At 42.3% G+C, this 144,179-nt stretch overlaps 1 protein-coding gene across 2 annotated transcripts; it reads left to right on the top strand.

Moving 5' to 3' along the window:
* The first annotated feature begins 26,145 nt into the window (after positions 1-26,145).
* Positions 26,146-143,952, top strand: myocd (myocardin). 2 transcript variants are annotated; one of them, XM_053413878.1, is made up of 14 exons: positions 26,146-26,426; positions 41,572-41,627; positions 83,346-83,562; positions 124,582-124,647; positions 134,727-134,911; positions 136,347-136,451; positions 136,563-136,876; positions 137,319-137,475; positions 137,558-138,091; positions 138,761-139,258; positions 139,781-139,927; positions 140,286-140,414; positions 141,499-141,556; positions 141,829-143,952. In XM_053413878.1, exons 3-14 carry the CDS (start codon positions 83,397-83,399, stop codon positions 142,362-142,364), a joined length of 2,895 nt encoding a protein of 964 aa, XP_053269853.1. In that variant the 5' UTR covers positions 26,146-26,426; positions 41,572-41,627; positions 83,346-83,396; the 3' UTR covers positions 142,365-143,952. The 2 variants fall into 2 exon arrangements, with proteins under 2 accessions (XP_053269853.1, XP_053269854.1); XM_053413879.1 differs by lacking the exon at positions 140,286-140,414.
* Positions 143,953-144,179: the final 227 nt, after the last annotated feature.

Genomic DNA, 144,179 nt, shown 5'->3' with positions numbered 1-144,179 from the left:
CTACCCTTCAGACAATTAAGTGGCCGCATAATCAAGGGACCCCCGGATCACCTCTAAACGTTGACTTAACACTGTGGAAGGATGCTGCTGCTGCGCCAGCTCAAGCTCCCACTGCTCCCAATGCTCCCACTGCTCCCACTGCGGGGCTGCGCTGGGGAGCTGGGGCTCTCGCAGCCAGGCTCACCGGGGGTGAGGGGGGTGGGGCACTAAAAACAGGTCAATCTGAGGAGGGCTGTTTTGGACAGGGTAAAAAGGGTGCTGTTTTAAATGATCCTTGTGGTATTTTGACCAAAATATGTTACAGATATTTCATCAAGACCCCAAGGAACCATATCAACTGTGGTAAAATGGGCATAATAGGTCCCCTTTAAGGTTTTAGGTCAGGCTGGAGGGCTCCGGGGCCGGAGTTTGGCGATGGGGGCAAGGAGGTGGTTTCACACCTCCAGCTGAACCAGGGACAGTTCATATTAAAGGCTGAGTCAGTTTGGCCAATTACTCTTCCTGGATTATAAAGGCAGCAAGAGAGCTGCCATGAGAGGAGAGAGACACATGGAAGAGACTGACACATGCCAGAGCGGAGCTGCCATCAGACTGCAGGAACTGCTGCACAAGGAATTTTTAGTTGTTCGAATTGCTGTTTGCCGCTGTTAACTTATCTTATTTTATGTTTAGATAAGAAATGACAAGTAAATATGACAGAAAATTGTCATTTCGTCAAAATGTTGTTTTGTTAGTTGTCAGTTGAAAAAAGGATGGAGGTCAACGTGATTTATGAGCTTAGCATGGGACATTTAGTTAAGATCTCTCTATTAAGTAATCAATTGCGTTTTATTTGCATTCAATTTATCTCACAGGGCTCAACAAGGTGTGACCTCGTCTGTCCTTAGCCCTTAACATGAGTAGGGAAACATTACAAAAAAAAACACTAAGTACAGGGGGAAAAACGCAGTAACCTCAGAGAGAGACACATGTGAGGGATTCCTCCCCTGGGATGGACAGAAGTGTGATAGATGTAGCGTGTAACTGAGAACATCAACAAAGTTACAACACTCCTCCAATATGTTAAAAAGGGTATCTTCTAATCAATATTCAAAGTATTTATACATAAGAACATTTCTAAAAGAGAATAAGGGAACAGGAATGACAAATTAATTGAGAAGTTTAGTTTGGGAGACAGGACATGGGGTTGTAATCCACAGTTGTCACCAGAAGGGGGCGGCAAAGTTCTTTAGTTATCTCATTCTCGTCTGAGGCATAGAAGTGAATTAGGTGCGTTAGACACTGTGTGCAAAACATGTCACGATGCAGACTCAACGTCATTAAAGTATCACTAATATATGGTTTAGGGGTAATAGAGAGCATATTTTCCTTTGTGTAGGTTAGGAATGCTGTGTTCTTTGTGAAGGACGAGATGTTCCACAGAGCCGTGTGACCACCACTGTCTGAGGAGGTCAGATGCAGTCCTCTTGTCCTCTGGTCATGTGGCATTGTCTCACATCTGTTAGCTCTAATCCAAAGCATGAATATAATGATAGAATAACAAGTGTACACAGAAAAAAGGGTCCTGCCTTAAAAACCTATGGCAGTCACACTTTCCTAAATGTTTCAGTTGGATCAGTTCATCTTATCCAGCGAGCATTGTCTATGGTTGTTTTCATTACATTTTTCTTTTACTTTTCGCAAAAACTACCAAACCTATTGAAACTTGGTGGGAGGGTGGGTTGAGAGTGGATTTGGTTAATAAAGGTGGTGAATTTGGTGAAAGCCTTCTTGGATCTGGACCAGTTTTTGTAGAACAGATGCTCAGCAAAGACGTTCTTGAAATACCACAGTCCACAAGGTGTGTTGACGTATCACTGATCCAGATCCACTTTCTTTTCACTTTCTATAACATAGAGAGTGAGGGGCGTTCTAAACATTTTTGTGTATTTTGAGTCGTTTATGAAAACTATTCAGGCACATATAGAAAGCTTAAATCTATGAACAGGTGAAATTTGGTGTAGATCAGGATCATGTGATTCCGATCTCAACCCATGTAAAACAACAACAGCCCAAAATCACATGTCTCAGCTTGTCACTCGAGTGAAGCAGCAGATGTTGCATAAATAACCTGGAGAGCAGCATTTCCTACTTTTCATTTTCAATTTAGCATAGAAATTATATTTTTTGTGATGTTGTTCCCAGATGTCATCTGATCCAATCATACGCACAACATAATCACAGCAGCCAATAGAAAAGGACGACGTCCAAAACTACAGAACCAATAATTGTAGGTTTATAAATCACGAACTCAAACAATGTAAGTTTGATGTGTCTGTACCATACAAAATATTTCACTCTGAAGCACCCCACATCCACCCACCCATCCTACACACACACACACACACACACACACACACACACACACACACACACACACACACACACACACACACACACACACACACACACATGCACACATTGCACTGACATTGATTTCCTTGAAATTCTAACCTTCACCATAGTTACTTACTGGCTTAACCTCATCTAACCTAACTTTAAAACATCTTGATATTTAATTATTTACATTATCGGAACTTCATGCTTGTCCCCATATTATCTGGACCACAGTGGAACACACAGTGGGACTGACTTGCATTGACTTCTGTTCATTGTGGACAGCCAAACCAAAACCTGATCCCAAACCTCAACTGGGACCAATTGCCTGATCTTTGACCTCAGAAATTAAGCTTTGGCTCATTAGGACCAGGCTTTGGTCTCTCTGAGGTCTACTGGGTTATGCTGGAAAAATGTCCAGTAGAGGTAACAACACTAGTACACACACACACACACACACACACACACACACACAGTGAGATAAACCGAAGTATCATGCCTGAGCGCCTGACAATGACCTCATCCATGTGACGGTGAAACGCCAAGTAAAACCAGCTCTGTCGATGTGGATTAACCACGCAGCTAACTTGGACTATTGGATTTCAAGAGAAGCAATTTCAATGACCAGCAGTCGAACGTTGGAAAACACTGAAACCACGCGGAGACCACAAGTGCACATAGAAAATGTGATTCATTTTGCATCCGCTTTCTCTCAGCGGACTTTATCGGCTATTTAGACAGCCACACACACAAACACACACCACCCCAAACACACGCACACACGCACACACACACACACACACACACACACACACACACACACACACACAGACACACACACACACATCCAGTTGTGTAGCAGTTTAATATTCATGCACTGGTTCCAAGTCCATTCCTGGAAGAGCTGGGTTACTGAGAAATGTGACACAAAGTCTAGCACTGAGGAAATGTCACAACTCATAAAGGCAAGCATCTGTTTCAGTGAAAGCCTGGTTCCTGGTGCGTTGCCACTCGCCGCTCAAACCCTCCACACGGCCCTGCCTGACGTTCTTCCCGGGCCTAGCCTGACACTGACGGGGCCCGAGCGCAGCACCTGACACCTGATGCTGACACCAAAGTGTTGGACGTTCTGGGCGCAGACCTCAGCCTCATGGGGAAGACCAGTAATCCTCAAACGCTTCTGAAAGATCCTGTTCCCTGTTGGATATTTTCCCTGATTCATTTCTTCACTCGTGTCAGGAGCAGCAGCATGAATCACACCTGACTCAGTCCGAGTGAGGCTGTGAAATGAGAGCAAGAGTTACTCCAACCTTTGGCTCTTGCAGGGTTTTTCTTGTATTTGTCAGATGGGAGGCAGCGCTGCTTAACTCAAAGCCTCGGTGACAACACATTATTAAGCAGCTTTCAAAGTACAAGTGGTGCCCCCCCCCCCCCCCCCTCCCGGTCCATCTGAGCTTACATATTTGGAAGCCACCACAAGGAAAAAAATGCAAAACTACTACATCCTCACAGAATTACAAGGGGAAAGCACACACAGGGACGGCGTGTCAGGTTATTTCTGAGCCCGGCACTCCAGAGGGATGTGACACATCCAGCGAGGCGGGGGGGGGGGGTGAGGCTGAGGCCAGCGAGTATGAGAAAACTGATAACGAGGCGAGAGGAAGCCGATGCTGTTTATCTGGGCTTTCTGAGCTGCTGCGGACGCCAGGCCCTCGTGGTCGTTGAATTATGCAGCCTTTAACAAATAAGCCAGAATGACCGTGGTTGCTTTGTTCCTCCGGGGAGGAGGAGGTGAGAGGTTTTGCGGCTTGTGGTGGCGTTTGGGCAGAGTGGTACACTGCCAGTCGGGTCTGGCCTCTGAGCGCTGATGGCTTTTAAAGAGCTGCGGGCCATGAGTGGATGGGTAATTTTCATACTTGAGATTTGGTGAGGGGCCAAAAGCAACAGGCTGGAGGCTCGCTCTCTCTGAAACAGGATATTAGGTTAGTAATGGCTGTCAGGGGACCGGCAACATGACATAAATGTAAGGCTTATTCACACATATTATGCAGAGCTTAGCATGTATGAAAGCCATTTTAGAATAAGACCCACAGACACATGTTGGATTGATATTGTGGGTTCAAAGTTAGGCAGTTTTTATGTCGTCCTCACACAACACGGCTTGTTCCCCGATAGTTAAGCAGGAACAGATTTTTAAGAAATATTTATATATTTCGACTTTTGTGCATTGTCTCTGTAATGACTGATGAAAACAAGACAGATGGGGAGAAACAGGACTCAAGACAGATTGTTTTATGAAGAAAAACAAGATTTAAAGACAGCTGGAGGAAAGAGGATACTACGCAGCATCACATGAACATAAAGGAGTAAGGGCAAGAAGTTAAAATAGTGGCTTGTGTGAAAAGGAAAGTGAGTTTAGGTGTGTGAGTGGAGAGCGACGCTCAGGTGATTGAGGATAGAAATGAGGTGGCAGGTGATAAAAGGGGACAGAGGGTCTGGGGACATCTGGTGGACGGAAGGGGAATGGCAGGTCTGAAGAGAAAACATGGCCTGTGAGAAATGAGAAGCAGATTATTACACTCACTGAAGAAGCTGTAACCAGTTGTTTTTTTTAAATTATAATATAAACCTCAATATAGAACAACTATTAGAAAACTTTTAAGAAAGTTTAAATAAAAGGGGAAATTAATGTTTGTATCCATCCACCACTGTGAACATCAGGAGCTGAACAAATAGATATCATTGCAGAAGAGAAGGCACAATGAGATGATATCACTTAAGCAATGAGGGAAAGTTCCAGTCTCTTCATCTCTCCACACAGATGTAGCGTTTTCATTAGATTCTGTTAGAAAGCAGGAAGACACAAAAGCCTGAAATCAGTTATTGCAGTTTGAAAGAAAATAAAGTGAAGATTTAAAATCATAATTGTTTATATTTCCTTTTCCCTTTGTGGATAAATCTGGGAAAAGGAACCTGGGTATGGCTTTTAGTAAAGACATCATACATGCATTTTGTTTCACAATAGAAACCAAACAGTTGTATTCATTCATTTTACTCACTAAAAAGAATCCTAATCTGTCCAAGTTGCAAAATAGCTTTTATATGTGCTTCACCTAAATCATTGTTAGATACTGAAGCACATATAAAATAGCTTTTATATGTGCTTCACCTAAATCATTGTTAGATACTGAGGTTGATATCAGTATGTGTTTGTATCTTTTAAAGTTTCAGTGTGTAGGGTTCAGGATCTACTTGAAGAAAATAAATATAAAATAATCCTAGTGATGTATCACTAGTGTGTTTCATCTAAATTCTACTAATTGTTGTTTTCTTTACTGTATGTTGGGCCTTCATATTTAATTACTTTATATTTACATCAAGAGCCGGTCCTCTTTACGGAGGATGCCATGTTTGTTACAGTAGCCCAGGCTGGACAAACTAAACACCTTTTGAGTTTTTCTGACAACTGATGTCTACCAAGGGGAGGGTGAGGTGAGGGGTATTCAGCTGCAACATGCAACTTCACCACTATTTGTGTCTAAATTCTACACAAGGAACCTTCAGATGCCACGCCTGATCTTTTTCAAGATAACACAGTACAACATACTAATTATGATACATTACTTTGTAAAGAAATGTATTTTGTTAAGGAAAAGTAATTCCTTGAACAATTATTGCAATGTCTCCCATTAGAGACATGAACTCTGAAGAGGAAATACGTCGGGTTCATATTAGAAGGTTTCCGAGGCCATTTTCCTACACATTTGGAATTTTGTCAGTTGTGAGGACATTATTGGTCCGAATGTGGAAGGAATGCTGAAATGTCAAATGGCAGATTTAAATCTTTTGTCCACGTGTTGGAGCTTTGACTCTGATTTCAACATGTTGACAGGTGAAGGATGACGTGGAATCTAGTAATATGATAGAAACAAAAGTCAGCAATGTAACAGACTACTGATCTACAGCATGAGGTAGATTTCAATAACTACTCTGCAATCCTCTAAGAACATTATTTATTAAGTAATTACCCCCCCCCCCCCCCCCCCCTCACTTTTAAATTACATGCAATTGGACTCAGCAATAGTAGTAATCTAATAGCCTCCATTTAGTCTGTAACTGAGGGCCCAGTGGGTTTTAGCCCTGCAGTGACACCTTACCTGGGCTTCATAATTCTATCTGGCATTAGTGTAACCACACCGTGAAGTCTGGCCCGGCCGGGGGCAGAGAGCTCTTCCTAATAGCCATGTCATTAAGGACAATCAGGAGCCGATTAGAGGCACGTTTCCACCTCTCAAGTCAGCATCCACGTTGTTCCTGGATGCTCCCCAACTTAAGGTTTCATGAATAGTTTCTGAGCTAATAAGAGGCATGCACTTGAGTAATAGTGAAACTGATTTTCTCTATGCTGCTGGCGGGACAAGCGGGCTGGAAATGGTGAAAGAACATGTTCTGCTTCGCGCTCTTTGAGGCAAATATAGGCTATAGTATGACTTTAGTAGGTTTTGAAAAGGTTTGAGGTTTTGGTTATGTCTTCCAACGGCCACAGCTCAGCTCGGAGGCCACCGAGGCCGACAGTAGTAGGTTTTTCTAAGGAAAGGCTTCAGTGTTGATGAAAAGAGATGACATGACATTAAAAGATACTGTCTCTGGCATGGCTGGTGAGTGTCCTTTAGCTCACAGATTCCTGTGATACGGCTAAAGTAAATGTGGGCCTTGTTGTATATGCCTTACAGAAGTATACTGTTTATTTAACATCTCCAGTGTGCTGAGTTATGACTAGTAATGATTACTCAAATGCCCAGTGTTTGGGCTATTGTACCAGGAGTGCCTCCAAACAGGCCCGCTGGTGTTTATTTGAATTTTCCATTTTATATTGCCACGTGTCATTAGGCTGTTTAGAGTTTACTCGGAGTGATGGATCATTTCCTTCACCCTTCTCCGCTCGCTAAAAACCCGCTGGATGGCACGTGCTCATCGTAAAGGTGCAGATTAATGTGTGCGTGTGTGTGTGTGTGTGTGCGTGTTGTTTTTTCATAGGGAAAGATAATGGCACCCAGAGTGTGCGACGGTCATTACTCTGTCTGGTTCTGAAAAGGAACAAAAGCAGAACTTTAAGATATAGTAATAATAAGTCTCATTCACAACCGTAGACTCGTCAGAGAGGAAACTTGTAACGTCTATGTTGTTTTCTTCACTATCATATACACAACTTGCAACTTGAGTGATCATAAGTATTTTTATATTGAAAATGGATTATTCAGCAGCTTATTATTAATATATAAAAATTAAGACTGTGATAAACCTTAAGAGAAATATCACCTAACTTTGTTTTCTGTCCTCTCAATTAGTTTTTATAAATTCAAGCAGGAACTTTAACTCAGTTTGGTCCATGACCCCTCCACTAACATGGAGGCAGCAGAGTTTATGACCTATACTGCAGACAGCCACAAGGAGGCGATCAAGATTAGTTAAGGTAGATAAGTTGTTTATATAGGAGAGGTGTATAAATGTGTGAGTATGACTCATAGTGTTCAATTAATGCAGAGTATGTATAATAGGTGCAGTTGAATGGAGGATTAGGGAAGATTCAGTCTGCCTTCATGCATAATAACAAATGTATTAGTGTATAATTATAGTTAAATACACAGCTATAGATTTAAAGATCTATAGAGTATCAATTTACAATATGTATTTGTTCTAGCAGCAGATTTAAGACAATTGTAAAAGAACAATGACTGAAACTACCTGCTGGCTCAAGCTCCAGGGGCTGAGCAGTGTTTCTCCTCAGCCCTGAAACCTCGGCGTCAGACCAGAGAGGAATCGGAATTTGGTTCCCCCTGTAATCTCTACACCCTGTCTGCCTGTCCCAAGATGTCCTCCTGGATTTAAAAGCAACAGTGTAATGTTTATGTTGGCTGAAAAAAGAGTATGCATCAAACTAAATGTGATGTATTAAAGACGCCGCTGGATGTTGCTTACACATGCAGGTGAAAGCTCAGTGGACCAAAGCCTGTTTTCTCCCCGTTTGATGTCAGCGCTTTGACGGCCAAAATCTATTTCAAATCCCGATAAGAATTTCACTGAATATCAATCGTGTGCTTTCACGTGGTGTTTTGGTGTTTCAGTGGAAAATGGGCTGATATCGCGTGATCGAGTTCATGGCACTTTGTCCTTTTGATATCCCATGGCGCCTCTGCACTCCACGTTCATTTGTCCAACAGTAGGTCAAGTGAATGTTGTCAAACAGAACAACTTACTGTATCTTTTGAGTTCTCAACAAAGACAAGTTCAATTTATGATTAATTTGATAATCCTCTAAGACTTTGCCATATTATCAGGGACTCATTTGAAATGAGTAATCCTTTGGCCGCCAGTGCTGGTAGAAGATAAGAGTATGAATCCTTTCACTGCGTCGTATTTGAGCTAAACTGTATTTCATGGGAATGCTTGTTTTGAAAGTCATGCCTGATGTAAGGAGCACGCCATGCCTCTTCTGTTTCATATGCGACTCCAGTCATTAGGCGTGATGATATCCAGTCTGAAAGCTCATTATACAAGTTATGTCATGAAATATTCATGTCATTTGAGTAACGTAGGAACAGCGAGTTTGCCGTTGTTCTAAAAATAAAAGATTGTATTCTTGTTTTCCTGAAATTCCTCCAACGGAACGTGAGAATCTTAAAATAAAAAGTTGCTCAAAGTGTGCACATTACCCAGGCTGCAGAAAGAAATGCTCTAAACATAAACATGGCGTCACCATGCATGTTAGCATCAAATTCTTTAATGCTATTAAACAGTGAAATGCAGTAAATGGGATTGAGATGAACCATGGAAAACAGCCACACTTGTTTTTTTTTGCAGAACAAGTCTTGGTTGGTTGAATATCATAGATGTAGACAATGCTCTGATTACACACTCATAAATCTAATTCAATGCATGACACTGTCTATAACCTGGAAAGTCCAGTGAGGACTAAAGGCTTTTCTGCATTGAAGTGTGGGGTACTTACTATGCACCCTCATCACATTATAGGAACATTGTGGAAGTCTGGTGGGTCCTGAAGGGGAAACTTAATGCAGCATTAATGCAACTTCGACCGAGACAAATCAGTGCAGTGTTTGGATCTGATTGGTCTTTCTTTCTCTTTCTTTGAGGGAAAGAGGACAAGTCAGTCTGAAAAAACAGTTCATTTCTTTTTACAGCCTTTGATGTCTTTTATATTGTTTTGATATTGAAAGAGTGGGTTTGGGGAATGTCCTTCCTTTCCTCTGTCAGTGGCGTTAGAGTGCTGGTTTCAGGCCCTGCTAAAGGTATTAATACACACTGTGGAGAGACTCTGGCATCTGTGTTTAGTTAGTGGGTTTGGGTCGAGTTTGTGGGAGGCGGCAGGCTTCAGTCAGTGTAAGGAGGAACATCAGGGGTCCAAATCCACATAGTTCAAGCATAATGCGGATTTATTAGACTGTTGGTCATACTTAAATAGTTTTGGCCATCATTTCTATTGGTTATGATAAAGCTGTACTAACCAAAGTTACTCTTAATATATGGAATGCAGCAACCAAAATATCATAAAGTTTGTTAGGGCTAAAAAAACTGAAAACACAATTGCTGTGAGCTGCGCATTGCACTGTGTATGAGTATGACATTAAAAAGTTGAAGAAGGGTGGTCTATAACAAAAATGTTACCATAACTTTGGTTTCATTCACATATCTACACAATTACTGTTGTAATTAAGTTCATAAATACTGATGGGAGACAGTGACCTGATAACTTAGTGATGTAGGCATGTACCACATGAGCATCAAGGGGTCAGTCTCCAGTTGACACCAGGCTGGCTGATATAGTCGACTGCATCTCATTCCTCTGATATTTCCTTACGTTTCATTCTTTTTCTACTGTTATCGGCAAAAGACCAAATGATATATACTTAAAATGATGATTGAATGGTCAGAAAACCAAACTATAATAGACTTCCTTCAAACCTACAATAAATGTTTTTGACCACTTGGGGCAACACAAGCTGTGAGTACCACATGGTCACCTAATATGGTTGTTTATTAAACATTCAGCAGACTGGAGGCAAAAATCACATTGAAATATGTGAATGTTAGTGACACCTTAGTCACTAAGGCTTAGTGAGTCCAATATTCACTTTGCTTTACCTTACATCCATAGTGGAGAAACTCCACTTACCCGAAAAGTAATACTGTCCCTCTTTTTTGATGTTTTTCAAAAGCTAATGTTTGGTCTCCTCCACCTTTCAAATCTGTATTACTTCCCATGTATGTTCACCAGCTACAGTGGCTAGTTTTGTAATTTTCGGTCATTCGAGTAGGTCGTTTACAAGATACCACAATAGATTCAACCTTGTTTATGTTGCAGTCATTGAAAGCTGGAACTGTTTTCCCACAACTCCACTTTTTTATTTTGTGTCCAGATGGTTGGTGAAACACGACTCACACTATAAATACTAACAGATGTTAAATGCACACAAAGGTGCCAAACATAATTCCAAATAATCTAAATGAATTTACCACTAGTAATTGTGTTTTACAAGATATTTTAACATCTCACCATCCTTGGAGCCTGATAAAGGGATTTAGTAATCTCAGAGTCATGAGGTGAATCCGACTTCATGTGGTGCTGTGCAGCGCTGACTTGATGGTCCTATAACACAATGCAAAACTAGAAGCAAAGCGTCATCAGGTCACGTGACCTTTAAACGTCACAGGAGCATCCAGTTGCTCTCCTCCAGCTTCAGCTGATCAGGGCCGACTCTGTGACATCACAACTCTGCTTTGATTGGCTGAAAGCTTCACTGACAGGCATGATGTGTCCTATGTTTTTATTCTAAGAATTCAGATGCATATCTGCTCAGTATGTTCACAATGTAAGGTGGTAAAAGCTATATAAATGACATATATATATATATATATATGATTGAAGCTATGTAACCACTGGCAGTGTATCTGATTATTTCATGTTATGTTATTTTATGTGTGCCTTACTGAGTGTTTCTAATGTGGTTATTACATAAGAAAAACCTTCTCTCTGTTTATTTCTCTGCAACGAGAGTGTGATGAATTTCATCCCCTGTGTGTTTGCACTTGTCACAGGTCACTCTATATTTTGATTTCATTTTCTGATCAAAGAAAGTTCTCAGTCAACTTCATTGTCCATTGTATTCTTTTTGTTCAAAAACACCAAAAGCAAACGCAGCGGGATCGGTCGTTGTTCTCATCTCTCTGATACCATGAGAAGTCAAAAGTGGCTCAATTGACGTCTGTGTTTTTTACTTTATTGTTGTTGTGTAGTCTTCTGCATTACCGCCACCTGGTGGAATTGAGTGAAAAAGCTTGTCCTTGCTCACACGTCTGCAACTTTTAGTTCCTTGAAAATAGTTCCTGGGACTAAAACTTCTCTGTACTTCGGGGCGAAGCATGACTTGTGTTGAATGAGAGCGACTGCTGAGTTAAGGTAAGGTTAGTTAAAGGTGCATGTCATCATCCTTAATGTCTTCTTTCTCGTCCATCAACGTACAGCTCACAAAGTCCTCTTACAACGACAGTGCGCTTTTATCGCAACAACAGGAACAAGTCCAAATCCAAATAAAGATTTACGGGTGAATGAGGAGCTTTGAGGAAACAAAGACCACCTGGCTCCTCGCCTGCTCTCTGTACTTCCCTGTGCACAAACCTGAGCATGTTTTCAGTGTTTAGCAGTGGGAATAATATATCTGGATGGGAGCAATTGTGCTAGTCTGCCATTACACTCCAGACTGGGCTCGGTTCAACATACTGATAGTTGCCATTACGAGTGGATGACAGCAGCCTCTTTGCCCAGTCTTCAAGAACACCGCACTCACTCAAAGCTCCACGGCTGAGGTAATGCCTGGGTCGCGGGCCAGAACTACATGCTCAGAGTGGGGATACGAAATCAGATCTAAATTTAGAGGATTGTTAAGTAGACTCTGTAACAATTCCATCAATCAAACAGGCTGACTTTTCCCTCTCATGTTTTACAAAAGAGGGTTTTCTATATTTTATTGCCTTGTATCATGGATTACGTCACAACCATGGCTCATAGGCAAAGCATTCTGTGGTGTCACACATGAGATGCCTAACCTCCACGTAATGTTCGGCATCGAAGGTTTTATCCCTCCAAATTTTGACATATCCGCTTCTCTTTGTAGTCAACACGGCCGCCGACTGACCCCCTGGGTGATAAGTGAAGGAGCAGTTTCCTCGGAAGACGGCTGAGAAGCAGGTTCATTGCTCATCCTCAGAATGTTTTGATACTTTACTCTTGATCTGAGGTGAACGATACAAGCTTCTGGTAAATACCGAGCTCACTGTAAAATATTAGCCCTTCTCTTACAGGGTATCACATGAGCCAGCCTCAGGGCATTGCTAAAAGCTCTTAATGCCTTCCACCCTGCTGCAATGCCACTTTTCCCAGGAGCTCGTCTGTCTGTCAAACTTCTCTTTCTTCGGAATGCAAAATCATTAAATTGGAAGAAAGAAAAACGTCTAACATGGTGACAAAATCTGTCTATTTGTCTATAATTATACATGTATTCAAAACAGAGTAGTTTATAATGAAAGGTATATATACTTTGTTCATGGAACATTTCATTGTCAAAGAAGCCAAGTCTCATAAGTCATAGGTGAGCAGGGCCATGGCTACTGCTGAGGATACTGAGGTCATGTCTTCAGTAACATGTGGGGGGGTTAAGTGTCACTAGCCCTGTGTTTCTCCATTTAAACACTTACACCAATATTTTTCCACCAGGATTCAGTGGTACACCAGATTTTCATTCTTGGCAGTTTGGAGGGGGCATTAACACCTTATACATTTATGGGAAATGAAACAGTTCAGCTTTTTACTGATACTAAACTTTATTTCTAATAGTTTGCTGGAGAAAACCACCAAAGCTCAGATAAAAGTAGTTGTTGGAAAAACAGACAGAGTTCAGTTACAATGTGGTAAATTGTGTCCGGTTTATAATGAGCAGCTGTTGATTTTATTCATGCTCAATTTAATCAATTTATAAGAAAAATGAGTAAGAAAAAAATATAAAACTTGAATTATTAACAAATGAATTACAATGAAACTTAATATTTTATGTAGACAAATCTAATGACTTGTCTAATAAGTGTACTGTGTTTTGGATAGTGTACAATCATAGTACCCAGCAATACACAGTGTTACATCAGATGTTGGTGCGTACCTGCTAAAAATATGTAGCCTACTACTTACAAAGTTTATTTGTAATTAAAAAGTAAAGAGTATGACAGACTGCAGTTTTCCGCAGCTCTGTGGAGAATTACAACCCCTGTTTTTAATGTTGATCAAACAATCAGCGACCCTTTTCGAAATGCATGTGCTTGCTACTCCACTTGACTCTCTGCTGCCTGTAAACAAGGAATTATTTGCGAACACATTAGCCGTGTCTATTCTTAGTGAAACACAGGATTTATGGGTATTTCTCTGTGGGAATTTTGCTGTCAAATTATGGCCACTATCAAAACAGCAACAAAAGAGTCTTGTTTTACGATGTCACGAAGCAGCGTGGGATCATGGCTGTTGTTGTCTCTAACACCATTTCTGCTCTCACAATCTTCTTAGGATCACTTGGTTTGCCTGTGTGTGCAGGAGAGCTTTCAGAACACACAGCAAACGGAGATGAATAATAGTCTTGCATTTTCACTGGCCAATACAAATCCTGGAAGGAAGCAGCAGCTGATTTTCTTTTCTCATACGTCTTTAGCCCTGAATCCTAAAGCAGACATAGACAAAGCCATCGGTCAATCGCATATGACGCAATTAAAAGAGACTAAAATGAAAAAAACGAAGTGATTAACATAAGTCTTGTCATATTTAGACATTTTAATGAATAAGCACTTCGTAAAATATCCTCAAAATGTCAAGTTTAACCCATCAATGAATTCCTCATTGTGAACAGAGAGGTGGCCTATGTTGAAACGCACATGGAGGACACTGACAAAACATCATTCCCTTGCGAGTGAAATTTCCCCACTTCGAAACATGAAGTCTCGTGGATGGGTGAACAAACAGTCTGAGATCAAGGCAGATAAAACCAAGGAGTGGTTAAGCCTGTTTGAATGATTACCAAGCCACTGAGCCACTGGAACTCATCAATTCCCAGTCGCTGCATGCTCGTTTTATGGAAATCACTCCTCTCCGATGACCTCACTTCTCTATCAAATAACTCGGAGATAAAGCCGGTGGAGGTAACAAGCCCGGCTGCAAACAAAAAGCCACATTATAAATAGCCTTAAAGAGCGCTTCAGACTGCTGGGAGGAGAGAACACGTTGCTCTACACACAAGCACTCACACACACTGAGAGCTGCGCATGTGGAGCGGCAGCAGGGCCGGGTGAGGACACCCCCTCGCTGGATCAGGATTACACTGCTGCATCAAGCCTCCACCGACCACTCAGAGTGAGTTATGCAATACATCTTCTCTCATCTTCCCCGACAGATGAAGACTGAAGCTAATATATCACTGATTTAGAATATCGTGTCCATTTGGCACCTTTGTGAGCACAGTGTCAGTCTCAAAGCGGAGCAGTCTGTAAAAACAGAGGTACAGCATAAATAACTGTGAAATAATATTGTGCTGTGTCATTCATAAAGGATTGCGAACCTCACTTGTCCTCCGCTTGACTTGTCCAATTTTGAGTTCTGGTAACAGTTTTTGTGCTTCACTCCTTCTTAGTGATCAAAGTGGGTTGGATGTTGTTTCACTGAAGCATGCATTGTGATACTGGCTTCAAACGCATGCAGTATTAAGATTCATAACTGCCGGGCTTTGGATAGGTAACTTAAGAAGATGATAATAGCCCGAGCAGATGTTTGGAGTGATAATGCAAAGGTGAACTTGTTTTTCTAACTGGTGGGGAGAGGTGGCGATTAGTGTGTGTGTAGAGGAGAGAGGGGTCAGGGTGGAATTGAAATGGAGTTGGGAGAAAACAAAGTTAAAATGGTGGGTGAGGAGCATATGAAGCCTGAGAAGCACTCGGGCACCACTTGGTGAAAGACGACTGTCTATCTACCTGAAGCAGTGGTTCTGGATTCCACCTCTAAAATCGACACCAGTATTAATTTAGTTAACAAAAGCTATCAACAAAAACATCGATTGACAAACTTTTTCATGACAAACAATTGTTTGGAGTATATTCATCAATATTCATACAAAAATCCGAAGTTGCAACACAACAGCTTGGCCAAACTATTGAAACAGGCACATTTATAAAAACGGTATGCTAACGTTATGCTAACTGTGGATGAGGGGGAAAATACTGGTTTCAGTTAGCTATCTTTCAAATTGCTTTAAGTTGGGAAAAAGTGGAGGTTTAATGTCTACGGTCAATTATCTCAATCTTCTCAAGAAGTTCATAATATCATCCTCATGTGGTATTTACAACCTCAGATCTTAGAATATCAGAAATGGTCAAAGGTCATGAGTTGTGACTAGGTCTGGTGAGATAGTGGACGCCAGGGAATTTCATTATCCGTACGATGCTAGGGTCATGTTTTGTCATAGTCGTTTGCCATAGAGCGCCACCTGTCTACACAACAAAGATGGCAGCAGCCGTTGCCTTGGAATGTTAAGAAAGAAGATTGCACTACAAAATCTTACTGACTTAAATGTCTCTTTAGTTTTTGCTGAGTAAAACCATAAATAACTAAATGAAAACAGTTTTATCAAAAGATTAATACTGAAACTAAACACTGTCATGCAATACAATTTACACTGGAGTATTCAGATGAAACGTTTTTCATTGTGAGGACTTTTTCTGCATGTTGATGACAAATAATCGAGATAAGATTATTACTAGTTAAAAACGCATCAACCAGTGAGACCTAGTTGACTTCTTGGCATTGGCAAGAACTGGGGGCCAGGTCTGAGGCCCCAGTCAGCTCAAGCACCAGCGCAGGGTTGTTTATAGAAGCAGAGACGCTCGGGAGGAACGTATCTACTGGGCTGATCCCAGGAGCCGGACCTAATTAGAAACAACTGCTCCAAATTCACTTCAATGGCTGCACAGATCTCTCTTTTTATGTTGCTTGGCCGGTCCCGCACGTTCATCAGCTGCACCTCCAGGCTCATCTCCATCTCTTAAGACTCCCCTGGCTGCGTGGTGTTTGTGGATTTCATGGATGGTAAAAAAAGAAATTTGAGGCCCGTCACCTAACTCCCCACCGCTGTCTCCCTTCCCGCTGCCTCTCTCACACACACACACACACACACAGGTCTTGTCTTGAAACAACAGGCTACAATCACACTTGTCAGGTCAAATCTGTTTCCAATTGGCCCTGGACTTTCATGTGTTTAGACCTCGCCCTGTTGCTTTTGAGAAACATTACGTCATGGACCTGGTGTACTGTAGCTGCACTGTGGGTACCTCGTAGCGCTTTTAATCGCTCGCCCCACTCATGTTTGGAGTTGAGTCAGTTATCGTTAGCGATGAGATCACCGAGGGATTGCGCTTCGGCAGAAAGAAATGCCACTGCCGAGTTGTTCTGATCCGACTATGTAGCGCTGACCCCCGTGCACAGCATAAATTCTGCCGCAGTGCAACATCCATACAGTGATTGCACGTCTGGCAATATCGCCTTTTTGGCTCGCACAAACCCAGACATGAACCCTTCCAGGCTTTCAAGTCAATCTAATCCTGTCATCGGACCGTCTCAATAAGCTCTTCGTCATTCAACTGGCATCCGAATGCTCCTTTTCAGACAAGCCCTGGCAGAGGCACGCTCTCATATCTGAAACAGGTTATGGAGTTTCACGTCAATATTTCTCATACTATAGACTAAATAATCAGGGAACATGCTGCTTTTGCCGCACAAATTTGACTCGATGGATGGTGTTACTATTCGATAATAAGCTATATTTTCTCAACAGACAACGTTATTAATGGGGAGACGTCTGCAGCTAATAATCGGGGAGAGAATGAAAGAATTTGAGTGGCTGTTGTGAAATGGATGAGGAGATGTAGTCGGAGCTTGAAGGATGAGATTGCAGAAGATACATATACAGCACATAACGGGGCAGGGCAGTGCAGATCCTCAAGCCAGACACTTGTTATTTGACTAATGAAAGAAAATAAATGAGACCGCGGTTGAAAATAAACGTTTCACTATTGACTACTGAAATCGTTGAAGATCCTTGTAACCATAGTTCTTTGGAATTTGCTCTGTATTCCAGACCAATCACAGACAAAAACACTTTTTTTCCTTTGCAAACAGTATTTTTCTGTAGAAGGGAGAATATAATGTACATATTCTGTTTTTTATCTTTTTTTAATTCATTTATTTTTTATTCTGACTTGTCTGCTGCTGTAACAAGGGAATTTACCTGATTTGGGATCAACATTTTATCTTATCATATGAATACAGTGATGCAGAAATCTTCAGTTAAGGTTGGGTATCTATGCTAAATGGATACTTTTAAACAATTCCAGGGCCTAAATGGTGCCAGGTATAAATAATTGCAACACTCTTAGCAACTTATTAATGAAACCTCACACAACTGCAATTGAACAGTAAACATTTGTTTGTGCTTAATACAGCAAGATACTTCAGCTCCAAACTCATCAATTGTCTCTCCAAAGCCAGGGCTAGGGACTTTTTGGATTCAAGACATGAATATGCTTACGGAATCCTGATTTTCCAGTTCCTTTTTTGATCATAGGTTTTGCTTGCAGTGACCTAATCCTTGCAGCTCTGCAGAGACTCTCAGATCCTCTTTTAGCTTTCTGGACTGTTACTCTGCTCCCTTCTGCTGTTTCTACCTGGTAGTGGTAGAGACCTAAACAGAGCTGGACCGTGTTGGACTGAAATTCACCTTTGTCTGCTGGATGAGTTGGAAAGTGACAACTTGTTACTGAGTGACGATGTAGAACAGCACAAATAAACATCTTAGAAACGCTTCAGTATATTTTTGGTAATCCAACCTCCAGGTATTCAGTTCACACATCCCCCCCCCCCCCCCCCCCCCCCGCCCCCACACATACACACATATAAAAAAGTGCAGATCCAACTTGAAATCTAGATCTGTTGGGCCTTGCATGTGCCGGTCTAGTTGTACATGTCACTGTCAGCCCATGTTGTGTTCTAATATCCTGCAGGGTAGATTTAGACTGTTTTTGTAAAACACACATTCCTCCGTCTGTTTTTGGGCCAGAAAAAGGCTGGAGGAAGTTGTTGTAGCTGGGAGGCTTTTAAAGGCAAGTCAACCTAAACAGGACTCCCTTATAGCATTGTTACCATCAGCTGTCTGTGGGGGAGGAGCTGAGGAGGCTACACCTTGTCAGCTTAAGGAGAACGAGTCATATTTTTACGGTACAACGATTCATAACTCTCCTTCTCCAAGTGGACTGCACAAAAAAGAATCACAATGACAAATGATATAATGCTTGACCTTCATCTTAACCACGTAACATATTGCGGGCTTAGCTGTAAGCTTAAACCCACTGTTCCAGGCTGAGGGGAGATTTCCGTGACAAATGGTATCAATTTGCTTCCAGTCGTTAGAGCGCATTGTTGACTGGGATGACATACTGTGGAGCCTAGCTCGCTGGGACCCCAAGCCCTAAATCAAAAGACCATCTTTCCTACAGAAGAATTTGACTGTCCTTGCCACTAAAAGAGGAGACTGTGACTTTAATGCTTTAGGCAACTGTGGGTAGTTTGCTGGGATGATTGAAAAGGTTCCGGCTGCTCCCCGTTTCTTTTTCTTTTTTTGTCTCCAGATTTTCCCTCCTATTTGAAGGGGGCAAAAGAATGAAAAACAAAACAACACATTCCCTCCTTCCCTCCTCCTCTACCGTGCTTGCGTGCACACCCCCGTAGCGAGTGCACCAGAGGCGTCCAACAGAAACACCAAACAGAAATAGAGCTGCTATTTCAGTCTGAACGGGCTGTTATTTTTAGAAAAAGTGACATGCGCTACGTTGAATTACAACATCATAAGGTCATTCCATACCTCCTTTTTTTCTCTCAGGCCTCAAGCCTCCAGCCTGTGACTCACCACAAAGTATGTGGTGACGTTACCCCGAACTATCCAACCCCGGGTTCTGATCCGAAAATGTCATATTCAGCTCATTGACCTGATTCAATCAAAGGGGGGGTAACTCTTCCCATCCACAGAAATCTGCTTCTAGTTTAAACACATGGTTTGATATTGCCGCGCTACAGGTAAAACGCAGCAGCCTGATCAAGATGCTTATTATGTCGAGTTCAGATTGGTTTGTTTTATGCTTACCCATCATGGACCAGCTCCATGATGTTCCCCCTGCTTTTGACAGCACATCATAACATTTGTTTGCAGCATGTGAATGATATGTAGCGCAAACATGGAACAGGATAATGTGGCTGTTGGTGTGCCAGACTGAGACATAATGAAACATGCAAAAAAAAACATATGCTTCCAATTTCTTACTCAATCCGGTGCTGCGTCCAGCCAGTGATGTCGTTAAAAATGAAGAAGTGGGTAATCTCTTAGACTTGGTCGTTGAATACCACAAGGCAAAGCATCCATAATAAACCACAGGATGGCCAAAAGAATCAGGGCCGTGTTTATGAATTGGGAATATTATTCTTGTAGCACATCTATAAGGTGGAAATCATAAACGTTAACAGAATTATTAAAGAAGAAAAGAAAGAGGGGATATATAATATACAGTTTGATTTGATTAGAAATATAAACATACAATCAAAGGCAGGACAGCAAAACCTGTTTGAAAAAGTGGCTTTAAAAACTGATAACTATATACAGTCGTTAGAGCTAAGTTGTTCTGGAGATAAAAATCCCACTTAGTAAAGATATTATCAGCCATATGATTGTAACCATCCAACGTAGAAACTCAAGATATGATATGAGTGTTTTAAGAAAAACGTGTTCTATTCACAATGTCAAGGAGAAGAACTCCACTACCCACAATCCTCTGGTGAAATAGCAACAACTCTGATGGATGGAGCTCGGGAATACCGTGGAAATGTTTACCATAACATTCATATAACAGGTTTGCTGTGTTCGGCTCGTTCAGCGTTACATTGCGTTTAACACAGAGCAGCATTATTTCTCTTTCTAACAGGCGCTTTTTATAATGAACTTATAATGTATTAATGCATGATGGCTGTCCCATATATCAGCATATCCAGCATGAAACTGCTCAACCTGATCTCTATTAGCAATGTATGAAGCTAGACATGGCCAATCAACAGCCTAGAAACCTTGGGTTTGTGATCATCTCTAAGACGAGTACTCAAGTCCCAGCAAACGACTCAAGTCCATGCAGGAGCCCCTCTCTATTTGTCAGTCTGCTGAAACCCAGACAGGTGGCAGCAGGGTGCAGTAGGAAGGTGGTGGTGGTAAGGTTAAAAGTGAAGCACTCGTTGTTCTTATGGCAGCAGCTGAACCAGGGTCCTGCTGGGCCTCTTAAACATTACGCTTTTTATATGGAGGATGTCATGGCAGCCTGAAGTTAAAGTGTTCCAAACATTTCCCACAGCCTATTCCCCCCCAAATCGAGTAAATTAGCACCATTACAGCAACCTCCTGGTTGTGATACAGGGAACTCCTTTGGGATGGATGACATCATGTGTGTCCATGTTTACACACCGTACAAATAATAAGGGATAAAAAGCACGAATGAAAAACAGAAGAAAGAGTGTAAACATATTTACAATAAAATGAGACAAAATACAACATAGATCTAAAGTTCAACATCTCTGACAACAGATGAGGGGATCATGTATTAATTTTCATTACAGGACATGTTTTCCAATGAAATCACTGGTCACATGGGTCCACAACAGCAAAACCAATTACTTTAATGTTATTCACGAGTTAAAGGCCAAACAAATGTCAAACAAAGTAAAACAATGCATTGTCCACAACATTGGAAAAGCTGTCGTTGTATGTGGACGACAAACTAAGTATGTCGAAACAAAAAAGTGTGTTTAATGTTTGTTTTTTTCACTTACTCCTCTCATTACTTCTCTGAAAGTACAGCAACTCTAAATAGCTGTGATCAGGAAAGAGAACATGGAAGATGTTAAAAGTAGGAACAACAGGATGTTGCCTGTTTTAACTTTAAATGCACTTTAGGGATTATTGTATGACGAAGTGTCTCGTGGTGTTGCTGTTTCCGAATTTCTGCGTAATCTTGGTTAAACTAAGCAAAGTTGGGTAAATTAACACTGTGATTATAAAATTAAGTCAAACCTTTAATCACCACCTCAAAATTCACGCATTCCAAGCAGTGTTCCCCATTGTTTTCTAGATTGTTGCGGCCCACCTTATTCTAATTTTTCCTTCCCCCGGTTTCATAACAATAATCAAAAATGTTTTTGGAGAGATCTGTTGTTTTGCTGGGTTTCTTCTTTGTAAAGCTGTGTACAGCACAAATTTGATGCATACTTGCTCGCACACTTGTCCATAAACTTGTTAAGAGTCAGACCTCATAGTTTTGGCTGCAGTTGTGCACTCATCCACAATTGGCCATGCAATGCAGCTCGCTCTCTCTCATGCAAGAACTTCTTGCAAGATCTTTAGTCTGCGTACTTGTCACTCAGAAGTTGTTGTGCGAGAGAGCGTCTTTTGTGCCCGCAGCCCGGCCACTAGCCCAACTGAATGACTTCTGAAATGCTGCAGAGAAAGTGAAACTCAATTCCTGTATATGCCAATTTATTCAGATTTTACCAAAAATGTTATGGGTTCTTTCCTGACCAATACCATATCCTTCCACCAGTTTTCTTGGTTATCCGTCAACTACGTTTTGCGTAATCCTGCTAACTACCTGACAAAGTGAAAACATAACCCCCTTGATAGAGGAAAATATGATTTCACCTTGATGTGTCATCAGAAGATATTAGGGCATTAACAACCCTTCTGTTATGGTAATGTTAGTGTGATTTGTAACGAGTAGCGTACAGGATTACAATATCATGAAACCCATTAATGCTATTTGGACATTTGAGGATCAGCTAGTTCATTGCCCTGCTGAGAGTTTGCACATTCATGCAGTGCATCTACAGTGCCTTGCATAAGTATTCACCCCCCTTGGACTTTTTCCCATTATGTACTGTTACTAACTGGAATTCAAATAGACTTAAATAAACTTTTTCCCGTTTGATCAACAAAACATGCATAGTACTTTGGAGGTGCAAAATAAATTTTATTGTGACACAAACAATAATGAGAACAAAAAAGTTGACATCTGTTGGGTGCATAAGTATTCACCCCCCTGTGTCAATACACATCTAGAGATGGAAAGGTTTGTCCATTCTTCTTGGCAAAAAAGATGAAGCTCAGTCAGATTGGATGGAGACCGTCTGTGAACCGCAATCTTCAAGTCTTGCCATAGATTCTCTATTGGATTGAGGTCTGGGCTTTGACTGGGCCATTTTAAGACATTAACATTCTTTAATCCAAACCATTCCTTTGTAGCTCTGGCTGTATGTTTAGGGTCATTGTCCTGCTGGAAGATGAACCTCCGCCCCAGTCTCAAGTCTTTTGCAGACTGCATCAGATTTTCTTCAAGGATTTCCCTGTATTTGGCTCCATCCATCTTTCCCTCTATTCTGACCAGTTTCCCTGTACCTGCTGAAGAGAAGCATCCCCACAGCATGATGCTACCACCACCATGTTTCACTGTTGGGATGGTGTGCTCAGGGTGATGGGCAGTGTTGGGTTTTCGCCACACATAGCGTTTTGCATTGAGGCCAAAAAGTTCAATTTTGGTCTCATCTGACCAGAGCACCTTCTTCCACATGTTTGCTGTGTCTCCCACATGGCTTCTGGCAAACTCCAAACATGATTTTTTTATGGATCCCTTTCAACAATGGCTTTCTTCTTGCCACTCTTCCATAAAGGCCAGATTTGTGGAGTAGACGACTAATAGTTGTCCTGTGGACAGATTCTCCCGCCTCAGCTGTGGATCTCTGCAACTCCTCCAGAGTAACCATGGGCCTCCTGGTTGCTTCTCTGATTAATTTTCTCCTTGTCCGACTCTTCAGTTTGGGTGGACGGCCTCCTCTTGGTAGGTTTGCGGTTGTGCCATATTCTTTCCATTTTCTTATGATGGATTTTATGGTGCTCAGAGAGATGTTCAAAGCTCTGGATATTTTTTTATAACCTAACCCTGCTTCATATTTCTCCACAACTTTATCCCTGACCTGTTTGGTGAGCTCCTTGGTCTTCATGATGCTGTTTGTTCAGTAATGATCTCCAACAAACTCTGAGTCCGTCACAGAACAGGTGTATTTATACTGAGATTAAATTGCAGACAGGTGGACCCTATTTACTAATTATGTGACTTGCAAATGTGACTTGTGAATGCAATTGGTCGCACCAGATCTTTGTTAGGGGTTTCACAGTAAAGGGGGTGAATACATATGCACTCAACACTTTTCAGATTTTTATTTGTAAATAATTGTGAAATCCATGTAATATTTCCCCCCACTTCCAAATGATGCACTATTTTGTGTTGGTCCATTACATAAACTCACGATGAAATCAATTTTAATCTGTGGTTATACCATGACAAAATGTAGAAAAGTCCAAAGGGGGTGAATACTTATGCAAGGCACTGTATGTGCTGCACTTTCTCTATCACACACACAAACACACACACACACACACACACACACACACACACACACACACACACACACACACACACACACACACACACACACACACACACACACACACACACAGGGGCAATGTGGGGCTCAGCATCTTTTCCAACGAGACACTGAAGGATCGCCAACCTTCCAGTTAGTAGACAACCCACTCCACCTCCTGAGCCACAGCATCCCCCCGATGAATCCAAGTTTGAGATTTATATCAGTAACAGAAGGGTGTTTGTAGGGAGACAAACAAGAGAGAGATGATGTAACCAATAGTGAAACAGGTCTGCTGGGTTCTTCAGCACCTTGTTATACAACACATAAAAAATGAATACAGCTTTGGAGAATTATAGTGTTTCTGACAACACTTGAAGGCAGCATCTTTTGCCTCATTCCATTGGCATTATGTGTTTTCCAAAGAAACTACTGGTCCCTCAGGTCAACAACAGCAACTGAAATGACTATTTATAGTAAACCCTCTCATGACATGAGTCAGTTGAAATAGTTTTACAGTGATCATTTAACAGTCCGGGGTTTCTCCTCTAAATACTCAAATGTTTTTTCAGTATTTTGTGTTTTGTTTCTTCCATCGGGAACTCCTCATGTTCACACGTTTCCTCCTCCCTCAGTAACCATCGCTGTAGCACCTGCATTTTGGGCCTGTTTGATTTCAGCCCTACACCATATTTCTGTTTAGAATAATAGTTTTTACACGTTTGGTAATTTCAATATAAATCCCTACTCGAATACCAGCATGTCATTCGGTAATTGTCTGAAGTAACAGCCCATAACGGCCCACCACTGAGTCTTTCCACCATTACGCAAATTTGATTATGCTGTTCCCTGTTATGAAGTTATGAGTAATTTACCGTCAGATACAGGAGTTCAAAAGTATGATGCACATGTTCAGAATGAGAATATCTGAGAATAACAGCCTTGTAAGCATGTGCGTTATTCCTGCACAACATGTTGATATGTTTTTAGAAGGGACACCGAATCCTCCTTAATTCCTTTTCTGTATTTAACACATTATGTGTTCAATCATTTTTACAATCTAAATAAAACGTGGTGATGTACAGTGGTGAGACTGAATGGAGATATCAAATTGTATTGTCATCATCTCGTCATCTATTATTCTACTGATGGTAAACAGGGAGCTGGAGGCTAAACTGCCTTCCTCCTCCACCACTGAAGTAACTCAGTCCATACAGAAGTGACAGGTATGCTGGATGGGAAGGAAGCAAGTATCCCATTTACACTCATACACTTCAGCTAACCAACATTAAAGGGGACATATTATGCCCATTTCACCACAGTTGATATGGCTCCTTGGGGTCTTAATGAAATGTCTGTAACATATTTTGGTCTTAATACCACAAGGATCATTTAAAACAGTACCTTTTTACCCTGTCTAAAACAGCCCTCCTCAGATTGACCTGTTTTGAGTTCCCCGCCCCCCTAACCCCCGGTGAGCCTGGCTGCGAGAGCCCCAGCTCCCCAGCGCAGCCCCGCAGTGGGAGCAGTGGGAGCTTGAGCTGGCGCAGCAGCAGCATCCTTCCACACTGTTGAAGGATGCTGCTGCTGCACCTTGTTTATGCGGCCACTTAAATGTCTGACGGGTAGCAGCAGCGAGCTAACGCTAGCCGGGCTCCACCGGCCCGGTTAGCCCGCGAGCTAACACTCTTCTTCACTGGGGAGTCACGTGTGAGGTCCTGAATGCCTCGGAAACCAATGTGTTGGAACCCTCATTGTTTTACGAGTGTTGTACCCTGTACCATGCAAGAAAGAAATGCTGTTGCACAATGTTTCCAAGATGTAAAAAGGTTTAAGGGCAAGCGGGAACATTACTTGCCACCAAGTCACTGACAGAATATTACAGAGGAGCATGAATGAATATGCTCCATATAAACATCAAAACCCAAAGATGATCACAGGTTAAGATCAGTATAAAACCAGGCTACTAGTGTGCATGTAAACTCCCTCAGTGATAAGATGTTCTACTTGCTGCCACATGATGACGTCCTCACCTCCTCTATGGGTGTGTCACTATCACTACTCCCAGTGACACTCAGCTGCTTCCATTGACAGGGACTCTGGCAGCAGGAAGGAAGTCCCTATCACATCTGCATCATGCAAAACCAGTGTGGTGGCAGGCCGTGTGCCGTTAGAGGCTGTGGGAGCAGTGGGCAGCGGGTGTGAGGAGACACTCGCTTCTCTTTGCTTCTCTCCGCCGGGTAATTACCGCACAGGAAATTGGACGTGAAATGCTGCTCACGTATCTGAAGTGAGTTATGGACGGAGCCTACAGTAGTGAAGTAAATTAAAACAAGTGAATCCAATTACAGTTTATGGAAAGCAGCTGGCCAAGCAGCACATGCTGGTGAGTCAAACTCCGAGGCCTGTGCGGAGGTTCGGAGCTTTTTTGCTTGTTTGTGCAAGACGACGGCTATTTGAGGAATACGGGTGATGTGATATGCAACGTGTTTTGCAGAAAGTGTGATATTATAAGTGTACATGACGAGAGCTGATGTCAAACGTGTCTTTTTTCCCCCTGCCTCGGTTCACTCACGCTCCACGAGGGTACTCTGATGTCATAATAACACGATCACTCGCCTCCATGGATTTCCAGAGAAACAGGGTTAGAGTGTGCTCTCGGTCGTGTTCAAACCCTCTTATCCTTGTGTTTATTTACTTACACTGAATCAATTCATCTGTGATGCAGCCAACAGTCATGTACTGGATAAGCTTTCCTTTCAAAACATTTGGATTTAATTATCATGGGGATATGATATCCAAACAATCTGGTTTCTTCCATTAATAACATGATTGCGGCACGACGGTGCGAGCTCGGGCTGCGGCGTTTTCATGTGTTTTCGTGGATTTGGAACTTGTTTGCTTACTATTATGGGCATGGGGCAAAACCCAATTTAGAGTAATGACACAGTTTATGTTTTGGGGTTTTAAAAGATCTCTTTGGAGGAAGTGGCCTCGCTCCGCGGCCCGACTTAAAAAACAAACATTACCCGTGTGACTTTTGCAGAATAAAAGAGTCCTCACTCGCTTAGGCCTTCAACGGGTCAGTGCAGTCGACGTGAGGAAGAGGAAACTGCTTCCAAAGCTTTTGAGCGACTGATAGCTGAAGTGCTGTACATTGAGGAAACAAAAGGCCACAGCAGCGTGTTGCTCGACAGATAGAGCACTGCAGAGCGTGATGCTCTATTTATAGGCATCGTGGTGCTAAGTCTGAGGTGCAGTCTCTTGAGTTTTCAGACATGTTTGAAGTTTAGTTTTTGTCCACTCAACTGATGTTAAATATTTCTTTATATGTTGTCATTGAAATTGCAATCGTAATTTCCTTGTGCATTTGTTTAAAATGTATTTAATTCTTCTAAGCTGTGGTCATCTCAGTTACTGTTGCACTTGTGTTGTGAAGTTTGTGATAGGGTGTTTTCTTTTTACTTGTTGAGACCAGACTGTAATGTTTTCATTGACAGAGCCCATGTCAGTCTGCTCTGCAGTAGAACAAGACAATCCCTTTACTTTGTAAATACAGTCGTCCTGGTTCTTATTCACTGTCAATTTGACTGACTCAACGTTATTGCAGCTGCCAGTGTTCTCCACTGCAGAGCAGCATGACCACTGAGGATACACTCCCTGGTTCTTGTAGATAGTGGAACTGAACATTTTCATATTCTTATCCTAAAGGTCATATAATTACCCTACCTCCAGCTACACTGGCATGCAGGCTATTATTTTTTTTGTCCGTGTGTGTGTGTGTGTGTGTCTGTGTGTCTGTACATCGCCAGTGTTACGGTATCAGTGTGTCCCCATCAAGTGCTGGTAAAACATGTGGTGGCACTTTAAGATTACATACCATTGTACAAACTGGAAAGGCACCTTCTTTATTTGAGACCACAATGACACCACATTTCATGAGTTTCGTTTTATTTAGTTTAAATCTAAAAAATTCCGTGACAAACTATCATTAGGGTTGTGAAATTAAATCTACCAGACCCAGTCACAATGCAAATTTCGGTGCAGAGGCTTTGCATTAAAACAGCTGCCCTAATTCCAGGCAACACAGATATTACCACACAAGCCTCGTTAACATTAAACATAACTGTGGGGGCAACACACCCTCTGCATGGCTCTGGCAGCACATAACGAGTTAGCTAGTAGCTCAAACTGGAGTCAACACAACAACAAAATGCTTAAAGCTGAACTGCTAAAAGCGTGGCTGAAATTCACATGAAAGGATCGCGACATGGGGACGGGGAACAAATGTCCAGGCGATTGCCAACAGCTTGTAGAGTTGTTGATGGTCTGCACCTTGTTGTTTGCGATCCACCGGTAAAGTGAGAGAAGAAGAAGAAGGAAGGGAGGAAAACGACAAACTTAATGAGGCAACTGGCGGAAGATGGGAAACATTTTACAGCAGAGGGCTGCTCCATGTTCGCCTTAAAACAGATGTGGCCGGCAGTGGGGGGGGACAATAGATGATGAGTTTGGAGCTTTAGCCTATTTACACTTTTTTTACTGATAAATCCATTGTAGTTTGGCTCGGTTTTATCGAATCTGTATTTTTTTTACTTTAAAAGTAAATTTGACTTTTGCACTTATTTATCAATCAATCAACTTTTATTTGTACAGCCAATTTTAACACATCAAATCACAATTTGTCTCATAGGGCTTAAACAAGGTGTGACATCCTCTGCTCTTAACCCTAAACAACAGTAAGGAATAACGATTACAAAAAAAACATGTACCTGGGTAAAAGGAACGTAGAAACCTCAGCGAGAGCCACATGTGAGGGATCCCTCTCCCAGGACGGACAGAAGTGCAATATGCCAACATCAGAAAGATAAGGGTATTTAGCAGCATTGATTAGAATAAACCCTTCGTAGCATAATGAAAGGAAAATGAATTGATGGATTATTGTCAGCAATTTATATATTTAGCATACTTTTAACTTGTAACAGTTAATGTGATCAATTTCAACCTCCAATTTGCCTTAGCTATAACAAGCTGTATTAATCTCCAATCATCATTTTGTGCTTTTTACAGATAATTGGTTTAGGCACCGTTAAAGTGCCAAAACAGTTTTAAGGATTGATTAAGCAGCCGTACCTGAAACACCCCCAAATGATATCCAACACTAATTATCACTGGTTGAAATACAGAATTTGAGTGTTTAGTGTGTACAACCATCTTCCCTGTATGCGTGTGTTTGTCTGCCTGTGATTTGAATAGAGCCCCAGATGGTTGAAGCCCTCTCTCTCTCTCTCTCTCTCTCTCTCTCTCTCTCTCTCTCTCTCTTTGTGATTTAGTGTGAATTCCTCTGAGCTGAAGGAACAGTATTACTGTGCCTCAAGTTTCTCCTCTGGGAGATAGCTCATATCTCACTGAGGTAAATCACTGTCAGTTGTTTCACTGAAGACACTGTATGTTTGACAACAGGCCACTGGTCGTGTTGGACTCGATGGATAAAAGCATGCAGCCGTCAGTGTTGGGTTTCACTGGGAGGCAGATCATTGAAACGGCAGGAGACAAATCATCTAAATAGTTTGGCCATATAATCGGTTGTCGGGGCTTATGTTGAGTGCCGTGCTCGTATTTCAAAGAGCTTTTTTCAGAACTGATCTTGATAATCTGAATCTATTTGGCCTGTTGGTCAACTTGACCTGCGAGCTGACCTGCTAATTTTCATCATCGTGTGTATTCCACGGCTGAGTTTTAACAGCTCTCTTGTCCCGTGGTGTTCGGACCCACCTGGTGCAACTTCTGAGCCGTTCTGTGCCAAAAAGTCCTTTACACCGTGTCCTGTTATCTTCCTCAGATAACACTCGCTTTGGTTTCCCTCAAGACACACTCATTCACTTAACACTCACATGTGTTGATGTTTCCTCTCCTTTTTCCTCTAAGTCCTCTGCATTAGTCTGCATGAGTGTGGCTCGCTGTGGGCCACCATGCAAACAACAAGGTGCTACTGATGTATGGGTCATGGGTTTACTTAGGCAAAGTACAATTTGGATGATTAATGACTATCGATATATCTGGATGATAGGAAATGAATACACTGTGTTGCAGAATAATCCAATCCAATTGAAGTAAATGGAACTCCTTCTTCAAACTTAATAAAACAAAAGAAAGAAAAACATAAAATGCCTCCCAATTGCTCATACAAGTGTCTGTAAGCCCCGACATTCATATCTGACTCGAAACTCTGTCATTTACACCATGCTCAATGTTACTACTCAACTGAATTAAGACCCAATTAAGACTTACATGTTAGTAATTACATTAATTAAGACTTATGTGTTGCTACTCACATTAATTAAGACTCAATTAAGACTTGTGTTAGTTATCACATTCATTTGGACTCATATGTTACTATTCACATTAATTTAGTCTTAATTAACATTCACGTGCAACTACTCACATCAATTAACACTCACATGTAACTGATCACGATATATAAGTCTAAATTAACACACACATTAATTCCCTAATTAAGGCTTAAGCCTGATAAAGATTAACTGCATACAGGTGGTAACCTTCATCTAGTTAGTGGAACTGTGGTTAAGTGTTTGTGGGTTTGACCTCTCACGGACAGTTCATGCAATGCCACACAGACTGGCTGCATGCTGCTAGCTTTCTCGTGAATTAGCACTTGGACACATCGTTCCACATGTATCCAGTTAGAGTTCCAGTAAGCTGAACTGGCACGCGTATTCCACATCATTTGGGCTGCTGAAATGCAGCTTATGGGTTTTCCTACAATGTCTAATTACATTGTAAGACGGGAGTAATTGAAATAATAAGTATTGTGTTTAGATTTAGCAGAAGTCGGTCCAGATGTAAAACATCTGTTTCGATCCTGCACTTGTGCTTTTGTTACTCTACATGGTATTGTGAGTGCTGCTGTCAGGTTTTTTCATATCTCCCATGTAAATTTCAGGCTGTAAGAGCAGAGGCATGTGCCAGGAGCTACATCTCTCCTCCATCGTCCAGACGTATCGTAAATTCAAAGTGAAGTGATCTGCATTGTCCCATTTAAAGATGGGAGTGCTTCCAGGATGCTGGCAGGGCGGAGGCACACAGTAGCATTATTGTGCTGTCTAATATCTTTACTCAAATTCAACTGTATAATAGCCCTGAGTTAGTTGGAATAGATGAGGGCTTATTACTATCATGTCTTCTGCTTTACATGTCACGTTCAGCATAAACCTACACGTGGAGTGTGTGTTAGTGAGAGAATGCCACCTGCCCAGTCAAGTAAAAACATCAGGGGGGGATGAATGACTCCCATGATCACGAGCAGGGTGATATGCTAAAGCAAAGGAAACAAGAAAACTGCAGTCCAGTACGGATGTTCAGGAAATCATCACCAGGAAAGTGAGGGAGAGTAATGTCATCAAATTAGAGATAATCTGCACCCCAGCTTCTGTTCTGAGGCTCCTGCAACCACACAGGTATGTCTCAATGAGGTATAATGATCTTTTAACAATATACAGATTTGAGTTTTTAATCACTGCTGCTGTGTAAAAGTATGCAATTAAAACTTCTCATATCCAAATTATTCTAAGGACGCGCAGTGGTCTTCTGGTGCCTATTATGGGCACTGACCTCCAATTGAAAGGGTCAGATGTGATGTTCTGAATTGAGGGGAAAATCATTTGGAAAGGAGCATCAAAAAGCCCCGGAGATAAAGTTACCGACAGCTCTGGCATTTGAAGCAACACCTCCGCAAACGGTAATGATATTATTCTGCTGCTTTGCGCAAAATGGTTTTAAGATGTCATGATGAATTCTTGCAGCGGAATCTGTCTAATACTTTGCTGGGTTTGTGACATGGCTTAAAGGGATTGACTTCATGAGACGTAATCCGCGCTCCGAGCGAGATGCTTTCTAGTCTCTTAACCTTTCGCTCAGTGCGCAGCGTTTTCCTGACCTTCACATTCATACCTGTGCCAAGGGTTAGGGTTCGGGTTAGGCCATTTGCTTTGACTTCAAAGGCTCAGATATGGAATAATGCTGCTTTACATAAATGCACAGTAGATGAGAGGATCCTGTTTAGTTTAGGAAACAGATCGGGTCGGCCTGCAGAGATTACATGAGAAGATCAATATTGTCAGCTCCATTTACTCTCTAATCAGTCAGGTTAACCAGAGACAGATTATTTCCAAAGACTTTGTAAATTTGTGAATAAATCTGGTGTTTTTGTTGTCAGGTTCCAGCCACTGATCATCACCGGCCATAAAATCTAAACTTGAGTCTTTGAAATGTTGCCAGTGCAGCTGGATAGCTTGGACAGGAAAATGTATTTTTGTTGATGGATCAGTCAACACTCAATGAGGATAGTATTTCTCAGAAAGTTATCCTAACTATTTGGAATATTTAGTACAAAATGAAACCCTGTGATGTGAAGATATTTTTGAAAAAGGGAAAAACGATTTGCACTTGGAGTTTTAACTGTTAGGATTTACATTGTGTCAGACTGCATTATGACACTTCAATTCGTTGACAGAAGTGTGTTGCCTTAGTAATCACTCCGCAAATGCCTAAATATTACAATCTCCCCGTGGCAACTGATTGCAGTACACGTCCTTAGCCCGCCTCTGTCATATAAGCAATTAGAGCGTAACAGCGACCTGCCCACTTTTACAATGGCTCTGGTTCCGGAAGTAAATTTCCCATTCATCTTCTCTATTCAGGTGTCAGAAAATCCTTGGAGAAAGAGTTTTAAGTCTGGCACCAGGATGTCCATCAGATGAATCCCGACTATCGGATAAAACAGACAACAAAAAGGCAAAGATAGAAGGCTGTGTACATAATTATTCTAAGAGTCAAGAGACTAATCATCCCATAAGCCTTTGCAAATGATCCCTTTCCAACAATTTCCAGAGCTTCTTGTATTTAACCAACAACCACAGTGACTATAGGCTCCCCACGTCCAAACCATTGAGTCAGACGACTTCATTTATTGATGACTATCAGAACATGAGGAGGATTTCAACACATAAGATAAAAAGCGTTGAAGTGTGTAAGAAACAACTCACCATTCTTTGGTTTGTGTTGGGAAATGTAGATTTGTGTGATACAAAGCAAAATCCATCATAGAAATATGTCCCTTGCATTAGCTTTGTATTAAACAGACAGTGAGGCTGATTTGACAGTGCTTTAAAAGCATATTTGGCAGAACGATTAAAAAGCGACGACTTTGATTTTCCTCTTAACATAAGAGCAGATCAATTCGCTTCCCACTCAAATAGACTTATACATTTTGGGGTTCAAAATGTGCTATTATAGGAATGTGCCCAGGCATCTGGCCACAGTTAAATTGATCACATATGCTGCAATATACATGTGTTTACAGTGCGACGCAGTGTTTATAGAATGACGTTTAAGTGACTGGTGAGTTTGGACACTGATCTCGCTGATCGCAGAGTTTCTATGAAAATAAGTGATAGAGTGACGAGCTATTATTTTCTATAACGTGTGTTATTTTGTTTCTGACTTGGCAGAACACGGCTCACCGTGCCTGATTAGACTTCGAACGTTGTAATGCAACCTTTCCTGAGGAATGTGATGATCTCACACAACAAGCAGATGTTTTCAATCAATATCTGTTGACGGGAAAGCCCATTAGTTTGCTAATTACATTTGCATAAACATGTCACCATTTCATATTTATTATGCTAAATGGGTTTGCGTACTGAGTTTACACACAGTGGCGCTCAAGTGCTTACACGTTTTTGCTGTAAATACTGTTTGGCCCTAAGTAACAATGTATACACTTTACATGCAGCCAATCAAACAGTGTTTGTATATGTGTGTGGCCATGAACACACACACAGTATCGGCAGCGTTCAGCCCCAAACAGCTTGCATTCCCCACCAATGACTTGCTCAGAGTAAACAAACATTGATCTGGCTCTCTGGCAAACCTACAGTCCTGTGGTGTTGTTTGTTGGGTGGACACGCCGGCCTGGTGTAAACAAGCTATTGAACTTTGTTTAATGAAAGGTAAGACTTGGACATATTAAGAGGATTTGTTACGTTTGCAGACCTGCACAGTTTAGAACATCTGAATTGCATTGGTCTGGCTGGTTGTCCGGATAATTAATTGCTGGCACCAGAGGACCTGATGCAGCGAACACACCCATACAGGTCCTCAAGTATTGAATCATAATGGCTGTGAGCACTTGTAGATCTGGGAGTGTTGCATAATGTCAATTTATACAAAGAAGCTACCTCTGCAGTGATTGAAACCAATGGAAATAAATGATTTCACAAAACTTTATTTTGTCTCAAAATTGAAATGTGAGCCAGGAGCAGAAAGTCATACTTGCGAGTGAGGGTTTCTGCTCCATCTAATAATTCAGCTTGACGTGCAGTGGAACAAATGGTTGAGAAACAAACAAAGTCAGTGTTCACCCTGTCAAAGTCAGTGCTTCTGTTTCCATGGACTGCATCAGGCTTGGGTTGGGTTGAGATATGAAAGGAAAACCCACAATGCTTGTGAACTAGCACCATTAACCAAGTTCTCAGCCAGAACCCTGTGCTCGTTACCCCACATTAAGAAGGTTGTGTACTCAAGTTTTATCATTAAAGAAATAAAACCAATTGTTACATCTTTAATCTCACATACAGACTTAAAAAAAAATTAACGCCCTTATTTCCTCTTGCATTTATTACTGCAAACTCCCGTTTAGGCATCCTTACACTGGCTGCCTGTTTATTTTAGGGTTGATTTAAAAATTATTTTAATTACTTTAAAGCCAGGCATGCGCTGGCCCCTCCCTTCAGAACATTAATTTTCCTACGAGCCAGGCGGACGGTCTGAGATCCGCTGGTAGGCCGTTGACAATCGTTCCGAAGTCTGAAAACCCAAGGAGATAGGGCCTCTGCAGTAAGGGTCCACTACACTTTGGAACAATCTGCCAGAAGAGATTAGACTGGGAGAATTGGTTTTTATTCACTTCCTGCGACACATCTTTATGAAAAAGCTTTTATCATACCCTGGCTAGTAGCTATCAGTGTTTTTTTTATTATTCATATTATTTATGAGTTTTGCATTGTTTGTTGTAAAACCCTTTGTTACCTGATTTGACAATTGCTTCACAAATAAAATTATTATTATTAATGGGTGGAACAGTTGAAATTGGGGACTGCTCCTTTAAGACATATTGTGTTGCCTGGATTCAACAGCAGCCTCATCAGGGGACGCCACAAACAAAACTCTACTAAAAAACAAGGAGACATATATATCAAACTATTTTACAACCATTCTAGTGTAAAATCAATTGGGAATAATTTAAAAACCACACAAAAAAACGCATCCTCCCCCCCATTCTAATGCAGCTTTTGGACTGGTCCATTTAGTGGCCCTCTGTATTTAATCAGGCTCCACCCTCCACCACCTCTCTTGATCAGACCAGGAAGGAGGACTGACACAGCAGACACGGTAAAAAGGCAAAGAAAAATTTATTATTACAACGGACAATGACAAAACATTGTACACATCTCACTTAGAACGCAGTGAAGTGTTGTAAGAAAGATGAAGTGAGATATAAAAATATTTGTTTAAGTGACTTAAAAGATCATTTGCAGAGGACAAATGTACTTTTTCAAAATATCTGCATTAATGTGAACAGGGCCTTAGCAATCTACAGCCACCGTCAGTCTATTAGGTTAATACTACTGTCAACATGCTCACGTGTCATTGGAAATATGCCGAGAAGCAGAAAATATCTACCCTGTAAACAATCTTAGTCTCTGGTTTTAGCATTTTTTTGATCAGCGAAAGAAACCGATACCGGGAATACCATTGGTCCTGCTGTTTCCTCACAGATCAAAAACCAACTGAAATTTGGACTCTATGATTGCACCTGATGAAAAATTCAGGGAACTGTCAGAACATGAGTGTCTGCAGAAAATGTCATGGGAATACACCAAATAGTTGCGGAGATATTTCAGACTCACAAATTATTCAAATCATTTATGTACGACTGTAAACCACACGTTCTCATCACAGAAGGTCCTACAGAACAACACACCTACTTTTGCGATGGGTATGGATGACTGACACATTATTGAGATGCAGAGGCCGAGACCACCTCACATCCACCATCGCCTGCTGAGGGCTTTCTCACTCAGACACTTTAACACGTCTTAGCAGGACACGTCCAGGTGCAGTTTATAAGAATGAGTGATCGCAGCGCTCCACTCAGGTATATCAGTTCCAAGGCTCGGAGTGTGCACATGCTGTTTCACTGGAATGTCTCCCTGGGACACGTAAGTGGAACACAGCCATTGTAAATGTAAGGAGTTACACCTGCGCCTTTCCTGCTATGCAGAGTCAAAAGGCGTATGCACGTGTTTTGTACTCGCTACAAAAACGCCCAGTCGTATTCAGAACTATAAAAATATATAATATCTATATTCATAGTATTCACCAGATGGAGTACAGCTAAATGGTAAATGGTTTTCTAATCTTGATGACCACTCAAAGCACTTTATTTTACAGTTTTCACCCATTCACACACACATTCTTCAAAGCACATCTATAAGCAGCACTTCATAATTGTTTTGTTCTATGAGAGGCAAACCCATTCAGCATCTTGCCAAAAGACACTTCAACATGCAAATGGGGTAGACTGGGATTTAGATTTTTATGTTTTTAAGTATTTTTTGGGTATATATGAATTTATATACTATTGATTTCTTTATTTACTTTCAATTTTGGCAGCTTTGGTCCTCCGTACTCCATACATAATAATCAGTTTAAGTCTTTCTTTGATTTATCTTTACAATTCAGAAAATTTTAGACTTGTATAACTGCATGTCTCTACACTTTTGTCATCTCTAGTCTCTATAGTTTGATGCCAGTACTACATGCCTTACGGACCTGAACCTTTTTTGTCCTGACCTGTTCCTCAGACACTGCAGGGAATTCTTTAAACAGCAGACTATGGAGCCTCTTTACTACCAGTGAGATGCTCTCAGCCAAGTTCCCCTTGATTCAGTTATGTCTCAAAATCAACCGTTTTCAGCCACAGTGGTGTGATGTCTAGACGACATGTTATTCCAGGTTGTTTTGTGCTCGTCCAGTTCTTCAGCAGAGCTCTGGTGATGACGGGACACGTGTCTCCCTAGATCTGTGACATAAGTGGTGTTTCTGCCATTTTTCCAAGCGCTGTACGCACTGAAGTGTGGAATGAGTCTGGTTTCACTTGTAACCTTTTTTTTTCACGTGTAAGCCTTCATCGTTTGTCATCCTACACATACCTTTAGAAAGTTTGCAAGATGTCAAGCCTCCATCTTGTGACTGGTTTGTATTATTGGGGTCTCAACATGACAACAGTTCGTGGGACAGACGGCGATGGAATGTTCTGGAAAAGGTCTGTTCAAAGTAAATAAAGTGAATTTTATCATTTTCAGGCGAAGGCTTGGTTGTAAATGTAGAGAAAGAATGAAGACTGTACTGTTTCACCACATGCTCTAAGAGGCTGAGCTAGTCTTCCAGAAAACCATAATAAATGATCAATTCTTTTATTTGCCGTATCACCTACGTCCTCCTTTGTGTTTCGCCCTGTGAGCGCTCTCACCTTTGGCAGAGGCCTTGGAAGCTACACTAACCCTCTGTGTGCTCACCGCTCGGATTAATGGCTGTTTTGGCAACATATGAGCTCATGGGTAATTGGCCGAGGTGATGTTTCCTGTTGAATGCTACCTGGTTCTTTTGTGGCCGCCTTTACGGTTGGTGGCTTCCCCCGGCCACTAAGACTGGTAATTGAGCGGCACTTCTGTGACACCGGCTGTGAACCGTGATGAGGAAGTGATGTGTTTCCTCAAAGTGTCATTGGAGAGAATGGCAGGGGGGTTGTAGCTGTTGCAGAGAGGCCATCTTGTATATATTTTAATTCCAGCTACGATATGAGCAACTATTATGGCTTAAAATTCTGCTAAAAATAACCGTTGTATTATTTCAAGTCACGTCTCCTGCCAGCCCGCACAGAGAAGACAGTGAAGAAGATGTCAACCGGACAAAGCCAATAAAGTTTGAGAGCATTAGGTGACGATTGGGCTGTAAAAAGATTGTGCAGAGTGGAATTAATACATGATGTCCTGCTCGGCCTGCTCTAATCAGGTGCCACTCTTCACATGAACACTCGGGAGAGACTTCTGTTGATGTGTCTGACTGGAACAATCTCTTGCTGCATCCTTCATAAGGACAGGAGCATAGTTATTTGTGGGTGCTCCAAGTAACTGTACCATGACACCTAAAGTAGACAAACATCACATTTAAACCGCGGTTGGCTTGATCAGGTATCTGTTTATTAAATTCAAGTTATGCAAACAATGATTTTAAACCCTTTTAAGAAATATAGTCACATTTCAAAACTTGCTGCAGTGAACAGTACCTCTGCTTTGTATTGTTCACATCCGTTGTCGTTCACTTCTGTTGTCATGTTTGCCTTATGTAGCTTTTGCAGATTATGTTTTGGCTTTTGCGTTCATGTTTTCTGTCAATGCACTTATGTGAGACGGCTCGACCACAATACTAAAGTGAAATCATGCCCACTTCACGTTTGGTCAGTGTAGGTAGGAAATAATAGCCTGGATGCCAGACGAACTTAGCCCCGCCCACAACATTTTTGGTCGGGCAGTTCGGTCTGGAGTCGCTCCGTTGGGAAAAAATTATGCCCGACCGGGCCAATCAGATTGTCAGGGCGGGCTTTATACGATGATTGACAGATGATCAACGGTAACGTAATCAGACACGTCATCAAAGTGCCCTTGGGTTGAATTTGTTTTCAACAAACATGCCTGCCGCTGGCGAGCTGAGATGTGTAGATGCTGCCATTGAGTCTGTTTTAGAAGACATCGACAGCGCATTCATTTTGAAAGAGGAACACAGAACGTGGAGGCGACGCCAAAGCACCGCGCTAATCCCTATCGCCCCGGCGCTTGGCTGTTCACAACGGACACTGAAGCGACGCTGAACCGCCGGGCAGCGCTAATAATATCACCCGTTGATCCAGTAGATCGCTGCACGGCTTTGTGCCGGTCACACCGGAGGCTGAAGCACCGCGCTGCACCAAGGCTGCCTCGCGGTGCTTCAGCCTCCAAGGGAGTGGATGGGAGCCAGCTGTTATTTAAGGCTTGGCGCTGCGCTGAAGCGTCCGGTGTGAACCCGGCGTTAGTAAATAACTCACAATTTTTTGCTTAGCATACGTCACATACTACGTTGCTCTGATTGGTTGTAGGTCTATCCAATTGAGCGAAGAGGAATTTTACTTCCTGGTCAGTTGAAACACGCCCCATAATCACAGCCCAATGGAGCGGTCTCAGACTCACATTCTGACTAGAATTGTGAGTCTGACAACGTCAGGCTAAGGAAATAAAGGAGGCAGGGTTAAACCTCAGGTTCTATTTTTGCCCCACACACAGCTATTTCTTGACTATTCATACACTATGTTCAAGAAAATAAATAATTTATTTTTATGAAAGATCGTCAGAAAGTGTGTCTCACAATCACTAAGGTCTTAAACACATCACATATGCAAAAGAGAAATTCCCTGCCAAGGGTGGCCTGGGCCAAAGTACCAAATTAAGATTGTTGTGTTGTAATGAGAGATTTGTAATGTTTGGGTACACAGTGTCCCTGTACTAAGAATCTAAGTGAGATAAGGTCTTGGGTTCTCCTGGTTGGAATCCTCTCACTCTGCCTTCAGCAGCGTGCATACATAGATCAAAACGGGGCTGAAAAAGACCAAAGTAAAACTGTCAAGAATGGGCACTGGTCTGGATGAATGGACATGGACACGGCTGCAAATTCTTCCACTGGGTTATGGCCTTGTTGTCTGTATCCTGGAACAGATTATACACTAAATCCATCACCCGGGGAGGAAGGGATGTATACGATGCCAAAAAAGACACAAATCTGTCCTTTCTTGTAAGTATTGACAAAGCAGGAGGACACTCCTCCTTCCCCCGAAGGCTAGAAAAGATGCTTTCAGTAAAATAAAAATACATAGTAATGTATAAAAATATAATAAAATGTGAGGTTACTGCTGTTGTTGTTGGCTCCTTCCAGCGACAGATGCTGTCATTAAAGTAGCTGAGAGCACCAGCATGACTTTATGTCAGCGTCATTTCCTTGGAAAGGTTTCGTAGTCCAAGTCCTCTTATCACATGGGAAAGAATTATGTTTACATGATCTATTAAACCATACAATCCAGAGTTGTTTCCTCAGTGACTCAGCAACTTAATAAAGTACTTACTATACTAAAGGAAATATACGTTTTTTGCGGTCCCATTCAGTTAGGCTGCTCTGATATGAAACCAGGATGCACTCTACAGCTTAATTCATCTCAGTCTCTGGGCGTATTGACAGATTTCCATCCGCTTCAGTCATCGAAGGAATGTAAGAACGTGCATGCTGAGATTGCCGGTGTCATTTGTCTTTATGTGTTTTTGATGTTTGCTTGTGCAAGATAGTAAAATCCGATGACTTGCAAAACCCCCAAACAATTAAGTTCCTACCTATGCAAACAAGCCAGACTCCAGCTTGCGGTGCCCTCCATTGTTTCCTTGCATTAATTGACTGACATCACTCTGCGCCAGCTTCAAACGTTGCCTCCACATGGTTGCATAACAGGCTTTCAGCTTCGAGACGCAGAAATCAAGTACTCTTCGATTAACTGGAATGTGGCCATTTCCCTGTTGCAGCCTCTCCCGGATCCTACTAGGATTGACGGAGCTGTTGGCGCTCTGCGGGATCCACGTTAACTGTGTGAACATTCTTGTCGTGCTGGTCTGGTTTATTTATTGGCCGCTTGATTACACGCATCTTGGCAGATTGTTGCCCTACCAGAGGAAGAAAATAAGAGAATGCATCCAAGATCCACAGGATCAACTGGAGCTTTCAATGGGTTGTTCACTTTGATGTACTGTCAATCAAATGGGGGGATTAAATGGATGGAGGCCGTTTTCACATCCAGCTCCACCACTCAATGTTGATGCAAAACTTATTATACAGTCCTGTTCAGCAGCCCCACTAGCACTGAGGGGCAGTGGTAGATATAGAATTATTTCTAAATCAGGGGCCATGAGGGGGCCACAATTTACACAGAGGGGGAAATTATATGTCCAACATCCATACACAATTCCTTCCTCAGTAAGGTGCCAAATTTATAAATTCCTTGTTTACCGTTAGCTCAATAGCTTTGAGCAAAACAACATGTTATTGAATATATTTTTAGAATTGGGCCTTGTTCAAGCACGTTGTGTGCTTCAATAACACGTATAAATAAAACTTATTTACAGACTGTCATTAAGTGTTAGTAGTGTCAGTAAGTGACGAATATTTAGGGGCAGAAAAGACTTCGGTTAGGACCAGAGCCCCCCCTGGTCCCACCTCTGGATTTGCCCCTGCTCAGTACTGAAACCTATAACTGAAGTGTATAAACTGAGTGCATATGGTCATGTTTATAGTTACTGTATGTCTCTTTCTAACAGGTGGAGGACACTTGGCTGTGGCTCTAAACAGGAATGCTCTGACAGCCGATGAGCAGGTAGGACTTCTGTTGGCCTCACATGAGTATTCCGCACACGGCCGGAGCTGCACCACAGTTGGTTTAGTGCATTTTTATGGTTGTGGGTGAAACAATACATTTAACTAAATTACATCATACATCACCAGTTAATTCTAAGGTGGGGAGACTTGTAAGTCAGTGTTCAGACCATGAACTGTACAAGGCCATCTTGTACATCTTGCACAGTAGCGATTGTGGCTGACACACCGATCCACCAATCATGAGTCAGTCTCAGCTGTCAATCATAAGGTTTCACCCAATTTTTAAAGCATCATACATCTGATTAAAACCAAACTTCCTGGAAAAATGCTAACATGAACAGACATCTGTGTGATAAGAACTACCTTTAAAGATAGGCACCATCTGTAAAAAAAAATGATTTGATGTGTTGTTAAAAATGAATACATGTCTTACTCAAACTGGACTTACTCGATAATATTTTATCATATCATCTATACTGGTATAATAACATACACACCCCAATTTTTCCGGGTATTTTTAATACAAAGACTTGCCTCATTGATTACTTCTGTATTCCTTGCATAACTTGTGGCCTTCTCTGTAATCACGAGAGTGATGAGATCACAGATTAGGCGAAAACAGACATTCTTTAGCTTTGAGAAGCGCATATCCTGGTAAACCCAACCTTTACTCAAAGGGTAAGAATTCATTTGTCTGAGACAGATCATGTAATCGTAAAAGTTAACTATTTGTGGAAACACTGCCAATTGTTTTCATTTACCAGCAGAATGAATGCCTGAATAAATGTGCCAAGAGCTGCAGAATCATGTTTGAATTTATATGCATAACACCTAGTTGTAATACGTGTTTGGAAGATTACGTCATTGACCCAACGTTCGCTGGATCCTCCAGTATGTACCACATGGGTCGGAATCGATTTTCAAGCAGATGTTTTCCAGACTTTATAGTCACAGTAATAACTGAATTGCCAGATGTAGTTTGACTTTTCATGGCTAGATGAAGGTGAAGTTGTGTTCTTACCCATCATGATCGATAAAACCACTTGTCTGCTCTTGGACACTTCGCCTAAAGCCTTTAATGCTCATTGTTCTATAATGCTGGTATAATACAATAAACCTTCCCGTAAGACCAGAACTCAAAATGGAAACAACTTTATTAACTCCAGATTTTTTGATTTCCCATAGTGAGTTCTACACTGGAGCTATTGGTCGTTTACATTTGGTCCCATGTGAAATTCAGGACTTATATAGAATAAAGCTCTGACACTTACAATGTCTCAGAATGGCTAGTTTTCAGGGATTTAACCATTCCTGGCCGTCATGAAAAGCGACTATGTACATTTTTCCACCCCATAAAACTTCCCCCCCAAAATACCACAGCGTGCACTGTCTCAATCTGTACGAGCTGCTGTGTTTAGTTTGACTCTCAGTAGCAGCTGTCCAGAGCTTCTGTGTGTGTTACCTGCTCGCTGGTGTGCCTTTTGTCAGTGTGACAGAGAGTTCGTGGCTGTGACGTTTACTGCAGCCTGTCAACGGCAACCTCATGGGGCCTTTTTACCGTCACACCTAAGCATGAGGCTCATTTCCAAACAGCCTCGTGTGTCAGGAGAGCTGCAACATCAAACCAGTGTCACTCAAACATCCCTCTGGTTTGTGTTCATGTATTTTATGTCAATTTTTTTTTTTTTCTTCTTCATTTTCCTTGAAAGACACCTCAGAGTTAAGCAGTATTTAAGAGAACCTTTCTCAGAATACACAGACATACCAGCACTCAGACAAACATGGCCACCCAACCTAATCTAATGGCACCTTGCAGATCGGGACGGTGCCACGTCGGATTCTCCTGCCGGCGTTGTATCATGACCTTAAATCACTCATCGCTCTTTCCTTGACAGCAGATTACCTCCTCTGGGTAAGACAGGGGTCAACTAGAGGTCACGCTACCGTTCCCAGAGCGATATACCAAAGCCATACAGCTACACCGTATGAGATTCCTTTGAATAACACATTCTGAAAACATCCAGCGCACATCATGAGATCACAGCATCGCTGATCCTAGGAGGGGATTCACATCTGAAGATATCTCTGCTTTCTTTAATTCCTCTGCTCGGGATGAATTGCATGACCCATGATGGAGGGGAGGGCCCGCTGTCAGGGATGCCCATGCGCGTAGCATTTTATGTCAGCATGGAATGGGTTGATGGGATCAGAGGAAAGACTGAGAGGTAGCTGGTGGGTTTAAGATTACTTTGAAATCTTCACCAATTTATTGTCTGGTTAAAATGTCTTTTATATTGCTCCATATATAGAAGCTTCAGCTACTTCTTTCACTGAGAAGCCTCTATTATCACACCCCGCTCGAGGCAGGAATGTTGCGCCTGTATTCTACCTTGTCTTTCTGTATTAAAGGTACTTTATATTGTAGGGGGGGCATTTACAAAAACTCACATTTTTTAGCATCTGAAGAAGATAGAGACATGCAGTGAAAAACATATGAGAGCTTAAACACTTTGCGTTCACTCTAAATTCTTGTATTTTTCCCTCAAGTGCATGCAGTCTTAGAGCCCTGAAAAGCAAAATCATCAACTACATTTCCCATAAAGCATTGTCTTGCTGTCCTCTGAGTATGTCAGCTAATTGTGATGTTTTTCATCAGTCCCAAATCTTGAAAACGCTGACATCATATAAAGCACAAACATATCTGAGGGCCCGCTTACACTTGTACATGAATGTTTCAGGGCTGAACCTTCCCCTCCCATTCACTTTCATGTTAAGCAAGGGGTAAATATAACTATTGCTTCCTGTTGCACAGCAATATGCAGTATGGTGTTGAGTTGAGATCAACTTCAGTGAACTTTGACCCACAATATTCACGTCTCATTTGTGACAGTGCCTTCATCTAGCTGCAAAGAGAGAAGAACACAAACATTGCACTCAGTCTTATATACATGCATATGCTACATCAGGTCTAAATATGTTAAAGGGACTTGTGGCATGGCAGGACACACTAGGTTTATGTGCGGTGCATGATGGCTGCCTAGTGGATCAGTTGTATCTTGTGCTCCTGTTCGCACAGGGAGCGTGTGTGCTGCCTGCCTGCAGTTGAGCTGCAATGTGAGGTTTCAGGTATGTCTACTTTACTTAAGTAAAACTAGGTATATGTGATCAACTAAATGCCAGGACACTACGGCATTCAATGCATCTTCCTGTCCTACTAATAATTACCAATAAAAACCTTGTTATAACAAATAAATGGATTTGGTCAACAGAAACATTGGACCACTTTGAAACAGGTGCAGGAAGTGTTGCAAATATCTAGTTTTTGATGTATTTGACAGAGAGACATTGAAACTGTGGTGAAATAAAAATGTTCACTCTTTCTCGGCACACAGAGACAAAAGGCAAGACTCCAAACAATAGCAGCATGTCAAGAGGTCGTCGCAACAGCATATAGTTCGATTTCTGTATTAAAGGAGACTAGAGAATAAAGATGTCCAGATTTCAGGAACATTCCTCTAACATATCTCATCCAACACTTCCTAAGAGGAAAAATATCCCTGTTTTAAGTCTAATCATGGAAACGTGTGCACGGCTTTAACATTGCTGTAGGAAATGATGGCTTGATAGAAACTACTTTTTTGTGCTTTATGGAACTATAAGCAATTTTAATTGGTGGGGTTTAATATACAAGCTATAAAAGTAGATGATTCCTCCAAAGGGGATATAAAATGTATGTAGGGTTTTAAGTACTTTGGGCTCATTCAAAAGTCAATCTATCAAAAAATTTAATTGGCTCCACAAATGCTCAGATGGAAGAACGTTTTGACATCATGTGAATATAAGTAAAACAGAACAATCCTGATTCATGTTCGAAGCCTGACTTTATGACCCATGAATTATGTAAAAGCAGGAAGACAAGATACGAGATGTACCTAGTCATGGAGGAGCAGTGTAATGAAGTGCAGGTGGTGGGGTAAAGCCCCTCTTCTTGTTCTGCCTCCAGGCTTTGGGAGAAAACAGAGACGGGGGTTGCTGAGGGTAGAACAAAGTGTTTCAGTTTGATGCCTGTAAATTCCTTGTTGAAAGAAAAAGTCGTGCAGAAGTTCAGCTTAGTCAGAGCGAAGTTGAGCGAAGAGATAAGACGCTGGACTGGCAGGTGATCCTCAAGCAGCTCTGAATTCCTCTCAGCATGCAATCTAAGTGTTAATGTCCTTTTTTTCCCTATTCATATTGGTGGCAAAGGCAGTCAAAGAATCCTCTCTGACCTCAATTTCGTTAACATTACACGTTCCTTCAGGGTGAGTAAAATATGATCACCCAAATTATGATCTGAATATGAAAAAGTAAAAAAAAAAATCCTCTGAAAATCGAGACTATTTCATCAATAAATATTTTATTAAAGAACAAAAGTGTTGAATAATGATTTTCACATTTTAAGTGATCTAAATATGTCAATACAAAGTATTATTGGTGAAATAATTAAAATGGAGTGTTGAAGCTTTAGTTTTCAATTTGCCTTGTTTCATTGGTGATTTTCTCTTTACACCATCATGACTTACTTACTAACACCATGCTGGTATTTATATCATCCTTTCCAGTCTTATCGACCCCTCAATACACTTCACAGTACAATCACCTGTTCATACACAGCATTCCCCCACTCCAAGCAATATCAGTTGTACCATACCATATCAACATTACTTGTACTAGTGTAGTTTCCTAACTAACACTGAAATGCATCAACACTGAAAAGACTGAAAAGACTGGTGCTCCATTTTGATCATTTAAAGAGATACTGAACACTTAAATGTTTTTTTTTTTAGAGCTGTAGACTAAATAATATGACTGTTCTTTGATGAAACACCTGAATTGAAAGGTATCAGCTGGGAGGAGATGTGACGACAAGGAAGTCATATATCCTGCTGCAGATGGACGTCTCAGGCTAGGATCACTGAGCTTTAGGAAGAGTTTTGAGGAAATAATGGTGTTGAACGCTGAGCTGTAATCAACAAAGAGCATAGACAACGTAGCCATGTTCTCTTGCGTGACGGTGGATACGTGTGTCTGAGCCCTGCTGTGCTGGGAGGTGGGGCTCAGTCACACCTATCTAAGACAATGGAGACACTTTAGCAAAAATTCGTAAGTGAAGTTACAGTTTAGGTAACTGCATCAGGTATCAATGTATTCCCTCACATTTAATCTGATAGTCTTTCTCTTGCTTTTATATTTGTTTGTAGACTCTATATTTTGCAGTTGAAAATACTTGGATAAATAATATTTCATGGGCTGCGTTACTGTGGTTTAGTCTCAGTCCGTTCTGTAACTAACTGCTGGCTATCAAATGTCAACAGCCTCTTTATACCCATAACTCCTTGCATTACAGGGCTGCTCCCTGTGGCTGATTGAGATTACACTCTCACTCTGGAGAGACCGGGTCACTCTTTTCTAAAGATGGCTAAAAGCTGCATATAAAGGCCTCAGCTGCATTTGTCTATAGCCGACCGAGTTTTAGTGGAAACTAAATGCTCCGATTAAGAACATCATAGTACACTAGACATCAAATAAACAGTTTGTGGGCTCAAACATTACAACCCAAAACAAGTTGTTCACCACAGTAAAAGGCAGCCTCTTGAAGGTTTCTCCACGTTATCTGCGTGCCAAAGCTTTCTCACTTGTATTATCTAGGAATATACTCTGGGAATCACTCCAGCTTGTGTTTTTGATTACTAAAAGCCAAGATAGCTGAGACCCGTACAGGCTCAGAGGCCCTGTCCCGTGACCTCCCAAATCAGTTTAATGCCCCACTTCTGACCTTTCACCTCTTGGGGTTGACCTGTACTCTAAAGTTCCCCGAAACCGCGGAGAGGAGATTAAAGGGGATTCCCTCCGACATTCTGTTTCTGTTTTGTTACTATTTTGAGAACAATCTCGGCTCATATTTCAACTTTCCCCTTTACAGAGACATCGAGATAACGGAGGCGAGAGGAGAGCGGTGTCATAAAACGGACTATTTGGTACAAAATCTGTCCTTTGAGAATTTTTTTCTTTGTGAACCTCTCGGGGGAAAGGGTCTTGGAGCATCGGTGGTTGAAACGCTGCCCACCCAAGGAGGCCCCTCTTGCGGGGAGAAAGCTAGCAGCGTTGTCTCCTCTCTGGATCTCTGAGCTGTCCCCATGTAAACAGCCTCCCTGCCGTGGGTGGAGACAGACGCCGCAAAATGTATTACTCGGGCCCACAAAGCCATTCACTTCTGAAGAATGCAAATTTAGATTGTGAACGCTCCCTTTGCTTTATCACACTGGACAAACAGTGGTGAGTTATTGGGAGGATTATGAATAACTTTTTTTCTACAGTGGAAAAAGGGAGATGTGGCCAAGATGGAGTCGTCAGAGGTCCCTAAAATAGAGTCTGTCTGAGAATGAAGCAGAGAAAGGTGCACGGCTCTGGCTGGTGTGCTTTCGGTTAAAGCTCCAGCGCCCCCAAAAAACCTGATTCATTTCAGTGGAATTCTCCCTTTTCTCTGGTGGATAGAGCCTGTTGGGGTTTTTCAGAGATGCTTTGTAAGTTGTGAGGCATTATTGTTTTCTTTTAATAAATGGTCTGGTGTGTGATGTTTAATGTAAATGTTTTGGTTGAAGTGTGCTGCGTGCGTGCGTGTGATTACTTTGGCAATAAATGGCGAGCATACCCTTTTTTGTTTACAGGTCTTATTGGCTCTTCACTCCCACACTTCTAATGCGATTTGCTTATTTCTCTTCTCACTCATCGCGTTTCAGTCAACAAGGCATCAACGCAACCACGAGCATGTGGTGGACCTGTGTGCAAGCCCTGACACACACACAACTACACAAACAAACACACACAGGGACGCACTATCATTCATATTAGTGATACTGGAGGATGATGTTTAATTTATTCTGCAGAAATCTCCACAGACTGTTTAGCGTGGTTCCCATGACAGAGTCACACCAGTGTGGTCGGCGGCTTCTGCCAGCCCCTTTATTTTATTTTAGACCAGAGGCTCATGGGAAAGCTATTTGGAGACCTTTTCCTGTTGGCCTCAGAGAACAGTGCCAGTGGTTTGTTAACAGGTGCAATGTGACCAAAAGAATTGCACAACAGCTCTGTTTTTACTCGAAAACGAGAGACTCAAAAAAATTTTATTGACACTGTACAGGTTCAATAACATTTTGTGCAGAGCAAGACTGTAGATGCCTAACACACAAAAATGAAGACTATGAAGTAAAGGATAACATTTTAAATAAGCTATAAAAAAATTCCAATAGGACTGAAATATAAAAATACATATTTTTATATTTCAGTCCTATTGGAATTTTTATATCATTTTTGTTTGGTTTATTTACTTGTGTGCATCATGACTTTCAGCTGCAGCAATTGTCAGTATCCTAGCAGGCATTTCGAAGTTGAGAAAAAGTTGAAATGATCTCTAAACCTAGATCAAGCGGTTAAAATGTATGTTATAACCAAAATGTAAAGCGATCCAAGGTCAGGTAGCACAATCCTGTTGTAAGTATTAAATGATAACTATGGAACTACATATTTATGAATAAAAAAAGACCATTGCTTAGAGTCCTACAGTCTGCACTCTGTTGAGCTGGAATACTTCCTGAATACGGCATTATCCCTGGACACCAAACATACCCAAAAAATTAACCTACATTCTCCTTTCTACTGTAAAAGTTAAAGTTCTTATATTAACTTGACCATAACTGCTCTGCTATTAGTTAGCAGACAAAATAGTCTGTCTAAAAAAGCCTGACTGCATTTTGCACGAGCACTGATTTGTTCTGCTATTTACCAACTTTCAAGGGTTTCTAGGAATTCCTGGTGCTAACATCCCCTGCCTTCACTCCCTGTTCTTCCTGGAGCAGGCTGTAAGTGTGCTGCCAAAGCATGCTCTGTCATGCCCTGTTCGTCCTCATCTCCATCAATTCCTTGAGTTTGTAAGCCATAAACTAAAAATATAATAAATGCCTGATGGTCCAAATGTGTATGTGACCTAATGTTCATAGTCCTGACCTTCTCAAACGCTAATATGAAGATAACTTTTATGTCATGACATGCACAGTAGGGTGAAATAAATACTCCTGGTTTTGGATTTTTGGATGGACATAACATCTCTAAAGCTTAATATACAAAAAAAACCTTTGAGCCAAGGTTGAAAAAGCTGTGCATGGCCAGTCGATAATTTTATCACTTGTTATGCAAATGTAACATGTAAGTTGCTTGTAAACTGCAGTTGTTTTGTGATTAGGTGAAACCTGCACAACATTTTAATCTGTTTCACATAAGAGGTCCTGAGGGGAACTTTACATTAAAGATATTCTGAAAGTCTACATTTTGTTATGGCGCAGCCCTATGCATAAATCATTGGGTTGATTTTTTCCCCCTCATCTATCTAAACTCTTGGTTTTATGGGTTCAATGCTTTTCCTCCCTCGTAGACCTGAGGCACCCATATTGAGTCGGTGGAATAAATAGAATGTAGTGGAGGTATGTGTGTGTGTGTGTGTGCTCTTGTACAGCTATCTATGTGAGGACCAGTTTGAGTTTACATTTTGGGAAAGTGGGGACCTTGTGACCGGTCCTCACTTTGAGACCCCCCCTTTGATGGACTTTTTGGGGGTTAAGACTTGGTTTTAGGGTTAGGTTTACGTAAAGGTTAGGGTTAAGGATTAGGCATTTAGTTTGGATGGTTAGGGTTTAGGGGTTAGAGAATGTACGCCAATGAATGGCCTCACTAAGATAGCTGTACAAACGTGTGTTTGCGTTTGTTTGTGTGTACGCGCGTGTGTGTGTGTGTGCGTGCACGTACGTACGAGAGGGTGGGGCTGCCACTGAACCAGGGAACGAGTGAGATATTGAAAGGACGGAGAGCCGTGCCTTTGGGAGCAGGACGACCCATGTGACTGGGCCTGCCCCTCTTTGTGTTTCCCACACAGTCTGACATGACCGGAGCTTTAGCCACAGCACCATCACATTCACAAGGACCTCTGTCTGCAAACTTCCCCCTACTTAAGATTCATAGCTCAGTGAAAGGCATGATGTTTGCTTATGGTACTGCCAGCTGCACATGGCATCACCAAGCAGTGTGTTTTTTTTCTACTCCGCTTATCAAAATAAACCAGCCGCTCTGTCCTTTTACTCAAGCTCAAGTAGCATCGATGAGATTGTGATGATATTTGTTTTAACATTCTCAGGATAATGGAGTTGCTTAATTTTTCATTATGGCTGGTGTATTTTAGGGTCTTGAAGATGCTTTCCATCGTTTTTCTCATCGTGTACTTATTACTTTCTATATGTTTTGTCTGCAGACCTTGTTCTTGCTCATGAGACACTGTGGGAATTATCAGATAACATATGGTTTTATATTATGACAAATTACCTATTCTGGTTGTGGTTTCCATAGGAACAGGTGTACTTGGCATACATGTTCAGTTTATCATACAGCCTCTCCTACACTAAACTAGTGAAGGCAACAATGTGTTTAAACAAGTTTCTTTGTCTATACAGTAACTGAAAAAGATTAACCCCTCACAAAATTCAGATAATTAATTCAATTCAATAATTTTTCCATAGTGCCAAAACATAATACGCATTATCTTAAGGCACTTTACACTGCATTTTTCTTGAGAAATTCATGAAAATGTCAAAGGATGCTCACAAAGTTAAATAAAGATCCGCACCAAAATTGAATGGGGTCCTTTTCCTGACCCTTACATCATCCTTCCATCACGTTTAGTTGTAATCTGTAGGTTTTACATAATCCTGCTAACAAATAAATTACATAGACAACATACCCCCCCTGGGAAAGGTAATTATGCAAACTCATGCCTTGGGATCATGATGCTTAGAAACTAAAAGTAACATGATGGACACTTCTCATCTTCAAAAGTTGAAATCTTACACCAACATATGTTAAATGGCGACAGGGGAAGAAGGAAACGTTGGTTCTGATGTCGCCATGACACAAAACACTAGAAAATCATTTATCTAGAATTTCTGTGCACCTAACAACTGGTAGATATTTTGCTTATTGACAATCAGGTCACATGTTGCGACTGTTGTTTTCGGTGAATACACAGCGGCCAGATTTGATTTGGTACAACACTGCCATCTCTCAATTCATCCATTAAACCACTGAGTGTACTGGGACCACAGTGTGAACTACACGTGGATGTGGTGGCCGATATGAGATACATTCTCCTTGAGCAGGAGTAGCCTGGTTTTGCCATAGTCATGCCCAGCATACACAGCACTTTGGCAGCATCCCCTCCCTCTGGTCCTCCACTCCCCCAGGGCCTCCCGAGAACATGGACCCAGCTTGTTTCCCATCTGCCGGGCTACAAACGGAACCAAACAAAAAATGCTGCAGAGTGCTGCCAAAAGGCCCAACACTGAACGTCACTCCTACGAAGAGCGCTTCTACTACAGCTGTGTGTCCATCGGGCGGGCCTGTAGCCACTGTCCCAGAATTTACAGGGGCTTTCCCCGCAGTCTGGAAAGCTATTTCCATCCACTGTCCTCAACCCCCTCCTCCCTACACACACCAGCAGCCCCTGGGAACGCCTCATTTTGGCATCGGCCCAGACGCATTTTGTTTAGTTTATTTTTAAATCATTGCTGGCCATCAAATCATCTAAAGTGAGGTAATCGAATGAGCCCGCGACTTCCAGAGCCAAGTAAACAGACGGTGTGAAAGTTCACGTGGAGCCGCCGGACATCATATTGGATTTACAGAGCTCACAGTCACACAAGTGATTTGTGGGTCCTCGGGCCCTCGGACCTCATGACACAATCACCGTGTGATGAGTTCGAAAGCATGGGATTTTCCATACATCGGCCTGTGTCAGCAGCAGATCCGATAAGATAGCAGTGATGTCCCTTATCAGCCACAAAGTGTCTCAATGCTTTTTCCTCCTCCTTCAGATTTGTGTGAACTGGCTCAGTAGAGCCTGTAGTCTATGATATATGTTGTCTCCCTCATAATTAGAAGAATAATAGAAAAGACTTCGGAATGAAGTGTCAAGAGTCTCTTGCTGTTTTCATTCTTGGCTTTCGCTGAATGTTGCAGCCGAAAGGCACCAGAACCTCAGATTATGACATTTATCAAAATTAAAATCACTCCGGGGAACTATATTGCCATTCAACAACTCGTAGCACAAATCATAGTGTTATGTCATTAGGCTTCGCAAATCACTGAATCAGTGCCTGACCACAGGCCAGACCACAACTGCTGCTTCCAGCCGACCCCTTAGAGACACACACATACACCCCCCCCCCACACACACACATTCAGAAGACAGGAAAAACAGTGGACTAAGTGTCACAGCGAAGGGAGTGATTGCGGGAGAAGCAGAAACAAGAGGCAAGAATGAAGGCCAAGGCAATGACCCGGAGACAGAGCCAGGGGGTCAGATGGAGACAGAAGAAGAAGAAGCCATAAAATCCAGCAGCAGAGAAGTTCAGGAGAAGAGCCAGCAGAGCAAAGAAGAGGTATTTTGAGTATAGGAACATGGCGTGATTCCCCCTGTCTGTGTCTCGTGGGGGTCTGGGGATGGGAGAGGGTTTTAGGATACTGTGTTCCCAGCTCAGGATCCGGGCAGGAAACCTCCCCTGCATTTCTTGGAGGTCCTGGCTGCTAAATTCATCCGGCATTCACCCTCTTCAACCGGCCAGACCACAAACCGAGAGGCCACAGCCTGTCTAGTCTTTGTCGGGGACACAGAGGGTGGGTTGACCTTGAATCGTGTTTTTACTCCACGAAACGAAACAGCGATAAGGGCCGAGAGGAGCAATATAAATATAAATAACAATTAGAAACTGTTATATTTGCCCGATTCACAGCAACTATTAGAATTGTATTTGTATAACGGCAAATCACAACTTATCTCAATGCACTTCACACAGTAAGGTAAATATTACAATATTATAGAGAAACCTCACCGTATTGGTTTTAAAGCATAAACCTCATTCTTTAGATTTGTCGATCGTCTGCTCTGTGTTGGATATTCACCAGCTGCAGCTAAGCTGGTTCTAACTGATTCTCTCTAGCTGAATTTTTGTCTCCAGCGAACTCATTTTTGATGCTACTGTATTTGTAATATACTATGGGTAATATGCTTCACATGCATCACAGAAACAAATGCTTGATCAAGCTACACACTACATAGCCAACAAAGTACAACTCTGAAGTCGGCCATCTCTTATGTAATGTCATGAAGTGTGAAGCTAATGGTTTAATACCACTTGACTTTGAAAGTAATGCTCTGCTACTGTGCGTTGTTGCACTGCTTTTAGGCGAATGTGAAATTTGGCCAGGCAGACTAAGATTAGCATCTTACATAGTGCAGACTAGCACGCTGCACACTTTCGCCCTTGTGTTATTTATTTTGGAAAAATAACTTCAACTTTTTAAAGTCTTTCGACAGACCCATGGCTCTGGGCCCATGACATCTAAGCCATTTACCGACATGAACTCTAGAAAATATCCGCAAAATGTGTACCGGACTTCGTCTGGAGTTTGCCTTTCCAACATGAAGAGTGCAGCTGGTGATTCTCCGCTCAGGCAAAGTCACAACAACTCAAAAATCTCTAGAGAGTTCAGGCGATGGGTGTCGCAGCATGCAGAAGGCAGAAGGTACATAAAGACCTCTGTAGAGATCGCATCAACACCAGTGTCTTATCTTATCGCCAGACGAGCACTGGTGTCAGGTGCTGTAAACATGATCCTGTGATCTACGCAGCAGAGTTAATACATCACTTCCTGTCTGCACCAGGCTGCTCCAACTCTCGCCTGAATAATACAGAAGATTTGCTGCTGGTGTGAACGCGTTGTGCAGAAAACCTTCCACTGTGTTGTGCATGTGTAAAAGGCAAACTACTGGGAAGGTTATGTAAGCAATTGTCCGGATTTTACCCACAGGTCATGTCTGAAAACGGTTCACATCTTCCACATGTTTGGCTCATATATTTCATCGTAAGATTTTGGTATTCTTTTGTTTATTTTTTCGAGTTTTGCGTCTGAGCTGGTGTTTCTTACATGTAACGGTCACTCGCTCTTGGTGAATCCTCGCTTGTGGGCTCACTCGGACATTATACCGAGTTTTTAACCGGGGAGCAGGAAGATAAATTCCAGACAATATCTAGAGCAACTGAATTGTCAATTTACATTCTCCCATACATCCCCTCCAGATAATTTCAGGAGATTACCAAGATTTCAAAGCTGCTATGGTTATGTTTGCTAAACTACAGTGTGATTGGACAGTTGCTGTGGGGGAGTGGTCTAGTGAAGCCCCTACTTTTCAATGGACGCCTAAATAAACTGTTCATATTTATTCTCCACTGAAAACCGTATAGGTTTCTAATCATGTTTAGCTTTGACAGTATCAACAACCTACCCGTGTTTTTGCTGCCTCCATTAGAGCCCAAATACAACTGGTTCAAATGTTGACCACTGCCCATATCAATAAAAAACCTTCCCTTGAGCCCACTCTGTTCGCTGGGGATGTTGGGAAAAGCGTACTGGCCAAATATATGGGGCTTTGGGATGTTACATGTGGTTTGCTACTCCCACTGTCCCTTGTAGTGACCTTCTCCTCAGACCAAATTACAGACAGAGCAGATCCCAGGGTGGGAGGGGGAGAGAGGGATGAGAAGGTGTTTGGGGGGTGGGGTTCAGGAATGGCCACTTAGCCATACCGTGTATACAGTGAAAGTAACCTGGTCAAGGCGGTATTTTCTTGTTTTTCTTTCAATCAGCCAGTATTACATAATTAGTATTGAACATCACTTTCATAATTGGATTTCCTCCTCGTGGCTGCTGGTGGGAGAGGATTGTTGTTGCAGCAGTTCCAGCTTCACCAGGAGAGCGGGCATGCTTGCTTACTCTTGATTAAGAGCAAGTTTTGAATTTCACCCCTCGTTTCGGACTCCTCACCTTTAGTGCGCCAAGATACCCAGAACTTAATTGGCTCATGGTTCTGCTGGGTCTCTGCATGTGCTATGGGAGTTGTTATTTTTAATTTTAGTTGTTGTAATTTTTTCCCTCGTAAAAATCGGTGTAGATTTAAGGTCAGAACAAAGAGTTAAGTGACACTGTCTGTCTGCGTCTGCAACAGACTGTGCTGTGAGAAACTGGGAATGTTGCAACGCCTTGCACTGAAACTTTGATCAGACTGTTGGTGCTATTATGTTCGGAATATGAGTGATATAAAACAAAAAGATGCAGTCACTCTCTCTCGTGTTTTAATTTGCAATGTCACTATTGGCAGTGTCACACAGTTTTTTCAGGCCCTTCCAAAACTAATGCCACCACTGGGTAAGGTCTAGGGTTAGGGAGATTGTGGATTCCTTCCTTGTGGCTGAAAGGATAAATACTTAAATTAAAGTTGGGAGGAAATGTTGATTGTTGGTAGGAAACAGAAAACAAACCAGTTGCAATCCAACCTGTAACTCAACCGTACTACTTTTGAAGTTACAGAACAACGTCAGGCTATTGCTTCCCTTGTTTCTGGCTGATGGGGTATGGTGTTTATAATCCATCTTAATTGTCTTTCAAATTGAAAGCTGGACTTAATTGATTGTGTAAAGCTTTCACTCAAACCCCAACACTTGCACTTAAATAAACCCTGCTTGTTCTTCCTGCGCTCCAACGCCTCTCATGCTTGTATGAAAACGTCAGTGGTGTCTATCTCATCATCTATAGTTGCTAGAAACAGTGTTCCCATAAGGTACAAAATTCAGATCCTTGATTTTGCCACTGCACACCAACGAACCGAAGGCAAGCAGATGTAAGATAACAAGAGCATGAACCCAGTTAAAGTAGCCGCCCGTTCAAAAACATGAAAGACATAAAGCTAACATACCCACAACAAGGTCGGGTCATTTTGACTTATTAACACTACACCTGGCATTCCCTTGGTTGGCAAATCTGAGGGCAGAGGAAAAAAATGTGAGAGTACACGTTTCAAGGTTAACAGAAGCAGTGTGAGCATGAATAGAAGTGTGAGCGGAGGAAATCTAAGCACAAGCAGGGTGTATCTGAGTGCAAGAGTGGGGTTTTGAGTGAAAGCATTAGAAAATCTGAACATGAAATCAATTGGTCCTGCTCTCAAACTGGAAGTACCCGGGCTTGAATAAAGAGGGGGGAAAAAAACATTATCAGGCATAATCAGATCTTGTTGAATTGTGTGTTATTCCTATTTAGACAAATGCACAAATAACTGATGCTGTCATTTTCCTTTAGAGGACTGTCTTAACTTTCCTTTGCAGTTCAACAAATGACTAAGGAGGGATGTAGAGGACATTGATCAGGGAAGATAAAACATGCAGCAGAGCAAGGTTCTGGTGATGACCCAAAGGGTGATGGCTTTTAAACTTTGAGGAAGGCCATTGTCAGGCCAAAGCAATGAGGATAACACAAGATGTGCGGGGCACGCAGAGGGCCAACACCAGTCCAGGAGAACCTGGAGATGAGGTCCAGCTGAAAGAGGCTAAGAATCCTTGAGGGCAAATGAGGGATTAAAGCGGACAGCTCTGGACGGGTCTGCGGAGCGTGTGCGCCATAATTGAATTTCACGCTCGCTGCCTTCTTCTGAAGTCGTGTAGCAAAGCGATCATTTGAAAAGAAAGCTATTAGTCAAGCCCTCTGCTAAGCTGAGAGCTGTGCCATAGGAAATCTGGGATTACCCAGGCAGCAGTCTTCGGTGTTCTCCGTCAAAACACAAGTGTCACGATGAGCCGCACGAATGGAGGGACAGCAGCAGTGTATTATGGGCTGTACCGTGGTGATAAACACATCAACCCTCTTGCTTTGGTCACAGTTCCGACATTCAAAGGGTGTTTTTAACTTGTCTGCTGTGTTTACATAAAGAAACTGCCGGTCGTGAAAAGTGTTACGAAGCATTTGATTTAGATTAATCTAAAAAACCTTAGAAGATATTAAAAAGCCTTAAATTAAATTAGCAAAATATTTAAATATTTTCATTTGGGTCCTCTAGGCAGTATTGTTAGTTTGTGAGTGTGGGACGTCTCCGCGATGATTTTCAAAGACATTTCAGAACCAAGAGTCATTGTTGTGACAGGATGTTGTTACAAAGTAATTTGTGAAGCTTCAGTCTAAACTATTATACTGATTTGGTTCCATGGTTTAAAATTTGGAAATTCCAACCAAGTGTCATGTGCCCAGTCCCTCACAAGACTTTTTATTGCATCAGTACTGATTTCTTTATTTTTAAAGCGTCTCGCCCACCTAGGATTCCATGATACATCTTAATCAAAATAAGCTGTGGTTATCTACCTACTAATTCCACAAACGTACGTCTGTCAGTCTGTATGTCTGTATGTGGATCACATATCTTGTGAACTTTTTATCTAATCAGCTTTACCCTTGGCATGTCTAATGCAATAACAAGTACAATGTTGAATCTGGGGCGATTTGGAGACCCAATACCTTCAATATGAATAAAAATGTAATAATCTGATCAGTGCTCTGCAGAAGGCTGTGGGGACAGGACAACTTTTCTGTCCATCTGTGGACCAAGTTCAACATATCCTCCACATCCTCAGATATACTACAGCAGAGGATCAATCTGTGGGTCAAATCGCATCCACATCATTTAGATAATTTAATCATTTTAATTTCCCCATATCGAACCGACATAACATTAATAGTAAAAACAAAAAATGTTGTTGCTGTAATGCTTTCTATGGAGCTGAATTGCAGAGCTTTAATTTTGAAAAGGTGGGAATTTGCGTTCTTAACAGATTTGAAATAGTCAAAATGCAATGTACGAAAAGTAAATAAAGTAAATAATTCCAACTTATGTATAACCCACACACGTGATCAAATATAAAGCGAATTCAGTTTAAACACATTGAGTATAAAAACTTCATCGAAGGTAAACCAGGTAGGATGAATGCAAAGTTTACCAACTTCACTCTGCACTATAGACTTTATAAAAAACTCTGCAAAAATAATAATAATACATTTTTCTAGACTATATAAGAAGTTATGCACACGTAATAATATTACATTTCTATCAACTAAATAAAAAGCTCTGCACACATAATAATAAAACATTTCCATAGACTATATAAAAAGCTCTGAACACATAATAATAATACATTTCTATAGACTAAAAAAAAAGCTCTGCACACAACAATAACAATTCGTTTCTGGAGTCATAAGTTAGAAACTTGGTGTAAAATTATCAATATCTGAACAGCTATAATAAAAGCACTACACTACCTTGTCAATAGGAATACAGTCCTTGTGAATAGATCTGATGAAGCTTAGAAGTACAAGAAAATGTGTCTGCTACAGGAGGACTTGAAGCCTTGAGCTCATACTGGGAATTAGTTTTCACTTTTTATCTATAACCTTCTGATTGCTCCTGAGGTTGTTGAGTTAACAGCGGCTCAATAATCATTAATCATCATTCTCCAGTCATTAGCAAAGTGATTGTTTTGTTTATCTGGGTTTGTTTTTTTGTAATTAGTTTCTAAAACAATATTTTTTATTGTTTCTGAAAACCCAGAAGAAATGTTGATTGGCAGGTGTGGGAACATGAAGCAGAATGGAGCAATTACTCTGCTATTTCCACGTGTGGAGAATCCTCTGTCAGGCGGCAAGTTTAATTTTCTTTCTGCTGATCTGTGACGTGATAAAGAGCTGCAGAACGGAATACGCTTAAACCACATACTGACTGACATGAGCACGGAATCAGGCCTCGCTGTTATGATTGCACTTTTGTTTCGGGTTAATAAAGTAATAATGATATAAAAAAAAAAAAAACCTGAGCTCTCATGAAGTGGAGCGATGCTGTGCTCCATGTTTGTTTGGTTGTGCAGAATCAGAGAAAACAAACATGGAAACAGCACATTAATCAAACACTGAACTGTTGCTTTTCACTTCCATTGTCCCAGAACCTACAGCAGCAGAGTTGGATCACATCATTACACGGCAGCATCACTCATATTATATGTTGGAGCCGGCGTTTGAGTTAATCTGATGAGAGCCCTTTGTACAGGAAAGGCGATTTAACTTATTTTATATCCGTTAACAAGTATTGAAATCATTGTAGTTGGTCAACTTTAATTCATAGATTAGATTAAAACATTTATATATTTCATCCATTTAAGTTTAATTCCCCAAATCTGTACACTCTATCCTCTGAATGTTCTGCCTTTTTCCAATATTCTATATTTGGTCAACTGCAAAGAAGTCTCATGTCTACACTTCCCATTGGGAACAGCAAAGTATAGTTTTGATGGAAACATAATCCTGTTAGTAATTACTTGTTACCAACATGGTGTTGGGAGACTCAGGCCAATTACATCCACTATAAAATCCTTCAAATGACTAAGATAAATAAATAAACCTGATAAAAAAAAAAGGATTCTCACAGTTTTTTACCTTTTAACTGATTTTCGAGGGAATAATTCGTGATTTTGATCGTGATTCTCAAAAGCAGGCATATTTACTGGATGTATGTATGTGCAGTTTGGTGATTGAAATTAAGGGGACTGTTGTGCCTTGGTATAATGCAATGTCCTTGTTGGGGGGCCCTGGCTTACGAGGTTGTTTGCAGTGGGATGTGGGTCCACTATTCAGAGTGTCGGTGGTTCGATCCCTTTCTCCTCCTCGGCTGCATTTTGAAGTGTCCATGGGAAAATAAACCTTACCCCAAATTGTATCCGTACGGACAGTGTATGAATAGTATCTGATAGAGATGTAATGTAAGCTGTGAGGTGAATAAGACTTGTACTGAAAAGTGCTTTGAGTCAATAAAACTAAAGTGCGATATAAATACACTCCATTTACTTTTTACCATTTAGAGTGATAAAGGAGATTATTTAATATCAGTTTATTATAACGACTTTACAGTGTAGAGGAGTTCAGAGTTTAGTTAGCATTTAATAAACTTTGACATTAAACTTTTCGCCTTTGTCTTAAAGATAATGTTATAGTAGTTTAGCACAGTTGTATTTAAATGCTGGTAATTGATATTTATACGTCCTTCTAACATCTATCCTTATATGTGCTGCATGATTAAAGTTGTCATTTTTACAGGTTCAAGCCAGAACATATCCCCTCATCTCTTACGTAGAGCTGCTGGTATTAAGTCTGGCTGTTTAATGTGAGCCGAATGGATTTAGAAACTGAAGTTACAAAAGTGTAGGAATGAAACTTGTTTACACCAAAAGTCAACAGCGTTTTGATGATGGTCTGGACATCAGATAACACTTTACACAAACCTGAGACATGGATGGATCAGCACAGCAGCTCTTTAGCAGAGAAGAGCTTTCCTGGTGACAGGCAGTGTTTTGTCGTCCCGCAGAGAGCGTGTCTTCAAACACTCTTTTCCTCAGCTCTCACACTTCACAGACTGAAATACCTCCTTTGATCGGAATGTCTTACAGACTTATTTTGTTGTGAAAGTGATTTTGTGTGATCACATCAAGACCAATCATGTCCATTTTCTGTGTTCCTGCACCACATCAGATCACCACTACCCTGTTATTCCACATAGAACTTTGTCTTATCATTTTGGCTGCACACTGGAACAGCAGAGCCAGACACCGGAGAATTACTCGAACTGTAACCGGTTGTCAATGTGTTCTGTGCCAAACAATACCTGAACATTTTCTGCTTTTAAAATTTTGTTTGGAGCATTTAATACAAAACTCACTAAATATTTGTCTTGGAATCTGCTAAAGTTACCAAACTTACTCATGGAAGTGGTTTATTCGAGAACATCCCTGAGGTCAAAATAATAAAATCGGAGGGGGGTTTCAGATGGTGTGGACGTGTAAAGGTCTCCGTGCTCCTGTAGCTGAATCCCAACCAGCAGGTCAGACAACTTTGCTAATTAGCAGCCAATTAGAAAGCTGAGGTTTCAGCGTGAAGCCCCAGTGTTTGTTTCCTGCCGGGGAGTGTGCAGCACCGATATGACCCCGCACCACTGTCCATGGTTATGCTGTGGATCACCGCTCACATGGCCCTGTAAATACAGAGGGCCTTTCACATGACACGCACACACACACACACACACACACACACGAACACACACACACACATACAGAGCGAGGAGCAGTGCTTTGTGTAGCTTAATATACCCAGTGGCTTCAAATAGGATAAACCCAACAGGAAAGCTTAGATTTAACATAAGACTGGCATTGCGCGTTTTTTCCGGACGTTATTAATTTGTCTATTTTAATGTTTCATATTTGCAAATACCTCAGATTAAAACATAATCACATTAAAATATAATCATTGGAATCACATCCTTTAGGGGGTTTTTTGGGAACTTTTGAACTGCAACAGCAAATGGGCTCATGTATTAAAGGACGTGGTCTTTTGATTTCAACCACTGGGGCCTTCGAGGCAAACTGAACATGGCTGTAACTCTCTACCAGCTCAGGCCCTGTTCAGACCTGGTGTTTACATCCATTCGATGACAGGTGGTCAGTGTTCAGTATGTGCCCTTCACACCTAGCTGTAAAATGCGTCATGAGTTTGTTTCCTGGGAACACGATGCTGTTTTTACCAAGTACGAAATAAAAGATGCGTCCGATGACTACGTTTGTGTGTGTCGAGGGAGCGAGAGAGGGCATCTGCTATAACTAACTTAACTAAATAAGACAAAATATGAAATATTAATGAGCATATACAGCAATCTATTTTATTCAAATCTCAATCCAAACTAGGGCTACGTTGTAGCACTGGCGGGCCCGAGCACCCACACGTTGAAGCCTGTTTTTATGTCCATCTTGTTTGATGACACTCATCTTAATTTTAAGTTGATCTTAAGAAAGCTCTATGACAAGTTCATCAAAGTAAAAATGGTGAATATGGTCAAAATGGCCACTAAATGCAAGATGGCGGGCTTCCTGTTGCGTTTTTCATAATGCACTGAGAGACATTTTTGTGCATCTGGTCATGATACACCACTCTTCATTTTCGTTAGGATCGGTGAAAGCTAACTGAGGGGTCTTTCTGTGGGTGGCGCTGTTGAGCCATTTTGCCACGCCCATTTCAAATTATTCCAGGGTAAAATTACTGTTTTGGGATTCGTACTTCCTGCAAACTTTGGATGGAATTTGAGCATGCCTAGCCCTGAAAAAGTCCAAAAAGTGAAATAATAATAATAAGAAGAAGAAAAATCCTTACAATTTCAATAGGGCCTCTCACCATTCGGGGCTCGGGCCTTAATAAATGCTCTTGAACTGATTCTCAAGACAATGTTGTCATATCAGAATTATTCCCCTTTTGTAGATGATCACAATCTTTCATCTGCTGTCCGACTACAATCATTGAACTCTGGTTATTCTCTCCATTCATCTCATCACAACTCTGTTCGCCCATATATCAGCTCTACCTTTGTGTTCGCTCTGATTGCTCTCGTCTTATCTTTCTCTGACCCCATTTCTTCTCCTCCTCTCCCTTGTCTCCGTCTTCCTTCCATCCCGGTCCAAGCACCAGCCACCTCTGGGCTTCGGAGAGAGCTTATTCGGGTGCCGCTTCCCAAGAGGGCCCATCCACGCTTGCATCGAATTCCACTGGCGCTCGCGTTGCTTGTCTTGGAAAAACAACAGAAATCACAAAGGAACAGAGCAGAAGGAGATAAGATGTAACACGCGTCAGAGGCCGTCTTTATTTTCCACATAGCGAGGACTCATTAAACATGTGTGACAGCGGGTCAGGCTCCACGTTGTTTTTATGGCTTTCCTTTCACAAAATCAGGTCTTTCTTTGCACACTCAAACTTCAGTGCAAAGACGTGCATCTCAGTTTTGTGGTCTGCGTGTTCTCAGGCAGCCCGATATCACTGCTTCGCAATTTGGTGAGATAGATGAGCACTTTTAAAGCACAAGGAAATCGAGTGAAAGAGGCACATATTTTGCAGTTTGCGAATCTTTGAGCGTTGCCAATTAGACAAAAAACAATCACCATATTAGTCCTCACATATCTGCCCTCGTCACAAATGGATATTTTACAAGGTCTGCGCCGAAAGTACAGCTATTTATTATATTAGCAACATGCAACTGAAACAGCAGACTTCAATTTAGATGACATCATTCATTTGAAATTCCTGCTGCACTTATCTGCATTAGATCTCTCTAAACACTCCGAGATGCAGAATTATTTCCTCTTGAGTAAATATAACAAAGTGACGCAGTCTACGAGGTTTCTATTTCGATCTATTTGGATATCTGAAGGCACGCAGTCAATACTAAACAGCCAGACCCTCGTAAGCCAGCTCATGAACGCTGAAACACCACGTCGTTGACAAAAGACATTGTCTGCGTTCACCGTGCTTTTATAAAACAGTGAAAGTACACAGGCTACATTGATCTGGAGCCTCAGCAGTGGAAAAAAGAAACTCTTGGCTGTCCGCTGCGAGTGTTTTGAAGCTGATGTGACACCTATTAAACAGAACAGCCTCTTGCAAGTCTCCTCTCAGCTTTCCGTGTCTGATGACGCCGGCTCAGGCTCAGATCTCCGAGACACACAGCACTCCGGGAACCATCAGTTCTCCCTTTTTTTTCCTCTTTTTTTTTTTTAACCATTTGCAGATAAATATCTTTTCAGAACCTCCTCGGGAAAAATAGGACATTCGGCCCTTAATAAAAGAAAAAAACACATGGTCCTTTTCAAGCGTTGAGATTGAGTTGGGTCGGGGCGAGGCGCCGCGGCGTGTCACATTCAAATGTTTGGTAAGAAGAATGTGCTGGTGTGTACCTCTCCTGCTCTGTGTCTACTGCTTCAGGGATAATAGGGTCACAGTTGAGTGTTTCAAGTGACTTTGGAGGTCCCAGGCATAAGAGACCTGGGGGACCTGAACCAGCAAAATATTGAACCAACCAACATCTGTCCAATCTTCAAATAATACTTTCATTTGCTAAATTATTAAGCAAAAATATAAACATAAATAATAGTAAAGTTTAAATGCAAACTCTCAGCACCACATCATACGCACGTATTTACTTCTTAGTGGGTTTCGGACAATAGTCAGTTGCAGTGTCCTGTCCATTGCCGTTCAGAGAATTTACAGGGGTTCTCATGGTTTGTTGCTGTGGACTAATGCCATCATACTTAGTGGCCCCCCCTCTCAGCTCGAGGCCCCAGGCAATTTTCTTTTACTGAGATTAAAGATGTTGTCAGATGCTTCACATATGTAACATACTTTTTGTAATGTCACACAGCTAACAAGCCAACAATTGCCCCTGTTTAACTTTCCTAAAATTTGCAGAGGATTCAACTTTTCTCTTAAGCTCTCATTGTCCATTCTTTCATTTGTCTGTCACTCATCAGGTACAACAGCAGGAATCCCTTTGAGGAGAAACTGTCCAAAAGTACAACAATTTTCACTTCTTGCCCCTGTGCAAAATATCACAGCCACAAACGCTAGTTGGACCATGTCTTGAAATTACAGGACAATTCAGATTAATCATAACTGTGGTCATATTTTCATTCTTACCACCACCAAGGAGGTTATGTTTTCATAGATTGTCCATGATGTCATTGCTCAGATCTGGGAAATATCCAAGTGGTGAGAAAATCTGAGGTTTTAACCTGTGATCCATTTGTCTACAAATAAAAGATAAATAAATCTAGAAAATCAAATATAGATGGTTCTTTGAAAGTTTTGGATACAAATTCCATGTGCATTTGGATCACGGGTGTAAGACATTCAGAAAATCTGGCTGAACTCTCGGCTCGCTAACAACCTCTCTGATGTCTCACCACTTGTCTCTTTCCTTGTCTGACTTCGTGGCAGCGTTCCCAGATCTCAGCAATCATTCTGGTGTATGTTTTCATACCTGCTACAAATTAAGGTAAAAAATATATAGTAGGACCCAAGTTGTAATAAACCAGACTCTTTAAAATGACATTTGTTGCTGTGTGTGTGTCTTCCTCTGTGCTGTATTGTAGCAGATTTCCCAATTCAACTCGGTTTCATCTTGTGTTTGCCTGCAGCCGATCAGTCTGATTGTGTGCAAATGAAAACTTGAGATTGCACAACTTTAGTTTATAACTAAGTTTATGTTGCTATTAAATATTTTTCCCTGTGTCAAATTGGTCTAAACTTAACGTGGCAAAACACAAAGTTTGGGCTCCAGTGTGCATACACCCAATGTTTTGAAGTTTTGAAGGGGCGTATAAGTGGTGTCTGACGTCCTAAAGGACAGTATTGTGGTCTGTTATTTTCTGAGGCTTGTTGACCTTATCAAAAAATTTGCATGAGAAACAACTTTCTACTGCTATTCTGTCCATCAAATGTGAAAACTCTATTTTGCATTTAGTATGTCATATACAAAAATGGTGGGGAGCTGTGGGTCACCAGGCAGAGCTGGTCGTCCACTAACCCAGAAGGTCAGTGGGTCGATCATCGGCTGCCTCCGGTCTGCCTACTGCTGACGGCTTTTCTGTCAGAGTGAATGACGAATGATTGAAAAACTGCCAAATATAGAGGCACTGTGTCAATGGGTGAATGTGACTTGTAGTGTAAAGGGGCTTTGAGTGGTTGAAAAGACTTCAGCAGCAGCCTTCAATGAAACCATGTAAACAGTGTCTGGAGGAAATTCAGTGACGGGACAAATGCTCAAAGTTGGTATAGTCTATTGTTTGGAATTCTTAGTGTGTCGATCTTCAAATTTGAAGTACTTGCTTTTTAACCTTATCCGTCCTTGAGTAGATATTTTCTAACCTGATGTGTTTGTATTTTTTTTTTTTCTTCTATTCAAAGATTTGCAAGTTTTTCGTTTCTTTTACGTTCGTGGATTAATTGTCTGTATTTATGTTTGCACTCCCGCTCGCCTTATATTGCTAGTTGGGGAAGAAATGAAGTACTTTCAATAGAATTAAATGTATCAGTAGTTCACTGTAGTTCCGTACAGATGTTGCATATCTCATAACCGATGCATGTACAGGTACCAAGACACAATATAACACTGATCGTTTTAGCACTTTGCAATATTCAAGTTCCATACAATCATGTATAAAAAAATTGTTCATCATGAGTTGTTCCCATGCAAAATGATTACGGTCCAGTTAAGAGCAGAGCGACCTGAGGAGAACGAGGTTTAACTTGGAGAGGACTTGTGAGAGCCATGTAGAAGCAGTGAGGTAATGACCGGCGAGCTCTGATGGAATTGGTTTCACTCTGGAGCCCATGTTCAACATGGGGAGATCCACACAGGCGGCAAATGTGTTCGGCTGCCACTCATAATTACTGTCGCCCCACCGCTGCCATTTCCTGGACCACTTCAGCTTGTTTTCCCGACTAAACGCATTTCAGAGGAGCGTTATTACATCAGCGCTCAGCGCCCCGAGGAATCTGCATGACATGCGTTACATGTTGGAGGAGCGGTCGAAAGCACCGAGGTCAGGGTGACGTTTAGGGTAAGTGCAGCAAAGTGGGTTTCAGAAAGAAGTTGCAAAGCGAGGGAAACTTTTTTTCTTTCTACAACACATCAGCTGCTCCCATGCTTTTTTATTAGGATGTCACTAAGAAATCCACATGTGGTGAAGTGTCTATGTTACAGACTACGGTTGACATGAAGCAGATGTTTATATTATGTCTGGGATTTCAAGGCTTTTCCAGTTCTTTCCATTTTCAGAGGTAGCATGAACTGTACTTGTAACACTTCACCTCACTATCAGTCAAAATGTAGCAATTCCTCACAAAAAAATGTATAGGAGGACACATAGACTTAAATATTAAAACTATAGTGTTACAATACGTAAACTGTCTGTGATTACGGGGCGGTGTTTGTGTCTGTGTGATCAAGGTATTACTAATGCTATGGGGATCTAAATCGGTTTACATTCTCACATTATGGGGACAAAAACAAGTTATGTAAATCACTAAATACTCAGGTGAACTCATGTTTTGAGGTAAGCTTTAGGTCAAGGTTTGAGTTTAGGTTGAAGTAAGGTTCATTCGGGTTAGGTATAAATTAGGGTTAATGTATCGGTTTTGGTTAATGTTTAGATTTAGATTAAAGTTAAGGTTAGAGTTAGTCTAACATGAAAGCAATGTACGTCAATACGATGTCCTCTATAGACAGAGAGACACAAGTGTGTTTGTGTGTGTTTGTGTGCGCGGGCACTCTATAAATGGAGATTACATAATCCAGAATTGTGTGACCAAACAAAACCTGCCTCGTGAAATGTGGATGTTTGTATTCAGCTGATATTTTCACGTCTCATAAACCCCGACTGTTTTCAGGCGCCGTCAAAGCTGCAGCGAGCATTACCCAGAATACTTTTTTTGACTCCTGAGCACCTAGTGTAATGTAAATATTGCTTCTGAGGGATGTGGCTTCCTAGAACTGACTTCATGGAGACGCATTATTATTAGCAATATCTCCATTGGGTTAAAACAACAGATCTGTGATGCGCTATCTTCTCTTTCCACCTCATACTCGCAGCTATGTGTGTTTTCGGCGCGGTCACAGAGTGCACGTCAAGCATTTCGGGGCCATTTCACCTCCAAACACAAACAAAACAGTGATCACATTTACTTCAGATGAAGTAAGTGGCTCCCATGAACACGTCAGACTTTATTTGAATACCAAAACCTGTGTTATTTTAATTCCTGAAGTAATACAAATGCTAAATGAAATTTCCAATGTCTTGGAATACGACAGTTGAGATGTTTTGGCGAGCGCTGCTCTTTCCTCAAATCATAACTGAGACAAAAACTAGAGCTGGTGCTGCATTTCAAGTGATAAGACTCAGAGGAGAAGTTTCACTCCTGACTCAGAGCAGCAGACTATAACAAACACAAATGAGGACAGTACATGTGTACAGTTTGATTTGTATGTTTGTACTGATGCAATCAAAACCTCCATATCTCCCTGTTTGGCTGAAATTGTGGTTAGGCATGTTTAGCTTATTTACTGCAAATCATGTAGTGATATTGGTGCAGACCAATTTTTTAAGTCAAGAACAAAACATATTGTTTGTTATGGTTGTTTGTGTTTTCTATAAATCCTACAATTTTATAAGAAGAACGAAGGCAATTCATCCTTTTAAAATCAGATGTGTCCGAAATGTCATCCAACTGAAGTGAATGTCAGTTCAACCTCGATTCTCACTACTTTTTGATCATCTTAATATTGTCCCATTTTGATGACACGTTTATCCCCTGCCCAGACTCTCACAAATCACAATCATTCTTCAGACATGATTCTTCTCATTGTTTCTTTGATGGGGGGGGGGGGGGGGGTTGATCTTCTGATTTAAAATATCTCAAAGATGTTCTCATTGTTTAAAAACCATTGTGTTATTATTTCATATATTTTTCTAAAAGTATGTTGGATCATTGTCATATTAGAAAATCTCCTTCCTGCCAAGCTTCTTGAGACTCGGACTCATCAGGCTGTATTTTAACGATGTGCATTGTCTGAAGAGTATTTAGGGAACTGTCCAAAACCACGTTTGCTAATTTAACTGTAAAAAGAAAAAAGGGTCACTGCGCCAGACGGTTGTACTTAGTCTCTTAATAGATCTGTCTAACATTCCATAAAGCAATCCTCCGTTCTTCCATTCCATCTTCCATTCTCATTAAATCCAGATGCTTGCACCTTGGTGGATGATAATTATAAGGGTGGATTTTCAAGGTGGTAACTGAGGAAATGGTTGGATCAGTGGATCATGTGTGTGTAACAAGCTTTGCGCCAATACATGTTCACATACGTAACTGTCTTAAAGCCCCGACAAGGAGTTTTTAAATGGTAATGAAAGGTCATATTTTAATATTGCTGTCTCTTTGTTATCAACAACAGCAAACCAGACAATCAGAGAGAAAATTGGCTTTTTCTATACTCTATTCTCTGTGGTCAGAAAGGAAATCAGACCAACGATTTACAGCAATCAGACTGGAAAAGCCCATGTTTAGGCAACCGTGCTAGAATAGGCTAAAGGCTAACTCGTACGAACCAGTGGTGTGGTGGTGTTTTCTTGTTGTGTGTCCTGAACTCGCTATATGTGTATTTTTTTAAAAATAACAGTGAAATACTGCACCAGCATGTTTTTGTTGGTCAGTGGCACAATCGATTACCAATGCATCAAGATAGCAATGCTCCAACATTGCGCCTGACTACACCTCGTTTTAAGAGCCAACCAATGGTGTTCAGATGTCAGCAAGTGAATCTTTTTATTTAAACCATTAAAAAATAGTTTAAAGCATTTTTATTTAAACAATAAAAAAATAGTTTAAAGTGTTTTTTTCATTTAAACAATTGGGAAAATTTAAACTGCATTTTTTATAAATAAGCAACTTGACTTGCTTGTGTTTCTTGAAGATTGTTAACCTCTGTTCCAAAAGGTTTCTTAAGTTTACATTAGAGGTTTCAGGTATTTAAACTCTATGGGGTCGGTAATCATGTTGAGAGTCATTATATTACACAGGCATGTCGTTGGAACAGCCACAAGCTTGTGGGTTTCCTCAACCTGACATAAAATACCTGAAAGGTCCAATTAGTCAGTTAGAACTGAAGCTTTTTGGATGAGATGGTGAAATGTCTTCAAGAAACTACTACTGTAAAGAAACCCTGATCTGCATGAGGATCTTCACTGAAAGTACTACTGACTTGGTCTGAAATTAACAGCGTCAGCATGCCGGGTTTAAGATATGACCCATTGTTTCTTTTAGTATTTGGGTATACAAACTTGCGTCCACAGTAAAGTCTAATAATGACATCTCTCTAGCACCTTTGTACTCTTGTGGCCCCACATCCACACCCTCCCACCTCCATGTTCATCAGTCGGCACTGAGCCATCACTGTGGGAGTCCTGGCCAGGTCCACTCCAAACATGCTCTGATCCAAACAAATTTATTTTGGTTTAAGAATCCAACACTCATCAGTCCTCTTTTCACGATCTTTGGCAAATGTTATTCTTGCAGTTTTGAGTCATTTAGAGAGCTCTGTTGTTCTTGTTGGAGGCCGTCCTCTGGTGGTCAACCTCATGCTTAGGTTGGGGACTCAGAATTGACCGTATGTGTGAAATGCCTTGTGTTGGACTTGTGATACACTGGCGACCTGTCCTGGGTGGACCCTAACCCTTGCCCTGGGATTGGTTCCAGCCAAGTGGTACAGATGATGGGTAACGTCTAAGAACCTACACTATATCATATATAGATAATGTTAATATATTAGATAATAGTTAATGAGCGATGACAGTTTTGAATCATTTAACATCGTAATGATATTGTACAGGAGTGTTCTCAGAATAAGAAAAGTTGTTTCCACTAATTTATTGTCAATAATTCTTCAGTTAATAAACTATAATATATCTTCATATTGCTTGTTTTGTGTCTAACACTGCGAAGACCTGCCATATAACACTCTGCAACCAGTATTTTGTTTGGCATTTTGCTTGACAGTGGGAAGAAAAAGAAAAACAGTTATCATTTCTATGTTGTTATTGTCTGGTCGACTTACTCCCTTAGTTTGGGAGTGATACATGGAAATGTCGGTTCACAAGTCTGACACATTTGCAAAGTCATCACAATAAGCAACAGCAGAATAATTCAAACTGATATTGTCTGGGGTCAGACTGTGTATTAAGAAAAATTTCCCGGTAGGAAACCGTAGGATGAGTTTTATCTCCCAAATTGGAAAATCATATCCTCTATGCCATCACGCTTCTTCAGAGGCCTGTTAATGTGTCAGATTTCTTTACACAAGTATGTTCACAACACACACTGTTGTGGCACCACTATGTGAAACTTTGCCTGCTAATTTGGAAACCGTGTTATTTTCGGGCTTGAACCAAATGTTCCCGGTGACACACGGCAGGACAAAAGCGAGGTAAACACACAGTAGCCTCTTAGCTCACGGCCTGACAAACAAAGCCAGTATTAATGGTCAACACTGGTTTTTCTGACACAGGACACTAAAGGAAGCTAGGGAATGCATGGAAATGCATGAATGGAAAGTGGCAGAGTGGATTCCACGGAGGTCTGGGGCTGTTTTGCTGCTGATGGGTATGGTGCGTTAAAACTTGTCACACAAAGCCCGGCAGAAGTACACTCTCTGTAAACTTTCCGGGAGCTTTTTAAACACAGAGAGTGCCAGCCTACCCGGCCAGAGACGGAGCGGGAGGCACAGCCAAAATGTCCCAGTCAACACACACACTCACACACACTCACACACACACACACACACACACACACACACACACACACACACACACTCAGTCGCGCTAACCACGGTGTGTGAGATTATACGGTTCCTTTATATTTATATTACCTTATGTATTTAGATTACATGGCTTCTTTGTGTTGAGCAAGTTAAACACACAGGCCATTACTCATGATGCCAGCAGTGAGTCTGGTCAGCAGCACTGAGGCTGCTGGGCCGAGGAGCAGTGATGTCACAGAGGTTATTGAGGGACAGGTATTGGCAGACTTCTCTTCACATCCCTCACTCACTAATACGCCCTTTAGCTTTGCCCCTTGTCAAATAGATTAATAAAACACTGAATAATTGTAAAGCTGGTTGATCATTTGTTGCAGAGCTGACAACGTGAAACTGACAAATCTCAGACAGCACAACAAAACATCACTCTAGGCCTGGATCCTATTCCAGACCCTTTACCTTGTCTATATACAAACAGGCTGGACACACAACACACAACAATTCTGAAATGTACCTCTCTTGACATTGAAATTCACAAATTAAAGCAAATTACAAAACCCAGTAGAATAAAAGCTTGTTGATGCCTGTTAAATGCGACAACGGTCAATATTGGTTTATTTTGCCATCATACCTTTGCCGAGGTGGATTGATGATAATGATGCATTTCAGTCAGTTAAGTAATAATAATGTTCATAAACATGACCTTCAAACTCTAGCCTGCAAATGTTGTTGGTCCAGACCATTAATCAGAACAGTTTTAACAAAGTTGCCTTTTATGAAAAGTGATAATGACAAAATTGGCCATTTAAATCAATGGTGGATGTGACACCTGTGTGTTGGAGGGCAGCTCACAATTTTCTGTCTGAACCTGGCCAAGCAAGAGACAAAACTAATCAAGGCTGAATTAATTAATTGTGATAGGCATTTCGTTTTTTGTGTCTGAGACCAACTTGAACCCGATTTTTACAGAAGCGTGCAGTGTGAATGAAATAGATCAATAGCCTGACCAATAACGTTGTCATTACCTCTGCCGAGGAGGTTATGTTTTCACCCCCAAGATATAACAAAATAATTGGATGGATTACCACACAACTTGACATGGCTCAAGAAAGACTAGATTCAATTTTGGTGCGGGTCCTGCACAGGGGTGCAGATTCAGGAAATCTCTTAACGTGGAAACACTTTTTTTTCTTTTTTTTTAATATATTTGTAATTATTTACTGTAGAATAATTCACCTTTCTTGAAAAGTAATCAGGAATATTTAGGGGATTGATACGAGGCCTTGGTGTGTCATTCTAGCTGTTCATTGCATTGCTTTTAAAATGTTACTATTCAAAGCCTTCAAACAACTACCAGTGGTGGACCACCTCTCATGCTTCACCAGTATCAGACTCTGTTAATTCATGTTTGTTATACACATTTTATTATTGGCCATGAAATAAAGATTTATCCAGAAAACACAAAGCCCAGACAGCAGACCACCATATGAATTGGCCTGTGTATCTCACTGACGACGAGTTCCAGTCTCTGGGTGATAATTCTGTTTCCCTGACAATTATCACGGCTTGGCCGGCGAGTTTGAATTCTTCCACGTCTTCATTTCATCCCGAAACCCTCAATCTTCTCTAAACTGGTGCTGGGTGTTCCTGGGACTTGGATAAGTTCAAGCCCAGTTCAGAAGAGGTCATGGTCACTTTTCCTCCTTGTGCTCGTATGTGGTCCCTGTATCTCCCATTCTTTTTGTATTCCTTGCGAAAAAATGTGATGAATTTAAATCATACTCTCCATTGCTACATGTTTTTTTGGTGCCAGTACAATATTTAAAACATGTACCCAGTTTTAGTTGTAAATCCTCAATCAACATGCCTAGTGGATGACGTACAAGATGAGGCCTTGAGCACCCGGTCCGAGGACTGAGGTGCAAATCATGCACGGCGCTCTATAGCTCTGACAAAACATTTCAAACGCTGACCGTTTAACTCTGCTGCCTGTCTGGTTTTGTGCTGTGGAATTCCAATGTTGGTATATTTACACCTCAGGTTGCTGTCTTCTGCAACTAGGCTGGGGGCCGTAATGCCTTTTGGCATCAGGGTCGGAGGGACATGCCGAGAAATCTGCTTCGAGTTCCGCGTCTGTCTCTGATGTATTTCACGAGGGCCAGGCAAGATGATGGATTCATAGAAAGTGTGTTTTTCATAACACGGACATTTGGTGAACTGTAAAATATTGACGGATCCTCTTCTGGGGGATATCTTAATCTCTTTTGGCATGTGCGACCAGACCAGACACCAACCTGCTGCTCCACACAATTCCAGTTAATTTCTGTTGAATGTGCGTCTAAGTGGCTCTGGGACATCTTGCCCTGTTTTCACTGCGAAAAGTGTGCGAGAAACGCCGATGGCTCGATTCCTTGTGTGATTGATGGGCATAAAGGCCGTCAAGCTAAACAGTTTAAAGGAGGGGAATACTAGAAGCCCAGCTGCATTGAAAAGAGTAGCAACATGTGGAGCTGACTGCGGCTCCTCACTTACCCTCTCATACTAATCACTAAATTCACACACTTACTGCGGCCATTTGACAGAAGTTTGGAAGATGGGCTGGAGCCACGATGTGTAAGATCCTTTAGCGAAAAATAAACAGAAACGATCTGAATCTAAATGTAGCGCAGCAGCAGAGAAATGTGCTCGACCACACTGAGACGCCGCAGATGCTGTCTCTGCACATCATGTACCACACATACATTTGTGAACTGTGTTTCACATACATTTATAAAATCAAATACAAATTTGGAGCAAAATGGAAAAGATCTCTGCAAATACGACAGCCTTTATACACAGATTGAAAGCATTCTAAATGTTATGGTTTAAGGTTGAGGTGTGATGTGGACTCAAATACTCAGGGAACCGATGATTTGGACTTGTCGTGAGGGTTTCCGGAGCTGAGGCAGGGACAGATGGTGGAGTGAGGCAGGCAGAGACGACAAAGAAACATGAGCAATAATGGACGACGGACATGTGACACAGATAAAATGCTGGATCAGGCAGAAGTCAAGCAAACACATGGAAAATAGTACAAACTAAGATAAGATAAGATACATTTATTGATCCCAAACACATGCACAATCACACGACATGCAGATTAGGGAAATTTGTCTCCTATCTGGGGAACATCACAGGACACACAGAGCAGTGGGCAGCCATGCACAGCGCCCGGGGAACAGATGTTGGGGGAGTAAGGTGCCTTGCTCAGGGGCACTTAGACAGTGGAGGTAGGGAGAGTGCTCTTTGGACTTTGGAACAGATCCAGATGTTGTCCTGGCAGGTATGTTGTATTGTCACCGCGAGGAGTCGAACCAGCGACCTTCCAGTCCGATGTCCGTAACTGTCTGCCCATAGTCCAATTATTCTGCTTGTTCGTTCTTTAGTACCGCTTTGGCAAATCAACAATTTGGTTAAGATTGGACCGTATCCTTTTGTGATCTTTATCCTTTGATTGGGGAATAGGTTTCAGGCGTACAGGTGGATGGGCGGCAGTAGGGGGACCACGTAGCCTTGTCCAATCAGACACACAAACATACTCACAAACAGGGAGGAAGCTGAGCTGGGGGATCACAGCCCCTTCGTATTTTCTCAGAAGGAGGTACATGTGTGAACGCAAATTTGTGAGTGAGACGCTCAGCAGTTTCTGCAGACTTTCTCCACCAAGCATCCTCATTTATAGTCTGTAGAAATCCAGGCACACACTCGACAGTCACAAAAGTGATCAAACTAAAAGAAAACAAATACCTCTCGGTGAAAAAGCAGTGACTCACAAGTAGAGGACACTGACAAAGATGTCAAGAGAGTTTGTGTTTATAAGAACTGACAACGGTGCCGTGGTTCTGTAAACATGATCGCGTGTTCTCGGCAGTGGAGTCAATACATCACTTCCTGTCTCCTTCTGCTGCACCCGGCTGCTCCACCTCTCGCCTGAATAACGCAGAGGATTTGATGATGTTGTGGACGAGTCTGTGCAGATTATTTGGAGGTCATGTCTGAAAACGTCTATAGTAGATGAAAAGGAGATAAAACGGCAAGAAAAAGTGAATATGGACGAATCTCATCCTAACCAGGACAGATATCTGCTGATCACTGATGTGTTATAAAGGGTGTCACGTGTTTGTAGAATTTGGCTGCCACTGTGGTAACTACACTTTACCTAGTGTAATATATCTTAGAATATTTTTTTGTGTTATATGCATGGACATGTCTTAGAACCTACTCAGTGATATTTGGGGCTTGAGTTGCTGTAGCCAAAATACCAAATTCAATAGTAGCAGCTCTTTCACCTTATCAGCAAGAGTTAACTGTAACATATACGTTTCAGTCATTGCTGTTGATCATGAAACTTTAAGGTACGAATGTATGACTTTTCAATCTATCATCAACATATCAACCCAGCCTTATTATAAGAGCACTTTTCATACAAACAATTTACCATAAAGGATACAGCATAACATTAAAGCATACAAATGCAAGCAGTATAGTCCACGCACAGAACAAAACAATATTAACAGGAACTAAGAAATTCCATGAATTTAAAATGAGGAATCACTAAAGGCAGATTGATAAAGAGCTAAAATGATGTAGATAAAATGCTTTTATACGTTTTTCTCCACAAGAATTCTACCTGTTGTTAAATGTTCAAACTAGAGAGATATGTTTCCGGACCCCAACAATTCCTCATTTCACTGCACCAACAGAGGAATAGAAACTATTTTAAGTAGTGAAGAGACGTTATGGCAAAGACATCAAACTAAACAGTTTATCTCCCTTTAGTCTTTTATGTTGCTTTTCTTTCACAATCTGCATGTAATTGTAGTCTTTCCTTGTTTATTTGAAACATTTGACCTTTCAACTTTCTCCAACGCTCTATCTGCCATGAGTTACAGCAGCTCTGTGTATGCATCAGCTGTCAGCCGCTGCTTTTAAGGGCCTTCTAGACTAAACCACGTTGGCCATAAAATAGGTAAAAGTAACAAAAAAATGCTTGGCTTGTTTAATGCAGTTTCAAATGAATAGACTTAATAATCCCATCTTCTATAATAAATCCAGGAGTGAGCTGAGGCTGGAAAGGTGCAGCAGCAGTGTGCGGCACTTTATCTTCACGTCACAATGTTGTGTTTACATTCGTACGGATCGCTGAGCAGCTCAGTTGTTTTTTCTTTTTTCTTTAAACCTCTTTTCCATTGGTTTACTCTTTTTGTAGACATTTCTGCTGCTTCCTTCACTTGTTACCTACTTGAAATCCTCAGTCTGCGCAGCCCTGTAACCCTGTCATAGTTTATAAATCCCGTAAATGCGGGATGAAAAAGGCCACTAGGACTTTTTTTTTTTTTTTTTGGATAGTTCTTCAAAAGCGAGGCTCTGTGTTTACAGGTTGAGAAAGGGCTGGGCTCGGGGATGTGGAGCCTGCAGTCTTTTACAACGTTGTCTTGTCTGTCACTTGACAGTTGACTGCCGCACAGCTATCCCCCCGCTCAGCAAACAGTCCTGTTATATTTTCCATTCGAAAAATCCCAGGGGTCACCAGCGTGTCTGACTGTGTTCGCTGAAGCCAGATGGGGGTTTTCCTATAAACAAGTGTACAGGCAGTATTTATACAGACTGTGGCACCTGACGCCATAACACTCATGACACTCTGTTTAGTGGCCAAAGTTGCCATAAGTCACTTTAGAGAATTAAGTAAATATTTTCATTATGGCCATGCCATTGTTTATTATAGAATGGCAAAAGATCTAAATCTTGCCAAATCCTCTGTTAAAAAATCATCGAATAACAACTTGTCGAAAGTGACGCGTCATGTACATAGAGCTGATTCCTTTTTCATTATTCCCAAGCCTATTTACTTTCAAACAAATCCAGAAACACCACCTGTTTGAACAGCGGTGTGAGCCTAGGCGGCTCAGGTTCAACGGAGCGCTGCACAAGCCATGTTGGCCGCTCCCCTCTGATTTTAGCTCGGTGCACCACAGGAGACAAGCATACCTCCGGCCTGTCGAGGGGCACGTAGGCTCCTTCACATACAGTATGTCACCCAGCACGGATACACGCTCACATTCCTCTCTGCTAAGTGTTATCATGCTGCTGGATTAAAGCGGTGTGAGGCATGAGGATGCACTGTGCGGTTATTGGATGCTGAAATTACTGGAGATTACCATTGGGCCTGATAGTGGCGCGAGGAAGAGATCAGTCTTGGAGAAAAGCCTTTAAGATAAAAGCATTCCAGTATAGAGCGTTTGGTCAGCTACACTGTTGGTGGAAGTCATAAACAAGAGGAGCTGTATTATAAAGACAATTTAGCCGAGCGGAGGGGAGCTGTGGTGCTCCCACCGAAATGTGCAAAACAAATGTTATTAAGTGCAACTCAAGAAGGAATTATCATAATGAGCTCAGCTGGAGGATCCCCCGTATTGATTCCAGCATGAAATCACAATCAGCAGTGGGAGATCCTGGACTAACCCCAACATAAATATCACAGGCCATGAAAGCCTCCTGTAAATTTGTCTCAGCTTCAGCTCGGCTGGTGGTCGCTCGCAAACCTCGGAGAGTGTGAGGGAAGCAGGAAGGAGACAAAAGAGAAGAAAACATACCAGATGTGACCACTCGGATGGATTAGCTTCCAGTGAGAGATGAACAGGTCTGATGAAGAGATCCGGTAAAGGCTAAACGTGTGAATCTTTGGCCCCGAGCATAAAAAGCTAGAAATAGAAAGTGCATTGTAATTCACCATGAAATACTGCAATCTGCATCTTCCGTCCAAGTTGAGTAGAACAAATCCTTGATTACATTCAAGTTGCTGATGAATACCACAACAAATTGTGTAACCTTGTTAGTGCGCAAGATTACTATAATAGGAAGTAGACAACTGGTAACCAACAGCCCACATTTGGTGTTCCTATAATTTAAAAACAGGCCCCCCACTCTTCCCCTAACTGTTATTGTCAAATGAATGAAGATGAGATAACCTCACGCTTTATGGTCCGGGAAATACTTGTTGTTCTATTTCATTCTGTGATTGAGCACAATGAGCAGCCCCTCTGGGTTCAAGGAACAGAAATGGGGGAGAGAGAGGAAACAGGGGAGAGATACCGGTGTATACTGTTATACTGTGGTGTTTCATCGCTCTCATACTGATTGTGTAATGAAAGCAATATGCAAATGTATATTGGTGTTATCAGTAATAACAGCAGCAATTAAGGCATCCCAAATTATTACTACTAATAATACTGAGAGAGAGAGAGGGAAAGAGAGGGAGAGAGAGAGAGATCTCAGTGCGGGGTTTCCCCAGAAGTCTACGCCTATAGCAGCACAACTAAAGGATAGGCTAGGCCTATAAACTGTGTATATATGTATATACGGTATATGCTTTATAGAAGAGGAACAAATTAAGGAATTAATTAAGGTTCAGTGTGTGAGATTTTGGTTATTGGGATATGATATTCACCTAAAACAAAAAATCATTGTGTTAAAGCTTTTTAATTTATCTAACTTCATTTGCAGATAGCTGTTAATAGAGATTAGCCCAAATGTAATCTGGACCTAAAACACCAGAATGTGAGTCGCTTATTTGTAATAATAATTTGGGTTATAGACTCTTGTCTCACGTTACTAGTCAGACTGTTAACAGTGTACAGCGTGTGGAAAACAGAGTCGTGGCCCTAATATCCTCTGTCTACACCAGAAGCCCCAAAATAATATATAATAGAGATGTTTTTCAAAGAGGTAATGGCTGCAAAAAGTGAGGCTGGGGTATATTTGTAAGTAGTCAATCGAATGGTCCATATAGCAAAACATCATTACAAATATCAAAAAATCTACCGAAGAACATTTTCTTCCGTAGCTTTATTGCTAGGCTGGTAATGGTTGTAATGCAGGGATAGGCTGGTGACGCAATAGGAAGACCATTATTTTGGTTTGGCCAACAAGATGGATGCAGCCTTCAGAGGATGCAGCCTATGTTGGTTACATTGACCGGGTTCTCCGGACTACAGCATCTGCCATGTTTTACCAGTTTCTTTCTACAGAAGCCCAGAATGGACAAACCAAACACTGACTCAAGAACCTTTGCTTGTATGTTACCTAAAGGCCACTGCAAGTTCTCCTCCAGATGGGGAAGGGGAGGGTGAGGCGTTGATTACGTATATATGCTGCTCCACTGCTAGATGCCACTGAATCTTACACAGATTGATGTAACAAAATGGACAATCACTTCTATTTATTGTTCTTTTTATCACATATTTGACAAGATAAGTACACAACTGAAGAATACATTTCAAACAAATCTGAACTTTATCTTCAGTTCTAAATAAAAGGTTTCTACGCTAAATGATTAATTAGAATTCAGAAGGTTACGGTGTCTCAGCGCACATATTTTTACTTCACGCCACTTCATCACTGACAAAATCTACCACATGCCGTCTTTAAGTGTGACATCACACAAGCAAGTTCTGAGACCGATAACTTAAGACACTGCCAGGTAATAAAGATTAGCATTCCACCACACTGAAGATATAGGGGGGGGGTTGTAAACATCCTGAGGCAAGTGACTGAGCAACCCCCCTAGTCGCTCTTTAATCTGTGAGTCATTAGTGAGAAGGGCAGATAACACAACAAGCGTTTGGCCTGGCAGAGGGAATCGATAAGCGGAAGACTGTTAAGCGGGACCTGCTATCAGCTCATCTCGATGGAGCTCCAAGTGCCACGTGTCTTGGCTCTTGTTGTGTTGACACAGGCATGGAGGCCACCATTCCCTCCACACCACAGCAGATAGCATCAGGCTATAACATGGTCCTTTTGATGGATCCTTGTTTTCCCTTCTTTTTTTTTTTGTCATCCACACTTTTGCCTCTCAGTGAAATGCCATTTTGCCTCGGTCAATCTTGTGTCGTAAAAAAAGCAGATTCGCCGATATCTTCTGGTGCTATGAGCTGATACGAAACACTGAGCTGAACTTGGGCATCATTCCTGTCCGCTCTTTTGCTTTGAGGCCGTGTTTTTTCCCTCTGCGTAACCCCACCTATTCCCCCTGGGGGTTGTCACTGTGGGATAAATTATCGGAGTGGGTCCTATCTGTCTCTGGGTGGGCTGTTAAGCCAGGCCCATCAGTTAAGGGTTCATTAAAGAGGTTCCTCCTGATGCTCCACGGAGGAGTCCCAGTCTCCTCTAGCCTTTTAACAAACTATGATTTACTTGAGCTGTTGTCTTGTTTCTGAGGTAAATGCGCGGGTTTGTTATTATTTGCCCTTCATGTTTATGTGCAGTATAGCGTGCAAACCCTTTTTGTTACGTCAACCACGCTACACGTAATCTGTGTGTCAAGATAGGGTCTGAGTAGATGCAGTGTCCTCACTATTGTTTCTCAGAAGAGGAGGATTCAAATCTCAGAAAAGTGCCAGAGTTTTAACATCAGAACACCTTAAATAAATAAGTTTAAATTCATGTCCCATGTATTTCAAAGATAACTGAGGACTTTCAAGTGTTAACACAAAATGTGTAGGCTACAGATAGCTGGTTGTTCAGTTCAAGAGACACTTCTCCGCTCCTTTTGACCAAAGACTTTAGGAGAACATGAGCATCACCCACAGATTTCTATAAGGAAGTTTTGAACCCTAGATTGGGGTTTTTGGGTTGACCATCATCTTGGCCGATAATGGAGCTAGGCATTACAAATGTGGGCAGAAACCAAGGTAGCCTGCTGAGACGGGGCTGTCTTCGGCCTACATGTGGCTGCCAGATTTGGCTTGGTTTTCTGGTGGCCTAAGAATCACCCTTGAGTAAGCAGTACTAACTTTTTTGGCCTGTGGAATCAGCTCATTCTGGCAGATTCTGGTGCATCATTCATCATGAGGCCTATCAGACTGAGGCTGCTGCCGAGCCATAACATTCTGGCTTCCTGCAAAGCAACTGGAGTCTAAAGGCTAAAGAAGGGACGAGGATGCAGTGATCACTACGGCTGACGTTTAGTGTCTGAGATATGTGTCTGTCATGCATGATAAAATGTTTATTATGGACATTAATTGTCCTCTTTAAGTTTACTTTAGCCATTTCCCATTTGCTGGATGTGTGGTCCATTTCATTTCTGCACTTGTCCATTCCTGTGCATTAGTGTCGTTCTCTGGCCGAGCCTGGCCCACATAACAGCAACAAAGCACATGACAGTGAATAGTTTGATAGCTATAACAAAATACCAGGGTTTAGTACTTTCCTGTGAAGGCCACAAACACCAGCTCAACTTTATTTATGGATGGCTATTGGAACGTAAAGAGGATTTCAACGAATCAGATAAAAAACGCGTCAGATACAAATTACCCACCCTAACTCTGAGTACCAGAGTGCACCTAGGACGTGCTGATGCGTGTACACAAACGGTTTACTTTGGCTTCTTTGCGAGGTTATATAAACACCGTTCCTGCAGTGGCAAGTTCACAAACTGACCACATCCCCAAATATTGGACTGACTCTATGACAAGAGTGATCATGTTGAGAATATTGCTATGAATTATTATTAGGGATGATGGTATACTCAGGAACTTTAAAAAAAATGTCAGAGCACTGTAAAGGTACTACACCTATGGATATATATATAGTTACTTTGCAGCTTTGTTTCTCATTTGTTTTGCATTTTTAAAAGGACCTGGAAAACCCTCTATTGAAAAAACAATGCAGAAAAAAATATCTACTACTTGATCTCAAACGACAATTTGTCACTATTTTTAATGAACCTGAAATAAAAGTCTTCCCTGAACTACTGAAGGAGCTGTATTTAAAAAAATTGCTATTTTTATAAGGCCCTCGATACATTCACGAGGGTTTTATTGTCGTGTAAGCATATGAGCAGTTCTCCAAACAGAGCTTATTAAAGAAAACAGAAATGTATGTTTGTGGTGCCCTATGGTGCAGCCCTAAGGAGATGATGTAGTGTATGGAGCGTAGACGGGTTGCAGTGAAGGCTTGGCTTGTCTGAGACTTGAGTAAGAGGCTCATTATTCACATCGACACCTTGTGGGGGCTCTCTAAGCTACTGAATCCACAGAGTTGATGTGTTTAATATTTGCTCAGGAGGTAGGAAGGCCTGCTCTTTGTATATTGTGTAAATTGATAAATTGGCAGCCGCGGAGGGTGGTGGCGGCTGATGGAGGGATGCATCCGTGAGGTTGAAAGTGGGCTTAGAGCTCTCTAAACAAACAGGCACGCGCTCTGCCGTCTGCCTGGGCCGAGATGGACCTCGGAAAAAGAAACAATACAAAATCTGGAACTTGTGTTGTATTCTGCAAACACTAACATGGCCGCGCTCCAGCTCCCGGCACCGCCGAGGATTTCTCAAATGCAAACATTCAAATGGCTGTTTGCTGTGTCTTTCGTGCTCGTTCAAACTCAATTAACTCGGCTCTCAAACGGTTACAGCTGACTGGGGTAGTGCTCGGAGTCAAGTGCTCTCACTGTGATGTGTACAGAGTTTGCTCTATAATTGCCTTTTTCTTCTCTGTGGAAGGGCAGCTGCGGTGACCCGAGATGAGATGTTGTCCACCGGGGAGTGACGTGTGAGCCATGAATGCAGTGACATGCTCCGAGATCCACAACAGCCGCTCAGAGGACAGGCAGAATCCTGGACACCTGCAGAGTTCTGCACAGGGTCATGGAGCCACTGGACAGCTGACGGGGACGAAAAACCACATATTAAAGAAACAGCCTCCATCGGCGCAGGGCGAGAATGGTGAGCTCTGATCAGATTTATTTTCTTTTCGATTCAAAATCCAAGCATACAAGGACCTGCTCCCCAAACTTAGCTCAACCAATCCAAGCTGGTATGATCCTGCTGATTCTCATGCGACCAACATGCCTCTTCACACTCACACTTTTGACTTGATCCTCTACTGGAGTGGAGAGTGATTAGCACTGATGTGATTGGCTGGGTCCGATCATATGATTAGATACTGTGGTCTCAGAGAGCTACATATCTACTGCTACTGAACATTACTTCATTAATGGGATCCTACATAACCTTTTCTACCAAGTAAAACAGTAAGTAGTTTTTTCCTTTGAGTGAGATCTCGAAATTTTTTATTCTAGCATTTATTTATTCCTGCCCATTTGTTCCAAGTTGCTTCATAGTGAGCAGGTCTCAGCTATAATGTGATGTCCCACAACTCTGTCAGCTTAAACTTGTATTACTATCCAACAAATAGTTTTTCTTAATTACGTTTGTGCTAGCAATGTAAAAACTGGCGGGATTATGAATGAAAGAGTGAAACATCCTCTAACAGCAGCTGAGTGTCCAGCAGGTGTATGGGTTGATACCAGAGTCCTGCACAGGTTATTTTTTGCAAACCCACATCCGCCCAGACCTGATGTGTCACCTGTGATTAAACACACACACACAGTGACTCCTCCCCTTCCTCTGGTTTTGGTGGTCGGGTTGCGTTCTTAGAAAAGTATCTGTGAATTGTCACAGCACCTTTGCTTCTGCTACTCAATATGTTTCCTTAGCTTGTGGCCATCAAACGCTAAGACATTGTGGCACTTATTTACAAGCATTCACCACTGGGTATTTTTGTCTTGTTTTGTAATGCGATCCATTTTATTGTGCTGACTCATTTGTGGTGGGAAGTGACACTTATTTTAACGCATGTGAAGGGGTCAAAGGTGTAATTGGCTTTCACAATAAAAGAGCTCGAGACTTACCAGGCTTTATATGAGATGTAGATAGAATATTGCATTATCCTTTTTTCTTTCGGAAAACACTTGCCTGCCTGCATTTATTTGACACATGCCCATTGCCCTGAAGCAATGAGGAAAATGAAAATGAGTGAATTGCCAACTGCGAATGAAGTGAACTTCAGCTGGTTTGGCTGGAAGAACATGAAGCTCTGATCACTGTTCCACGGCAACTTTGAAAGAAACTCTGAAGAACCTGAAGTTCCAAGTTCATGTTGTGCTCATCAACAGTCAAATCCAACTCTGCACTCATGAAGAACTTCCACTACCATGTCTATAAACATGTGCTTATCTTACCGACTTGCTGGCTCTGAGCAAACAGCTCAACATTCACGGTTTCAGGGGCACTAAGTGTATCCCTCACATGATTGATGAAGTCGTCTAAGTCAATTAGAAAAGCAGAGAGTAAAACACAAACAAGCTCACCTCAATTTAATACGAACCTAATTGTTTATTATCTTTAGAAACTTAAGAAAATTGCAGAGCATATTTGAAGACAAAATCGTGTGCTCCATCTCAGCCAACGTACATACAGCAGGTAAATAGGTAAGTATGCGAGTCACGTGTCTTTTCCAAGAAAGACCGCAGGCCAGATAAAACAAGGTTGTTTGAACATTTTATTGAATCCATCTGATGATTAATCCGCGCTGAAATATCTCTGCTTTTCAGCTTCACAGCCCAAATCAACCTGGCTTAAATGCCACTGGAATCACAGGGCTGACGGTGAAAGCATCCGAGGAATCCTGTGATTTAAATCTGTATTTTTAGACCGACGTATCCCTGCAGACTCTCAGAATAGGGAGAGCAACGCAGCGTTTCCCCCTGCACTCCTGGACGTTGCAAAGTTTTCCATGATGTCATGTTAGGCGCGGGGAGTGAGAGTAATTGAAGAGGCAGATGAACATAAATTGGAATATCCTCAAATCCAGCCGTTCATTTTGATTTCCTTATTCTTTAAATCAGCCCGCAGACGGGAGGCACAGGAGAAACAAAACAGCTCATGTTCCTGCCAGAGACTGACGACAGACTCCAAACACACACGAGCGATAAGACTGATACTGACCCTTTCTTCATTTACTGGACACAAACACAGCGGAGCCACAGGATTGTGTTCAGAGCCACAAACGGCTCCTCAATAAAAAAGATCATGTTTTACTGTTGTCTATTAGAGTTTGACCAATACTGGATTATTCAGACTGACACTGATTTTAGTACTGACCACAGAACAAAAATATTCAGATATAAGGGACTGTAACTAAATTAAGTGTATAATACTTTGGTATTATGGGGTAACATGAGGAACTTCCACACCCTATGTTTATTTGTATTTTATGTTTCTGTTGCAAAGGTTAAGCTCAGCACAGCAGGGAGTGGGGGAGCACCAGTAGCAAAGCGTGCGAGCAGTGCAGCAGAACACAGGCTGCCCAATCACACAGCCATAATGTAAAGGGTGCGTTGGATTAGTAAGAGGAAAATGTCAGGTTCATTTATTTTCTCATCTGATGTAACAGCGGTAAACCAAAATCACCCACTGATCGACTGTTCTGTGTCTTAGAGCGACGTCATCAGCAGTGTGTGTGAGAGTGAGTGTGTGCGTGTGTGTGTGTGTGTGTGTGTGAGAGAGAGGGAAAGAGAACACAGAGGGTTTTTCTAGGCTTGGCTCTTTGCAGTCTGTTACATGTGTAACTGTTAAGAGTTGGTGTCTCGTCACAGTGATGATTTCTCTCTGTGCTGCTTCAAATGATCAATCCTTATTTCAGTATATTCATCATAAGTAAAGATCTTAAAGCACTGGAGATTAAGATCTGACCCTTTTGTGTTTGTCTTTGGTTAATTCACTTTTGTAACAGACGTTAAAGGCAATACATCTCCCCGCTTCAAGACCCTAATGTTTTATAAAAGTCCACATGATGGCATCATCAACACAAGTTTGCCACGTGTTAATAGTGCTCGGTTCGGCACTTAAAATTATAATGTCAGCTCCTTTGGTAATTGACAGTGTGCCCTGGATTTTATGTTTCCATGTTCGTATTCTGTTTCAGAGAGAGAAAAAATAAAAATAACAGAAAAAAGTATTCCTGTGGTTGGTTGTGGCTTAGGAGGTAAAGATGGTCGTCCACTAACCAGATGGTTGGTGGTGTGATCGCCGGCTCCTCCAGTCTGAATTCTGAAGTATCCTTACTGAACCCTTACTGGCCCCGCATGCCTGTGTCCATGGTATGGTGTGATAGAAAGAACTATGAGTACAAAAGAGTGTGTGAATGTGACTTGTGTTTTAAAGAGCTTTGAGTGGTCACTAAGACTAGAAACAAACGCTATATAAATACAGTCTATTTAAAAAAAACGTATTTTACCATCATAGGAAAAAGCAGGAGCAAAGATGTTTTTTTAAATGGGCTGTATTTATATAGCGTTTTCAGAGATGATATATGTTTGGCCTTTTATTAATCCTAACATACATATATATATATATATATATATATATATATATCCCCAGAGCCCTCTTGATGTGAGGTGACTATGTTAACAACTTCACCACTTAGCCGCTATGACCTATTATCATCTACTTACTATTGAATCTTCTGTCTGTCTGTCTGTCTGTTGCTTTATACTGAGTGGAGTTGCAGATCTTTTATTTAGAGAAGTTGTGAACTGGGGTCTGAAGATTTCGCTGATCGCCAATGTATAAAAAATGAATACCAATTGAGTCAATCATTTAAACTTGCATAAAACCACGGAAGTGAATGGTAATAAAACAAATTCAGTTTCATTTTGTGAAAAATGTTGACTATAAACAAAAGCTCTGCACACAAAGTCGGGCTCACAAACGAGTTAAAGTGACAGAATAATGTAGAACTGTTTGAGGAGGACTCATCAAAGACGAGGAATAATTCTAAAGTACTGTAGCTCCGAAGCATAAACACAGGTCCAAACAAACTGTCCATTCCAAACAGGCAGATTTGGAATGTGCACTGCACTAGTTGATATAAAATCACGGCCTACTCATTGTTCAGTTCGTCCCTGCAACGTCTCCTCACCCAGATTCTGACCTGACTCATCAGCGGATCTGTGGACCTTTCGGTTTAAAACTTTTTTTTAATGAAACAAGCGCAGGGAACATGCAATCAGACGTCACTGGCCTCACATCAGAGAGTTGACTGGGTAGCATTCTGGTTACACACTTGAATGTGGCCCAACACCACTGTAATGCTTTAACATGAAAACACAGTTCGACTTGATACAAATCTGGGCAATGCTCTTTTCATTTAGTCAAATAGGAGTGGATGAAAGGTCGGAGTGGGTACGAAGGTTGTTTGGCAGCTCAGGGCTCTCTAACACCTGCAGTTACAACAACTCGTATTGCTCCAGCCGGGCTTTTCGTGCGGCACCTTTTCCCCCTGCAAGCTGAGTGGATTCCACACTGATTTGATGGTGGCTGGAGTTGGGGGGAGATTACTCTCATCTGGAGGAGATTAGTCAGTAACACTGATAGACATGATCGGCCCAGCGCTTCATCATTTTCATGCCGCATAACATCGGCCGTGAGCAGCTCTCCTGTTTGTGTAGTGCTGCGCCCCTAACCGGTATGATTCATTTTCATCAGAGGAAATTAACAGAGCTTTCTGATTATAGACAATCATGCACTGGGCAACAGATTCAACTCCAAGTCTGTGGTTCAAACGTGAACCCAGAACTCGCTCAGTAGAAACACTTATTTGAAATGAATTTAATGAACAGATATTACTCTCGGCATGATAAGAACTGCCTGTTCTGTAAATAGTAGGAACGGGAAAAAAAATGTTACCTTCCTATCCTCATTATCAAAAATGTTCTGCAAGCAATCCACGAGTTTTATCTCACCCAAGATCACCATAAAGTCTCATCACCGTGCAAGAAACCACCTTCTTTAATGTGCGTTAGGCAACAGGTGGAATGTGTGCAGATGCATTTTTCCCTGCTGTTGTTTTTAGCTCCTAATTCATGCATGAAATTAATCACATGTTCATTCATCATCCAGGCCGAGAGCAACAGAGCCCGAGACGAGAACCAGTTGATGGATAGAACATTTCTGAGGGCAGATATTACCTCAGTCCATACGGGGCAGTAAACAGATTTATTATTTATCAAATCGGTCTGTGCACTGTAAAAAAGGATTTGGGATTTCAGTCAGATGGACTAGTGAGGTTATGCTTTGTGAACGCTTTGCCAAAAACGTCAACTTAAAGAAACTATCGAAAACGTATCTGTCAATTAACTGCAAATACTGTGGTCGGCTCCATGCTTCCATGTAACGTGCATGCGATGTCACAACACCTTTGGTTCTGTATCTTGCGAGCTGTCCACCATCTTCTTCAGAGCTTGACCTAGGATCGCCTGTCAAGTAAGTATTGATATTCTCAATATCGCAAATTCAATGTGAGCTTTTTATAGAAATAGATCAATCCATTAATTAGATGACATTTGCATGTTTTTTTTCGGAATACTTAGGCACATTAATAAGCTAGGTGACATGTGGTTACTAATTCACCCAGAGGTCTGTGGGCCGCATCTTACACCCAGTGCAAAGCAATGGCAAATGCAACAGGTTGCAAGCTCTCTTTGTGTTAAAAGGAAATGGAAGGTGCCAGTCTGATTAATTGGTTCATTACATGTTATGCTCAAATTGCACTCATAATTAATCATGACAGGCTGTGCACGTTTATGTGTTTTGGGAGCTTTGACGAGAGGCCTAATGGAGGTGGGATGTATGGGTTGCATATTTTCAAAGTGTAGCCGGCTTTTCGTATCTTTTCCAGAGTTACCCACTTTCAACTCTTTCCTGAGATTATAATGTCCCCCAACATCTGTGCTGTGACTTTTGGAGAAAAAAATGTTACCGGTAAGATTTTACGATAACAAAGTATGGAACATTTAAATTGAGACCTGAATATGTCCATAAGAGATCATCCAGATTCACAGAACCCCCGACCATTGGACTGAATACTTACATGCTCAGTGATGGACGGAAGTAGCCTGGATGCCAGACGAACTTAGCCCCGCCCACAACATTTGGTCGGGCAGTTCGGTCTGGAGTCGCTCCATTGGGAAAAAATTATGCCCGACCGGGCCAATTAGATTGTCAGGGCGGGCTTTATACGATGATTGACAGATGATCAACGGTAACGTAATCAACCACGTCATCAGAGTGCCCTTGGGTTGAATTCGTTTTCAACAAACATGCCTGCCGCTGGCGAGCTGAGATGTGTAGATGCTGCCATTGAGTCTGTTTTAGAATACATCGACAGCGCATTCATTTTGAAAGAGGAACACAGAACGTGGAGGCGACGCCAGAGCACCGCGCTAATCCCTATCGCCCCGGCGCTTGGCTGTTCACAACGGACACTGAAGCGACGCTGAACCGCCGGGCAGCGCTAATAATATCATCTGTTGATCCAGTAGATCGCTGCACGGCTTTGTGCCAGTCACACCAGAGGCTGAAGCACCTCGCTGCGCCAAGGCTGCCTCGCGGTGCTTCAGCCTCCGGTGTGACCGGCACAAAGTTTTAACATGGGAGTGGATGGGAGCCAGCTGTTATTTAAGGCTTGGCGCTGCGCTGAAGCGTCCGGTGTGAACCCGGCGTTAGTAAATAACTCACAATGCGTTGCTTAGCATACGTCACATACTACATTGCTCTGATTGGTTGTAGGTCTATCCAATTGAGCGAAGAAGAATTTTACTTCCTGGTCAGTTGAAACACGCCCCATAATCACAGCCCAATGGAGCGGTCTCAGACTCACATTCTGACTAGAATTGTGAGTCTGACAACGTCAGGCTAGGACGGAAGTGGAATCCATCAAAACTTTCACACTTTCCAAAGCAGGCTTTAGCATGCACCAGTAAGGCCAGTGAGACTCTGCTTGATGAACTAATGGTGTCAGAGTAGGGTTCCTAATCAACCTGAACCAGGCCCAAGATAAAACTTTAGAGTCAAAAACCCACCTCTGTGGTTGACAGGTTGTGTAAGGTCAACCAAAAGAATACAGGTCCAGTGACTGACAATACTTCCCAAACTAAAAAAGAAAAGGTACTGATACTGTTATGTGAGTTCCTACTGTTCTGAAGGCTGAGTTAAAGAGAATATATACAGAAACTTATACGCCTCTAGATTACCGAAATTGAATGTGTATCTTCATGTTTTCATTCATAATGTAATAGTTACTGTGTACTGTATTATAAGCGATTGAGTATGCATTCAGTTTTGCACTTAAAATGGTACATGCTGATTTAATTCATTGATTACTTTGTCTCTACTATGAAAGTATGTTTATTTTTTATTTTACTAACTTACATTCAAGGTTATTTCTAAAGAAAAGGGCAAATGTTGTGTCCTGTTATTGTAGACAGTGGGCGCTGTAAAATATTCTCAAAAAATTTAGATTTTTAAGTAGCTAAAATACAGTTTGTTGCTGACCCTGTCCACTGCAATACATTGTCTTTCTTCTGTGCTGGTGCCCATTACTGCATCAGCATGCCAACCGACATCCTTTATTATTTCCCCTCCATGAGGGGGACCTGCCAGAGTTATAATTACTCCTCCCCCAGTCAATGCCCAGTACTTATCCATTCCAAAAGTTAGCACTGTCATCAGGCAAGAAACTGACCTCTTCCTGGTGTTTATGCAAACTTTGTGTGCTCCTTCAGGCAGAGTATTTAACTAGAGACCATAGTAAAGCCTTCAGGTGATCTCAAAGTCAACTGTATCATTTGTCAGAATCTTGCAGTGTAGCAGTTTTGGGACACACTAAAACTGTTCAATTGACAATTTTTTTACAAACTTGTATCAAACATGTACTCCAGACAGACAACATGTGTGTTGGAGCAGAATATTTATTATATAAATAATTAAGTAAGTAAACCTAAACTAAAATGTGCTTACTATGTACAGGTGTATGCATGTTTGTGTGTGTCTGTGTGTGCAAATGTGTTTGGGTCAAAATGGCTGCTGTGGCCACAACGAGTCCAAAAAGGACCACAAGTGTGTGTGAAGTTTGGGGGGGATGCATGTGTGAGGTGCTCACACCAGGTTAAAGAGAGTGGTTTGTTGCATGCGAAGAAAGAGATGATGTTGATATTTTGTCTGTTCCAGGCATTTCAGGGCAGGGGAGAGGTGTTACGGGCACAGCATCTCTCTTCTATCTAGTTTACTTCATTTTATCGGCAATTTGAATGGTGGTATTTCGGTTCAGTGTATGCTTGTGTGAAGAAAAAAAAGTCATTCCGTGGTGCATATGCAATGCTCACACAGACACACATAGACAGTGCTGTGACAAAGGACAGAATTTTGGTTACATGTGAAAGAGTGTGAGTGGTTGAGCGAGAGCAATATTTAGCTAAGTTTATCTTTTTCATTCATCATACAGCTTAATTAAGAGTTAATATACTTGGAGTTGGTTTAGTTGCTTGAACAATGATCACCTGTTCAGGAACCCCAAACTGAGGTTACCATCTTAGACTTCATCATCTCAGAGATTGTTAAAAAAAAGTTTCCTTAACCAGAGCCAGTTGATTTTGTCCCTGCATCCTGTGTGTGCACCATATGGCAAAACATCTCTAGAGCTATTATGTTGAAGAGAGTAAATTATGTTGTAAATTATCTCATCTTCTAATAGACATTTCAGCAATTGTTTCTAGTTAAACATTTTTCTATCTGCATTTTACTGCAGTGTCCTTCAACACTCACACTCACAGTGGAATCTATTACAGGAAATATGTCTGAATTGGCTGTTTGAGGAATGTGTTGAGCCATCTTCTATCACATTATTAAAAAAATTACTAAATGAGGTCATTCAACATATTTTTTGTTCTCTAAACTTGTCTTTTCAAACTAATTATTTGACCCAGGAAGTTGGGTAAAAAAAAATGCCAACTGCTTAAACCGATTTATTTAGATTTAATAAACTTAAAACTACATTGACATAACTTAACTCAGATAATTAAGTAAACAAACTGTATTGTGTATTAACTTGTTTATTTTAGTTTTAAGCTGCAAATTTAAGTTTAACATAATTTAACTAAGTCAAAGCAACAAGATGACTTGAATAACTGAAGCTCTGTCAACAAATCCTTTTGTACAGTGTGCATAAAACACCAAACGGGGGTGCATGAAATAAATACTTGTATTCAAGGGGAAGGATGAAAAAAAACAGGGACTGTGTTTGTAGTGCCGGCCCAAGTTTGTAATTGGTTTCATATTTAGTTATACTACAGTGAAACTTATTGAAAGGTATACTAGGGTTCTGTGAGCTCAGGCACATAAATAAATCTTTGTTACCTTCCTTGCAAACATGCTGCATAACTCCTCATGCCAAGCGCTCTGTTGACTGGACATTGATCGCTGATTTTTTCCTGTAAGCTTTGAAATGTTCATCTGCCTGAGCCAAGAACTGTTCACCTACCTGGAATGTACAGTTAAAATTGCCTTGCGGCTAATATAAATACAGGCCACGGCTGTTGTAGTGCGGAGAGATGGCAGGCCCTTGTGTGGAGTGAGAGAAACTCTTAGTCACGGGCTCCTCTAGTGATGTAAAAGGTGGTCGTGTTAGCTTTTATGTTGATGAATCTGTAAGTGAGCGTGTGTGTTCCGTTCCTGCCCTCGATCACTGACAAGTAATTAAGACGATGAGGTCACCACCGAGAAAACATCAGTGTGTCTGTGATCTTTTCTTTGCACTTCATTTCTCTGGTTAGGTGTGGAGCTTATCGAAAGTGCTAATGATATGAATGATCATTGGAATGTATGGTGTAAAATATTTAATGTAATTTGCAAAGCTATTTAAGAAATTGTCAAAACATTTATTTTGCTTTTCAGCTGTTTTTTATTTTGTAAGGGCCAATGTGATACTTTTCGTTTCATGACTTCATCTCCATCTCATGCCGTTTATGTTTAAAAAATCGGACCAGTTTTCGTCCCCTCCTTTACAACCAATATTTTTATATTGATCAATGACTTTTTGTGTGAAAGGGTTTGCTACAGTGATTACCTCATCAAATAATCACAGAATTTGAAGGTGTCATCATCCCTTCCATGTTTTAGGCCATGTCTCAGTGTTGTAGCGGTAATAAAATAAGCATGTTTAAACTCAGACTGGGTAAAAACAACAGAATTTGTAGACAATGTATGGAGAGTGATGGGTGATGACGGGTCACGCTTGGTTTGGCTCGACTCGGTTGGCAGTGCACATTGGGAATGATGGAGACACAGATAGGAGCCGTGAATTACTGACAGAGCTAAATACCTTTTCTACCATCCAAACATGTATGAAGAGACCCAAAATAAACACCATACTACTACTACTCACTATAACCAAAATTATACCACCCCTTCAAATTTTGGGCCAAGAACACACCTCTATATGCCCTCCTATAACTTTCCCCAGCACTTGACGATAATGAACTCAATCTCGCGGTAGACCTCACACGGCCGTGGTATTGGAGTTATGCTGTTATTGTCCCATCCCTACTCTCATCACTCTCTCAGAAGCAGCAACCAGCTTATTTTGGGGAGAAATGCTCTCAAAACCACCTCACGACCACCACTGGTGCACAAAACGGGTATGCTGGTGAGCATAATGTAGCATTTAGCTGGTAGGGAGGCACATTTTTCCCCTGAGGAGTTGGTGGACAGCAAAAACCGAGCTAAAAAGAAAGTGAAATTTGGACTTGAATCCACAATGAGGCCAGAAACATGGCTCCAAATGATATTGTTTTGTATATGCTGCAAACAAGTTTGCCATATTAACTTAAATGAGAGTGCTGTGCTCTTGGTGTGTTTCAACTGTCCTCCATATGTCACCAAAATAATCAACTATTGCAGGATATGGCAATCAAGTTCATCAACTGCTGATGTTTATGCTTACTGCTTAATTTGACCTACTCAGCTATAAACTAGTGCAGCAAAAATGCAAAGTGGCTCTGAATCAATCAACCCCTTGTCCCCCTTCATTAACAGATCTTTTTAGCTACAGAGACGACCTAACTTGCATGTGCTTGTAGGTGAATGAAATATTTATGGTCCCTCTGGGAATTTGCGTAGGCTTGCTAATGGTGCCGCAGGTAGTCATACATCACCTCCCTTTTAGAGTTGTATAATTCTGTGGAGCTGTGTAGAGCCACTGAGGCCAGGCTAGCTGCAACATTAGTGTTGTTGCCTGATGTTTAAAGGTGATTGACAGAGCTGGGGTGAGTAAGTTAAGTAAAGCATAGAGTGATGTAATACATGTATAATGAGTGATTTATAACAGTTTTTAAGGAAGCTGACCCACACTGCTGGGGAATTCAAGGAATTGAGTTATTTTAACAGCTCTCGGATTCTAAAGAGTTTCTCTGATACCAAAGTAAGACCAAAGACTTTAAATAAAGATGGATGACACTATCAAGCCAAAATACCTTTGCTGACCTCTTATGCATTTTGGTGTCGGCTATCAATTATGATTGTTGAACCCTGTCTTCATAGAATCAAATAACTGATTAAAAATAAACCTTCTGGGAAAATGAACAGCAGTGTGATAAGAAGTGATGAGCAAGTTCAAGTTTTATTTGTCATATGCAGTTAACACAGGGTGAACAGTACAATGAAAGGTGTTGGACGAGAAGAAGCTGGTCAGCTCAACAGTCCAATAGTGAAATAAAAATAAAAGCAAGGTAAGTAAAATACAATACAATACAAAACTAATCAATCAATCAATTTGAATTTGTATAGCCCATATTCACAGATCACAATTTGTCTGTAAGACTTTATATATGTAAATCTTAAATGTAATATTTGACGTGTACCTTGACTTTTTTTAATTTGTTCCATGTCCCCTCCACTAATATGGAGGAGGCAGGGTTTATAATGAAAAGGGTAAGAGAAGGTCAGCCGGAGATAAGGGTAATACACCTTGACATTGATGGCCACTTACCAATAAACCGGTCAAAGAGAAAGAGAGAAGGAGCCCCTAGGTGACATGAGACGCTGGCAGCTTTGCAGTCATGTCATCTATATGGCCGCGAGCATAAATAGGTTGTCTTAGGTGTCATTCTAGCTAACACTGCTAACACTGTCTTCACCTAATTAGCCATTTGACAGGTGGAATTTATACCCTTGTTAAACTACATAAAAGGTAAGATGAGCTACCATTTGTTCACTGTACATAGAAACTATTACAACATAGAATAAAAAATGATCTATAATTACTTCTATGAATTCCTCAATATTTTAATAAATTGCTTCATAGCTTGTACACAGAACCCAATGTATTAATGTGGCTATGTATTAAACATTAAGCACACTTAACCTCCATATATAGGCAGCGAGAGAATTTTCTTGACAGCTGACTCACACGTGGACGGTTTTTAGCAGGGGAATAGATGTTATTATGATTTCATGGCGTCTGTTATTATGAAAAGGATTTTCAGATTTGAAGCTACTGTCCACTGGAAGCAGAAGGAGGCTTTTTTAACTTTCCGTGATTGTCGCTAATATGTGCTGTGGATATGAGCAAGGACAAATGCAATTTAGAGGGAATTAAAGGGCTTAGCTCGGAAGCTTCCGTTCAAAGTTTTCATTATTTCTTTGAGTCGTCATGAAGGCAGGCAATTAGAGGAGTGCCCTCAATCATGTGTCACCACAGATACCAGCCAGCAATGAAATCTTCTCTGGAATTACTGTGGATATAGCAGGGCACACCGAAAAGAAGGGAGGGGAACACTTCTATAGATTTAATCACGTGGACTAAATGTTCTCAGAGATATCAGTAATCAGCGCTGTACCCCATGATTTAGCCCTCTTGAGTTAAGAACAACACTGACAGGGTTCTAATCTGCGATCTTGTGTAATTATTCATTCATCAGCTGTTAGTCAGAGAGATAAAGACTGCCTAGGATTATCCGTCTCTCCAAAACTCCGGAAAAGATTAGGTCATTGCATCCACTGGGGCTATTTTTAGAGCCCTTTAGCGGTGGCATATTAAACAAGACGCTTAGAAATTCAATTAAGAAACCACTCGCCCACAATGACCTGAAAATAACCCAGAGTTATTCTAAAACAAAAGGCTCCGCCGACCAGCCGCTGTGCCGCCTCACATGTGGTTTGGAAACAGGAGTGCTTAACGCCACAGATTCTTACGGGCTGCGGAGATTAATGAAGAGTTTCTTTTTCCAGGTGTTGTATTGTGGATACAAGAGCTTTGGGCGGTGATTTTTTTTACCAAGGGCAGAAATCCTCCCGGTAGAAATGAAAACAGTAACACAATATACACCTCTGATCCTGCTCCCGGCTCAGATGCAAGAGCAAGGGCTGCATTCCAGACCCGAGAGAAAGGAAGCGAGAAAAGACGGCCCCAGACCGTTCTCAGATATCGATCACATGCATTTATGTGAACAGAAAAACCAGAGAATGTCAATGTCAGTTATTCCCACAGGAGCTATTTGAGTCAAAGGAAATGTTTTAATGGTTTTCACAACCCTTTTCCCCCTTGTAATTTTCTATTAACTTTGTCTGACACCCTCAAATAAATATCAATAAGAGAGACATCTTAGTGTATCGTGTAATCTTTTACATATTGGACTGTCATCATCAGTGCTTCCCATGGCTGTTAGTAATCTCCTACTGATTCGTTGGCACCGCTTGAAGCTGCAACATGCTTTTTTGATTTGACTGTAAAATACTCAGCCCTAACTGTCTCGTCATCGGGAAAGACAAAGTGGAGCTCCAACAGTGAAAGGCGGTTGCGCCAGATGATTTGGAATATTGCCGTTAGCTTATTGAGACTGGTACAGATTCAATTTCCAGCTTCAGCCTCTCTCTTTTTTTAGTAAGTGAACTTGAGTCTCTTGATTTAAATATGACCTTGATTGACAGCCCGACATTGACTTAACATACATTGATGGGATGTAACAGAGTACTTTTAGTTCATATTGTACTCATGTAAAATTTTTATGTTTCCTTGCTTAAATTAGGTGACTTTACACTTTAACTCAAGAACATATATCAGCAAATATCTGTACTCTGTACTCCACATTTTTAGAGCAATGCGTGTCCACTTAGTTTTTTAATTTTACGTTTTTAAATATTATCAATAACAAGAGAATAATTTGTATACCGAACCAATTAGACGCCCAAGCTGTGTCTCAAATCTGGGGCTTCATTTAACGACCAGTTATGATGCAAGGTCGCAATTAGACTGTCCAATTTCCCAAGGCTCTTCCACATTCGTCCATTGATCCCAGACAAACGAAAGCTCCAACTTGTGAATCCTTCCCGTCCCAACCTCTCCCACGATTCACTGCGCTTCGTGGCATATATATATATATATATATATATATATATATATATATATGCCACGAAGCGGCTGGGACGGGAAGGATTCACAAGTTGGAGCTTTCGTGTATATATATATATATATAGGGCCTTTAAAAATGTAGAGCTCCCTCCATAAATTGATCTCAGGGACTTTACTGATCTCTAATTTGACTTGGCACTTAAATTTCTTGGCTTAAGACTTTTCAGTGTCATGGATTGGTTAATAAGAATATGCTCTGCACTGTACTGACGCCACATTACATTTCACTGGGTTGCCATTCAATCATGTGCTGCTCTCTGTGCCATTTACAGCTGCTGATTGCAAACACGCAGGCTACAAGTTTGTTTTTGTTCAATGTCGGATCTCATCTGTTTAACTGGAATCACAGATCATGAAAATATCACATTAAAGCCTTGTGTGTTATTGTGCTCTTGAAATGCAGGCGATAACCTAAAAATACAAAATAAAGGATTCGTCTGAGCCAAGTACAATAGGTCCTGCTTCTAACAACTTAGATCCCAGTCACGTATGGAGGTACGCAGCACCAGCGGAGCAGGGTTGCATGCAAGGTGAAATCATTCTCGGCTCTGCTCTGTTCCACCTTGCTCTCCCAACATCCTCATGTGTTGTGAATAATAAAAAAGAAGAATTCATTTTATGGTTTTACTAGTCAGCAACCCAGGTATGCATTTGTCAAAATAGGGGGAAAGTTAGAACCACATGTTAATTTGAATGGGAGGCACATGGTTGTGATTATGGGCCATGCTGCTGATAATGGAAACACACAGTGGGCTGTACTCGGAGAGCGAGAGAGAGAGAGCACAATGAACAGGACAACACTGGCTCGAATCAGAATGAAAACAGTTATAAGATCTGAAGGATTTGTTTTAATGAACAGGCTGACGGACAGGCACACTGAGGACACATGTGCTGCGTTTATGGGCAGATCAGGGCCGCGATGGAACGGCAAAGGATCTCCACGGCACAAGCAAATTCGCCATAAATTATAATGTAATTGACTTTACTGCTTCCCTCTCAGTATGTGGGCCTGATTGAGCACAGAGGTCTTTTCTTCTCCGTCAGAGGCCTCGAAGGAGCTTGCGACGCATCGCTTTTTGAGGTGTTGTTTATTTGAACTTCTCTCAATTCTGTGCGAGCCAAACCTTGAGCAGGTGTTGGGAATAAAAGACGAAGAAAACACCGCTTTGTCAAACATCCGCTCTTTGTTAAACCTTGTGTGGATCCAGACGAGGCAAAGTACAGCGGCGATCAAGCCAAAAGAAAGTGAATTGATATAGAGGTTTTGGTTTAAAGTAACAGTGACATGTCATGAAATTGAGGACCGTGCAGATACAAGAAGATGCCAAAATCATCCACTTGCAAGCCTAATTAAACAGGCTGCTGGTGCTTATTGTAGCTGTCAACTGTAATAGGGAAAGGAGAAATGTGAGGAAAAGCAAGTGCGAAGTGTGAGAGCCCCTCGACGAGCAGGGTTTATGGCTTTATCTGCCCAGTGGTGAACTGGGATCACCACAGCGGCTGACACCAGTGAGGACACTCTGAAGTGGACAAACATGTCAGCAGGAGAACAACACAGTGACAGTGCTGGGCATCGAGCTGCCACGCTGACATCTGTAGCCCTGGTAATGTGCAGCAGAATCTGGACTGCTGCCGGTTCCATGTGATGGACGTCCTCTCCTGCGTTTGAACCTGTAGTCGACACACAAACGGCATTTGAAGACACTAACGCCAAGGGTTTTACAAATGCCTTCCAACTTTCAAATCTTCAAAAACTCTGTGATCTGTGTGGACATGTATAAATGGAGTGTTTGGGAAAAGATGACATCACAGTTTACTTCACAAAGTGCCCACTGTTGCTCTGTATAATGAACATGTGCCAGAAACAACAACAACAATGGTGGCTATTTAATGGTTTCTCTATGTCTGGTTAGCACTGGTAACTGCTGGGAGTGGCTTTGGATCAGGACATAGTGGGTTATCTACTTACCAGAGGGTTGGCATTCGATCCCGGTCTCCCACATTTCGTCTTTGGCAAGATACTGAACCCCAAATGGCTCCTGATGGTGGTGCCGGCAGTGTATGACTGATGGATGAATCGCAAAACTGCACTGCGAAGCACTTTGAGCGGTCATCAAGACTAGAGAAGCGTTATATAAATACAGACCATTTGCTAGGTTGAATTTCAAGTTTGCAGCTAAATTTATTATTACTACATCACATGACTACATCCAGTGCTACTTGGACCTCAGCCTTCTTAAGAAGAAGAAGAAGAAGAAGATACATGTATTGGTCCCACACACACACATGCACACACACAACATGCAAAAATGGGGAGCAGTAGTTGGGGGAGTAAGGTGCCTTGCTCAGGGGCACTTAGACAGTGGGGTGGGGTAGGCACTTAGACAGTGGGAAACAGTACTGGCCCGGCACTTTTATTTTAGTCACTTTTATCTCTCTTCTGGACGGAGATCTTTGTAAAAACAGAGGGGCAAATATCAATTCAAAAAAATATTCACAGTAGTGAAGACAAATGCATTAATCAGATATGTTCAACTCAGTGGTTGGACCTCTATTGTTTGTCATGTCGACTTTGTGGTTTGCTGTGGCCCAAGGATTTTAAAATGCCATTTGCATATGGTCTTCAACTTTTATATTGGTTGTACAAACAAAGCATGTGAAGAGCTTTGATATCAAATCATATGTCGGTTATTATTCAACTCAATTATACACTCATACCTTCATAATGACATATTAATTAATAGCCTGAATAATTTAAAATCTTAATATCAATATAACATTAAGTAGTTAGTGTCTTGAATTATGCCTTGTAGATAAATATTTCCCTTCTCTACCCAGAAAATTTCCCAGTTTAACAACTGATGCTGTCATCTCACACCTCAAGATACAATTCATCAAGGTTCAGGTTGTGTGTCTTCTTGCCACAACAGATTCCAGTTCCCTCATGAGTTATTCCAGCTTAACACAGAACAGCGTTAGAGAACAAGCAACAATTTTCCAGTTTGGAAATTGTCAAACTTGTGGATTAGACTGGATATTGTTGTGTCTGCGGCAAATACACTTGGGTGATGGCGTTAAGTGTTTTGGAAAATACTGTGTAACACCACTGGGACGGGGGTTGGAACAGAGATTGCCTGAGAAACCTCTGTTTTTTAAGATTTCTTCAATATCACATAAATTCAGTAGTTGTCAGGATGAACTCTACACAGCAAAAAAACGATTGTATTTAAATATGAACAATAGAAAACAAATGATATTATATAATACTCATTACACTTCATGTTTATTCTAAAAATGGACCAGTTCACACATGAAGAAATTTAACTTAACATTTTCCAAATAGAACACTATGATCCTTTTATCTCTCTCATGTGGAACTCGTCCTCTCTGGCTCTTCTTGGCAGACTCCATCCTTTCCGCCTGGTAGAACTATCCTTTCTCGCGCCAAACAAGAACTTTGCGCGATAAATCTCGCAATTTTCGCCCGGGCGCTTCACGCAATTTCTCCTAAATGCCGCCTATGTCAAAGTCCAAGTACAACACAGCAGTGAGGGTTATATTTTGAAGGCTGACATACCGGGAGCTATGGGAATCAGCTTCAGCAAAAACAACAGAATACCAACTTTTCATTTCTAGATCACGCTCGGGCCAGTTGTATGGAGATCCTATCGGGGTCAAGGATGTGCTCGTACAGATGTTCTCCAATTAACGCTCAGCGCAGCAATCTAGTTTGATCATTCTCTGTTTATGTACATTGTGTTTCATTTTCTGATGGAAAATTTCATTAAAGTGAAGAAGAGCGAGAACAGCTATCTGACTTTTGATCCACTGTTTGCTTTGGTTTGATGTCGACAGCTGCTGAATGATGCTAAGCGTTGTGCTAGTTGGCTTTAGTGTGAGATTATGAACTGGGAGGACTGGGCTTAAAGGAACTCTGGATTTTGATATGAGGGGGGAGAGTGAGGATAAAGGATGTTAAAGCATTTAAATAAATATGTATTTAAATTATAGCATTTTGTTCTACAGGTTCCATTAAAGGGGACATATTATGCCCAAGGTTCCTTGGGGTCTTAATGAAATGTCTGCAACATATTTTGGTCAAAATACCACAAGGATCATTTAAAACAGCACACTTTTTACCCTGTCTAAAACAGCCCTCAGACAAAACAAAACAAACCCCCCCCCCCCCCTTCACCCCTCACGAGCTAACGCTAGCCGGGGTCCACCGGCCCGACCAGTAATCCCATTCGATGCACTCTAGCGTATCGTTTCTGACATAGAGGAACCACAACAAATCGCGGGAGTTGTTTTTTTCAAAAGTTTTTGGGATGGTAGACATGCCATATACCAAATTAAAGTGTAGAAGCAGTACAAAAGTGGAATTTTCATAATATGTCCCCTTTAAAAGACATACACCTTATATTCCTTCTCAGTCTCTTCAGTAGAGCCTTTCCACCGTTCATCTCTTCTGGAGTGGCCCTTAACAGACAGAGAGATGCATCGATTTCTGCATTTATGGTTTCCAAAATGAGAACAACTTTTAATGACTTTTTGATCAGTGTTGTATAGATAGATAGATTAACTGAATTAACAAGCTAATTTGAATGAAGAAAATAAAATAACCCACTCTGTTTTTCAGAATTAAAAACATAATTAAGTTTATTCAAGAAAACAGAGGTGATTTTTCTCTCAAGTGAATGCAATACACTTCTGTACATATTGAATACAGTTCATCATACCATTTTATGGTGAACAATTTTGTCATTAATATATATTACACAAAAGTAACCATACCCTTTGATAAATAACAAGAAAACACAAATGCAACCAAAACATCTATAAAATATCATAAAATATCAACATAAATGCACATCTTCTGTGTGTTGTTACTCTGTAAAATAAAAATGATCCTATCACTGCAGAAGGGCAAACCTAAATGCAGATACTGATAATCCTGTCAAACACTTGGCTGATTTAAAAACTTTTAATTTTAATTTCATGGAAATATTTTTTGTTTGTTAGTTTCTTATGAACTATTTCGTAAAATAGTTTTGTTCATAGCTTTCTCCTTTTTTAAGAATAGTGTAGCATGGATAAATGAGCATCTTTCCATTTATATAAATTTTCATTTCGATCATCAATAGACTTAAAAAAACAGTTTTCCTGACATTACCAGATGCAGGTAGAAGTTTTACAAGACTCCAACCAGGTTGCTCTGTATCTGTCTGGACCATATTTTAAATTCATTAGTGGATATTCTTTCACCACACCATTCCTGTTTCAATCAGCCATTTAATCACTCTGTCTCTGTAAATGAAATACCTGCAGTAGCGAGGTATTGCTCCCACAACCTTTACCACCCTGTCTCCCCTGGTATGTGTCCAGTGGCCGATGTGACGTGACCTCTGACCCGCGGGGTCTGAGCCAACAGCAGAGCTCTCCGGAGAATTTCAGGCAGCCGTGCCCACAGGCCATGAGTGTTCCCTTCTCTGACAGACAGGAATGATGAGAGTCGCCGGGCAGCACGTTCCCAATCACCATGAAGCCAAATCCCCGCAGCGCAATTCAAGGTCACACCCGACAACAGCAGATTCAGTCTGCTCACTGTTCCCAGCAGAATCTTTGACATCACACTGAGGGTCAACCCATGATGCTTTTAAAACATAAGGAATCATTTTTTCCAATGTGAGGGCAAAGGAGAAAAACCCACGACAGGGGAACAGAGCCTGTTGTCTGTTCACTAGCAGTCTGATCAGTGAGTGGGACACACTGACGGAGGAAACACCAGCGACCTGTCTGTTTCATCCATGATCTCCAGTGTAACATCTCCTGCCTCCTCGTCAGACAAGCTGCTTGCTGTCTGCTCCTGACACTTGTTTATCTGACAAATTGCGCCTTCGGACGTGTGGAGAGGCCCAAACATTTCCGAGCTGTCAGTCAGGCTGATGAGCAGTGGAAGCGGAGGGGTGGACCGTTTGCAGGCCTGTGTGAAGTATGCAGCGGGGTGAAAGTGCTCCGTGTCAACACAGCGCTGAGGTGTCTCCAATCACACACAAATACAGAACCCAGTCTGTGTGTGTTTGTGTGTGCGTTTATGTGTGTAAACATTGTGCATACATGTGTCCATCTGTACTCAGCGCTCCGTTTCTGCCGCAGCCAGCTGTCACATACAGCTGTTCTCTGTTTGTGTTGATTTGTGTTTGTGTATACGTGCTGTGTCATTGATATTTAACATGTCACAAATGAGTGACACTGAACATCAGGAAACAGACAAGAAGGACAAGACACTGACATGTTGGTTCAGATCACTGAAAGGAATAATGAGAAGAGACTTCACCCTCACAGTTCACACCTGTTGTGGGTCTTGTGCCCCTGCTCGACAGCAAGAAGATAATGAAAGAGTTCAACTGATATGAGCTGAAGTTTACTACTAATTCTGAGGAAGTCCGTAACAAAGTTCAACAACATGAGTTAATTCAAAGTTAAACGTTTTTAAGAAGATTCCTTTGTTTCTTATTTGGTCTTTCTCTTTTATTGCTTGGTTTGCAGGTTTTAAAGGATACAAATCTGCCATATTGTGAAGGCGGCTGACAAGGTGATGGGCATTTCACAGACTGATGGTTGTCTTTGAGCATCAGGGTCTATATATAAACTGGCTGTGGCTCAGGAGTTAAAGAGGGTTGTCCACTAACAAGGAGGTGGTTGGTTGGATCCCCAGCTCTTGCTTAAGCAAGATACTGAATCCAAATTGCCCCTGACGGCTGTGCTGACAGTGTGTGAATGGTGTGATAGAAAAGGCGCAGCAAATGCTGTATGAATGTGTGTGAATGTGTCTTGAGAATCTTTTATTGTAAAGTGCTTTGACCGGTCGATAAGAATAGAAAAGTGATGTATATATATATATATATGTGTGTGTAATACAGTCCATTTACCACATGGGTATTGTAGCAGTGATGGTGCCACTGATATTCATGTCGGTCCACACCATTGTACCATAGCTGTGACAGTGACCAAACTGGGGTGCAATAGTTTGCCCCTTGGAGGTTGGTCGCAGGGGTTTCAGTGCAATATCAGGTTGCTCAGACATCTGAGAATCCACAGACAGGCAAGACCATGAAAGAAACATCACAGACTCCAGAACGCTGCAGCCAATGGTTCTGGATCGGGAGGAAAAATCCCAACGGGCTCCAAGATGCTAGGGACAAACAGCCTGATCAGCCTGTTGTGGTTCTGCCTAGGAAGAGGGTGTCTTGTGATTAAAAGGCCAAGTATTTTCTACCTCAGCACTAATTGTTAATAGTTACTAAATAGTGTACACATCAAAGGCAACAGAGTGTGAACTTTCAATTGAGATCTTGTAAATAAAATTTTGACAAAATAGCTTTAAGTTAATGTTGGCCTGCTATTTGTTGGGGGCAAACTACAACGAAAAGGATCATATGGTAAGAGACTGTAACTAGTAATCAAGACCATGAGATGTGCTTGAGAGCTACTACTCACACTGCTGTTACGCAATCAGTTTTCAAATGCAGCCTCCGAAGGATGAATACACCTGAACAGAGCTACACTAGCTACACTATGACACATAGAGATCTATTACACTTCAAATGTAGTTTCAGTTCATTCTTTCTGACAGCGAAAAGAAAAGAGTAAACTCAGAATCAGTTCTTACTGATTTGAAGTGGAACTGTTTTTCTAGAAATTGTCAAGAAATTCAAATGAAACGTCATATTGTCCCTCTCACAGTTTGGATGTTTGTCTGCTGTTTATCCTTTAAGATTGAACTTAGTTCGCCGCTAATGGGCTGGAAAACACGTAGTTTCCAGGATGCTTGTTTTGACCTCTCGGTTGTTGAGCAGGACTCCCTGGCAGTCCCTCTGATTCCAGCATCATGTGCGTTCCAGGACTCTGCAGAGTTGTCTCTCGCCTTATTTTTTGCCATTTATCCTCCCTCCCTCTCCCGTGTCTCCCCCCTTCTCCCTCTCGGCTCGCGTGGAGCCTGTGAGTCGTTCAGCCTGTGATCATGGCTCCGGTCCACGACTCACTGGACAGGCAGCCAATGACATCATACTTCACTGTGTGGATATGTGTGTGTGTTAGGCAGGGAGGGAGGGGAGACAGAAAGTGACACCCCTGGTCACTGTGACACACTATCTGTCTCACCCACCGCTTTCACGCTCTGAGTCAGATCTAATTGTGGCTGTGAGTGTGTGCTGGTAATCCACAGATCTATGGCCCGGTGGCTGGAGGACCTCTAGTTTCTTTACATTACGATCATACATGAATATTGACTCAGCTCCACTGAATGTGAACATGGAGAAAAACTAAGATATCCAATGACGGCTATCATCTGATACCTGAGGCTGTGAGGTAAAACAGAATTCATACGTTCAAAACTGAACTCCGATGCTGACTCTCGTCATTTGGAGAATTTCATTCCGTTCCAGAGCTCATACACACAAAAGTGAATAACTCAAGTGCCGACCCTCTCATCCCTAATCTGTGTGACATTTGTAATAGAACCACTGTCACTTCCACAGAGTCAATCCATAGACGGTGTTCTGTGCAGACGCTGTGGACACTGTGACCGTACACAGGGTGATCATCACAGGATATGGAGGCATTTTGTGTCGGAGCTGTCGGCGGTGAAATACAGCTCAGTAACATCCGACTTCTTTGGATGCCATAAAGATGATGATGAAGAGTTCAGTGCTTGCTCTTGCCACTGTTTATTTTATTTTATTTGGTGCAGAGTAATGCCTGAATATCAAAATAGATGCAGTTTTATGTCCATGGATAGAGTTCTGTGCTGCTGGCTGCCGAGCAAAATCTTTGTAGGCCTAAGAGTCCTTAGTCTTAGTTATGCTAAATTCGCATTCTGACAAACTCCCCATTTTTTGATTTCCCATTGTGACCGTTAAAATATTGTACATTTACATTGCAATTATGAGTGCTGGATAAAATTGCAAGGAACTGTTGGTTTGGGAAGTACTTGTTCCCACTTGGGTTCGCCTATTTAAAAGTTTTGTTTTAATGATATTCCCATTGTGTCGTTTTGTTCAACATAGAAACGTATTAACCCGATATTGTATTATTATATATTATAATCCAAATCTGCAAGTTTATATTATGGCTATAAGTTTGAACTATGAGAAATCAGGTTTTCCCATCTGTTTATATGGAACATGTCATATTCCTCTGCTGCAGCTCAAAAAAGTGACGACACCAATCTGATGCTTCGTCATTGAACCATAGTTTTTTAATTTCTGCTTATTTGGTTCAAAGCTGCAGATTATTACAAATTAAAAGTCCACATTTATATCAGTGTTAAAGAAAACTGTCCCCCTCACTATACAGTGCATCATATTGACTGTCAGACAATTTGCCCTCAAATGTTCCACAATTAGACAAAAATAGAACTGGTGTCTATGGTTTATAAACTACTTTCTGATAACAATCACATAACGCAGTGCAATATCTATTGATAAAATAATGACCATGATGTGACTCTACAGCTGTCAATCATGATGCATTGTGAGTATGATTAGTGAGTGCTAGAGATCTTAATTGACATGTCACTATATGGTAGACTATTGATTTTATTGTGTTATAAAGAAACTGTTAAAAAGACTCAACCTTGATTCTATCATCTATCAGTTCTCTTGTAGTTTTGTTTGTCTTGTCCCATTTACGGCCTCAGTGTAGACGGCCAACCCCACTTCAAACCCAGGCTCCCTCTTGGGCAAGAAAATTGCCATAACCAATGAAGTAAAGGCAATAGTTTTTCACAGCTCACAATCCTGTTAGCTGAGTCAACAACATCAGCTCCACTTTATCTTGTTACTCTCAATCACGACAGTTTCCAAACCCACCAAGACCGGAAAGGTGTGTTGGGGTTAAAACACACACTCACACACACACACACACACACACAGAGACCACAGCGATAGCAATAAAAAGAAAGCTACAAAGACACATGTACATATACATGTTCTCTTTCTGAACCCTAGAACAACATTTGATCACGACCCACTGAGCGTCTCTGGGGTGTTAAAAGACGGCAGGACCATGTAGACGTCGGTGCCTCTTTGTTGTTTCAGCTTTCGGAATCGGGCGGGGAAGAAAAAAAAGGTTTGCCCGACTCAACTACCTATCGAAGAAAAGATAACAAAAAAAGGCAACGTACCGAATCAATGGGTCGGCATGATGATAGCGTAATTTCTTACTGACAAGTCGCCTAAGTCAGGCCTCTCAACATCCCGCAGAGTCGAGGTAGCACATGTAGCCGACTGTTTGGTTTGAGCGGGGAATGGCAGAAAATGTCACCTCTGATGAATGCTCCGCGGTGCTGATAAGACTTACTCCCCTCTGGGTGAGCGGGCAAACACATATGACACACGTGCGGATAAACATACATGCACACAGAGGCTATAAATAAATCCTTGGTCAAGTGGAGTCCAGGCCAGCAGATACCAGCGCTGTACCCAGGGCTCAGTCTGTGGTCCATGGCAACCCCTGTGTCTGCTCACTGTCAGTCAGCCAACTCCAACGCTGCTCCTGGATCAGATTAAACGGCGACATTACTTACACGAGGCTGTTTCTTGTGCGAGAACACGAATCTGACCTGGGATCAGTGTCTGGAGCAGCTTGTTTTACTCTGACGTCAGTGGGGTAAGGAGGGGTTATGGGGAAATGGGGTGGAGAGGGCGGGCGGGGTGGGGTCATACCAACAAAAACATGGCTCTGTTCGTTCCTCATTGAGAGAAAGAATGTGCTGGCTGACAGGCCATTTCAGTCAGGCCATTTGGAAGTGCTGGACCAGCTCAGGAGATCCAGATAACTAAATATTTGTACAGTTGGGTCTTTCCTTTACGTCCTGTATCATTTCTGTAATGATGCCGTGGTGGGCCAGAGACACTGACTCCTCGTCAAAGTCATGTGATTGAAATTCACATCTATTTCGACATATTTCTTCATCCCAGGATTCATCTGTTGAGTGGTTTGCGGGACAAAGATTGGAAAAAAAAAATCCTGGGCAGCTATCAACTGCCACTGTACATGGCAGCTTCAATTACTAGCTTTGGACAAGGGGTCCCATTACAAGAGTAGGGCCATGAGATTATGTATTAAATGAACGAAGTTTGATTTAATTTGGGAAGACAGAAGTCATGATGTCACTAAACGCAGTAAATTTTTTCACGAAATGGGATAACATACAAAGTCTCAGATATGAATTTCACGTTGAGAATAAAATTCAGTGGAGACAGGTCCTGGCCCAGATCCTAGCAAGCACCTCATCAAACTGGCCTCCAGTCAACCTCAGGTAGATATGGAAATGACATCAACCACAACAATCATCCAGTGGCAGCTTTGGGAGAAGATTGTGAAATTCCCATAGCTGTGCATTTCTCCGGATGATCTTGTGGACCCACAAGGTCATCGGCTTTTTCCGATGTTTCTGCAACAGGTACAGTACAACGCAGCAACTGTAGTCAGCCAGTAGTCCCATTTTCTGTAGTAGAAGAGGCAATATATAATATATATATATATATATAAGTTTTAGTCCACACCAATAGGCATGTAAACACGACCTGTACGCCACATGTGCCCATACAGAACAAACAACAATCACCAGGGTTAATTTGATAAACTCTAAGTCCATCTTTTTCTATGCAGAGGTGTGGACTCACTGCGTGAACACAGCCACGTATATAAAAGTTATTTGTGTTAAAGTTGGAGAGTGTGTTTTCCTGAAAATTCAACCGTTGGGGTTCAACGGTTTACCAATGTGCGAATGTCATGGAGAGGATGTCTGGAGGCTGAGCTCCTGTTCTGTACGTTGACTAAGCTGATCATCTCTCAACCAGCCCTCGTAACCAAACCAGACGTGTGGCATGACACGGCTTGATCCTCTCTGTTTGTCCTGGAATTATTTCCACTATTGTCGAGCCTTTCCATTTCAATTTAACAAATTTAGATTTTATTGGTTTCTCTTTATAACTCCATCAAGCCAAATGAAAGACGTTTGCTTGGCGTGGACCCTCGTTCCTCTTGATGTTCCTTTCATCTGGGCCCATTAGTCACAGACACACACATTAACAACAACAAAGTAGACTTTGCGTTATTAAATTTCTGATAGTGAAGTTTTGGGAATACCTCATAAAGCCATCGCATAGCCCTCTGTAATAGGCAGGAGTTAGCGTTAAGCTGTGGGGATGCAGGCCCGTCTCTGTGCTGTAGCCTTGCAGACATGCTCCCCTCCCTCCTGCCCGCGCTGCTGTGGCCAACCGCCAGCGCCTGCAGATTACAGCGGAGGCGAAGTCAATTGCTGAAATCTAAACAACCACAAAAACACAAAACAGTGTCTCCCCCCCGGCGTTTTTTTCGGTTTTGTACACGATGTGGAGACAATCTATCTCCCTCACACTCTTGTTGTGTTTTGGGATTCCATTCGGATTGGTTGCAGCGCCGGCGTCTCTCAAACACGCTGACATTTGCACCCCGGCGGCAGACGTGCGCTGAGGACCGAGGAGAGAAAGCAGAGTTGAAGGTGACCGGGCTTAAGAGCAAGCAAAGATGGAGAGAAGAGGCTTGTAAGAGCAGACAGGAGGAGGAGGCTCCTGGCTCAGGCTCGTCTTTCTGTCACTTCTGGTTTGGATTCCGCTCGCTCCCCCTGAAACTACTTCATTGGAAACCGCAGCTCAGAGGCAGAGGGGGAGCGCTGAACCCGACTCCACGTCTGGCCCGGTCCACGTCTCGCTCTCCCTTTCCCACCCTCCTTCACCTCTCCTTCCCCTCTCACTGTTCTGTACTCGCTCCTACACAGCGTGCCCTCGCTCCTTCCCTCTATACTCTCGCTGTATAGCTCAGTGTGTTTGTGTTCCCTCATCTCCCGTCTTTGTGTTTTCAGCCAGCCGCCTCGTGTCGTGAGAAACCCCTCTGTTTTCTGATAAGACTGATTGGGTGCTGATAAAGGGATGAATCACCCTCACGTCTCTCGATTGACTAATCCAACCTCCATCATCTAACCTCACATCACCCCGTTGACTTCCTATATTTTTGTATTATTACAGCGGAGCTAAATGCTAAATGATAGCTTACAAAAACAAAGCGTCAAGTTCACTCTATCGCTGATTCAAAATACTCTGAGGAAACGGACTGCGGGACGCGGGTGAACTCTTCAGACAAATCAAAGCCAAATGGCAGTGGATTGTTCACATGGCCCCGCTCCCTCAGACGGAGGTTGTATGTCCCTGGAATAAAAAGTTAAGTCCTCCTCATGTAGGATCAGGTAGGAAACATTTATCTTTGTAGACGCCAAGGCATTTTGATCAATATTTGTGTGAATGCTACAGTACAGCTGATTTTCTTACCACTATCCTGCACTATCTTTATTACATATGTATTTATTTACATATGTGCACATCTATTTGCATATTCATATATTATTAACCCTATCATGACCTTCAATTGTTCCAGTAAAAATGTATTTATGAACATAGACTGAACGTTAAGATGGACAACATGACAAGCTCCCTAAAAGCCAGAGCATCTCAATCTCCCCCTAGTGGCCCGCCTCCGCCCCCATGTCAATGGAGGAGAGATGGACCAAAATAAAAAGTCAAAGTACATGTCAAATACCTTTTACTCAAATATTTGTTCTGTAATTTGAGTGAGTCATCGATGCGGTGATTGGTCAAGTGTGTGTGATCATCGGGACTTCGTTGCTGCACCTCCATCCCCCATCGCTACTGGTCAGCCTGGCTTAAAATGTGCAAGATGGCAGCTTGGCAGTTTGTACCAAGGATATATATGGCCTCATTTCTGAATCATGCGAGAAAGAGGAGATGCGTCCTCCACTATAATTATTTTAAATAGATATCATTATACAGACTATGTTAATATGGTAAATGGTAAATGGTTTTGTATTTATATAGAGCTTTTCAAGTCTTGATGACCACTCAAAGCGCTTTACAGTACAGTTTGACATTCACCCATTCACACACACATTCATACAGTGCATCTATTCGCAGCACTTTGTTATTCTATGTGGGGCCATTCAGGTTTCAGCATCTTGCCCAAGGACACTTCGGTATGCAGATGGATCAGACTGGGGATCGAACTGCCGACCTTCAGGTTGGAGGACGACCACTCTACCCCTCAGCCACAACCGCCCTAGGTTATGACTATGTACTGGTCATACAAATAGAAAAACTTAAGAAAACGTAGGCATTTGAGCCCAAGATACGATGGAATTAGTCAGTTTGGCTTCACCGGCACAGGAACATGATGCTTCCTTCTCCAGCATCCTGGCTGGTTTGTTTTAACGTCGCCGTTCACCTGAGGGCCACAAAAAACAATGATGGTGAGCAGAGGAGAGCTTCTCTCTGAGCCTGAGCAGCAGGACGCCAGACTGATGCGACCCAGCTGCTGCTGTGGCTAACAGGGCTGCAGCGTCTGTCCCTTTACACGCAGACACAAACACACACACACACACACACACACCCTGCAAGACCCCCCACCCACATCCTGTGCCCTCCTGATCCGACAGCCTCGGCTCTTGTCGACAAACTCTTTATCTGCACTCTATCAAACCTCTATCTCCCATTCTCCCTCTCCAATGCAAACCCCCGTGCCTCATCCCACTCCAGCCACACACACACACACACAACCACACACTCGTTCCTACCAGCTCTCCAGTCAATCCTTTTCTTCCAGTAATTTTACCATTTATATTCTCTCACCCAAAATCACCCCCTCTTCATAGCAGCATTAAAGTGTTATAGAGTCTTGTAACAAAACATCTTCTTTTGCCTCGGCTGACCATATACACTGAGCACACAGCAGACTATACATTTCAGCTTCACTTATAACGCATATTATATACACATTAGTTCATAGTATGCAACAGATGAGCAAAGACTAAAACAATGATCACATTCTACATATATGTTAATGTCAACATTTCCCATTATAGCATTGAAACCAAGGAACATTGAATGTATCTGAACGTAGAACGACAACAGACGTAGAGATGAGATGTGAAATAAACCCTCGCTGCCCTGGTGCATGAGCCAAATCATGTCCTGAACCATGTGGCTGAAAATGTCAAATTGTCCCAGAAAAGAAGAAAGCATTTTTATATCGAGCAGTTTGCATGTGACCAGTTGTTACTGTTCTCCAGACAAGTGGTTAATGGACTTCATTTTACATAGCACTTTTCTAGTGTAAGGCCGTTTTCCTTAGTCTTAACCAAGGTATGTGTCTTTGTTACATTGTTATTTAGGAACCAGACTTAACACATTTGTATGACATACAGCACGTGCATCCTGCAGACACCTTGAGCTGCTTCTACCTATACCTGACATCGATTGGTCTGTAGACGTGGTGCGTCTGACGTCAGCATGTTTTCATTTTGGATTTTGTATTCTCTAACTGTTTGACTAGAGAGATTTAATGGACAGGTTCATTTCTAGAGGTTTTTCTCCAGTTAGTGAGAGTTTTTTTCTCTCCAGTCACCGAAGAGCTTCTCATTGTGGGAGCTGTTGGGTTACCCTATAATCCTAAAGGCTCCAACTTAATACATAAAGTGACTTGAGAGATGTAATGATTTGGACCTATACAAATAGAATTGTATTGAATTGAGCTTCATTAATTTTGTTACCACTGTAATATCGTTATGGTATCACTACCAGCAAAATGAATGTCTGTCATTCAAACATTGTATCTGCGTCTTTTTCTTCTTCTCTTCTCCTTGTCTCAACTTCCTGCAATTGGTCCAAAAAGTCTGAACTATCCATTGAATGTTTTCACTCTACAAACAAACTGAGCCATGGTTCTGTTCGATCTGGTCTGACACACCTTCTGTTGGCTGGACAAAATTGAGGTCTGTCGGTCCGGACTCTAGACCGAGGGCCCTTTCGTAGATATGATTTTGGTTTGGACTAAACTGAAAAGTATGAAGGTCCCGATCAACATTTGACATTCACCAATTCACACAGTGCCTCTATATATTTAGCGCTTTGCCTATTGCTCACACGTCTCATTCACACAGTGCCAGGAGCAATTTAGATACCAGTGACTTGCCCAAGCACCCCTCAAGATGCAGATGAAACGATAATCCAACCCGCAACCCTCTGATAGCCTTTACCTCCTGAGTCATAGCCATGGCATTGCCCATTGGTTTTCTCATGGAACTTGTCGACAATAAGAGAGATTCTACAGGCAACAAGAATAAGAAGCAAAATGCCTGAATCGATTTTAGTGGTAGAAATTGTCTAAATGATTTGTACCGAGCTCAAAATAAAATCTTGATGTGTCTTGGACCCTGGGTTGGTTGGCCACTTTGGCCCCTTTGGTAATCCAGCCTCCTTCTGTTCTCCTTCTTGCTTCAGTCTCTGTCCTCCATTGAAGTGAGCTTGCAGGCAGGCAGGAGAGATGGGCTGACAGCAAAGATGAAGACAAAGCGATGAGGGAGGAGAATTGCCTCTGTCTTGCTGCACTACAGCAGCTGAGAACATGCTCTACAGAGCAGCTTGCACAGTTTCCAGCACATGTTCCATTCACACTGCACTGGAGAGTGCATTCCAGTACACTTCCTCCTGTGACACTCTCTCAGGCTAAACGGCTGAAGGACAGCTGGATTCCAGGGATGGCACAACATCAGAGATATTTCGGGCATTAGAATACGTGCCTGTTCCTATCAGCAGCTACAATGTAGGGGCCCTACATTCCAATGACTCATCACTTATTGGAACAGACCGTGATGACGATCTTGTAAAAAAAAAGAAAAAATCCTAGACACATCATGTGTAACAATTGTTTGTAATTCCCTTGCTGGGAATCATTTTTATGATATTTTGGCCTTTTTAACTAGTCCCATCTGCTTTATCTAAAACACAAGAAATCACCCAAAACACTAACAGTCATTTTTTGATCTAGATGTCTGAGCAGTCGGCCAATAAACACGTCCTGTTGCTTTATGTCTGATTCTAAAATGCTCTATACAAGACTTTTGATTCATTACATGACATGTGTAATGTTTTGAAATATGCATCATACAGCAGAGTGAAGGGGGGTTGGAGCATCACACCCTGCTTTACGCTTACTGTATATATAATGTACAGAATGTCCTCTCACATCTGTCTAATTGGTATATAAGCCCGGACACTTTTCTCTTTGTCTTCCTGTCACACACACACTTACACATACACACACACTCTGCAGCCGCACATGTGTGTGCTTGAGACAGTTCAGATGAGACTTGTCATGTCCATTGACATAGGGCCCAATTAAAGGGGAGGATTAAGCCAGGGCTGGGTGACCTCTTCAGGAATCTCTCCAAGACGCTGTGTGTACACTGTCAAACCCTCTGACAGACCTTCCCTTTAAGCGCTTTCACCTGCTAATTAAGACGGCCATGAACAAATTTGTGTGTATGTGTGTGCCTGTGTGATTTGCGTGTGCGTTCGCTCTCTGCTCACACACACACAGACACAAGACAAATGGACCAGAGAGTGTCAGTAATAGATTTTCAGCCTGAGAGGCGTCTATGTAAATATTTGACTTGAGCGTCGTGTTGGCTTTTGCAGCTTGCTCCAGCACATGTCAGCGCGCAGCTTGACAGCAAGCAGGAATTCTGTCAATTGTGTCATTTATCACATTCAATTATTATATATTTTGGGTGTGTGCATCCCGCCACTGTGTGTAGTTGCCCGCTGCAACAAAAGGCGAGCAGTGTTTATGGTGTGAAGAGATTAAAATGGGATCGCGGCGAGGCAGAAGCAGTGAGCTGTGGCTGGACAAAGCTCTCGATGACTGATTAGTCCCTGCCACTGTGCTTTTTACACCATGTGGAGAACAGGCCCGTAGTAATCACACACTTCTCTTTGGTTTTCTTTTTTATTTAGCAAACGGAGAAGAGGCAGGGGAGGGAACCAGTGGATATGTTAAGGAAGTGACAACTTTGGGACAACAGTTTTGCCGGAGATGGGGCTCATGGGGAAAAACAAGGTAGACGGTCAATGTTTGGGTAAGAGTAGTGGCTTAGTGATCAGATGGAGGGAAGAATGAAATGAAGACAGGAGGAGCGCTTCAAAACAATTAAATCCATTCTGTGAATCCTTCTGCTCTGTCATACATGTTATACAGTCACTTTACTCTTTGCTACTAGATAAAGATAAAAGTTGAATAATCTTGGGTACCGGTCAATAACTGTCAATAAGTGTCAATAAATCTTAAATTGGATAAGAAAAAATACAAAATAGGATATGATGATGACATGAATATTGAGCAGCCGTTTGTACAGTGTATGTCAGGACAGGAAGTCAGACAGGGCCAGGGACACGGACAATGTTTTCAGTGTCTGGCCTCTCCACATTCTCCGCAGGTGTCAAAATCCAACTTGACACCTGTTGTGTTAGAAAAGTAACAACACACAGAGTCCCACGTTACTTGACCGTGTTGTATTTTCAGGTGGTTTGTGATGTTTTTATCTTCCATGTTTAGTTGCTATACTACACTGGACTGAATCCTGGGTACTAACAACCTCAGACAAATCCTCGGTGTGTCCAGCTGACGCACTGTGTTGACGGACGTTTGGGAGGCTCTGCGATGCACAGGAGCTGCAGTTGGCTCACGCCGCCCTCAGAGGAGAGTGGGCACAGAGCCGCTCTGACAAATGTTTGGCTGGTATGTGGGAGCCGGAGGAAGGGATGCCTTGTTGAATCCAGGCTGGAGAATCTGCTTTCACACAGCTGATAAGATAAACCTGCTGCCTCTCAGCTGCTGGATGTGTTGACCCGGCTCAGCTGATCATATCTTTCACTGTACATCGATAAATGAGAGTGTGAGAGGAGCGCAACCAACTGACTGAGCTTTATTTAGGATAATGTTTCCAAATGTAGCGCAGCTTTTATTTTTCACCAGATATCAACAATATCAATGTAAACCAAGGCCCAGACACACAGAAAGTCCACTATACCAGTCCTTATGCAACAAGAACCTTCATACGTCTGTTTTAACAACATGTTTAGAAGCCCACTTTGTGAATGGTAACATTCAGGAGTGCCCTTTATTATGTTATAGTAAATTTAGTAAAGTTATAGTAAAGTTTAGATATAGATTAATAAAATGGGGGAAAAACCACATATACCATATATAAATTGTAGTATATGTACAAAATATGTTCACCAAACTCGGATGAAATATTGCTTTAAGGTTGTATCTAGGTTAATCATTTTTGAAGCCCATCAGTAAAAGGTCAAAAGTCAAAGGTAATGATCAGAAAATGATTCTGTATCATGTGATGAAAATGACATAATTTAGGACTATAGACATGACCAAAAGATTAAATAGATTAAAAAACATGATCACATATATTGTTATGGTATTTAATGTTTGTATGATAATGTGTTAATGCATTCACTTTTGCTGCCAATAACATTAAAGACATGATCTACAGCTAATATAGATTAAAATTTGTCATCATTTGGTGTGAATGACTTCATAGTATTGGTAAATCCCTGTAAAACAGTTAACATCACCTGATTGGGGTGTATACAGAGTGCTTGCTCCAATGCTTTTCCTTTCTTTATTAAATTGTTACGGCTTATAATACCAGAGAGCTAGTTTTTAGCTTTGAAATGGATTCATGATTATTTCTTGCTCTAAGGGAGATTTCACACCAACCTTGTTTGGTCCGGACCTTGGACTTTTAAGTTTAATACGAACCAGAAGAACAGGATCTGCCTCTGTCCAGATCAAATGAACCAACGTTTTGTTTCTCTGCAGAGTAAATCAAAATGTTTCAGACTTTAATCTTATCCCTAAATTACTATGTGAAACCCCAAAATGTGATGGAATGGAACCAAGACATCATCCATGGTTCAGATCGTCAGGTGTGAAAACTGCAGAAAACTACTATTCAGGCCTCTTTTAGCTTATTTTGCCGGTGGATGCTGCAGGAAATAACTGACTCCCACAAATCTAAATGTTCATAAATGTTCATATGCTAGTTGCTAAATGTGTCTGCTGCTACTGGGAAAAGTAGATTTCTTTTCATAAAGTGGATCAAAGGGTGAGAATGAACCAAGAAAATATATTTCAGTCAATGTCAAGATTGGATTCTTTCATGATCTAAAGTGATCTGCTTCCACAAGACAAGAAGGGAAACTTGTTGCCATCCCTGCTTTTCCCACTCTCTCCCACCTGGCTGTACTGCTGCTCCATAATCACTCTCTGGGTCTCTATCTTGATCGTTCTCCCACTATCTCACCCCCACTCTCCCTCTCTAATGACAGGCAGCATAGCTGATAGGCAGATATATTTATACTGGTGGCAGGGAAGGAAGAAGTCATCAGCCGAGCCCTGTCCAGCCTCCAGGCTCGGGGCAGGCGTGGCTTAGAGGAAACCCTGGCCGAATGGCCCCTCCCCGATTGGGGCATATCTCTCTGTGCTGTCCCTGGCCCTGCTCAGAGCTTCTCAGCTAGATGGGACCAAAGCTTCACCGGCCCACAGACTCGATACACTCCCACATCAGCCCCTAGGGGAGAGAGAGCAGAGAGGAGGCGGCAGGAAGAGAAAGCAGCACAGAGTCGACGGCTGCAGCTGGTGTGCACACTGGCTGAGAGAGATACAACTCAAAAGCCTGTTTGTGTGTGTGCGTGTGTGTGTGTAATTTTTTTTTCTAATACTAGTTTTCCTCCAGAGCTGTTCATGAGGCAGGCTTGGTCCGCTCCTTCTCATCTCAGCCTGGGGTCCAGAGCTGGCCGGGGGGTTGGAAGTGTGCACCACTTCTTGAGTGACTTTATTTTGCAACTTTTGAACACTGGAACTGTACTGTAAGCATTATGACTCTTCTGGGCTCTGAGCACTCCATACTGATACGAAGCAAGTTTAGATCAGGTAAGTCACCCAACCACTGACGTGCACTTTCTACTCACTTCTCTGTGTTTGTATGTGTGCAGGTTTATTAGTGGACAGCTTCTGCCTACAGCTGCTTCCATTCCCAGGAGTCTTGCAAAGTGTTTTGTCTTCCAACACTCTGCCTTTTGTAGCCAACCCTGTGTGCATTATGTAATTTATCTGTCTACATGGATGAGTTGCGTTGACACTGTGGTCTTCAGCAGCACCAGCCAAGTGACAGGTGTGTGTCATGTACCGCGGTCATGTAACGGCATGAGGAATACTGAAAGGGGAGGCCAGCATTAGTCCGAAATTCTCCTTGGTACTGAACCCAATGTTGTGTTCCTGTAGCGGCCTGATGGATTTACAGCTGTGTTGTGTTATTTGATGTTCATAGGCACTCCTTGTAGAAGCACGACCTTTGGGGGGGTGATGTCTGAGGCAGGTTGGTGCACTTGTTCCGTGATGCGGCTGAGGGAAGCCAGTGAGACTAGACTGGCTCCCCTCCGTGGCTCTGTGCACGTTGATAAAGAGCAGATTTGAAACTGGAGAGGGGTCAGAGGTTATCTGTCTGCGGCTCAAGTGGAAGCTGATGGTGCTTGTGTACGTTTGTCTGTGCGTGTCTGTGTGTGTACCTGCGCATATCAACGGAGGTCGGGTACGGACTGCAGCACAGCTCCCGTTAACAGGCAGCAGCTGTTGGGGCTTTGTGTCCACTGATCTCCGTCTCATGTGTCTGTGAAGGTTCTCAGTCACTCAGGCTGGATGGAGATATGTGAAGCAGTCTACCTCTAACCATACAGATCTGAACAATGATGGTATCGACGCAAAATACCTTTAGAAAGACATGCACACAAACACAGAGTCATGTCTTCATGACCTCAGAGGACATTACATTGACTTACATTGATTACCTGAAGACTTACTCCACTAGTAACCGTTACTACTTACCCTAAACCTAACCTTAATATAACCGTCACCTAAACCGAACATTAACCTAGACCTAACCCATAACTTTAACCTTCTCTAAACCTAACTTTAACATAACCTCCACCAAAACCTTAACCTTACCTTAACATGTAACTTTAATCTAACCAAAACCTAAACCTAAAATGAACCTAGCCTTAACCTGACCTTAACATGTAACTTGAATCTGACCAAAACCTAAACCTAAAATTGACCTAGCCTTAACCTGACCTTAACCAAAACCTAACATTAACTTAACCTTAACCGATATCCTTAACTTAAGCTAAACCTACACTCAACATAAACCTACCCTTAACATAACCCAAACCTTAATCTAACATTAACCAAACCTTAAAACGTGTCTTCACCCAATTTAATGATTTAGGTTATGGGGACTTGCTTTGTGACTTCAATAGGAAGACAAATCATACCTGGACCACACACACACACACACACACACACCCTCTCACGCGCACTCACACACTTTCCTATTAACTGTCTTTAGTTTGAAGTCGCTGTCTGTGAGCGCGTGTGTTTGCGCTGCACCAACAGTGTGTGTAGTCTGACCAACACTGCCACCTATCTGAGGAAAATGTAACTGAGCGTGGCAACACAGTTCACATCCTGCTCTATCATACACATACACATGTCTGCAATGCTGGGAATGTTCAGACTTGTGGCTATAGAGCGGCTTCGCTTCTTCCCTTCCCTGTTTTGCCTAGGAGCTGTAATTGCGTTCCACAAATGGCAGGGGGTAAATGATGCTTTTCCTTTGAGTTGTTTAGAGCAGATCAGCAGGGTGGGAAATGACGCCGAGCACTCTGGGGAGCACAAGAGGGTGGATAGCAGGAGGCTTTTCCCTCATGCTGCTCCGGTTCAATGTTGCTCTAACCGACGCGCTCTTTGCGGATAACATGGCACAGATGGAGAGATGCTGTCTTTAGGGGTGTGATGCAATTCATCTTGTTCTGCTTGGATGTTGCAGTTGCAGGGATTAATCTCAGGTGATGCATGTTACAACCGACACGACCGCTTGAGGGAATTTATGAGAGCATGAGTGAAAATATTCAGCGTAAGTGAAGTGAGCCTGGCCGTAAATCTCTCTCCGATAGAAGCTGACGATGGGGGGGGGGGGGGGGTTACAGGCGAACTGCTTGTCCAAGATTTACAGTTTTTTCATGAAGCTTGAGTTACACCCAGCACCCCGTGTGAAAACCAGCGACCGTCGCTGCTTCAGCACCTCGCCGGGGCTTCATTATCGAAGCCATGGGAACTGCTGCTGCTTGGTTGAAGTTATAAAGGACAGATAAAGATCTCACTTAAGTGGTCCCCGCGGAGCGCCAAATGTTTTGTGAGTGTGTGTTAGCGACTAGTTCTCATGCCGATTTGATTAACAGCTCGACGGGGCCGTGGCCGAGGTCTCAGGCCCCCTGCCATTGCATAACAGTGTGACAGAGGCGGCAAGTGTGACTTAAATCAGTACTGCAAGGTGTCAGCTACTTGTTGAACAGTAAGTTAGAACCACACTCGGGGGACCGTCTTCACAAAACACCTGTCGGCTACCAACCACACCCAGTCCAGCATTTGTTAAAGCCACTGTATCTGTATGAGCAGCTGCACTCGCCATCAGGAAACTGAACTATTGACCCAACGAGGGGCAGGACGTAGGAACTCGTGACAACCTCAGTACTAAGCATTCTGGATCGGACACAAAAGGGTGGGAGGAAAAAATGTTGGGTCAAAATTAATTCTTTATTCTCATTGGAAAATGCACACATTTCAAGAGACCTTAGTCTATAGTCCAAAGGGACCTGTGGGGCCCTACATTAAAACCAACCTTTCCCACCCACCCCATGGAAAGACACAACAACAAGCCACATCATCCCAATGTTCTAATGATTGATTTACAGACACAACGATGAAATAAGTGCTTATTGTGCACACACGTTATTATTCAAGTGCAAACCCACCACCGAGCTAGTGGCATGGGGGTCTCATTACCTATGGTGCCTACTTAGCAGGCTCCTGTAGCTGGTCGTAGAATTAAACTAGAAGGTCACTCAGTAGAGCCCCTCAGCTCCACCAAGGCCCAACAGTCCCCTTATGAAACCACATTCAAATTCACCAGATCCCGATTTGTGTCCGGATCAGCCCCTGGAACTTGTCAGCTCAGCTTGTGACTGTGAAGCAGCGCAAATGAACAGAAGTTCCACTCTCAGCATAGTTTAGGACTGAGCTATTGCAGTTAATTAAATTGATTTATGATCAGTCTAATTTGTTCTAACTCTGTTTTTCAGTGGAGCAACAGTGTTGATTGACCCATCACATCTCCTCCGTCAGCATCGTATTGATTGAACCTTTGTATTGACTTCTGTGAAGCGTGTGAGACCAGAGTTTATTCCAGTGATTACTGCAGCGTGTGTCTGGCAAATGTCTGACAAAGATGATAATAGGGAATAATATGAGCGGCAAACCTGGATGCCCTCCGCTGACAATGGCTGCACCTCACACATCCCTTTACCATCTCACTTTTCACCATACGTCACTGTCAGGGGAGCAGCAGCAGAATTCTCTTCATGTCGGAGTGTTGGCTCTACTGCACGCTGGCTCTGCCCCATGTTCACAAATCTGCCTTTAACTGTCCGAGACCGCAGGAATAAAACACCCGAGTTCGGTTTTAAAGGTGGATTTTCACTTTACGCTGAGGCCGCGGAATAAAATAAACCTAATTCTTCATTTGGGAATACCTGTTTATTAGAATTTATACAAGTGGTGCTCTTACATTCTGTCGCACACACATTCCTGCCTGTGCTGCGGGGGAAAGTTCAGGAGGATTCTTGCAACAAAGGCGAGCGGCCTCCTGAGCTGTGAATTGTTAGCCCCGTGTCTTTCTCGTGTGGTGGCGGCTTCCAACGTTCGAGGCACAGGAGGACGACAAATCTGAATATCGCTGCCCTGTCCTGTGTGATTATCACCATTTCACAGAGTGCAAGTCGGGCCAGATGATGAATTTATTTACGCCGTAAATCTGAAAACTTGTAAATGCTGCTGTTGGTTTGTTTGTCCATTGTTGGAGAAGAAGAAAAAGAGGGGAAATGTGCCAAAGTTCAAACAAATGTCTACGGTTTCAAAAGCAGCGAGAGAGGCAGAGTAGCGTGTGGTCGGTGATGTGTGATCTCTCGGCCCGGCTCAGGTCCTCTTCCTTATAGCATGTGTGCGCCGCAATCAGGGCAGACAACCCTCTGGTCTCGCTGAAGCCTTTCAGGAGATGGAGCTGATTATATGGCAGCCGCCGTGCTTTTTCAGGCCGGATTATTGATAGACTCTCAGGGAACAGAAAACAGAGCGGCAGAGAGAAGTCCCTCGAGTCAAAACGCCAACGGTTGCATTTCCTTGTCGTCTCTCTCTTCTTCACGTCAGAGGAGGCTTGAACTGTAACGTCCGTTTGTCGCTCAAGCGCCGATGCATCAGTTATCAGCTCGAACCACTGACCTCAGTTCAGATTCATTGAATATATTGTGAAATTGGCTCCTTGTTCAGGCACATTTTGTACTGAAAAAAGCAAATTGTCATATTTATTCTTTGTGAGTGACTAGTTTATTTATTTTATTTTCTGTTTTGGCCCTTGTAAGCACAGTGGTTACATGTCGCAGCCGCGGTGCTACTTCCAGGCACAATTCACTTCTGTGAACATAAGACAGAGAAGCAAGGAGCCGTCCCTGGACCTCAAATCAAAGCTCTGCAGAACTTTCTTACACAGTCACTTGCATTCCATTGTCAGCTTGCTTTTTCCATGACACAGGAGAAAAAACCCTGCATTTGCTCCTAAGTGTTCACTATTGACTGAGGATGTATCAGTTACTTGTTCTGATGGTCTCTCAGTCAGGGGCTAATGCCTACGTGGTCCCCCTGTGATGCTGTGACCAGCAGGTCGCGACCCCCTCAGTGTAAACCAAAGCAGATGGATGGAAGGGCCTGGTGTTACGTTATGTAGGTGCTCCGACATGAGAGCGCCGCGATGTGGCACCGACGCCGAGTCCACTTGTTCGGAAAGTCATCACATTGAAGCTGGGAGCTTCAGAGGAAATTCATCAAATGCTCACGCGGCCACAGCTGCACCAACATAAACCACCTGAGCAGGAGAATTGACATTCGGGGAAGACAGGCAGTAAGTAATTAGGGCCTCGCAGAAAAAGGAGGAACATTTCATACTTGTGCGTCAGGAACGGGATCTCACTGGGAGACCTTCAGATAACAGCGGGGAGGGGAAACACACGGACACGCAGACAAAGACAGAAAAAGAAAAAGAGCCACAGACACGAGCCGACCAACAGACACGGGGGAGGCTCTATGTTTATGACCCCACACTCCCACCTAGACCACTTCTGCGCACACACACACACACACACACAGCGCACGCACACTTTACGCACTCACGCCGTGGACCACACACTGCCGAGCAGATCTGTTTAAAAGCCAGGAGCTGTGTTTATCATTCCCTACATCCTGCTCACAGAAATATTTGTGAGCAAGCAGTGTTGTTTTTCCCCCTGTGTTGTCTGTATGCATATGTATCTATAGACACCTACGTGCAGCACATCTGTTTAATAGCCATATGCTTTCAGCCTGCAGGTGAAGTCCAATGATGCTATAGTCAGACTATAACTTTTAAGTGGGTTGAATTCTCAGTCTCCCCCCCTGCTGTTTCCTCTGTCCCTCACCTGTCCCTCCGCATCTCTTTCTCATCTTTCACCTTCTTCTTACTCTTTTCCCCCCTCCATCTTTAGTGCTACAGTTAAGACTTCAGCAGAGGAGGACACGAGAGCAGCTGGCAGACCAAGGCATCATGCCTCGTGAGTAGCGCCCTCCGACACCGATCTGCTGCACACACACGCACACACACACACACACACACACACATACACAGACACACACAAGGTTGCTTTTGGACAGTGATGTGACTCAAGCAGATGAACGTAAAGTGTGAGGGATACACAATGAACAAGAAAAGCAAGATATCACACTTTGGCTCCGGTTAATAACAAGACTTGCAGGTGAATGCTCACGACAAGACAACCAGACAAAAAGGGGAGTAGGACATTCCCCATAGATTTGGTTGTGACTGCTTTAACCCAAAGGCAATGAAATGTCTCTCTATGGTAATATGTCCATAGCATTTAAAAATTACATTCAAAACAATCTAAGTTATGATCTGGTTACTTTGTTGCAAAAAGCTAACCAGATTGGAACATTTGCAATATTTATAGAGAAGCTGCAATCATCAGTTTATTGTTATAGTGTTATTGTTTTTGTCTAGAGACCATGTCCCTGTTACTCTTGATAAGAACAGTTTTCACCAGAAACTGTTCACAATTAGTTTTATGGATTATCCAGAGTAACACGGACATTCTGTCTGTACTGAGATCATACTGTCACTATTTTTTAAATGGGATTTTTTTAGGGCTGGGAAAACACACAACCCAAATTCCATCAGGTGATGAATCCATCAGGTGATGAATTAGAAAAAATTGCTCCAATGATGTAAGCATACCATTTGTGCCTTTAACCGATTGTAGGCCTTCGCTAAATATCCTACGTTTTTTAGCAAAAAATTATGGCATAATCATCCAGCAACATTAACCACAGAAGTGCTTTAGGCTCATTATTTAGTCTCTTTTAGCTCAGTTTTTGGTCTCCACCATCTCTTTTCAGAAGATATCAGAGTCTTAAGCTGCCAATTTCTCCTTTGTTCACTATCTAGTTAACTTTGTCTGATTGGTTGTCTGGTGCTGGGCATGCAGTGTAAAGTGACTTTATTAGAGTTTATTTTTACAGAAATGATGATGAGAACAATGACACAAAACCAAATTCTTTAAGATGTGGGTTAGTCAATATGTCAGCCTGTGTTTATCACCGCAAGTCATTTGTTCCATTTTTGGTATCAATATTAATGTGTGCACCTTTAAATGTGCAAATATTATTTAAGCAGCCATTCAGCCACCTATCGATCAGTATTCAAATCTTACATGGTGTGTGCATTCAGTCCTGGAGAGCAACATGAAAGTAAATGTTGAAACATGCAGCCCAGTTTCCCACACTGGGCTTCTGAGCGTTCTGAGCTGTTTTCCCCTCTCAGATCTGCCCTTTAATCGTAGGTCCCCTTGGCTCAATCAGTATTACTCTGAAAATCCTGGAATGCATTTGTGAGAAGCACCATTCCCCCAAGTTTCACATGAATCCGATCATTGAGTCTGACGTCTTGAATGGCATGTAAAGCAGAGAGAGGGAGGGAAAAAAACTGTGTTTGTCTGTTGCAGTTTTCAAATGAAAACTATCAAATTCGATGCCAGCGGCTTGAAAGGGAACAAGAGCGGAAGAAGGATGGAGATAGAGGACAAGAGTGTAGCTCAGGATTCGGAAGATCACTGAACTTTAACCAGAAAGAAGGAGCAAATCAGTGAAATGATCTGCTGCCGAGTTTCTTTGGAATCACAGTGGTTGCGGTGGAGACGTGCACCTTTTGCTAGTTTGCGAGTTTTTCATGACACACTGCAGTAAGTTACTGACCGGAGTAACTAGCAGATAGGTTTTACAAAGAGGGAAGGGCTTCTCTCATCATCATTTGGTTAAATAATGAAATTGGACAGCTAAAGAGTCATATAATTTCCTACAGGAGATGGTGGAGACCAAAAACAGAGTTAAAAGTGAGTGAACGCTGAGCCTGAAATCACCAGGTGGCGTGAGACTGAACTAAACCACTAGCTACTGTTGCTGGATGTATAAACAGACATATTTTTGCTAACCTTGCTAAGGTCAAAATGACATATGACGCTCTGCAGAGGAGCCGCTCCAGGCTGGAGACATCAACAAATCCACAGGTAGTGACAAGTACTGAGGTGGAGGTAGAGGAAGCAGGTGGACATGTGCACCCAGCAGGCAGAGAGACAGACAGAGTGTGGCTGCAGACAGACGGGTCGGTGAGTGACAGCAGAGGAATGCTCTCGCACTCGAGGAGCCTCTAAGTCTTGGAGGACACGCTGCTCAGCCAGATTTGCATGGAGTGTACCCGATTCCAGCACAGTGAAGACAGACCTGTACTCGACAGCATGGAGCACTAGCTGTCCTTCATTAGAAATAGGCTTTGTACTGACATATAAGACATAGTGATGGGACCGTGTAGACCCGACCGTACGGAGTGTACTCCTAAATCCTTACCGACGCAACGATTAACGGCCTCGCACGTTCTTTAGGTCAAGGTAGCGCTGTAACGCTCGCAGCTGTCTCGCTACAGTGTGACTACCAATACACGGCCCATGCTGCAACATTCAAATATTCATGAGAAAGCAAAGTTTGTTTAGCATGAGACGTTACACAGCAGACAGCCACTTATAAACTAAGATCTTATCGATTCCTCATAGTTTAAAGCGGTGCTGCGTCGTCTTGGAAATCACCGGAGCAGTGAGTGATGCCAGTGAACACTTTTTTTTGTTCGTCGTCCGTCAGAACAAACAAGGGGACTGGGGACTTGGACTGCAGGCCAGGGATTTGTTGAATGATATCTCTGGCACCGTTTGCCATTTCACAGAGGCTCCAGCCTCCAGATAAACTGCTGGTAAGTGCGCGGGGGAACGGAATCCAGAGGCCCGACGAGGCCCTATCAGTTTCTGGGAGTGAGATAAGGCCGCAAGGAGAAACGCAATTGGCCAGCGCGTTTTTTAAAAAGGAACTTTCAATTGGCTGTTTATCTCTTGATTGCAGGCGGTGGCGCAGATAGAACAGGACTTGCAAAGACTTGTATTTGTTCGTACACACTTGCTTACACCCACACACTCAAAGTCTTATCACTCTCCCAAACATCATCTGTCCTCCCGGCGCTTTATGTCTGCCCCTCGCAAAAAAAAAATGTCATACTTCTGGGCGTAGCTGCATCCTCCTCCATGCTGCCGTAGCCGCGATTCCTTAAGATGCTGGCTGGCTCCGCCGCGCTGTGTTATTCCTGCCGGGGAGATGGACACGGCACAGGGTCTGTGTATATATTACCCAGTGAACATCTGGTGTTTATTAGGCTATTGAAGAATCCGCCCCAGCCTCTCAGGCCTGACTGGCGTGTGGCCTGCATAGGGGCACACTGTCTGCCTGCTGGCCACAGATCTGACTCACATGCAGACACACGCGCGCACACACACAAACACGCGCGCACACAAACACACACACGATCTAATATTTCCTCATAAAGATAATGGGCCTGTAGCTGCAGGTTTAATATGCTTTTCCTGGTCGCTTTTCTGCGTAAAAACACCCGTTTTCATCTCCACGGCAGGAGCGCTTTAATCCTGAGTGGATGGAAACACAAAGGGAATTATTCCTGCCTTAATGCACCATACGTCTTACCTCTTAGTGTGGTGTTTACATTGGACCGATACAGTCAGCAGGTACATGTATCGCAATAGGTTTAAAGTGCGGCTGTGTTTTTAGAGCTGCTGCAGAATGTTTAAAAGTCCGTAAGCCTGCTTCAGACTCACCGGATCGTGTTACGTTTCGCCGGCGCGGCCACGGTCGAACACGTTTTCAGGCAGTTTGGTTACACAGTTTAAACACACTTAGAGCTCCATGTGTCCCTGCCATGTCAAATCAGGCCTTAAATCAGGCCGGTGGCTGACAGGTGAGGGGCCGACTCGGTGAGCGAGCTCAGCTATATACAGAAGGTGATGTCATCCCGCCGGTGGATGGCGACGGGCGGCCGATGTGACCGCGGGCTGACAGCTGATTCGCCACTTCCCCTCTTAGGCAGGACACTGGATCCTCTGCTTCAGCCGCTGCCCTCCATCTGTGTGGCCCTCACTGTCTTCTTCCCTTTTTTTTCACTCCACTCCTTCTCTCATTTATCCCTCGTTCCTTTTCCTTCTGTCTTGCCTTGTTTTCTTTTTTACATCTGCCTCCCTCCTTTCAGCCTTGATTTCTATCTCAACACTTTCTCCTTTTCCTTTCTTTTCATCCTTCCATCATCAACTTTCTCATTCCAATCCCTATTTCTAGTTTAAATGTATCCTCTTTCTGGCGTTCATCTCTTCATTTGTTTTCTTTTCTTCCTCCCTCCATTCTTATTTCCAATTAAATCCCCTGGATTCTGTTTCTTTCTTTCTTTACTTATCTCTTTCATTAGCCTCTCTTTCTTTTGTCTCTCTTTCTTTCTTTCTTTATCTGTCACACTCTCTTTCTTTCTTTCTTTCTTTACTTTCTTTCCATTTTCCTTCTTTGTTTCTCTTCCCTTCGTCTTTTAAATCCTTCCTTTTTTCCCCCTCCCTTTCTGCAATTTCACTTTAAATGTTTTCATTTTTATCTGGGATTCCTGTTCTTTATTTGTTATTTCATCTGTATCTGCATATTTGTCATTCACTTTTTCCGTCCATTATTTTTCTAAACAAAAACACCATCCCCCTTTCATCTCTTTATCTTTCAACCCATTCGTCTCAGTTCTTCTAACTAATCTTTCCCTCATTCATTTGTTCTTTCATTTCTGACCTTAATGTTATTCCCTTGGTCCTTTACTACTTTCAAACTCTCTTTCATTTCATCCACTCTCTGACACATCTATCTTCTTCACCTCCCTTCCTCTCCATTTAATGTCAAGAGATAAATGTCTACTATGAAGGAGACGTTAAGCCAAATGTTTTCTGTATCAGAGATTAAGAGAGCCTAATGTTGGAGATTCATCTTGCCCTCATTTTGATGTTGAAATTATTATTATTATTTTAAATTTCTTATGAGTGCATTACATTTCAGGCCCACTCTTCATCGTCGCTAATACTCCACCATCCTCGTCCAGCACAAAGATCCATATCGTTCACTTCAGTCTGGCACTATATCCTGGTTCATCCCTCCGAAATATCCCACTAAAATTATATTTGACCAAATAAGTGCTGTTGCTCTTTCTTGCGCTCATATAATCAAACTGGTCCAGTGTGCTCCCATCGCAGCGCGGCCATCACTGCTGCGAGCGCTGCAGATATAGACTGCAGGCCAGACCCAGTTCAGTCCAGCTCTGATTATTTATTCTGGATTTAACAGAGGGAGATTGTTAAAGGTTGAAAATCTCACCTGCTGCAGCGCTTTAATTACAGCCACTCTATTTATTTTTCCAGTACTCAAAGTGCCTGACTGCGCTGGTAGTGGAGCGTCTGCACAGATATTACAACTGATCCAAAACAGAAATATTGATGATTGAAGGCTGAAGGAAGACGTGTAAATGTTTTTCTTTTGTGCAACAGCTGGAAGGAGCAGGTTTAAGTCTGATGAAGGAAAGAAAAAAATAGATCAGACCATAGTCTGTAAATAAAGATGGACGGCATGACTGCTCCCCAAAAGTGAAGCCTAAGCGCCTCAGTCGCCACCTGGTGGTCACGCAAATATATACAATTCAAATACATTTTTCACAAAGATGGAGGCTGTTCTTTTCACACAAGTGATAGTTTTTCCAGTAAGTTTGGTTTTAGTTTTTTTTTATACTATTAAAACGAGGGAGGCGTCATGATTGACAGCTCAGACTGACTTGTGATTGGTTGAGCACTCCAGGCTGTGGCTCAGATGGAAAAAAGAATGCCCTCAACAAATGTAAGATGCAGGAACTAAGGTACAGTTTAAGATACAGTATACTACAGTAAACTTTATGGTCATCAGTGATGGAGGAAGTATTTGAATTCTTCATCTAAGTAAAATAATTTCACGTTTCTATATTTAATCGTGAAAAAACTACTACAAAATATATATTTTATAATGTACTTAAAGCATCACTCTACAACCCTAGAGGCTCAGGGGTTAAGTGGCATAAACCTTTAAATTAAATGCATTTAATATTTGTTGTGTAGATTTTGTATGAATTCAATAACCTTATTTATATTTATATATACAAATTATGACAATAATAATATTAATAATGGAGATAAAATGTAGTGGAGTTAAAATGAACTGTGATACAGTACAAATTAAAACTGCATAAATATAAAAAAACTGTAGTCTGCTTAGTAAAACTGGCCAGATCCCGAGAAACACTTTTCACCACTGCAGTATGCTCAGCCTCGTGTGAGCAGTGTCCCCCCCCCCCCCCCACCCCCCGGTGTGTGTCATGTTGGTGATGGTGTGGTCCCGCTGTATGTTGTGCAGACCCGGCCTCAGACGGCTCCTCTGCGGAGGCCCAGATGAGGCTAAAGCGAGTCCGGCTCGCCGAGGACCTGAACGAGAAGCTGGCTCTCAGGCCGGGGCCCCTGGAGCTGGTCCAAAAGAATATCATTCCCCTAGACTCCGCCGACACACTGACAGGTATCAGCAGAGAGAGAGAGAGAGAGAGAGAGCCGTGGTTGTGTAGTGTAACACTCTGCTAACACCTGCTGCAGCTCAAGCTGAGACACTCCACATGTGTGCTCCTGGTTGTCAGCTTTAGTTTGTTTTAACGTGTGTGTGTGTTTATTAACAAACCATTGTTCATATCACATGCTAAGGAGTACAAAGAACTGGGCTGGAGTTTGTACAGCAATCAAACAAGACTGCTCCGCTGGATTTCACTTTCTCAAACTAGATGACATTCATAAAGCACATACCCTTACCGAGGCCCGACAGTCCCTTCGTTAAACTACATTGAAATCCATTTGTAAAGTCAAACAAAGTGACGAACAAAATCCCTGAATCTGCTTCTTTGTCTGGATCTGTGGCAAAGTTGAAGGGGTTCTTTCTCGTCCAATGTCCCTTCCTTGCACCAAGTTTCAGGGAAATCTGTTCAGAGGTTTTTTGCCTAATCCTGCTGACTAACAAATAAACAAACAATGCACACGGGCAAGTGGTAAAAGCATCGTTTTTGATCTGAGATTAACATCATGTTCAAATTAACATGCAAATAACATGAGTGAAGGTGCATCTGATTTTTCTAACAGTCACCCCAAGTTTCATTCCTTTCTTCATGTTGATCCAATGAGGAACCAGGAAGTACATCTCTTTTTCTTCCCTTCCTAAATGTAAAGTTCCAATCTAAAACTTCAGCTTTTCAACCTTTATAAAGTGTTTACAGGTTGTATGCAGCTTCAGTATCAGTTAAACCCCACTTGAGCTGTTGAACCGCTTGAGGAGAATAACCTGTGTAACTGTATGAAGAACTCATTTACATTAAACATGCAGCCTTGATTATTACTTACCAGCCCTACATTTAACTGGGGATGTTTCTCAACCTGGCAACCCAAGTTTGTAGCTCTTATCCAAAAGCTTAACACTACTCTGTACCTCATAAAATATTTATATTGTATTAATAATCGATTAGTTACAACATAAAGCCACATTTAAATTCTATGGCTTCACTGTCAAATTTGTTCTTTGTAAGAAATGATTTTGATTTATTATCCATGAAAAATTCATTTCTATTTCTTGCGCAAAGAATGTTATTTACATTTTTGCTTTTCCCAGAACATTAGTCTGGATCCCCAACATTTTTGTTATTATGCCAACAAATGGACAAATTTTTATCAAAATACAGCTTTGGAATGAGTAGTGACAAATGTATAACATTGACTTTAGTGTTTGTGGAGCTCCAGTGTTTGATTGAAGGTAAATGCCCAGGATGCATTATGAGACCCACGGCTGATTAAGAGCAGCACGAAGCGTCGGGATTCAGCCGTCCCACTGCGTCGATCTGACCTCTGGCTGTTTGTCTGCCCGTCGCCATCATGTAACTCACGCTCTCTATAGAATTCTTGGCAGCACCGCTAGTGTTTCTGGGATTGGTGTTGTTGCCTTTTTTTTTTATGTTTGCCCCCTTGAGCTTCCCATAAACATGTTGCGTAAAAGAGCGGGCGGGCCCCGTTCGGCTGGTTTACACTACCTCGACAGCAGGGGGGGAGCGGCGTTTATTGAGACGAGCAGCAGCTGTATTTGGGCCCGAAGTGGAGATGTGTGCTTGAACTCGAGTGCATCCTTGTGTGTGAATGTGTGGGCGTACCTGTGTGTATGTTTGTTACCCACCGCCGCCCCTGGTTTGTCTCGGGCCTCAGCAGGCGTCTGTGGCTTCAGAGAGCCACCTACAAAGCTCGGTGACAGGACCAGGCTGTTGTGTTCCCCGCGCCGGCAGCGTTAACCCTTCACCTTAAAGCTCTGTATCCCCCCCCCCAACACAACACTCCTCCATGACTGTTTCAACCTCTGAGCGGTGGTGTTGGAAAACTATGTGACCCCGTTGGAACTTCTAAATCTAGCCACTTGAAAAGCGGAAGTGTACACGGCTCACATGATTTCCTGCCATTCCGCCACCTCAATCTCCCACTGACATCAAATCGGATACATTGCATACTGGACTGTGTGTAGTAGAGCAGATTTAGAGTGTGTGTGTTTGTGTGTGCGTGTGTGTTTGTGTGTGCCAGAGAGGGAAGGCTTTAAAATGCCAACAGGTGGGGGGAAATGCATTTAGGACAATACTGTGCACTAAGCTGTGTGTTAACCTCTGTGTGTGTGTCTGTGTGTGTGTCGTGTGTATGTATTGTGGGGTCAGTGAGTTGTACCGAAAGGGCCTGGTGCTGTGATTGAAACCAGGGTCTGTTCCTGGCTGTCACATGTTTGGATACAAAAAGAGAATCTTATACCTCAGCACACACACACACATAGACACACACACACACACCACCAACCTCTACCACCCCCCCACCTCCCCTGGCGCTGTCCCTTCAGCCCTGTTAGATAGCCGCTCTTAGCTCCTCCAACCGAAGCTGTGCTCGCTATCAGCCCGGCCAATCAGGAGGGCGGCGGAGGTAAAGTGGCAGTGTCGGTGTCTCACTCGCGCGGCGTAACACCTCCAGGCTGAGTGTGGTACGAGGTGTCAGTGACAGACAGGCACTGGTCACATGGGAAACATACGTTACACACAACAAGCAGCGGTTTGCAATGTGCAGCTCATGGAACACACAAACCCCCAAGTTCCTTTTCCCCCTTTTTTCCTTGGTTTCTCTGCTTCCATAATAAATACTGAAACCTGAAAATATATTATTAGAAATGCTAATATTCAGTTTTCTTGATCGTGACCTGATACTTGATGATACATTCAGTCTCTGCAGCAAGATCGTTACCGCCTTAACTCTTAGCTTATGCTGAACAGATGAACAGATGTTTTAATCAAAGACACACAAAGAAAAGGTGTAAGTACAGATTCCCCCCCCCCATCACATAACCACAACCAGTATGTCCAGTGCACTGCATGAGAAGCCAAACCCACGGCCAAATTACAGGGAAATTACTTGCTGCTGCTTAATTGCTGTGAGATGTAGATTGTGGCAGTTGCAGCAGCAGCTGGACAGTAAGGGAGCAAATCCATCTGAAACTGTAACAGCGTGAAAAGCGAAGCAATCATTTAGAAAAGTTTTCCTTTTCAGTGGAGCAAGAACCACACGTGGATCAACAGGTGGTAAACAGACCTCCGTGTTAGCAATTATTCAGAAAAGAAAACACAAGTGATTGGTCGAATTAAGACCCGATCTTGGGTGGCTGTGGCTCCCAGGAAACGAGCAGGGGTCGTGCACTAACCAGAAGGTCGCCGTTCGAATCCCAGTCCTCCCCCGTTCTGCATGCTGAGGTGTTATGGTAACGTTGAGGCAAGATAGTGAACCCCGAATTGCCCCCGACAGCTGTGCCGAAGGTGTGTGAATGACAAAGTGCTGCACAGAGATGCACTGTATGGATGTAAAGAAAAGTATTATATCAATTTGAAAAATAAACTTGACTCAGAAAAATGATCTTTTACATTACAAGTGGCTTAGAACTCACACACTGGTGACGCAGCATCCTGGGCAGTGTCTTGCTCAGGATGCAGCCGGGGTTCGAACCACATCTGATCACCTTTAAAAGCAGTTGTATGCAATGCCGTCACTGACCCCACCCCCCACCTGTCTGTCTGCTCCTCTTACAGTAAACCATGGCAAGTTCCCAAAGCAGGAAGACTCTTACACGTTCGAGGAGGACAGCAGCAGCGAGAGTCTGTCTCCGGAGCAGCACCACAGTGACGAGTCCCAGGGCTCAGCCTGTCCTTCATCGGAGGCCGTGGGCAGCACGCCCTCCTCCTCGTCCTCACCTGCCCTCACCAGCCCACGACAGGTAACAGATCACACACTGGTCAATGCCTCTTTGGTCCCTTCCATCTGTATCTTGTTGGGCAACCCCACAGCTTTGGTTGTTCTGCCCTCCTGTGGCGGCTGAGTGAACTGCTTCACCAGCCTCCTCTGCTCAGCTGACCATTGCTGCCTTTATTCCATGACTGCTTACCTTTCACTCACGATGACCTCACTCCAACGGCCACCATCCTGCAACGGTCGCTGGATTCAAACTCGTGCCAGAGCAGAGTTGTTTACGTCCATTGGACTCTGTGCCTGTGACACGTTCCAACTGACTCCAGTTTGAAACGTCTGTTTAGAACTTTCTGGAAGAGTCTTCGCAGAGGGAGGATCAAGACATTTTTGGGGATGATGCTGTATTTGGATTACAAACTGAGTGTCCTGCAAACAGTCTCCACACGTCCTCATTTCAACTGAAGGGGATATCAGTGCAAGCACAGAAAACAGTGAACCTAAGCCTAATGGAAGGCAACAATAAGAGAGAAAAGTTTATGTGTGCTGAATCAATAAAATCAAACAAATTAAATTACTCTTATTTTTATTTTTATCATACTGTGGTCAGTTTAGCGTCATTGGGCATGAGACCTTCGTCAGTGGAATGGGATATTATAAAAAATTCCAATCAGAGACTGCACTGTTAGGTCCAACTTCAAAACATTACTCAAAACCGACTTTTCAGACCTGCTTTTAATGTCTGATTATGACTTTCATTTGATATTTATGGCTATTTGCTTTTCTCTGTTTACACCAAGTAAAGTGAATTTGAGGCCTGACAAAATGAATTATTAAGCACAGATGTGGGGACTGGGATCGAACCGCTTTACCTCCTGATCCACAGTCGCCCAGTGGCAGTAGCAGAAGTATCATAAAGGTGGAACTGTTCTCCCAGTGTGCAAATGCTTCAGCAACAACTGCTTTATGATCAACAAATTTATTTAGACACATTTTAGAACACATCCACAAACAATGACTCCTTTATAATGTATGGTTTTGTGCTAAACTGCGACTGTGGTGGTCATTCCCATCACTGTGGTTTATTCATGAAAACTGGTTCTTGTCAATCTGAGTGACCTGCTGATGCCCGTGACATTTGACGAGAGCTTGAATATAACTGACCATAATCATCCTTACGTATTTATCCCACTCTCCAGCTTTAAAATGAAGCGATAAAACAAATTAAATATGTAAAGGGTGAGAGAATGATTGTATGGTCTAATCTATTAATCCTCAGGGAGTATTGAAATAGCCGGCTTTGTCCAGTTCAGCCTAAAAAAACTGAAAGAACTGCTGTGTCGAAGTTGCTCTGGATGGATACAGGGAGATATTAAGTCGCATGGAACTATCTGATAGTCAGACTGGAAGAAAACATAAATATATGACTTGGCAGAATCCTATATCTTGTTTTTATTTGTCAACAGGGGGGAGCAACCAGAGACCCACCTGATCAGAGCCACGATGAAGGGCTGTCCGGTGCCAACAACAGCTTGGCTACTCCCCCCATCCCTGTTCCTGCTATTGTCAAGGTCAGCGAACTCTTAAACACCTGTTCCACTGACTTACCCCATTTAAAACATTTTCAAATTCCTATTGAGCATCTCAAGCTCACACTGTCTCGCCCTCTTCACTCCAAACAGTCCAAGACATCCGACAAGAACCGACACAAGAAACCCAAAGATGTGAAGCCCAAAGTGAAGAAGCTCAAGTACCACCAGTACATTCCTCCAGACCAGAAGGCCGAGAAGTCCCCCCCGCCCATGGACTCGGCGTACGCGCGCCTCCTGCAGCAGCAGCAGCTCTTCCTACAGCTGCAGATCCTCAGCCAGCAGAAACACTCTCACGCACATCCACAGACGCAGCAGCAGCAGCACACACACTCAACACAGGCCCAGGCTCAGCAGAGGCAGCCGACTTTCAGCTACCAGCCTCACCTGCCGGCCCAGACCCACAAGTAAGTCCAAGTGATGGTGAATAAATCCTCTCTGGACCATTCAACTGCATGCTGTTAAGGTCGTCATCAAAGCAGTGAGATTGCATGTGGAGTCAGAGAGCGGGAGAGAGAGAAGTGCTCAGTGCATGATGGGAGTTCCTCCAGCAGTCCAGGCCTATCTAAGGGATTGTTCAGAACTCACCTGATCCTGCCTTAACTATAATGTTTATCAAAAAGGAACGCTTTAAGTCTAAGCTTAAATGTAGAGATGGTGTCTGCCTATCGAACCCAGAGTGGGAACTGGTTCCATAAGAGAGGAGCCTGGTACCTGAAGGCTATACCTCCCCTTCTGCTCCTACAAACTCTAGGAACCACAAGAGAGCCTGTATAGTGATATTTTTATAGGGTATACCATAAATATGTTGCTGTAAATGATTAATCCACTTTCATTGTGTCATTGTAGAGGATCCAGTGAGCAGATATCGGGATGCAGCCCAAGTGGCCCGTCCAGCACAGCCAACAGTAACTCCTCCTCTCCAGTGAAGAGCACATATCCCAACCAAAGTAACATCTCACCAGTCAAACCTGGGCCCCTGCCAGCCAATCTAGATGACCTAAAAGTAGGTGCCAGGGGGAATTAAATAAATCAATCTGCACTGGACAGGCAATCTAATCCCATCCCTCTGTTTCTGTCTCTGTCAGGTCTCAGAGCTCAGGCAGCACCTGCGTATCCGAGGCATGCCTGTCTCAGGTACCAAGACCGCCCTCATCGAGCGACTCAGGCCCTTCAAGGACTGCAACGCCGGCTCCTCGCCCTCAGGCTCCTCCGACATCACCACGGTGACCTTCCCCGTCACACCCACCGGGTCCCTGTCGTCCTACCAGTCCCCGTCCTCCTCCAGCGTCCTGTCTCAGGGAGGCTACTATCAGTACCCCAGCACCTCCTCCACCCCACCCATCTCTCCGGCCTCCTCCGAGCTGTCCCTCAGCGGCTCGCTCCCCGACAGCTTCAGCGACGTGCCCATGTCCTCGCCGACGCAGTTCGCCCTGCAGCCGTCCCCGGCCCAGCTCAGCATGGAGGACGGCCTGGCAGGGGGCCACCAGGGCAGCGGGGGACAGAGGGTGGGGGAAGGCAGAGCCATGGACGGCCTGGAAGCTGAAAAGGATAAGATGCTTGTGGAAAAGCAGAAGGTGATCGAGGAGCTGACGTGGAAGCTGCACCAGGAGCAGAGACAGGTGGGTGGCATGATGGAAAAGTGTACCAAGTGCCACTTTCAAATTAAAACAACATAAAAAAACATATTTTTAAAAAGACAGTAATGTGCCATTAGCAGTGTGTGCCTCCATATGATTCCCAGGTTTCTTGGTGACGTTCTGTAAAACATCCAAATTAACAGTGAAGTCAAATCTAGGGTATTTGAATTAGAGACTACAACACAAGTGGCTGTAGCTCCAAAGCATAAAGCAAATATAGCCCCTCTCCTTCTTCTGATTTATCACAGTGGAGGTACTAAAAACAAAGTGGCTCTTTTTAACAGCAGATATTTTGAGCTGTCATATTGTAGGAAAAAGAACTGGACATATTATTACCATCGAAGAAGGCTGTGTCCCATTTAGTGTGAGCCTTGACAGTACAGCCAACGTGCACAGGGAGATCATTCAAACTCCACACAGAAAGACCCCAGCTCAAGTGATCCAAGGAAGTACATATGCAGGATAATGACTCAGATACAAGCCCTTTGGATTTTAACATGGGTTGCTAGTCACACACTGTGCAACAATGACATCAAATTATCACTTATTCTACTATTTAGGCAGAATCTTACTAGCTGTTTTTTTCATGATATCCCAGGATCATTTCACAGAAAACGTTGACATATTTACCTCTGTGACCGTGCTTGTTAGGTTGAAGAGCTGAAACTGCAGCTCCACAAGAGGAAACGCTGCTATGGAGCAACACAGGACGCCGTCCCTCCTCCCCCTCACCCCTCCATGCACCACCAGCAGACTCCCACCATGATGGGACAGCACTTCTTTGGGGTGACTGTAAAGCAGGAGCCAATGTCCCTGTCCTCCAGCTGCCCTCTGTCCAATCCCAAACAGCTAAAGAGCCCTCCTGGCATCTGCATGGAGGATATGGGGCACTGTAACACCTCCCTCACCAATCTGGGGGGGCCCGGGGGGCCACAGTGTATGGACACGGCCCCCACCACAGGCAGCCCCTCCACCATGTCCGCTTTCCTCAGTCCCCAGTGCTCACCGCAAGACTCTCCCAATGCAAAGCCTTCCAGTAGTCCCCAGCCCTCATCTCCTAACAACCCCTACCTGCTCTCCCCTACACTGGGAAGGGACAGCTGCGGTCACCACCACCCCCCAGGCAACAACAGGGCACGCAACATGCAGGTATGAATCCCGGTTATAAACTGTAAGTCAAGTCATCTAAAATAATACAAATGTAATAAGGTGGAGCGGCATATTATCTCATACAAACATGCAACTTAGTTCTCAATATTCCCACATATACAATTTGTATTACTTTGGAGGACTGAAACAGCCGAACTTTTAAATAAATGCTAGAAGAAAAAAAATGACCCAGCCCAGTTTAGGATGTAGTTATACCCAGCTATTTAATCAACATACAGCCACAGATATAGAGAAATAAACAACTTAAAAATGAATTAATTATCTAAAAATGTAGGAATAAGAAATACATGCCGCGAACATGGCCAAAAATATTCATGAAAATCGGTTGAGTAGTTTCCACGTAATCTTGCAACTCACAAAAAAGACAAACAGGACTGCCTTTGTGGAGACTTTAAGTTTTAACCTAGGCCTATTGAAAATATCTGTTACCACAGTATATCTCTAATGTTGCCTTTCTGTCAGTGCTATACTTGGTTACATTGGATTATTTACTAACGACAGATCCACCAGAAGAGCGGTGGCCAGGCGGTGAACTGCTCCTATACTCCTGACCAAAGAGGCCTTCAGGGAGACTTCCCCCCCTCAACTGACTGTGGCCTTAACCACAGCAGCGCAGCCAAAGCTGACAGCCAGAGCATGCAACCAAAGGTAAACGTTCACGTCCGCGCCAAAGTGCATCTGCAATGTTGTCACGTTGATACTCGGTCTGAATCACCTCACGTTCACGTAACCGTTTTTTCTCCTTTCCATTAGTTTGTGATCTGTCTGACTCTATATGATTGTCCTTTTGTCGCGAGGTTCATTGTCACTCTTGTCACATCTCCACTCTAAGAGTTCATCCGTTTTCATTACATATTCCTTCACATCAGCGACTCCTTTACCAGAACACAACGCCAAACCCATTTCCTACAGTTAAATGTGTCATATGAAGGGATTAGTATTAGTATACATGACGGCCTGTTGTAATTGGAGGGCTAATGTCACTTTTTACCTATTTCTCATATAGATTTCAGTATTGCCCTCTCCTCGGCATGTTGGCCAAAAAAGCCAGGTCTCTTCCCCTGCCTTCAGTAGCTCAGATTCAGATGCTTCTGACTTAAGACAGCCCCCATGCTATGAGGATGCAGTGAAGCAGGTAAACTCAAATCCATGATCAAATTCAGTAGATAATGGCTGGCCAGAGATTTGATTTGATCTATCGGCGTTGCTGTAATTCCACTTTTCCTCCTTTCTTCTTCTTTTTCTGTCTCATAAAGTCCATCACCTCTATTGCACCTCTTTCATTCATCCATTTGCTTTGTTTACCGCACTAACTTTTCACCCTTTATTATGTCTAAGGCACACTGGTGTTTTCATTGTATATTACTAAATATAAATTAACTTTTATTAGTTGAATTACTTGCGTTTAATAAATACATGTTTTACAACTAAACTAATATACGTGTCACTGGCTGAATAGTAGTAAAAAAAAAAAAAAATACTAATATATGTCTATACTAGTTTTGAAAGTGTTTCTAATCCAAAGTTTGTCCATAATACAATTTTATTTTTAAACGGTAAAATGTCCAGTTCAGTATATATGTATCAGAAACTCTATTTCAAACTAAGAACCACACAGACTGAAGGAAATTGCTTCTTTTGTGGAGGAGGAAATGTTTGGTAGTGGTCGGCTGCAAGGCTACTGTCGGTTGTACCTGCATGCAATTATTTCTTGAAATCTATTCTTCTGCAATATGGCACTCATTCTTTTTTTTTTACCTCTCAAATTAAGAACTGATCAATTGATTATGGTATTTGTGTCACAAGTTAACTGGTGAAGAACAAGATTTCTGTCAAAATATAGAGAAAGCTTGTTTGAAAGCTCCTTTTTTGGATCATAACACCGATGAGGTTGCAGACATAGCAAGCTAGCCAGCTAGCTTAATTCGACAGTTTAGCGTCTGAAGGTGGCAAAATAACCGGGCTTGCTATTATAATACAATAATAATAATAATGCAGTTTTGCAGTCATATGCTAGGATCCACACAAACTTTTTCTTTTGGCCTAAGGCTAGAAAAACTAGTAAATTACTTTATCTCAAATCTGAAATTCTGAGTAAACTGCTTGAAAGCTTGCATATTCCCATGTAAAATCCTTGAATATAACTTAATTCAATTTCAATAGTAAAAGTATTGTTCAGCCGGTAAAATGTACCTCTTCTTTATCTATTCTTTTTACAGCAACTGACCAGAAGTCAGCAGATGGATGAACTTTTGGATGTGCTCATAGAGAGTGGAGGTAAGGTGAAATTCAACAATAGTCACCAGGAATGAAATTGTAGCCCGCACCGTTACTGCATGTTGCTGTAAAATCCCCACGTAAATCTCCCAGTGCACTAGCTTTACAGTTCACGTACGAGTTACCCGCCCTCACATTGGTATCAGATCCCAGAACCTGCTGTGACCCTCCCTCCTCTCCTCTTTCTCCTAAAGAGATGCCAGCTAACGCCAGAGAAGAGAGGGAGAGGTCCTCTGTAACCAAAGTTGTGCCTCACATTACTGTGTCCCCAGGGTATCCCGGCCTCCTCATCCCAAGGTTCCACCGTCACTATGAGCACCTGTACCCCGCACAGCAACCGTACGACCACTCAGGCAATCACATCCCAGAGAGCCACCTGGAGACTCTGCTTGGGAGTCCAATCGGCCGGGGAGGGGAAGTGGCCCTTCTTAAAATGGCTACCGAGGACGGGGTTGAGGACGAAGGGAACCGAGAGGGCGAAGGGTACGGCAGCCCCCACAACCACCACCGCCACCCTCACCATCCACCACAGGACAAACTCGTGACCAACAGAGATCAGATGGACACCCCTCTGTCGCCCATCAGCAACAAGGTGTCCCCCTTCCCGGAGGTTCAGGGGATGGTCAGCATGACGTTCAGCGAGACGCCGTGGGAAACGATGGAGTGGCTGGACCTGATGCCGCCCAGCTCAGCCACGGCCTTCAGCGTCCCCCCACCCAGTGGCCCCAGCATCTTCAACACAGAGTTCCTGGATGTCACAGACATGAACTTAAACTCTGCCATGGACCTCCACCTGGAGCACTGGTGAAAGCAACAGCACCCTATCACAAGTGCTGGCTAACCACAAACTAGCCATCATCACACACAAAACACCAGCTTAAGGGTCTCTATATGAAGCAGTGACATCAGCTCTGACCCTACCAAAGAACAACTGAATTCAGCAAGTACCTGAATTAGTTTCTTGTTATACCACATGTCACATTATGAAGAGTAGACCATTAGCCTTCATTCAAATTCAAACTTTGTTGGCTGAGTCAGAAGTTGTACGTCAGATTATATTTTTGCTTACTTCCTCGACTTCATTGAAATCAGGTTCTTCTGTTGACGTGATACCCAGAATCCAAAGACAAGATGCTTTTTGACATGATCGATGTCTCTTTGGACAGCGATGCGCACAACTGCCAAATAGGTATCTCAGTGGACACATGAAGGATTTTTCTAGATAATGGAAGGACGTGATTACAGTGCTTTATACCAACACCTTATGCAATATCAGTGTTAACGCCACCTAGACTTGAAGACACATTTTGACAATCCTTTCTTTCTGAGTCTATGTTTGTATTACTGGAAAAATGAAAGGAATTACAAGGTGAATTGGGTTGTACGGCCATTTTGTAAATATCAGAACCATCTGTACTGACGGAGAAAAGTTGACATCTGCATATTTTGTCGGTGGTGTGGAAAAGGTCACAAACCCCAAATTTAAGTGTATTACGTAATCAATTCCTTATATGATGTAAATATGACAAAAAAAATCTCACTGTGCACCTCTAGCTTAATACACTTTTGTCACAGGTTGCTTGAATGTAGAATATGTGTAGAAGTTTTTGTCATTCCTTTGAAGGTCCTATTTTTATACAAGTTTCTTTTCACTATTTGGCCTATTTATCCATAGGGAGAACATTATGGAGAGAAATTAATTCCATTGAACACCATTGGTCTTATCGTGAGAATCGACAGACAAACTGTGCCTTATTTGCAACAGCTTTTGAATTACTACCATTTTAATACCAATTTCCCTTCCACAATCTTATATGCCATGACAGCTATGGACTGGTTTTGTTAAAGAAAGCTCCAACATATGTCAGTTTTACTTTAGCTGCAAAATCTGACGAATGTAAATGAAAAACTTCATCTCTATTTTAAAGTACTTTTATTTTTGTCCTTAAAAAAAATTCACCCTTTCCATCTCCAGACCAATCACGTTTATTTATTTTTGTGTTTTTATATTTATGCTTTAACCTGTATTTATACTGTCATTCCTTTTAATAGATTGGGGCTCTTTAGGATTTACCAGGAAACTCCAGTGCTACCACTCCGACTACGGACATTTCTTTGTAAATCTCTTAAAAATGTGATGCAAAGTGAAGGAACCACTTTGAAAAGCCATGCTTTCTTAAAAAACACTTTTCCTTAAAGAATCATGTGAAGTGAAAATGCCCATTATTAGCACTTGTGAATAGGAAAATGTAATATATTCAGACCTTGACTGTGAATACTGCATATAAACACAGCACGAACATGTACCAGGGGCCAGCCTAGACCCACATTAGTCTTTCAAACCACCCTTTAAAGTTGTGTGTTGGTCAGTAAGTGTCTGTTGTTTCAGACATGTACAACTCAAAGGAATAGTTTTTCATGTTGAGATCTATTAGATTGGATGAGATCACTGATACCACTATCATGTCTGCTAAATATAGGGCTAATGCTAGCAGCCTGTTAGCTTAGCATACACAAAGACTGGAAACAGGCTCTTTCCAGAAGTACCAATCGCCTTAAAGCATGTTCATCTTACTTAAATGTCCAGTGTGTTAGATTTAGGTGAAAGGGATCTATTGGCAGA

This window comes from Pleuronectes platessa, chromosome 21 (assembly GCF_947347685.1).
Source record: "Pleuronectes platessa chromosome 21, fPlePla1.1, whole genome shotgun sequence".
In the NCBI taxonomy this organism is placed as follows: Eukaryota; Metazoa; Chordata; class Actinopteri; order Pleuronectiformes; family Pleuronectidae; genus Pleuronectes; species Pleuronectes platessa.
The sequence above is the reverse complement of the archived record's forward strand: the minus strand, read 5'-3'. Positions and strand labels throughout refer to the sequence as shown.

Coding starts and splice junctions, on each gene's coding strand:
- myocd (XM_053413878.1), top strand. CDS start 83,397: ATGAATGCAGTGACATGCTCCGAGATCCACAACAGCCGCTCAGAGGAC. Junction 134,912..136,346: donor CCCTCACCAGCCCACGACAG/GTAACAGATCAC, acceptor ATTTGTCAACAG/GGGGGAGCAACCAGAGACCC. Junction 141,557..141,828: donor TGTGCTCATAGAGAGTGGAG/GTAAGGTGAAAT, acceptor CTGTGTCCCCAG/GGTATCCCGGCCTCCTCATC.